General features: G+C 33.5%; 8 protein-coding genes, 1 long non-coding RNA gene and 1 other non-coding gene across 28 annotated transcripts; 7 read left to right on the top strand and 3 right to left on the bottom strand.

The window, feature by feature from the left end:
• The first annotated feature begins 22,799 nt into the window (after nucleotides 1–22,799).
• LOC140179370 (uncharacterized) lies at nucleotides 22,800–23,447 on the top strand. Its single transcript, XM_072218230.1, has one exon. It carries the CDS (start codon nucleotides 22,800–22,802, stop codon nucleotides 23,445–23,447), a length of 648 nt encoding a protein of 215 aa, XP_072074331.1.
• A 6,504-nt stretch (nucleotides 23,448–29,951) lies between these two features.
• Nucleotides 29,952–35,579, bottom strand: LOC112750929 (uncharacterized). Of its 4 annotated transcripts, XR_011872361.1 has the most exons (12): nucleotides 35,199–35,577; nucleotides 34,308–34,370; nucleotides 33,942–34,034; nucleotides 33,674–33,801; nucleotides 33,370–33,565; nucleotides 32,994–33,169; nucleotides 32,441–32,570; nucleotides 32,181–32,341; nucleotides 31,781–31,860; nucleotides 31,553–31,664; nucleotides 30,873–31,303; nucleotides 29,952–30,381 (listed from the first exon to the last, which is right to left on the bottom strand). XR_011872361.1 is itself a non-coding variant. In XM_072216971.1 (11 exons), exons 1-11 carry the CDS (start codon nucleotides 35,514–35,516, stop codon nucleotides 31,096–31,098), a joined length of 1,665 nt encoding a protein of 554 aa, XP_072073072.1. In that variant the 5' UTR covers nucleotides 35,517–35,577; the 3' UTR covers nucleotides 30,468–31,095. The 4 variants fall into 4 exon arrangements, 2 of the variants coding, with proteins under 2 accessions (XP_072073072.1, XP_072073071.1); XR_011872360.1 differs by having other exon boundaries at nucleotides 33,370–33,801; nucleotides 35,199–35,579; XM_072216971.1 differs by lacking the exon at nucleotides 29,952–30,381 and having other exon boundaries at nucleotides 30,468–31,303.
• Nucleotides 35,580–40,462: 4,883 nt separating this feature from the next.
• On the bottom strand, nucleotides 40,463–54,506 carry LOC112750928 (uncharacterized). The gene is made up of 4 exons (XM_072218229.1): nucleotides 54,387–54,506; nucleotides 45,320–45,711; nucleotides 43,078–43,238; nucleotides 40,463–41,117 (listed from the first exon to the last, which is right to left on the bottom strand). Exons 1-4 carry the CDS (start codon nucleotides 54,504–54,506, stop codon nucleotides 41,038–41,040), a joined length of 753 nt encoding a protein of 250 aa, XP_072074330.1. The 3' UTR covers nucleotides 40,463–41,037.
• A 1,974-nt stretch (nucleotides 54,507–56,480) lies between these two features.
• Nucleotides 56,481–57,170, top strand: LOC112749063 (NDR1/HIN1-like protein 10). Its single transcript, XM_072218228.1, has 2 exons — nucleotides 56,481–56,834; nucleotides 56,931–57,170. The coding sequence occupies exons 1-2, from the start codon at nucleotides 56,541–56,543 to the stop codon at nucleotides 57,168–57,170; spliced, it is 534 nt and encodes a 177-aa protein (XP_072074329.1). The 5' UTR covers nucleotides 56,481–56,540.
• A 7,644-nt stretch (nucleotides 57,171–64,814) lies between these two features.
• On the top strand, nucleotides 64,815–68,848 carry LOC112750927 (uncharacterized). Its single transcript, XR_003176089.3, has 5 exons — nucleotides 64,815–65,341; nucleotides 66,373–66,457; nucleotides 67,255–67,415; nucleotides 68,204–68,256; nucleotides 68,356–68,848. It is a non-coding gene; the product is annotated as an uncharacterized lncRNA (long non-coding RNA).
• Nucleotides 68,849–70,230: 1,382 nt separating this feature from the next.
• LOC112750926 (uncharacterized) lies at nucleotides 70,231–77,809 on the top strand. 5 transcript variants are annotated; one of them, XR_011872351.1, is made up of 6 exons: nucleotides 70,232–72,013; nucleotides 74,159–74,216; nucleotides 75,614–75,668; nucleotides 75,987–76,055; nucleotides 77,129–77,178; nucleotides 77,428–77,809. XR_011872351.1 is itself a non-coding variant. In XM_072216962.1 (2 exons), exon 1 carries the CDS (start codon nucleotides 70,341–70,343, stop codon nucleotides 72,000–72,002), a length of 1,662 nt encoding a protein of 553 aa, XP_072073063.1. In that variant the 5' UTR covers nucleotides 70,231–70,340; the 3' UTR covers nucleotides 72,003–72,013; nucleotides 75,987–76,108. The 5 variants fall into 5 exon arrangements, 1 of the variants encoding a protein (XP_072073063.1); XR_011872352.1 differs by having other exon boundaries at nucleotides 74,159–74,347; XR_011872353.1 differs by lacking the exon at nucleotides 74,159–74,216 and having other exon boundaries at nucleotides 70,231–72,013.
• Nucleotides 77,810–83,487: 5,678 nt separating this feature from the next.
• LOC112750925 (uncharacterized) lies at nucleotides 83,488–86,920 on the top strand. The gene is made up of 2 exons (XM_072216969.1): nucleotides 83,488–85,256; nucleotides 85,747–86,920. The coding sequence occupies exon 1, from the start codon at nucleotides 83,579–83,581 to the stop codon at nucleotides 85,091–85,093; it is 1,515 nt and encodes a 504-aa protein (XP_072073070.1). The 5' UTR covers nucleotides 83,488–83,578; the 3' UTR covers nucleotides 85,094–85,256; nucleotides 85,747–86,920.
• A 4,700-nt stretch (nucleotides 86,921–91,620) lies between these two features.
• On the top strand, nucleotides 91,621–93,612 carry LOC112749060 (uncharacterized). Its single transcript, XM_025797330.2, has one exon. The coding sequence runs from the start codon at nucleotides 91,755–91,757 to the stop codon at nucleotides 93,414–93,416; it is 1,662 nt and encodes a 553-aa protein (XP_025653115.1). The 5' UTR covers nucleotides 91,621–91,754; the 3' UTR covers nucleotides 93,417–93,612.
• A 20,221-nt stretch (nucleotides 93,613–113,833) lies between these two features.
• Nucleotides 113,834–113,941, bottom strand: LOC112753110 (small nucleolar RNA R71). Its single transcript, XR_003177509.1, has one exon. It is a non-coding gene; the product is annotated as a small nucleolar RNA R71 (small nucleolar RNA).
• Nucleotides 113,942–121,874: 7,933 nt separating this feature from the next.
• Nucleotides 121,875–125,347, top strand: LOC112750924 (vacuolar-sorting receptor 1). Of its 12 annotated transcripts, none has more exons than XM_072216956.1 (13): nucleotides 121,875–122,323; nucleotides 122,436–122,594; nucleotides 122,730–122,813; nucleotides 122,924–122,998; nucleotides 123,166–123,230; nucleotides 123,449–123,569; nucleotides 123,677–123,765; nucleotides 123,848–123,917; nucleotides 123,997–124,080; nucleotides 124,184–124,260; nucleotides 124,345–124,426; nucleotides 124,510–124,706; nucleotides 125,104–125,347. In XM_072216956.1, the coding sequence occupies exons 2-6, from the start codon at nucleotides 122,484–122,486 to the stop codon at nucleotides 123,459–123,461; spliced, it is 348 nt and encodes a 115-aa protein (XP_072073057.1). In that variant the 5' UTR covers nucleotides 121,875–122,323; nucleotides 122,436–122,483; the 3' UTR covers nucleotides 123,462–123,569; nucleotides 123,677–123,765; nucleotides 123,848–123,917; nucleotides 123,997–124,080; nucleotides 124,184–124,260; nucleotides 124,345–124,426; nucleotides 124,510–124,706; nucleotides 125,104–125,347. The 12 variants fall into 10 exon arrangements, with proteins under 12 accessions (XP_072073057.1, XP_072073053.1, XP_072073059.1 ...); XM_072216952.1 differs by having other exon boundaries at nucleotides 123,446–123,569; XM_072216958.1 differs by having other exon boundaries at nucleotides 124,574–124,706; nucleotides 125,104–125,330.
• The last annotated feature ends 5,285 nt before the right edge of the window (nucleotides 125,348–130,632 follow it).

The following is a 130,632-nucleotide window of genomic DNA, read 5'->3' as shown; positions in this document are numbered from 1 at the left end:
CATTTTAACACTTCTCAATCAAATGGCTAAAGGACAAACACAATATCATGTCATACATCCTTCCTCATCCCAATTTCCAATAATACCATTTCCAATTAACCATCATTATACATAATCAACATCATACTCACCATCAACATGGTACCACCCATCAATTCAACCTCAATCATCCATCAAGCATATATCACAACATGCATTTCTCATATTTCACACAATCAAGGCATCAATATTCATAATCACATATATGAACACATCATATATTTCAACCATTCAACAACACCAACAATTCAATGCCTATCTTAGGGCCTCTAGCCTAAGTATTTCCTACCACATTACATATTAGATACGGGAAACTAAAACCATACCTTAGCCGATTCCCCAAGCTCAACCGGAGCACTTCCAAACCACTTGTCCACAAGCTCTCAAGGTATCAACACCTCCAAGAACAGATTTTATCACACAAAACCCTCTTCCAAGCTTTCCAAAATCACCAATCAAGATCCAATATTCACATATACACAACCTAAGCCACAATCATCATACCCATACACAACATCTCAATACCCAAACATCATAGAACAACAAATTATACTAGGGTTGAGAATCTTACCACACCCAAGGTCCAAGGAGACAAGATTAACCTTCTCCTTCAAGAGAGTTGGGTCCTATAACATCAAAGAACCCAAAATCTCAACATTTTTGCTCATGAAACTCGAAATCAAGGGCTGGAATTTCGAATAGTAAAACGTGGCTTACCTCAAGATTGATTGTATGGGTTTTGTAGAGCTCTCCGCGGTGAACGCGTGGCCGCAAACGGAGCGGCAATCGGAGCTCTAGATCAAAAGTTATGGTGGTTTGAAGATCAAGTGAGAGAAGAAAGTTGAGAGAATGTTCTTCCCCCTTCCATCTCAATTTTCAGCGTGTTTTGGTGTTGTGTGAGGAGAGAGAGTGCTGAAAACTAGGGTTTTGGTTTAGTTATGTTGGGCCAAGGGCCCACTTTGGGTCCGGTTGATCCGGTTTGGCCCGTTCGGTCCAATCTTGGTCTGATTTCTATAAAATTGGTACCGAAATTCTCGTCTCAATTTCCTCTATCACATTTAGCCATAAAAATAACATTTTTGGCTTTCTAGAATAAATTCTCATTTATGGGTTAATTAGCCATTAATTAACCGGGTCTTACACGACAACTCGGCTGCTACTAGGCCAAGCTGCTTTTATACATTTGCCCTCTTTTATACACTGCTTTTTTGCAAGAAGTATTTGGCAATCCCCCCTTCCCTCTAGACAAACCTCATCTTTCTTCAGTATTCACATGGAGGAGTGGTTGATTTACAACTTCTCTATTCCAAGTCATTAGTTGGTGTAACAATTCTAATTTTTGTATTAATGTAAATTTTTTTTTAAAATAATATTTTAAAGTGATTAATTTTATTTTGACGAGTCGACTTCGAATCTCAAAATAAAATAAATGATAATATAATTTTATTATTATGTTATGTTATTTATTTTACTTGCTCTAATTATAATGGAGTCTAGATAATAATATTAATATTACTATCAAGCCCAATTTTTATCGATAAAATAATTAATTATAGTACTTGATGAACTTAGAGTTGCTAAAACTCTATTAAATATCTTTACATCCCTAAGTTACTAATGTTATTTATATTAGTAACTCATATATATTTAATTTTATATATATTATTATTATTATTATTATTATTATTATTATTATGATGCTATATAAAGTTCCTTTGTACTTTAAGTAAAGTTCCTAAGTTATACATTCATATATATATATATATATATATATATATATATATATATATATATATATGAGATTAATTTCATTTGTATGCAAACAGTGACAAGAGAGAAGAGTGACGGAGAGAGAGAGAGCTAGAGAACTGTAACCCTCATTGAACTCTAATAAAAAATTTAATCCGGTAAAAGTATTCGTATCCTCCTCCTCTATGTGTTGGCGTTACTTTTATCCGGTAGAAGTCGACGGTGACATAGCTCCCCTACCCCTTGAGTTTGGCCAACTGGAGTTTTAGGAGGCACGGAGGATTCTGGACGTTTTTTCCTTCAGCAGCTTGGTCAGAAGGCTCCTCCGGAGCTTCGCATATTTTAATTTCATACAAAGGTAGGATTTTGATAAATTTTCACCAGTTAAATTGGTATTTGATAAGTGAATATTGGTTTGATTGATTGTTATTGAGTTTGATTGAATTTTATGTTGAATTTGGTTGAATTATTGTTATTTTTGAGATTATGGTTTGGCCTCGGTGGATTCAGCTTAGAACCGAACTATTTTGAGTGATTTTTGGGGCTGTTTTATGTGAAAATACTGAAAAATATTGGTGAGGTGTGATAGCCGAGAGGTTAAATTAAAAATTACGAAGAAGCGGTAACCGAAAAACTCAAAAAACAGATTAAGTTATAAGTAATATTTTGAAAGGAAAGGGTTAAGAATTTCGGTTTTAGTATAAGAGGAAGACTATTATTTAAACTTTATTTTTGAAGGGTAACATTGTTTTTGTGAATAAAAACCGAGGTACAATTTGTAATTATATAAGTTTTTGGGTATTTTTGGTAATAAGTAAAGTTCAGGGTTATTTTTTTAAATTTGAAAATAGGTGAGGGTTCAAATATAATTTTATAAAATATTAAGGTTAAAAATAGAATATTAAAAAGTTTAAAGATAAGGTTTTATAAACTAAGTCTTAAGAAAAGATATATGTATTATTTATTTACCATTTAAAATATCTTATTTATATTATTATTATTATTATTTTATTATTAAGAATATTATCTAATAAAGGCATTATTAATATTATCATAAGTCAGAGAAAAGCAACAAAGTGATCTTAAAAGCTTTAGAGCTCGCAGACTTAATTAAAGTACTTTATGATTCTTTTTCATAAGACATTAGGGAATGGTGTTGGAAGAGTAGAGAGCAAAGATTAAAAAGAAATTGAGTGCTGTTGGGCCTTAGTGCCAAGTGTCTAGTGAGGACGACGATGCATAATGCTCAATTGACACTATAAGGACGGCTCAGTGAGGACGGCGATGCGTAACGCTCACTGGAGACCGAAAGGAAGGTTTCCCTATGAGGACGGCGATATGTAACCCTCATGGAGGGGACGTTGGCTGAGATAAGGACGGCGGTACTAAACGCTTATCTCAGGACCAGTGTCGGGAATCGGGCAACAAATCGACACATGAGCTCATGGCCTATGTAGGACTAGACATGCATCATGATTGTTTGCACATATTTTCTATGAATTCTATTTTCTGTGATTGTGTATGTGTTGTGTTTGTTTCTCTTTATGTTCTTTAGTTATTATGTTGTTGCCTGTTTTGGTTGTTGCTGCTGACTGGGTATAGTATTAAAAGGAACTTAACTTCTAACCCCGACCCTACTAAGAACTCCCCAGTTCTTACCCCTTCCTTCCTTTCCCATCAGATGTGATCGATATTTCCTCTTCTGACGACAGTTGATGCTGGAGAGTTGAGTATGTGACTTTTTGAGAGTTTTTTTTTTTTGTGATAGCCTAGTTTTTATATTTAATCTCTCACTTTTGGTTAGACTCACTGAGAGAATAGGATGTATATAGATGACTAGGCTAGTTTTCGGGGCGCCAGGTTAGGGGATTCCTATATGGACCAGGTCCGGAGTGTTGATCATGTATATAGTAACAAGATGTGAAGGATTGTATGCTAACTTAAAACTCGTATGACAATATATGTATGATGTATATTATCTCTCTCTCTCTGATGTTTGTGTTATTTTATTGTACTTACTAATTTATTTTAGTTTTTCGAAAATTCGATTCACGTGCTAACACGATTACAGGCTTAATAATAAATATTTAGTTATTTTTTTTAGATGAGCAAGTTGGTGACACTCGATTTTCAGTATGATCATGACGTACTGGGAGTTGGATCGTTACAATTTGGTATCAGAGCAGTTCGTTCCTATTAAAGTATGGGGATATGGATTGAATCATGCTTCATTGCATTCTCTGAGTTGTGTTTCATGCATAAAGGATATCCTTGTGATATGGATTGCATGACTATCGCCGTGTTTCCATTTTAGAGACTATTCACACTTTGCCTGAAATGTTAAGACTGATCACCTTAATATTGCATGTTGGATGTGAACAAGATCTTGATGGCTGTACGGGGACGAAGACGTGGTAGGCATGGTGCGAATCCTGTAGAGGAATCGACGAAGGGTGCGGATGCTTTTATAGCTGCGATGAATACCATGGTTGAGGCTGTGCGTGAAACGGCAATTGCAACTACGCAAGCAATGGTGAGTGTGGTGGAGAGAGGAATGTAGATCGTAACGGGGGATGCAATGGTGAGCGTGGTTGAGACGGTAATAATAAAGAAGGCACTGGAAACTACGATAATCCTATGACACTGGCAACCTTTCTGAAAGTGAATCCGCCCAAGTTTAAGGGGACGCTTGTTGCAACTGAAGCTGACAACTGGTTCCGTGCTATTGAGAAGTCTTTGTGAGCGCAATATGTACCAGAACGACAACACGTGGAGTTTGCGACCTATATGCTGGAGGGAGAAGTTGAACATTGGTGGCATGGAGTGCAACGCTTGTTGAGGCAGGAGGTGGAAGAGATTGACTGGGATACTTTTAAGGAGGAATTTTACAAAAAGTATTTTCCTAGATCTGTTCGTGATGTTAAAGAAATGGAACAGATGCAGTTGACACAGGGAAATATGTCAGTGGCAGAATATACTCGAAAATTTGAGGATTTATGCCGATTCTCTAAGATCTGTCAGGGAAACCCAGATGATTTTGAGGAATGGAAGTGCTTGAAGTACGAAGGAGGGCTTCACGATGAGCTAATGCATTCGTTGGTACCACTGAAAATACGGAATTTTACAGAGCTTGTCAATAAGAGTCAGTTGGTGGAAGATTGTACGAAGAAGGGGGCGTCAACAAGGATGAGTCATCAAGATTTACCTCCAAAAAAATTTAATCAGTATATGGCCCCTCAGGAAAAGAACTTTAAAACGAATGGGACACCTTCATATGGGAATCAGCAAGTTGACAATCTTCTTGCCCGTGGCAATGGAGAAAGGCAAGGATGGAATACTGATAGGCAACCACAACCAGCGCTAGCAAAACTTGTTTGTGATCAGTGTGGACGGCACCATGGCAGAAATCCTTGTCGATTGGGTTCGAACGTTTGTTACTTTTGTGGTAGACCTAGACACATGGCGAAGAACTGTGTGAAGAAGATTGCTGAAGATTTAGCTAAATCCCAGCAGCCAGGAAGAGTATTTGCGATGATGACTGAAGATGCTCCTTTTCAGACTCCCTGACCCAAGGTCAGTATTGTGTTAAGACTCGCTTCTTAACTGCACTTTATGATTCTGGTGCGTCGCATTCTTTTATTTCTTTAACTGCTATACGTAAGTTGAGACGAGATAAAAAAACACAACACACCTGAAGACTAGAAGAAAAGATAAGGACCGTTTACTCGCACTTATTTACGGGTAAAGGAAATTTTGAGGGCAAAATTTTCTTTTAGGACGGTAGGATGTAACAACTCTAATTTTTGCACTGATGCGAGTTTTTCTTAAAATAATATTTTAAAGCGATTAGTTTTATTTTGACGAGTCGACTTCGAACCCCGAAGTAAAATAAATGGTAATATAATTTTATTATTATGTTATTTATTTGTTTTACTTGCTCTAATTATAATGGAGTCTAAATAATAATATTAATATTACTATCAAGTCCAACTTTTATCGATAAAAAAATAATTATTATTATTTCTTGATGAGCTTAGAGTTGCTAAAGCTCTATCAAATATCTTTACATTCCTAAGTTACTAATGTCATTTATATTAGTAACTCATATATATTTAATTTTATATATTATTATTATTATTATTATTATTATTATTATTATTATTATTATTATTATTATTATTATTATTATTATTATTATTATATGAGATTAATCTCATTTGCATGCAAACAGTGAGAAGAGAGAAGAGTGACCGAGAGAGAGAGCTAGAGAACCGTAACCCCCACTGAATTTTTGACTTCGATTTCTTGTGATCTATAACTCCAATAAAAAATCTAATCCAGTATAAGTATTCATATTCTTCTCCTCTACGTGTTGGCGTTACTTTTGTCCGATGGAAGTCGACGGGGACGTAGCTCCCCTACCCTTTGAGTTTGGCCAACTGGATTTCTAGGAGGCACGGAGGATTCTGGACGTTTTTTCCTTCAGCAACTCGGTCAGAAGGCTCCTCTGGAGCTTTGCATATTTTGATTTCGTATGAAGGTAGGATTTTGGTAAATTTTCACCGGTTAAATTGGTATTTGATAAGTGATGTTGGTTTGATTGATTGTTATTGAGTTTGATTGAATTTTATGTTGAATTTGGTTGAATTATTGTTATTTTTGAGATTATGGTTTAGCCTTGGTGGATTCAGCTTAGAACCGAACTGTTTGGAGTGATTTTTGGGGCTGTTTTATGTGAAATACTGAAAAATATTGGTGAGGTGTGATGGCCGAGAGGTTAAATTAAAAGTTATGAAGAAGCAGTAACCGAAAAACTCAAAAAACAGATTAAATTATAAGTAATATTTTGAAAGGAAAGGGCTAAGGTTTTTGGTTTTAGTATAAGAGGAAGACTAGTATTTAAACTTTATTTTTGAAGGGTAACATTATTTTTGTGAATAAAAACCGAGGTACAATTCGTAATTATATAAGTTTTTGGGTATTTTTGGTAATAAGTAAAGTTCAGGGTTATTTTCTTAAGAATATAAGAATCTAACTTAAAACCCTCCCAAGCATTTTATCAAACACTTGGAAGGTACAACATAAAAACATAGAAAACTAACAAGGAATATTAAATTTAAACAACCAATTGCAAACATCAATAATAACAAACGAAGAAAGGAACAATTATTATGAAATACCTCTAATTGCATTAAATAGAAAATTGAATCTAACATGAGAATTCATAAACTAAAATAGTAACAGAAATTAATCAACAAGGGAAATAAATAAACTAGAAAGCTAGAACAATTAAAAGTAGAAGAGAAACTAAATTGAAATAAGATAGAATTCGGAAATTGAAAAGGAATAAAACTAAGAATACTAAAACCTAGAGATAGGCTATCTCCTTTCTAGAAAACTACATCTAAAACCTAAAATTATGTGAATGAATGTTCTATGAATGATTCTCCCCACTCCGCAGCCTCTAATTTGTGTTTTCGAGATTAGAACTGGGCCAAAAATAGCCCAGAAATCGCCCCCAGCATTTTCTGATATGTGCAGTACGTGGCTCTGTCACGCGTACGCGTTGTCCACGCGTACGCGTAGCCTAACTGCCTGGAAACTATGGCAAATTGCATTTCATTTTGAAGCCCCGGATATTAGCTTTTCAACGCATCTAGAACCGTCTCATTTGGACCTCTGTATGTCAAGTTATGATCGATTTAGTACAAAGAGGTGAGGATTGACAGCTTAGCAATTCCTTCAATTTCTTGTATTCCTTCCACTTTTGCATGCTTCCTTTCCATCTTCTAAACCATTCCTGCCCTATAAACCCTGAAAACACTTAACAAATATATCACGGCATCGAATGGTAATAAGAGAGGATTAAACATAGCAAATTTAAGGCCAAAGAAGTATGTTTTCAATCATAGCATAAAATTAGAAAGGAAAATGTAAAACATGTGAATTCTATGAATACGTGTGAGAATAGTGGATACAATCCACTCAATTAAGCACAAGATAAATCCTAAAAATGGGGTTTATCAATCTCCCCACACTTAAACATTAGCATGTCCTCATGCTAAGCTCAAGAGAACCAAAAGAGTGAAGAGGAATGGTGGAATTTATGAAATGCGACCTATCTATATGAATGCAACTACATGCAAAAATACCTCTACCTACTTGGTTAAAAGTAAACAAATTCTCCAAAACAAACATAAATTGGATTCCACTAATTTAAATCACAAAATAAAGTACAAGTAAACTTGCAAGAAGAAAGCTCGTGAAAGCCGGGAACAAAGAATCGAGCATCGAACCCTCACCGAAAGTGTATACACTCTAATCACTCAAGTGTTTAAGGTTCGATTCTCTCAATTCTCTACTAACTTTGCTTTCTAAGGCTTGCTCTTCTTCTACCAATCAACAAATAATCTAATGCACAAATACACATATCAAGAGGTCTTTTAAGGGTTGTAATGGGGTTAGGATCAAGGTAGAAATGTATTTGGCTAAGTGGACTAAAATCTGAATCCTTGATTAACCCAAACTTCCCACCTAACTTAGGACAATCCATGTAATCAAAATACAAAACCTAACTATCCATTAACCATATTTTTCACATATTCATGCATCCTAATTTCGAGTACAATACATATGCATTGCTATCACCATTTACTTTGGGGCATTTTGTCCCCTTTTATTATTCGCTCTTTTTCTTTTCCTTTTTCTCTTTTTTTTCTCTTTTTTTTCTTATTATTTTTTTCTTTTCTTTTGTCTTTTCTCAATGCATATGATTAAAGTATTGAATGCATCAACATGTCCTCAATATTCTTTTCATATTTTAATAAAAATACACAACACCCAATTCCCAAACCAAATGTTTCCAAACCAAATTTCTCCACACTTAAATCATGAGCACTCTCACTAGTCCAAGCTAACCAAAGATTCAAATTAAGGGCAATATTATTTTTCGCTTAGAGTTAATGATGTGCTAAAGTAAAGAACAAATGGGGTAAAAAAGGCTCAACATTGGTTTGCAAAGGATAATGAAAAGAAAAAGGCCATATGGGTATGTGGCCTATAGTGAAACAAGAGCCTCAATCATATAAGTGCATGCATACATCAAACAATGGAAATATAGAATTAAGCAACACAAAGATCACAATTATAGAGAGAACAACACACACCAAAACAAAATATTGGTTGATAAAATGCAACCACTCAAATAGGCTCAAAAATCTCACAAGGTTGTGTGTTCGAGCTCTAAACCATGTTCCAAAATAAAATTCTTCAAACAAGTTTAACAAAAAAAATTTTTTCAAATTAGTGAAATGCTGTAGAAACTTCCTTGAAAAAGAAAATGTTACTTCAACCAAGTAGTGGTAAAATATGTACAAAATCAAACAAATATGCAATCAAACATGTAAATGCAACAATGAACTAACAAAAAAATAAAACATTGGTGTTGAGAAGAAAATAACTAACCCACGGAAGTCGGTATCGACCTCCCCACACTTAAAGATTGCACCGTCCTCGGTGCATGCTGAGATGTGCAAGTGGACGGGTTGCTACAACTGATGCTTTTCTCCAAAGATTATGCAGATGGACTTATCTGTTACCCCATTTAGAAGTCTTCCATTTTCCTTCTCGGTGGCCATCCTGAAAAAAAAGGAAAAAGCAGAAAAATAACCCAGAAATAAAGATAAGAAAACAAATAAAGTATGGGTGGGTTAATGCCAAATAATGAGGGTCTCAATTACATGATAGCTACAACATGCAAGTGAGAAAATAGTAGAAGCAAATGGCATATGAATAGTTCAAAAATTACAACAAAGGGGACGAGAGAGTGGGTCATGAAAGACAATATAAATTCATGTCAATGCAAAAGGAATATAAGTGTCATAAAAGATTAGCATTGACTTAAATAATATTATCCAATCAGAGTAAAACAAGTCATGAAGCACCAGAATAATGCAAGAGATATTCAACAGTTGAGCAAAAAAATTCAACACCGAAGAAAAAGTATCAAATTTAGAAAAGAAAATAAAAATATGGAAAAAATTAAAATGTAATGAGTGAAGGTATACGAATGCAATAAGGAAAATAGAGTGAAAGAGAATAAGGATGATAAGTTAAAGAAATGAAGAAGAAGAAAGTGAGAAAGGAGGAAGAAAGAAGGAGAAAGGATAGAAGAAAGGAGAGGGTAATGAAAATCAGGACGCGACACGCGTGTATCACGCGTATGCGTGAAAACGGAATAAGCCATGCGACGCGTAGGCATCGTCCACGCGTGCGCGTGGATGACGAAAAATGCATTCTGACGCGTGAGCGTCGATCATGCGTACGCGTGACTACTCGTGCGACTCCAGCACCATGACCGCACAACTCTTTGTTCAATTCACTCTTCCATGCCGATTTTCATGCCCACGCGTACGCGTCGCTGACGTTTACGTGTGGATTGAAAAATTTGCAGGGGACGCGTATGCGTGAGGCACGCGTACGCGTGGGGTGGCCTGTGCGCCAGGCACCCCTCCTGCACAGCTCCCGCGTAACTCTCTGTTCATTTTAGATAAGGAGCGAACTTGCATGTGACGCGTGCACGTCATCGACGCTTATGCGTCGATCGAAAAAAAATTTTAACAACTAAACCATGAATTAAATGAAATAAACATATCTAAAAACAAAAAGAAAAATCTAACTTGTTACTAATATAAATAAAAGCGAAATTAGAAAGAATTTACCATGGTGGGATGTCTCCCATCTAGCACTTTTAGTTAAAGTCCTTAAGTTGGACATTTGATGAGCTCCTTGTCATCGTGGCTTGTGCTTGAACTCATCTTGAAACTTCCACCAATGCTTGGACTTCCAATAAGCTTCAACATCTCCAACTAAATTCACCAAGCGTTGATGAAGTTTTCCACAAGCTTTGGCTCCCAAAGTTGATCCTCTTGTATGCTCGGATCCCAAATCTTATTCCTACACCCGTCTGTAAGTTGTTCATCATCGCTCCAACTGGGTGGCAAGCAATCCGAATTCCCAATGCAATACCAAACTCTTCTCTTAGATCTAACCAAATGTTCACTAGTTCCACCCTTGCATCTAGCTCTTGAAATCTCAATCTTGATGAGCTTTGATTTACAACTCCAACCACTAAACATCCTTCTCTTACGCTTAATTCCACAAAGCTTCCTAAGTTGGCCGTCCGTTTCAAGAATACCATACTCAAGTGGGATAGGAAGGCGAATAGAGATAAGTTTTACCCACTCAAATGAAGGACTAGATGACAACCTAGGTAGAGAAGTCTCCAACGATCTTGACAAAGCAGATTCAACTCCCGTCCACCCTTTTCGAAGGACTTCTGCTTCCTCATCATTCTCAAACTCACTCAGAGAAGGCTCTCCATACCCACGGAGTTCATTTGCGGATGTAGCTTCATCACTAGGAAGACTTGATTCATGATCCTCATCACCAAGGGAACTTGCTTCTTGATCTATTCCATCCAATTCTTCATAGGGAATATGCCATGGAGGTTGTGCACTAGCCTCTTTGACATCAATTTCAATTTTCTTGGAGGAACACTCTATAACTCTTGATTGCCATGGAGGTTCGGCATCTCCTAAGTCTTCAACCACTTCTTCCTCTTCAACTATTACGGCTTTCTCCACTTGTTCCAATACAAAGTCATGTTCCTCATTGTCCACCGGAGTTTCTAGTGTCTCCTTTATGCTACGCTCTTCTATTGATTCTCCACATGTAGCTATGAGAGTACTTTGAGTGTCAAAGCGCAGAGAGGCTAAATTACCTACTACCTCAGTCAAGGTAGCTATGAAATCTTGTGTTGTCCTTTGCATCTCTCTTTGCTCTTGAAGAAGAACACTTAGAGTGTCATCTATTGGAGATTAGGGTAGATATGAGGGTTCATTACTTGGGAGGAAAGGTTCATGATATGCGGGTGGTTCATCATAATAAGGGTGTGGTGGTTCAACACTCTCCATCTTTTTCACTTGTTGCACAACACACTTCAATCCCTTGTTCTCAAGTTGAGATTCTTTAGCCATGAGAGCTTCGTGTTCTTTCCGGCTTTCCACTCGCTCCATTTGATGAATGGTTGCTTGAAGTTGATCCAGTGTCTCCTTGAGACGATCCCTTGACTCTTGTTTCGCTTGAATAACATGATTATGATCATATGGCTCTTGAGTTGATGGGTATGGGCAAGATGTATATGGAGGTGGTGGTTCTTGGAAGTAATTGGGTTGGAATTGGGTTGGTTTCATATATGGTTCATATGGCTCATAGGGTGGTTGGTATGGTGGATAAGGATTAGGATCATATGAGGGTGTTTGGTAGTAGGTGGCTTGTGAGTATGGTGGTTCAAAGCTATGTTGAGGAGGGGGTTCATAAGCATATGGTGGGGTTGGGGCTTGTTGGTAACTACAAGAGGGTCCACCATATCCATTGGATTGATATGCACCTTGGAATGATTCTTTCTCATAGTAAGTGGGTGGAAGCTGTTGCCAAGAGGGTTGATCAAATCCTTGTGACTCCTCCCATCTTTGATTGTCCCATCCTTGATGCAAGCTTTCATTGTAATCTCCTCTTCCTACAACATGATTGTAACCAAACTCATAGCCAAATGGGTGAGAATTCATAGTATCAAGAGAAAATAAAAACAAAAACTAATAAGGAATAATGAAACTAAACTCCTAAAACTAGAAACATCTAACAAAGAAACAAAAAAGCAAATTTATTCACAATATTCACAATAACAAATAATAAGGCACACGTTTGCAATTCCCCGATAATGGCGCCAAAAATTGATGGCGGAAAAATCGTCGGTAAAGAATTTTACAAAAGTAGTCGCGTTGCAAGTATAGATCTAAACTGACAATTAAACCTCAATCAGATTTAATTTGTTTGTCACTTAAGCAAACCCAATAAAAATAAACCGAAGTATTAAACCGCGGGTCGTCTCTCAAGGAATTGCAGGGAGGTGTATCTATTATTGGTTATGGAAAAGTATCCTTTTTGGTTTTTAAATGTTAAACAAGGAATTTAAATGACAAGGAAATAAAATAACAATTAAGAAAAGTCCTAGCAAAGATTGATAATTGGAAGTCCTATCCCCATTATCATAGTCACTTGTGATGGTAATTGTAAATTGCTCTCACTTAGTTCACCTCTAACTATTGAAGGTAAGTCAAGCAATAAAATCAACATGAGTTCACAAGTCCTAATCAAAGACTAGAGTTAGTGAAGCTCAAGCCAACTAGTAAGTTTCAATCACCAACCAACAAGAGACTTATGATGATTCAAGAGTCTCCAACCAATCAATTCAAGCTAAGAATATAAGAATCTAACTTAAAACCCTTCCAAGCATTTTATCAAACACTTGGAAGGCACAACATAAAAACATAGAAAACTAACAAGGAATATTAAATTTAAATAACCAATTGCAAACATCAATAATAACAAACGAAGAAAGGAACAATAATTATGAAATACCTCAAATTATATTAAATAGAAAATTGAATCAAACATGAGAATTCATAAACTAAAATAGCAACATAAAGTAATCAACAAGGGAAATAAATAAACTAGAAAGCTAGAACAATTAAAAGTAGAAGAGAAACTAAATTGAAATAAGTTAGAATTCAGAAATTGAAAAGGAATAAAACTAAGAATCCTAAAACCTAGAGAGACTCTCTAGAAAACTACATCTAAAACCCAAATTATGTGAATAAATGTTCTATGAATGATTCCTCCACTCTGCAGCCTCTAATCTGTGTTTTCGGGATTGGAACTGGGCCAAAAACAGCCCAGAAATCGCCCCCAACGTTTTCTGATACGTGCAGCACGTGGCTCTGTCACGCGTACGCGTCGCCCACGTATACGCGTTGTCTAACTGCCTAACAACTATGGCAAATTGCATATCATTTTGAAGCCCTGGATGTTAGCTTTCCAATGCAACTAGAACCGCCTCATTTGGATTTCTGTAGCTCAAGTTATGATCAATTTAGTACGAAGAGGTCAGGATTAACAGCTTAGCAATTCCTTCAATTTCTTGTATTCCTTCCACTTTTGCATGCTTCCTTTCCATCCTCTAAACTATTCCTACCCTATAAACCCTGAAAACACTTAACAAACATATCACGGCATCGAATGGTAATAAGAGAGGATTAAACATAGCAAATTTAAGGCCAAAGAAGCATATTTTCAATCATAGCACAAAATTAGGAAGGAAAATGTAAAACATGTGAATTCTATGAATAAGTGTGAGAATAGTGGATAAAATCCACTTAATTAAGCACAAGATAAACCCTAAAAATGGGGTTTATCACCTATGACACTGGCAACGTTTCTGAAAGTGAATCCACCCAAGTTTAAGGGGACGCTTGTTGCAACTGAAGCTGACAACTAGTTCTGTGTACTGAGAAGTCTTTGCGAGCGCAACATATACCAGAAAGACAACACGTGGAGTTTGTGACCTATATGCTAGAGGGAGAAGCTGAACATTGGTGGCATGGAGTGCAACGCTTGTTGAGGCAGGAGGTGGAAGAGATTGACTGGGATACTTTTAAGGAGGAATTTTACAAAAAGTATTTTCCTAGATCTGTTTGTGATGTTAAAGAAATGGAACAGATGCAGTTGACATAGGGAAATATGTCAGTGGCAGAATATACTCGAAAATTTGAGGATTTGTGCCGATTATCTAAGATCTGTCAGGGAAACCCAGATGATTTTGAGGAATGGAAGTGCTTGAAGTACGAAGGAGGACTTCACGATGAGCTAATGCATTCGTTGGTACCACTGAAAATACGGAATTTTACAGAGCTTGTCAATAAGAGTCAGTTGGTGGAAGATTGTACGAAGAAGGGGGCGTCAACAAGGATGAGTCGTCAAGATTTACCTCCAAAAAAATTTAATCAGTATATGGCCCCTCAGAAAAAGAACTTTAAAACGAATGGGACACCTTCATATGAGAATCAGCAAGTTGGCAATCTTCCTGCCCGTGGCAATGGAGAAAGGCAAGGACGGAATACTGATAGGCAACCACAACCAACGCTAGCAAAACTTGTTTGTGATCAGTGTGGACGGCACCATGGTAGAAATCCTTGTCGATTGGGTTCGAACGTTTGTTACTTTTATGGTAGACCTAGACACATGGCGAAGAACTGTGTGAAGAAGATTGTTGAAGATTTAGTTAAATCCCAGCAGCCAAGAAGAGTATTTGCGATGATGATTGAAGATGCTCCTTTTCAGACTCCCTGACCCAAGATTAGTATTGTGTTAAGATTCGCTTCTTAACTGCACTTTATGATTCTGGTGCGTCGCATTCTTTTATTTCTTTAACTGCTATAAGTAAGTTGAGACGAGATAAAGAAACACAGCGCACCTAAAGACTAGAAGATAAGATAAGGACCGTTTACTCGCACCTATTTATGGTAAAGGAAGTTTTGAGGGCAAAATTTTCTTTAGGAGGGTAGGATGTAACAACTCTAATTTTTGCACTAATGCGGATTTTTCTTAAAATAATATTTTAAAGCGATTAATTTTATTTTGACAAGTCGACTTCGAACCCCGAATAAAATAAATGGTAATATAATTTTATTATTATGTTATTTATTTATTTTATTTGCTCTAATTATAATGGAGTCTAAATAATAATATTAATATTACTATTAAGTCCAATTTTTATCGATAAAAAATTAATTATTGTTATTTCTTGATGAGCTTAGAGTTGCTAAAGCTCCATCAAATATCTTTACATTCCTAAGTTACTAATGTCATTGATATTAGTAATTTATATATATTTATTATTTTTGTTATTATTATTATTGCTATATAAAGTTCCTTAGTACTTATATATATATATATATATAAATAAAAGTACTAAGGAACTTATCATATCGTATCATATGAGATTATTCTCATTTGCATGCAAACAGTGAGAAGAGAGAAGAGTGACCGAGAGAGAGAGCTAGAGAACCGTAACCCCCACTGAATTTTCAACTTCGATTTCTTGCGATCCGTAACTCCAATAAAATATCTAATCCGGTAAAAGTATTCATATCCTCCTCCTCTACGTGTTGGCGTTACTTTTGTCCGATGGAAGTCGACGGTGACGTAGCTCCCTTACCCCTTGAGTTTGGCCAACTGGAGTTCTAGGAGGCACGGAGGATTCCGGACATTTTTTCCTTCAGCAGCTCGGTTAGAAGGCTCTTCCAGAGCTTTACATATTTTGATTTCGTAAGAAGGTAGGGTTTTGGTAAATTTTCACCGGTTAAACTGGTATTTGATAAGTGAATGTTGGTTTGATTGATTGTTATTGAGTTTGATTGAATTTTATGTTGAATTTGGTTGAATTATTCTTATTTTTGAGATTATGGTTTGGCCTCAGTGGATTCAACTTAGAACCGAACTGTTTTGAGTGATTTTTGGGGCTGTTTTATGTGAAAATACAGAAAAATATTAGTGAGGTGTGATGGCCGAGAGGTTAAATTAAAAGTTACGAAGAAGCGGTAACCGAAAAACTCAAAAAACAGATTAAATTATAAGTAATATTTTGAAAGGAAAGGGCTAAAGATTTCGGTTTTAGTATAAGAGGAAGACTAGTATTTAAACTTTATTTTTGAAGGATAACATTGTTTTTTTGAATAAAAACCGAGGTACAATTTGTAATTATATAAGTTTTTGGCTATTTTTGGTAATAAGTAAAGTTCAGGGTTATTTTTTTAAATTTGAAAATAAGTGAGGGTTCAAATATAATTTTATAAATATTAAGTTTAAAAATAGAATATTAAAAAGTTCGTGATTTAGAAAGTAATTAATAAAAGTTTAAAGATAAGGTTTTATAAACTAAGTCTTTAAGAAAAGATATATGTATTATTTATTTACCATTTAAAATATCTTATTTATATTATTGTTATTATTATTTTATTTTTAAGAATATTATCTAGTAAAGACATTATTAATATTATCATAAGTCAGAGAAAAGCAACAGAGTGATCTTAAAAGCTTTAGAGATCGCAGACTTAATTAAAGTACTTTATGATTCTTTTTCATAAGACTTTAAAAGCTTTAGAGATCGCAGACTTAATTAAAGTACTTTATGATTCTTTTTCACAAGACTTTAGGGAATGGCGTTGGAAGAGTGTGAAGTTGAATTAAAATAAAGAATTAAAAGATTGAAGAAAAGAAGAGAGAAAGAACAGAGGTAAGGAAATAAAAGAGAAAGATGAGAAAGAAAAGAAAAAAGAACAACAAGAGAAGAATATATTAAGTAAAAGGATCTCTACCACAGAAGAGCAGAGAGCAGTGATTGAAAGATTTTAATGAATATCTATCACAATAGAGCAGATAGAAAAGAAAATATTAATTAAAGGAATCTCTGCCATAGTAGAGTAGAGAGCAAAGATTAAAAAGAAATTGAGTGCTGTTGGGCCTTAGTGCCAAGTGTCTAATGAGGACGGCGATGCGTAACGCTCACTTGACAATATAAGGACATCTCAGTGAGGACGGCGATGCATAACACTCATTGGAGACTGAAAGGAAGGTTTCCCATGAGGACAGCGATACGTAAAGGAGGGCAGTACAAAGTGCTTATCTCAGGACCAGTGTCGGGAATCGGGCAACAAATTGACACATGAGCTCATGGCGTGTGTAGGACTAGACATGCATCATGATTGTTTGCGCATATTTTCTACGAATTCTATTTTCTGTGATTGTGTATGTGTTATGTTTGTTTCTCTTTATGTTCTTTAGTTATTACGTTGTTGCCTGTTTTGGTTGTTGCTACTGACTGGGTAGGTATTAAAGCGAACTTAACTTATAACCCTGACCCTACTAAGAACTCTCCAGTTCTTATCCCTTCCTTCCTTCCCCATCAGATGTGATCGAGATTTTCTCCTCCGACGACAGTTGATGCTGGAGAGTTGAGTATGTGACTTTTTGGGAGTTTTTTTAGTGATAGCCTAGCTTTTATATTTAATCTCTCACTTTTGGTTAGACTCATTGAGAGAATAAGATGTATATAGTTGACTAGGCTAGTTTTCGGGCGCCAGCTTAGGGGCTTCCTATATGGACCAAGGCCCGGAGTGTTGATCATGTATATAGTAACAAGATGTGAAGGGTTGTATGCTAACTTAAAACCCGTATGACAATATATGTATGATGTATATTATCTCTCTCTCTCTGATGTTTGTGTTATTTTATTGTACTTACTAATTTATTTTAGTTTTTCGAAAATTTGATTCGCGCGCTAACACGATTACAGGCTTAATAATAAATATTTAGTTAATTGTTTTTTATGAGCACGTTGGTGACACTCGGTTTTCAGTATGATCATGACGTACTGGGAATTGGGTCGTTACAATTGGTTGTGTCTCTTGGGTTGTGGTTACTTTCTTATGGTTTTGTCGGAATAAATTTTTTTTGAGAATATTGTTTTCCTTGCTTTAGTGGCCTTAAATCAAATTAAAGCCCGTAGAGATACAATCCTTAGTATTGAAGCTTATCGGTGCTGCCCAAAAACCTTCTCTCCAGCTTCTCAGAGTTGATTTGGTGGAGACTTTCCCAAGAAAGTATGCTTAAGCTTAATGTTGATAGATATTTCTTGGGACATGGCAATAGCACATCTTGTGGGGGCATTTTCAGAGATCATATATTGGAAGGCGCATCTTGTCATTGCCAATAGTTATCAAAGTCTTATTGTGGAATCACTCTCTTGCTGGCCTCCAGTTTGTGAAAGACAAATGTCCTAATAATCATCTTTGTGCCTCTCTTGTTGATGATATTCGAATCCAGTCTGAAAGAATTCCTCACATTAGTTGCTCTTATGTGCTCAAAAAAGTCAATTTGGTTGCTGACATTCTTGTGAAAAAAGGTCAATCACAACCTTTTAGAATACACATTTTTTATGTGGCACCTCCTGACGTTAAGTTTGCTATAGACTTTGATTGTATAGGCACCCTCTGTTCGAGGAATTTTTTATTTGCTCATTTCTTTGAATTTTTTTAAATAACATAAATAAATATTATAATGACTGATATGTGTATTTTGTCGAGTATTTTACGTTTTTTCACATTTAGTCTTATCTCATTTACCGTGTAAACGAGATAAGTACAGTCATATCTCGTTTACACTGTAAACAAGATAAGGCATGCACACCTCTTCAAGTATCACGTTTATAAATGCATTGTGATACATACCTTATCTCGTTTACACTATAAACGAGATATGACCATACTTATCTCGTTTACACAATAAATGAGATATGACCATACTTATCTCGTTTATACTATAAACGAGATAAGAGTAAACCCAGGTCATTGACACAGTAAACGAGATATAATATGACAAACATTAACCATCTATAAAAGAACCAGCAAACCATTGGTATTCTTCACAAAATTATCAATTCTTCCTTCTCTTCCCTTTTTCTTCATAGAGCTTTAGAAAAATGTCTAGTGACAGTATTTTTTTATTGTGATGGTTTATCCCAACTGTTAGATGAGAAACAGTAATAACGGGATGATATTTGAGTGAGAGAGTCCGGCGCTATTCCGAAGTCGAAGAGCAGATTCATTGTCGGAGCTGAAGAGTATGATATAGACGCACGTCGGTGGTGCAGAGACAAAAGAGGTTGGTCGAGTTGGGTATAGGATGCTAGCATCGATGAGGAATAGGGTGTTTTGATTTTGTTTGTTTTGGCTCGATGGTGATGAGCATGTGCGCTATGTTTGATGTGTATGGGAGAATTATGGTTGAACAAGTGATGGAGCTTTTAGTGGAGGTTCGTGACGTTAGTGTATTGTCGGAAGGTGGCTAGATTGCTGGTTGCTGGCATCTGCCAATTCCTGAGCCAGGTCATCTTGATGCTGAATAACTCATTCCTCTACGTACCCTGCTGCACTGGAAGAGGCGGTCTTTCACCTATGAGCTTCTCCATGTACTCCCATGTCGGCCGCTAGTGCCAAGTCTGGAAGTCACGCAGGCACCCACTCACTGGTTTTCCATCTGTACATAACCCAAGGTGGTACACAACATCCTATAGGGTAATGGTGCACTCACCCCATGGCAGGTGAAAAGTGTGGGTCTCCAGATGTCATCGCTCCACAAATGCAGTGATCAGGGAGTTGTCAAAGACAAAGTCCCTGAGCTACACCATGTCGCCAAACCCAACTTCCCTCAGGTAAGGGACGATGGCATCTGGGGGTGCAAGTGTGTGACTAACTCGCCTAGACAATAAAAGGTGAGGCCTTTGTTTTAAGGTAAAAAGTTTATAAATATAAAACTTTAAACTAACTTCTCTACCATGTTCAAAGCTATTCTAAAAAAATATAATATGCAACTCAAATAACCATTAGATAACCAGCAGCAAAAACAGTACTTAAAATTCCTATTTGCCAACTAACATACTTATCAAAAGTTCACTATGAGTAAACTTAACTACTGCAAACAAAGTTGTCAACAAGCATTCCCTATGAATAAAAAGTTCACTATGAATAAACTTAACTACTTATAAACGTTTAAATCCCTATTTGTTAACTAGCAAACTCTGTGTTACCTAAATATCGTTCAGTCTATTCCGTCTATTCACTAGTTAAATCGCAATAAATTATTAATTCGAACGATAAACGATAACACCAACATCAAAGTCAATGACTCCCGCAATGTGCCAGTACGCGTCCAGCCAATTGATGTCAGGATTGCATGCCATAACGTTCCGAAAACTCAAAAAGATCAATAAATTGGCCTAAGGATAGAGAGAAATGTGAGAAATTTGGGTCAATAGTGGGGTCAGGCAGTCTGTCAACGAGTTGTATTTATAGGCCCCAACATTCCTTATTTTGTTTATAGTGTAAACGAGATAAGGCACGTATCACAATGCATTTATAAACGTGATACGTGAAAAGGTGTGCGTGTCTTATCTCGTTACAGTATAAACGAGATATGGCCATACTTATCTCATTTATACGGTAAACGAGATAAGGCTAAATGTGAAAAAACATAAATACTTTACAAAATACACATACCAGTAATTATAATATTTATTTTATTTATTTAAAAAAAATATCTATTTCTTTTGCTCTCTTTAGGGTTTTTTACCCTCTTTGTTCACAAAAATAAAACAAGCTATCTACTGAATCATGCTTCTGAAGCAAATTAATTATTCAAATTCAATTTAAGGTTTAGGATTGTTTAATGCTTTTTCAAATTTAGAAATCAGTCGATTGACTTTTATTACTTAAGAATTTTTTTGTATAATTACATTTTAACAAATGTTAGATAATAATAAAATTATTAAATTATATTTAAATTTATTAATTATCGAAACTCAATTTAAGACACTGTATATATATAATTACATAATATTATATTAATAAAATAACTATTTTTTATATTTATTATACAAATGATTATAAAAAAATTAAATAATTATATAAATATTTTACATTATAAATAATTTAAAATGAAATTCTTATATTATTTACAAATATAATTTCTAAGATGTTATAAAGAAAAACACGGATTAGAAAAACAAGTTAATTAGTCCGTTTTAATGACCTAAGTGTCTCCAACTGCTCTGCTAGGGCAAACTAGTGCTCATTGAGCCGCTAACAAATTGAATCCAAATCCTGATCAAAATTTGTGTGTAACACCCAATATGGATTAAGATAAGAAGCTGCTGGAAGGAGGAAACAACCAAAACAGAATGGATAGTGATGAGGAGGCAGAGGAGGTAGTGGTTTTAGAGGAGGCAGACATTGAAAAAGGTGTAAAGGCATGCTCCAAAAGTTTGATAGGAAGAATTATTGCTGATAAATCCTTCTCTTCAGGAACTTTGACTAATGCTTTGAATGTTATTTAGGGGAGGCCAGAGGGGTTTAGGATTGCTGAAAAAGGAAAGAATCAATTCCAATTTTTCTTCAACAATGAACTGGATATGCTGAGAATAAAAAAGGGATCACCTTGGTTATTCAAGGATTACATCCTTCATGTTAAACACTGGAAGGAGGCTGATCAAACAGAGGAGACTCTGATTTGCAGGTTCCCAGTATGGATGCAATTTTGGGGTTTACCTAAGAGCTTTAAAACTATGGAGGTGGGGAGAAAACTTGGAGAAGTGTTGGAAGGCAAAGAGTCGAGAATATTAAAAGCAAAGATAGAAATAGAGATCACCTCAAAATAATGGGGCCAAATCAGCAGAATGTTGAAGTGTGACTAAGGTATGAACGCTTAGGAACATTTTGAACTTATTATGCAAGGCTGGGGCATGATGCGAAACATTTCCAAGTGCTGATAGGTGATTCTAAAGATGGTAATACAAAATAGGACCGTGTTGGAGAATGGGTGAGGGCAGATCAAGTCGGGAAGAGGGTAGTCAACATAGAGGAAGATCAAAATCACGCAACAGACTCAACCAACAATGCCAAAAATTCGAATAGAAAAAAGCCAGAGCCAGCTTGACTTGTCAATTACTTCTCAAATCTCTCAGTGAGTGAAAATAGAAATAAGGGAGAGCAAGAAAAATATGGAAATAACCAGCCAGAAAAAACAGAGAGCATGAGGATGGAGGATAATGCAGGGGGAGTCGATCCAATAATTGAGGTAGCAGATTCTCAAATGATTTTCACTGATATAATCATGCCAATAAAGATGGAGATAAATAGAAGCAAGGAGGAAGTGCAGCCAGAGTGTCCTAACACTAAGAAAAACTTGAAAAAAATGGCAAGGAGAAAAGTCGATGAATACGCTCAGATCACAAGTGCAAAACGTGCCAATGATAATAAAGAAAATGATGTTGAACTAAAGAGAATCTATGTGGAGATGAATCAACTGAATGTCACTAAGGTGGAGGATGCCAGCCATCAAATGGCATCCAAAGAGCCATAAGACTACTAATATGGAATTGTTAGGGTTTGGGAAGACCCCTGACAATCCATAACCTTAAAGGGATTAATAAATCACACTCCCCCGAGATTATTTTTTTAAGTGAAAGCAAAAAGCAATCTCGACAAGTAGAGTCAAAGATGAGAGACTGTGGTTTGACAATGTGGCATATAGTGGATCCAAATGGAAGGGCTGATGGCTTGATTTTAGCATGGAGGGAAGGAATTGACGTTGATATTGTGGAGGCAGAAGAATTCTATATAGCAGCAAGGGTCAAAGATAATTGCTTGGGAGAGTGCTGGTTATTCATTGGTGTGCATTTGAGCCACAATGATCAACTTAGGAGCGTACAATACAACACTATTTCAACAATGATCCAACAACATTGTGGGAGAGTTGTCGTTGCTGGGGATTTCAATGCAATAGCCAGTCCTAATGAAAAGGAGGGAGGAGGTGAAAAATACCCAACATCTATTGCAAATTTTAATTATTTTATTGGGGAAAATATGCTGGTAGATCTTGAAATGGTTGGTAGAAGGTACACTTGGAGTAATCGGAGGAGTGGGGAGGAGCTAATCCAGGAGAGATTAGATAGATTCCTAGCATCAGAGGAATGGATGCAGCTGTATGCAAATCCAATGGTGCTTCGACTCTCAAAAATGGGCTCAGATCATGCTCCTTTACTACTGGACTCCCATCTTCAGACTGAGAGATCAAAATCCATATTTAAATTTCAAGATCGGTGGTGTGATTTGGAGAAAGTTAGACACTTAATAGCAGATGCTTAGAAGACTTCTTTTGAGGGTTCGGCTATGTATATAGTGGCTGAAAAAATCAAATTATGTCAGCACAAACTTTTTTAATGGCAACAAAGCAGCAACTCCAATTCTAAAAAATCCATTGACCAACTAACTACTGCTTTAGAAGGGCTTCGAGCAATAGGTGTTCAGGGAGGTACTGAGTTGCTTGAGTTAGAACAAAAGTTAGAGGAAGCTGTGCTTAATGAAGAACGTTACTGGAAAGAAAAATCCAGGATTAAATGGCTCAAGGAAGGCGATAGAAATACCACCTTTTTTCACCAAAAATTCAGATGCCGAACCAGAAGAAATAAGATATGGAGATTAATTGGCCCGAATGGAGAGACAACTTCCACCCATCAAGGGATAGCAGCCATAGCAGAAGAATATTTTCGAGGGATTTTCACTTCTTCAGACCAAGCAGACCCATAACCTTATTTTGAGGACTTTGAGCCTAAGGTTACAGCTCTCATGAACCGAAGGCTTCAAAGACTTGTATCTATTGAAGAGGTGAAACGTGCCACCTTTAGTGTTCCCCTTCAGAGTGTTTCGGGAGATGATGGTATGACAGCCAGATTTTTTCAGAGGTATTAGGACATTGTCGAAGCGGATATTTATAGGGTTGTTCGTAGCTTTTTTGGAGGAGAAAGGATTCCAAAGAGGTTTAATCACACTCAAATTTGTCTGATCCCCAAAACCGTTGATGCTAGCTACATGAGTCAGGTAAGGTCGATTAGCCTATCTACAGTTATGTATAGGATTATCTCGAAAGTGTTGGTCCATAGACTACAAGGGTATATGCATTCCTTAGTGAGTCCTAATCAAAGTGCTTTTATTAAAGGACGTTTGATTTCTGACAACATTCTTATAGCACATGAATGTATGCACTATCTAAAAACTAAAAGGACAGGTTTTGAGTCTGAAATGGCTATCAAATTAGACATGAGTAAAGTATATGACAGAGTTGAATGGAGGTTTTTGTGGTTCATTATGGGCAAACTTGGTTTTGGAACAAGGTGGATTGACTGGATTCGTGAACTTGTATCAACTGTTTCTTATTCTGTTATTGTGGAAGGACAACCCTTTGGCTATTTTAAGCCAGAAAGAGGTATCCGACAGTGTGACCCTCTTTTCCCTTATCTTTTCTTATTTTGTACAGAATGACTCTCCTTTTTGCTACACAAAGCAAAGCAAAACAAACAGGTTTCAGGTATTTAGGTTAATCGGCGGTGTCCTACCATAAATAACCTATTATTTGCAGATGATTCTATTCTTTTTTGTAAAATTTCAGAGGATAACTGTGACAACATTCTTAACTTGCTAAACTCATATGAAGGATTTAGTGGTCAACAGATCAATTTGGATAAATCAGCGGTATTTTTTAGTAATAACACTCCTCCCCCCATTCGAGCTCTTGTGGCAGGCAAACTAAATATCCACCATAGTGGAGCTCAGGACAAATATTTAGGGCTTCCTTCTCTTATTCACAAGTCCAAAAGAGAAACCTTTAGTGAAATTGAGGAGAAGGTTAACGGATGGCAGCGAAATTTATTATCATCAGGAGGCAATCAGGTTTTATTAAGAACAGTTGGTAAGACAGTGCTAGTTTATACACTCTATTGCTTTAAATTACTGGACACTTTACTGTCTGAAATCCACAGTATTTTGACAAATTTCTGGTGGGGTCAAAGAGGTAATGAAAGGCGTATGGCCTGGATCAGCTGGAACTAAATGATACGGCCAAAAAAGAAAGTCTTGATTTTAAAGATCTTAGAGCCCAAAACCTAGCTTTACTAGGCAAGTAGTTTTGGCGAATCACAACAAAGCCTCAATCTATTCTAGCTCAGATATACAGGGGGAAGTACTATAGATATGGTAACTCAATGAATGCTGAATCAAGAAACTCACCTTCGTGGGGATGGCGGAGTATGTTGGTGGACAGAAAAGTTGTTGAGAAAGGCTTTAATTAGAAAGTAGGTTCCGGCTCTACAATTCGAAATTGCTGACCCTTGGCTACCTCCTTCATATCCAATAAGCATTGCTCCTGAAATGATCTCACATTCTAATCCTGGTCAGCACATATGGTCAGCACATATGGGTTAGAGACTTATTGACAGAAAACAGAGAATGAAAATAGGACATATTAAATGAAATCTTTTCACCTAAAGTTAGAAGCAGAATCCAATCAATTAAGCTAGTGGAAGGGGAAGATATTCTGCAATGGTCCCTCAACAAATCCAGATTGTATGATGTGGCTTCGAGCTATCAGATAGCATACCAATTTTTTCATGCAGAGCTAGAAATAAAACTTGGAAAGAATCCAATTACCTAAGTTTGGAAAGATCTCTGGAAGAGAAGACTTCCTCACAAAGTCCAAATTTTTATTTGGAAATGTCTTCACGAACGGATACCGGTCTTATCTCTTTTTCACCGGCAATTCCCTTCCACAAGCCTCAACTGCCCGAGATGTCAAATGAAGAAGAAACCATTAATCACCATCTTACACAATGCTCTGGATCGAGGATCTTCTGGGAGCAGAGTCCATTCAACGCAAACATCAACCACAACTTCACAAGCTTCCGTCAATGGTGGGAAGTGTCATTGTCAACATTGCAAGGTAGACATGGAGGTGGGAGACAGGTAGATCTTTTAGCATGTTTTTGTTAGAATATTTGGAAGGCAGGAAATAAACTAATCTTCGAGAATCAGAGCTCAAATCCAATAGAAATTTACACTGCTTCGTTGAGATTAATTGATGAATAACTAAGTCTATCCGTCAATTCTCTTTGACCCACTTTCTACTTTACCTTTCCTATTTTCTCTCTTTTCTTTATTGCTTTTTCCTTTCGATAGTATTGTTAATGTATTGAGGTAATTTAGTGTCTACTCAGAGAATCCCATCTTCTTTTTTTATTGTCCTATAACTTGGACAAATATTTACTTATTTTTTAATGAATAAATTTAGGATTATGCTAGGTAATCAATGACTTTTTTGAACAACATAAACAACCACCAATCAAATAAAACATACTACACTTCCAAATTACCCACCTAAATCTTAATATTAGAATAACCATCCGCACACCTAGTGAAATGAACATCTAATCTATCCATTGTTCACATTGTTTAGTATTTTCATTGTCTTCCTATACTTTTCCATAAATTTAATATCTTTAGAAAAAAATAAAAAATAAAAAACAAAATAACGAACCTTGCGTAAGAGAAAGTACTTTATTTGTTTTAATTTTGATAATTAAAATACAAAACCTAACAAAAAAATAATGTGACAATTTTGTCTTAATACTGAAAATGAAAGTAGAAGCAAAAATACATGTGTAATTAATATTGCAAAGAAGAAACCAACAAAACATAAAACATTTTCTGAAATTATTATAGAACCCTGGTTGCAATCCATAACAAAAGTAGAATAAACTAAAATGAAAAATAAATACTACTAAAAAGTAGAAAGAAACGTGTGGGTGAGATTGTTTTTTAGAGTTTCTTGAGGGCATGATAGTAATCCATGTCATCAATCAACACACACATTATTTGGGTTACCCATGTGATGATGAACAACTTAAATTCACCTACAACTACACCTACTTTTGCAACTTCTTAAACCTTTAGAAGTTTTCAAAGTTCTCAAATAATATTTCTTGTATACCCTTGAATCGGTCAAGTAGGTGTTGGTCCAAACAACATTTCTTATTCCATGCATGTGATGATCCATAAAAATAGAAGTTTCTTTTAATGAGATAATATGTCAAAGTATTACCTTCTTAATCACTTCAAAAGATTTGTGGTTATTTATAGGAGTTTGAATTAACACTTGGTTGGAAATTCAAGATGATCCAAATTTTTATCAAACTTTACACAGGGAAAAGGATGTGATTTACAAGATATTGAAAATGAAATGTTGGCTTATTGAGAAAGTTAACGTGGCCATATTGCAAAAAAGTCTATATTGAAAGGTGAATTTGATGGTAACTATTATGGCAAAAGCACATATATTATTTGAAAGCACAAGTATAATGGTATTCAAAAGTTTATACTAATAGAAAAAATCATTTTTAAAGATACGAATGACAAATAAATTTTAAATGTGATTTAAAAATCTGATAAAATTAATTAAAAAATATTATATTCTTGAAGTATAAAAAAATATATATTTAGCAAATGATTGGTATATTTGATCTGAATTTTTTGTAGCAACATTTGAATAACTATTTAGAAGATGCACAATTAAAACAAACTTTAATTTCTAGATTTTTCACTTTTCAAAAAAATTTGATCATTGACAATAAAAAACATAAAAAAATCCACTTCACATAAAATTAATCAAATTTTAAAGATGAAAAAATATACTAGTAAAAAATCGTATCAAAATCTAATTTAAAATTTTTTTTGAGAATATATATTTAATATATAATTATCTTTGTCATATTTTTAAATCTTTTAATAGTTTATTTATTGTTTATATCTTTAAAAATTATTTTTATTAACGACATACATTTTCAAGTATCATTTTAATGATTTATCCTAACATACATCTCCTTCTCCTCTCCTCTCCTCTCGTAATTTTATGTGGTTCTATCTTATAATGGCTAACAAAAACAATTTGTATTTCATTTGTATAAGTCGTTACAATAATTTGGCTTGACCTGCAATTTCTTCGAATTTTGACTCGTGCATTAGTACGCAAATGTTTCCAATTAAATAAGCTTACAACGGGGGAATATCATTGCCCACCAAATTAGCGGCCAATTAAAGAGAAGATTATTAGATAAATAGTGATCACCGAATCTTTGTCCCACTTTGTAAACTTTGTTACATATTGTTAGGGATGGCAAAACTCCCCGAGATGTGGGGATCCTAGTGGAGACGGTCCCGAATGGAGATCCGACTGTGGAAAATTTTTTTCACGGGAATGAAAATGAGAAACAAAATTCTCCCGAGGCAGACGCAGGGATCCGAACAGGGATCTCCGTCTCATCCCCGCTAATCCTCAAAATTCATAAATTTACTGAATTGTCCTTAATAATTTATTTCTCATATATGTTTTTTAGTCCTTTCACGCATATATATATATATATATATATATATATATATATAAACCTAAAATTCCTAATAGACTTTTTGTATAAAATCTTACTGTTTTTGTATAGGATGGATACTTGCAGTTCTATTCATATGAAAATTAATAATTAGTTAGAACTATCAGATAGATGGAGAATGGAGAGTCCTCGCGAGAAATGGGACCCTGTAGGAAATGAAAATGGGGAGCAATATTCTCCCATGGCGAGAAATGGAGAGGGAAATGAGAAGCAAATCTGGGGGCAAAAATGGAAAACAGGGAGACATCCCCGCCCCGTTGACATCCCTACATATTCTACACCCCCAGTCCACCACATCATGTTCTACGTTTTTTTTTTTTTTTTGTTTCTCTCCTCTTCAACCGTATTAACTTTAAATTATAAATATTAATAAAAAGCATCTTATCTAAATTCAAGTAACATATTAAAAAATTAAAATAATAAAATCAAAAATTTTATGTTTCAGTTCAAATTTTGAAAAAATTTTATTAACAATTAATGATATCTTAAAATTAATTAAAAATTATTGTTTAATTCATTGGTATTAACAACCATTACCAAAACTTTTGATAAAAGATATTATCAATGCTATTTTGATAATATCACTTTTTTTTTTTAACAAATTCTTATAAACATACAATCTCAATTGTTTACAAATTCAGACAAACATATAATAAAAAAAATCATGTGTATAATAATGATATTATAAAAAATAAGTGACAATATGATGTCTCAAACTTCTGACGTTGGAAAAAGTGAATCTAACTTAATCTTCTGAAGTGGCTATTATTTCATAGTTTGAAAATTAAGTTTGAGCTCTTATATGCCACCTTAAAAAATGCTCGGACTTATGAAGTTGACTCGCATCTGTATTATTGAAGGTCCAAAGCGGTTTAAAGTTTTCAATTTCAATAGGTATCACTAATGATAATGAATTCTGAGGGCACTATGTAATGTAACACCGCAAAAATATCTGTCCAGGATGCAAAAGAAACAAATCTTGGTTGATATGATATGCATTTGAATAAAACATCGAATATTTTGATCTTTGAAATCGTAAATGCAGTTCATTCCAGTCAATAGAATTAAGACATTAACAATTCATTCTCTCAAGTTACAGGAAAGTGACCCAGTCAAAGGAGTCATTTTAGTTATTCAAATTGGTTCCTAGTTCTAACAAGTAACAACCTCATCCTGGGGACTACTTTGAGTTACTTTTTAGAACTACAAATGCTAAATTTTGTCTCTTTTTTTAACGAGTCCAAAGTGACACAAGTATAAAATATTGAAGTCTATCTAATATCCTAAATGCCTGTTTGGTCGCTTGTACTCATTCCAAATTCAAAAGATAGCAAATTGCATGAAATTGAAATGGCATAGCTTTTTGAGTCCACAAGTGGGGTTTGAGGCTAAAAGCAATCTTTCTAAGCCTTGATTTCTTTCAAAGAGAAATGTTTGTGTTAATCCTATAATGACAAGTTCCATATTAAAAGTACATTTCAATTGATACTAAATGATCTCATCACTTCTTTCATCTAGCAATGCAACAACTTTTGTGCAGACAAATTCACATGTAAGCTTAGGACATGGCCAAACCAATATTAGATAGTCATGATTTGTGTACCACACCTTGCATACTATAGGCAAATAAATGCATGACACTGGGTGTGCCAGATTGTATACATAATACTTCTAACTTTATTTCAGATTCTCCAACTTCTACACCATAGTCATAATATCTCACTGCCACAATATTTTCGATCAATAAAGTCTCTGCTGAGTCACATGACAAATTTGTAGTCTTGTAGCAAGTTTATGCATGTCATATCACACTGTAAAACAATACTTCAATAAATTATTGGAATTATTGGTCCACACAACTTCAACTACTTGCAGAAAGAAATTATCCAGCTTTTAGTTTTCACATGAAAACAACAGATATGACAGTTTCAACTATATACCTGAAGTGATTTATCCAAATACATTTTTGAAGAATCTCAATCATTTACATGATGTATGAGTATGACACTTTCTATTCTTCACTTTACAAGCTTACAACATGTTTAGGATTTCAACAGTATGCTAACTTCAAAATAAAATTTCAGTATAATCTCATTTCTTAAAAATAGTAGGAAGGAATATGTGTCAACATAAGCTGCTGATGATTGTTAAGACTAAAACTCAATCTTGAGCATGGTTCTGACAAAAGGGAACAAACTACAAAGGAGTAAACAGACAATGTGCCCAATCAAGCTCAAAGGTTTTGGTGTGTACCCGAGCTTAAAAAGAATGCAGGAGAGGATTTGAGAAGAAAATTACTTACAGTTGCTTCGTATACAAAAACTCGGCGTGTTTGAGAGTGTGACTTTCTCTCGCTCTACTCCGACAGTTTTGATCTCCTGTAGCATGACAATAAGCTGAAACTGATTTCTCACCCACTTCCACATTCTCTACAAAGCATCGCGGAAGGAAAATCAAAGTATTTTCATCCCATTCCACACTTTCACTTCCCTTCTTATTTCCTAGTTTTCTTAACAAGCACCTCCTCAATTATTCTCACTCTGCTCTCTTATGAGGGACTGGGTTCTTTTCCTAAATAATGAATACTTAGAGTTTGCAATGGATGCTAAAAGACAAATTATTAAGAAAACAACAAAGGAATCTAGGACTGAATAATTTTGGTGGCTGAATCTACAATATGACATCGATGTATCCAAGCTAATTGATGCAAACTTCTCTTCAGACTGTCCTCTCCTGTCGATTAAAGAATAGATTAAAGTATTTTCTCATGAATAACTTCTGTTAAGAATATTAGTTTGGTCAATAGCTTTGAGTATCTTCAGTTTATCCAAATCAGAATGATGATATTATTTTGTTCAAGAGAAGAAACTGTTGACAAGTCTGAAAAGCTATCTTATGCAGTGCAATTCTGAACGAATTGAGCAATTATTCATGATTGTTTACAACTACAGATAGCACATATAGCACAGTTCAGAGTTATACCTTAAGAAATTCTGAATTGATGTCCACAGAGAACCAACATGTTTAGTTCGCTTGCTTGAATCTTGATATTTTGGATCCATATTGAATTCTTTGAATTTTCCTTGGGATATCCCTAGAAAACATGGATGCAAAAAAATGTCATAATATTCTTCTTGTTTTTACATGTTCGTATATGTATGTTAACGGATAGCTTTAGTCCAAAAGTATCCAAGTAAAACAAACTATTACCAGTGTCCTTAGAAGACAATGAATCATATTTAGATGCTCTTAGTGAGGCTAACTGTTCAACAAGCACGCGTTCGGTAGCACTGAAACAAGCAGGATATAAGGAGAACAAAAAGAAAATTACAAGAAACTTCAAGAAACATAAGTAACGAAGACATCATATTTTGATCTCTTTCTCTTGTGAAGCCAGACGCTCTCATGAAACTACACCGATTTTGCCACTCAAAGAAATTCAAACTCGGCAGTTCTATTTATAGGATTATAGACAGAAAGGGTAAGTGAAATAAAATAATACAGAAATTCACAACCCCAAAATAAAAAAGACAAATTTTCTATCACGAAGCTCCAAAAACTAAGAATTTTCCAGTAGTCTTGTGAAATTACAGATAAAAGAATTCCAAACCTGATATTTTTAGGAATCAGAACATTCACAATGAAGTAATGATCGCCTCGAAAAGATGGTCTATTCATGTCTGGAACTCCCAAACGTGACAACTTTACTGCCTCTCCAGGCTGAACCCCAGATGGAATCTGGAGATCCCTTAAGCCTTCAACAGTTTCTACCTGAAGTCACCTAAGTTTAAGGTCAGAACAAGTTTGAAAGGCATATAGAAGCTGCAGACATTGGTTAATGCCATGAATGATTGGGTTAGCTAAGTTTACCTTTTTAACAGATCCCAGTATTGCATCTGTAAAGTCAATATTAATCTTTGAGTACAAATGAAGACCCTCTCTCCAAATACCCTGCTTTTCATCTACATGGAGAACTACAAACAGATCCCCGCTTATATGCCTGAAAAGATGAAACTGATAGTTAGCACCTATATGAGTTCAATACATGGTGATTCTAACTGTCTTTCTGTTCCTGGTTGCAAGCCAATAATCTGAGAAAAAGTAAGACCCAAGTTTATTTTTAAACAAGTAATCTTGGTTCTCAGATTCCGAGCTGAACTCCTCATAATGCTAGTAAGCCCTCCATGGTAAATTAGTTGGTGCTTTGTTTAAAACCGTGAGTTTGATAAGGTAGCCATCCATATGTGTAATCAATTTCATATTTATTAATTTTGTAAAGAGTAAATCAAGAAAATATTAAGCAAATGTTTTATGCATGCTGCCAATTAATATTTTTAATGCAAAGCTTTACATAATCAGACAAACAATCATCCATTGGGAGTGTATAGTTGAAAGCAAAAATATTCATTGTCATTCTGCTAACCTCCTTGAATCAAAATTCCCTTCCCCTCGAATTTGTGTTGTGTCTCCATCACTGGCACCAGGAGGAATGACCACTTCCATTGTTCGTTTAGATTTCACCTGACCACTACCTTCACACCTTCGACAATGATCAGTGATTATCTTGCCAATACCACCGCACTTAGAGCAGGTAGAAACCTGAATTCCACACAGCAAAATATCTTCCCTTTGGAATAGTCTCAAATAATTTGAATATAATCTAGTATAGTCCCTACCTAATTAATTATTTTTAATTGGAAAATAAATCAAGAGAGTAAAGAATGTACAGAAGAGAAGGAGAGATCCCTGCATAGATATAAAATATACTGATAGCATAAAATATGATTCAATTAAATTACCTGAGACATGATTCCAAAGGGTGTTTTCTGACTTTTCATTTCTCCTCCTCTGCCATCACAATTTGTACATATTTTAATGCAATTCCTTGATTTAGCTCCTGTACCATCACAATCATTACATGGCTCAAAACAAGAAACTTCAATCTCCCTCCGTACTCCAAAAATTGATTCTTCAAAGCTCAAATAAAGATCATGCCTGCATGCCAGAATATATAAAGTTATTTCTATACATTTTGTGTTCTGACAGAAATTGGTCAAGCATACAAGTAAACATAAGACAAAATCAAATTGAGAAGATGGCAACCGAATATCAAGGCCACGGCTTCTATTGCTTCTAAAACTGAAGTTCATGCCCCCTTCATCACTTTCTCCAAACATTCCATTTCCATCAGTGCGGCCAAAGAATGCGTCAAATAAATCAAACGGATCAACCTGGTCAATTCAAAACACATCAGCAGGAACAGATGTTAACTCTAGGACTTTATAACCAATTAACAATTCAACATATCAAAGCATATTAGGTTCATTTCATTCAAACATTGAAGGGAACATAATCTTGAAATTAAACATACCCCAGAAGCACTGGCTGACCCTCCATTTTCTCCTTGTAGACCTGACTCACCAAAGCGGTCATATAAAGATCTTTTCTCATCATCTGATAGGACCTATACACATGCTTTGTTACCATAAGAATAAAAGAGGGAACAATAAAATATAGTAAATATGAAAATTATCATCCATGACACAATATGATTAACTATAAATTAACTAATTCAGATCCAACTGCATATACAAGATAAAGAAAATTTTACACTGCTAATGCTCAAAAAGATAAATCATATATAGGATAGTATAGCAAAAGATAAAAGAATGATGATGTCCTATCAGAGCCACATTTTACTAACATAAACATACTGTTCAAGGGGGAGAAGAATTACCTCATATGCAGCACTTATTTCCTTGAACTTCTCCTCTGCCCCAGGACGTTTGTCTGGATGGTACTAATCTCAAAAAAAAAAAAAAAAAAGAAATGTTACAAGAACTATTAATGCACCAAATGGCTCGACAAACATTTTAATACAACTTTTATACTATATAATTCAGTTAAATTGATAAATCACAACACAAAAAGTTAACAATTTAAAATTACTAATGGCAATGAGTCCAGGTGCATTGAGGCATAAAGAGAATGGAATCATCCAGAAAATGCAAATAGCTTGATGAAATAGAACTATATAAAGAATAGAGTACATTATTTGAACAAAGAAGGCCAAGTGACCAACTAAAACATTTCATCCTCTACTCTTTCTTTCCAATTTAGCTTTTCTTTAGTTCAGATCAGCCAATGGAGTTTCATTGATCCAGTGTGTATATATATATATATAGAGTAAGGAAACATATTTCGGCTTCCAAAATAAAAGGATGCTTCTTCATCTTCATGTCTCCTTGGTTGAGTAGTTTTAACTTTTGAAGTGTAAAATAGAAGATGAGACATAGAATAAGAACACATTTCACCGGTAGATATGCTCCACAATGAAAGTGCGTTTTTTTTTTTAAATTATTATTATACCATCTCATATTTTCCTATACCAAAATAGTGTAGATTGATTTTCATTTCAAGCTTTTCATCTTAGACTTCTACTTACTCAACCACACCAAAGAAAAAAAAAAAAAAAAAACTTTCAGCACCCTAGATTTCATCTTTCTTCCTCTTCAACCATTTCCCAACAACCCATTTGAATTACCAGCTAAACATGCCAAAAACACATTAAAATTCGACACCCCAGAAACCCTAGAAAAATAAATTTCTTGAAAAGGGGGAAGGTTACCTTGCGAGCTAGCTTCCTATAGGAGGCCTTGATTTCTTGAAGAGTAGCATTGCGGCTAACATTCAAGACGGAATAGTAATCGCTGGTTCCAGCTTTGGCTCTGATGGTCGAAGCATAACGGGAAAAAGGGGTGTTCCTGGTTGCGGGAAAACCGAAACTTGGGATGTGACTATGGCTTGTTGTTTTGCGGAGGAACTTAGAAGGTGTGGCGGTGGTGCTGAAGAATCCCAAGGTAGCAACAGCAAGAGTTGAAGGTGATGGTGCATTGGAGGAGAAGGAATATGTGGGTAGTGATGAATATGTGTTTATCAATGGCATCGGTAATGAGAGGGAAACGGAAAGTTTCTTCAGAATAATTGGAGGTTTTAGGAGGGTTTCTAAGGCGAAAGCTAGTGCACTCTAGGTAAAGTAGAGAGTGCAGCACTCTTTAAAAGTTAACCTGCTATCAAAAGTAATTAGGTAAATTAAATTTATTTATTATTGTTATTTTTTTTGTCATGGGCTGAACAAACAAACGGCACTAACAAAAAAAACTAATTCGCTCGTTTAACACAGGACTATCTTTACACCAGAAAAGTACTCAGAAAAATTTGATCGACTTCCTCGTTATTCTATTATTGTTGATGTGATGTCTTCAAGCATTTTCATTGTTTTGTTTGCTAGCAGGTGCTTCCACTATTGTTCTGTCTAGCCACAGATTTTGACGCTCTTGAACCCACCCCATTCCACATCTACCATAAATGGACCTTCAAAGTCCGAAAAATTGCTGCCATAGAAAAGGAAGATGCTGTCTGTTGTCGCTGCTGGTTGGCTAACTCCAAACGTAAAACTAATTCTGTAGAAGAACCCGGTCTCCATGAAGGCGCCATGATTCTCAGATGACAACGCAATCAAAGCACAAAATACATGACAGTTACAACAAGTCCATTATCTTTTATTTCAAATTATTCTCAACGTGTACGTAATAGAATGAAAAATTAAAATACAATTATATTTAAATAATTATTTGTATTATTTTTATTAATTTATTCAAAAAATAATTAAATTTTGAAGCTAATTGGTATAAAATATTACATATATAAAACTAAGAAAAATTTTTATTTGTATAAGAATGAGCCTAATAAATAATTGTTTTATTAATATATAATTAAGAGTATTTCTTTTTTTGCCAACGAGTTATAGTTCAAATGACATAGTCTCTATATTCACCTAAGAGTTGGTAAAAAAAAAGAATACTTTTTTTTATTAACTTTTTTAAACATTAATTATTTATTTTACATACAATATAAAAATAAATGAATATAATATTTATTGAGTAGACGCAGTTACGTAAAAAAAATTTATTGTCATAGTATTTGAACCAAAAAAAAAAGTATTATTTTAAGAAAAACTAATAATATATTTTTAATAATATTCTTAATACAAAATAATAAATTTTAAATATTTTTTTAAATAATATATATTAACTAAAATAATATAATTATCCCAAATAATATATTATAAATATAGTAAAATGACATATTTCAATAAAAAAATTGTTAATAAAAACTTATATGAATTTTTGTTTCGCACAAAATAAAATTATTATATGTTTGTTTACTTTTTACGTTGTATATATGTTTTTTAATTAAATTAGTATAATACAAAATCTTTTATCATTCTGTTCATATTTAATGTTTTAATTTTATTTCTCACAAAATAAAATTATATATATATAACACAAAATTTTTTATCATTGTATTTATATTTAATATTATAATTTTATTTCACATAAAACAAAATTTTTTAGCATTGAGTTTATATTTAATATTATAATTTTATTTCACACAAAACAAAATTTATTTAAATTTTAATATTATATACATAATATATATTTAATATTATTTTTTTAAAATTCTAATATATCTTTTTTTTCTAGATTTAGTACATGAATTTTCAACTTATTTTTTATGTATTATTTATTTTAATTCTAAAGTCTAATAATTTTTTTTACAGACATGTTGTTTTTAATATTTATATACTATTTTTTTTATTTTGAACTTCAGCCCAATACCTGAGACTTACAAAAAAAAAATCTAAAACTTATCAAAAAATGATTAACCTGATTAACAGGTTACCTTTTTAAATCCAGACCATTCAAATAAAATGTAATAAATGAAGAGTTCAGATTTACGAATTCACAAGGTGTGCAGCACTCCATACTTAACAAGGAGCGTTTAAGGATGAGCCGGGTTTCTAATTCTCAATTCTAAATTCTCGTCTCATAGCCGTAGCATAATGTTCTAGTTCTAAACTAAGATTAGAGAAAAGAAATGGGTTAATACTTAATACTCAAATTCGACCCTCAAAAATAACGCGATCTTCATTTTCGTCCTCGAAGAATTTTTTTAATCAAATTAGTTTTCGAAAGATAAAATGTAAGTCAAGTTAATCATTCTGTCAGTTGAATGATGATATGGCACGTTCAGTGCCACGTGGCAGGTCAGTGTCACATGTAAAAAAAATTTTTATAGTCAAAATAATTCTTAAAAGTCTAGACGTAAGTCATTTTCATCCCTCAAATTTTAAAAATTAGTCAAACTAGTCCTTATATAATTTTTTTATTTTTTCTTCATAATATTAAATTTGAAATATTTTTTGATACTACTAATTTTAATAGAAATGTAATTGACAAACAAAACATTAGTAATCGTATATTTTCTTCTTAAAATTTTTTTCAATAAAATTATCTCTCTTCTTTAATTCTTCTCAAAATCTCTCATATTCTTTTCTATTCTAAAACCTTTTTCTTACATTATTACATTTTGCTGGAATATATATATACTCAAAATTGAAATGTATGTATTTATTAACCTAAACAAAGTTATATGCTCAAAATCAAAATTTATATATGTTAAACTAAACAAAGTTATATCACTATTTTTTTTCTACTACATCTTTTTTTTTTCCATTATGGTATATGTAAGTAATACCATTACATCCTATATGTAAGTTATACCATTACATCCTATATGTTTTAAAAAGATGTAGTAGAAAAAAAATAGTGGTATAACTTTGTTTAATTTAACATACATAAATTTTGATTTTGAGCATATAACTTTATTTAGGTTAATAAATACATACATTTTAATTTTGAGTATATATATATATATATATATATATATATATATATATATATATATATATATATATTCTAGCAAAATGTAATAATGTAAGAAAAAAGTTTTAGAATAGAAAAGAATAAGAGAGATTTTGAGAAGAATTAAATGAGAGAGATAATTTTATTGAAAAAAATTTTAAGAAGAAAATATACAATTACTAATGTTTTATTTGTCAATTACATTTCTATTAAAATTAGTAGTATCAAAAGATATTTCAAATTTAATATTATGAAGAAAAATAAAAAAAATATATAAGAATAAGGACTAGTTTGACTAATTTTTAAAATTTGAGAAATGAAAATGACTTACATCTGGACTTTCAAGGACTATTTTGACTATAAAAAACTTTTTTACATGTCAAGTGACACGTGGCACTTAACGTGCCATGTCATCATCCAACGGACAGAAGGACAAATTTGACTTACATTTTATCTTTCAGGGACTAATTTGATTAAAAAAATCATTCGAGGACGAAAATGAAAATCGCGTGATCTTTCAGGGACGAATTTGAGTATTAACCAAAAAAGAAATACTCGTTTTAGCTAGGGAAGTTATACTCGAATCTCAATTTAGATTTTGAAATTTTAATTATCTCAATTTAGTTTTTAAATTTTTTAAATTTTAATCACGTTAGTTCCTGCGATCATTTCCATCACAGAATCAATTGAAAAATTTAAAAATTAAATTGAGATCATTAAAACTTTAAAAATTAAATTGAAAATTTTTGGAATCATACTCCAATGCCCCATTGTCATATTCAAATCGAGTGTAGATAGTTAGGTTAAAGGTTCTCATCCCCTAAAACGAAAACACTAAAAACTATAAATCACACCCTACCAGTTTTTGTAAACCACCAAAACCCATCACACATTATTAAGTACATGCTCCACAAAACCGAAACAAATAGTGAATACATACCTGATTCGAGATAACTACACGAGAATGACCTCTTCTCACACTCTTGCACACGCAATCCAAATGCAGTAGCGCTACTCCTCAGGCGACCACGAACCTCTGTTAGGGCATCATTGAAGGTGAAAGATTAGTTTCAAAGTGTGTAATGTTAATCAAACAATGAAGCCTTTTCCTGGGAATAAAAACGAAGCGTCAAAGGCTTCAGGGCCAAAAGTGTCATTAAATTTTGTTTAATGGAGGGGAGGATGATTTTAAAGCATTTCTGAGCGTTGGGGATGATTTTAATAACAAAAAAAGGTTGAGGATAATTTTGATTTTTCCCCCGGACCTTAGGGACAAAAAAAGTACTTAACCCTTTTAATTAGGTTACGACAGATCCTCTCAGTCCCAACCTTCTCTTTATCTCTCACCGGAGACGACCGTCGCTAGTTACTGACGTGAGAATTATTGCCGGTTTAGCATCAATCAAAATAAGAATCACTTCGTTAATAGCATAGTCCAACCCAACAATGAACTCTCACAATCAAAGTTTAAATCAAAAAATAAATCACAATTCAAATCAAATAACCAAGAGTATTTAAACTTCCGGGTCGTTCTCCCTAAGAATTACAATGAAGTGTCATATTATTGGCTATGAGGAAAAGCATGGGGTTTTGATTGCAAGTGACAAGAAAATCAGAAGGCAAGAAAGTAAAGAAGCATGCAAGGAATTAAAGCTCAAAGCAAGTAAATCAAAAATGTAATTCAAGTGGCAAAAAAGGAGGAACTCTTAGCAATGATTAGAAGTTAAGGATTCCTATCATAATCATAGACTACAAACATGATAATTGCTAAGAATTAATCCCAATTAGTCTATCCTAACATCGAGAATAAGTCAAAAGGGCATAATTGATCTCAATCCACAAGTCCTAATCAACTCACTAATTAACTTAGTGAAAGACTAGCGTTAGTGGAAACCAAACCAACTAACAATTCTAATCACAACATCGAATGGACATCTATGACTCAAAGTCACCTAATTATCCAATTCCAAACCAAAGTGTGAAAAACTAGACAAAAGCTAAAAGAAACATTTTATCAAACACCTAGCATGCATAAAAAGAAAAATATCATAAATTGCAATAAAAATAAATCTAGAACTACCAATTGTAATAAAATGATAATAACAACTCAAACAAGCATTAAAGAGAGACAAAATATCAAAATTGCATTAAATGAAATTAAAAATGACAAGTGTTCACAAACTAAAAGTAGCATGAAAGTAAAATTAACAAAAGAAACTAAGAGATTAAAGGCATAAAACATGAAAATGTAAATGAAACTACAATAAAACAAGAATTGAAGAGAGAAATTAAAGAGAGAATAAAGATAAAAGCCCTAATTCTAGAGAGAAGGGGGAGCTTCTCTCTCTAGAAAAACTAACTAAATCATGTAAAAACCTAAATCTAAGTGCTCCCCCCTTCATCCCTCTTCAATTTGGCTTGAAATAGCTTCAGAAATGAGTTGGATTGAGTTTTGGGGGCACAGAAATCGCCCCAGCGGTTTGCAATTAATGAGCTCACGTGCCAGGACGTGTGCGTACGCACACTTGCTATTTTCTGACTTGTGCGTACGCACACTTCAACTTATGTCCACTATAGCAAATTATATATCGTTTTGAAGCCCCAGACGTTAGCTTTCCAATGCCGCTGAAACCGCCTCATTTGGACCTCTGTAACTCAAGTTATGACCAATTTAGTATTGAGAGGTCAGGATTGACAACTTTACAAATCCTTCATTTCTTGAATTCTTCCACTTTGTATGCTTTCCTTCCACTTTCTCAAGCCATTCTTGCCTTCAAAACCTTAAATCACTCAAATAAACATATCAAGGCATCGAATAGAAGAAAAGTGAATTAAAATTGGCAATTTAAGCATGAAAAGCGTGTTTTTCACAATTAAGCACAATTAGGAAAGAATTCACAAAAGCATGCTATTTCAATGGATAAATGCAAGAAAGGTTGATGAAATACATCCAAATAGAGCAAATAAATATCGTAAAATGTGGATTCATCACATCCCCACACTTAAACAATATCATGTCCTCATGCTATACCAAAGGAAAAGAAGAAGGAGAATCAACAAATATTCAATGTAACTATCTATATGCAATCTATCTATATGTATGTAACTATACTATCTAACTATCTATATGTATTTAATTAGTCCAAATAAATCAATTTTCAAGAAAGCATCTATATACAACCAAGGGCTAAAGTAATCATAACCAAATCACATTCACAATTGAATTGAGTCATATAAAAGAATTTAAGAAAACTTGCAAGATAACAATGATCAAAGGTGAAAATATGGGATTGAGTGATTGAACCCTCACCGGATATGTGTATGCACTCTAATCACTTAAGTGTTTAGGGTCAATCCACTCAATTCTCCTTTAATCATGTTTTCTAAAGTTTGCTCTTCATCTAACTAATCAACAAAAATTTAATGTACATATGCAAAAATCATGAGATCTTTTCAAGGTTGTAATGAGGCTAAGGTTAAAGATAAGGATGTATATATGGCTAGGTGAGCTTGCATTTGAATCTTTGATTAGCCTAAATTATCACCTAATACACACACAACCTATAAACTTCTAATATCAAACTTAACTACCCACAATCTCACTTTTACCTATACACACACTCATGCATCAAATTCAATTCCATCACATATACATTGATTATTATTGAATTTCATATTGGGGTAATTTTGACCCCTTTTCATTATTTCTCTTTTTTTTTTCTTTTTTTTTCTTTTTTTTCTTTTTTTTTTTGAACATAATATATATATACCAACATATCAATGCATATGGTTTCTATAATATTACATGAGTATGCACCCCAAATTTTCAATATTTTTCAACAACAATTAAAACACCTATTCATCAATCAAAGTTCCCACATTTTTCTCACACTTAAACATCACACACTCTCACTAACTTAAGCTACTCAAAGATTCAAATAGGACAATTAATTATTTTTCGCTTAAGGTTAATGATGTGGCAAAATAAAGAACAAAAAGGGGGCATTCATAGGCTCAAAGTGGTAAATAAAGGTGAATGAAATGGTAGGCTATTTAGGTTAAGTGAGCTATAAAGAAATAATGGCATCAATCACATAAATGCATAAATATACATTAAACAATGGATATATAGAATTAAACAAACCCAAGATTGCAATCATAGAGAAGAGCAACACACAAGAATGAAATAAATGGTCAAATGGTATAACCACACAATAAGGCTCAAAAACTCACATGTTGTATGTTCTTCAACTCAAAAACCATATTCCACAATGTATAAATCATGCAAGTTTCAAAAGATTTCAGCTCATTTCAATTTGAATTTCAATGCCCTATATAAAAAGTAAGCTTTTTGGAAACTTCATTAATTTGACTAACATTTATTCTATATATGTATATAGTGTGATTGGATGGAAAAAGTCAAAAATCCTAAGTTTAATTTCTAATTTCAATCAAACCAAAATAGCAAGTATATAGGAAACCAAACTTAGGTGCAATCATCACATCATCCCAAATCACAATCAAGACTAAAAACCAAAAAGCATATGTACAAGCCAAAATTAAGAGCAAAATGTCAAAATATGCATAACTACTATATAATACTAAGTTATGTACAAGCAAAATTGAAAAGTGCAATAAACTAAGTAAAAAATTTCTCAAAAGGATAAAATATATACAAAGTACCAAAAAAACATAAAAAGAAACTATATTAATAAAGTGTTCAGAAATGAAAATTGTCACCCAAAATGCACTTGCTGAAGATGTACAACCTCTCCACACTTAAGATGTAGCACCGTCCTCGGTGCTCACGATCATGCGGAGTGGAAGGAGTCGTCATTGTGTCACCTCCACCTTCAGCTGGTGGGTTAGGCGATAGAGTGGCTGCAAGAATGATGGTGATGCTAAAAAGAAAAGAGCTAAGTCACAAAACAACATATGAAGTGAACAGATAATAAAAATTTGAATGGAAGCATACATGAGAATCAAATTAAATCAAACATAAACAACTTCCAATCAAATTCAGAACGTGAGGGAAGCTAACTTGCTTGTTCTCAAAGAATAAAAGAAGGAAGGAGCATTGTTACTATGCACAAAGAGAAAGAAAACGGTTAAAAGTTAATGTTAGTTGAAAAGTAAAAAGAAAGTTAAGTAAAAAGGAAAAATGGTTGATTGAAAGAGAAAAGAAAATTTAAAGTTAGGTGAAGGAAAAGAAAAAGTTAGTTGAAAAAGAAAACAAAAGTTAAATGTTATGTAAAAAGAAGGGAAAAGTTAGTAAAAGAAATGGAAGAAAAAATCAAAAGTTAGGTGCATAGTCACAAGTTCCTTGATTCCAAAAAGTTTCAAAAATTTCAAAACAAGCAAGTTTGTATTCACTTCTAAACAATTCAAAATGCCAAAATAAGTGATGCACATGTATGTGTAGAGCACATAATCAAGTAAATATCAATCACAAGTAGTTGGCATGAATTAAAACAATTTGGTGTTGGCAAGTTAAAACTATTGAGAATAAGTTACTCAAGGAATATTCAAACACCAAATTCCAAGGAAGCATAAAAGTCACAAGTTGAAACAAGAATTGAAAACCTCATGATCTAAGTGACTTAATGAAAGTTAGGCAAAAATAAAATGAATCAATTCAGCCACTTAGATGTAAAACCTTCAATCTTGTGAGTTTATGCAAAAGAGGCTCAAATTTTCCAAAGAATTTCAAGTTTATGGTCAATTTAAAAATTCACTTGAACTATTCAATGCATAGAAGTAAATTAGCATTACAAACAAGCAAAGAATGTTAGAAGCATGACTAAAACTTGCAAAGAAGTTCTTGAGGCAATCAGAGATCATGTAGCAAACAAGGGTCTATTTTAACACAGAAATTCGTCAAATAGAACTTGTTTGCTCAAGCAACACAATGCAGCTTAATTGGGCAATCAAATAGAATAGCAGCGGAGTAGTGAATGCAAAAACCTCAACATTCAACAACCAAAACAAAGAAGCAATCAGCCGGATAGTCACTCAATTGAGTTAACAACAGTTGAAAACCAAAAGCAATGAAATACCAACTCAATCAATTAATTGAATCAAAGATGAATATTGAAAACAGATTAAGATAAATTTCGGCAGCATTTCAGTAGTAAATTGGCCTATTTCCCCAAACTCAAACAATCAATTCAGATTCCATATGAATTCTTTGACAGTTAAAAGCACAAAAAATCATAATGAATTCATAGGAAGTAAGTAAATAAGCCAATTCCAGCAAGAAAACATGAGCAAACAATTAAAATCAATCCAACCAGCAACAATGAGCAAATAATGGCTCAAGATACAGCAGCAAAACAGTAACAATGCAGAAAAATAATGGACTCAATCAGCATTTCTTTCTTTGAAGTCCATACCCAATCACAAGTATTCAACATGAACTTAAACAAATAAGCATCCTGAGTCAAGTGATTAGGTTCAAATTGGCACAAAATAGCAGCAATACAACTTCAATTCATGCATTAAGTAAAATTGTCATCACTGCAAACAAAATCCAGAAATTGTGCATTCCAAACAACAGCCATCAGCAAGAGTATAGCATCAATCACAATTGAAATTCATAGCAGCCCTCAGCAAGAATAAAGCAACAAAAATACTATGCAGCTTCAAGAAACCAATTTCAAACAAAGAAAGTTTTCCATTCCAGCAGCAATATCTCAGAAGTTCAACAGAAAATCGGTCAAACAACTAACCAAATGAACTCAACAGCAATTTAACCATCAATTCAATCAGAAAAATCAAATCAGAATCAGTGATTCCACATCATAAACAGCAACCCGAACAGCAATATTCATCAGCAAACAGAATTTTTTTCCAACACTTGAAGCTAAAATCAAAATCCAATAAACTAAACTAACCTATCCTAACAACCTAGAATCCACTAAACAGAAATCCGAATCTAACTAAGTAAATCAGATAAGAAAACAAAGAGAAGTTAAACTAAAACCTGTTTGAAGAATAGAAAAGAAAAACGCCAAAATAGGGGAAGCGGGGGTTGTGCAGCAGCAGAGGTGGAGGGATGGAGCAACAGGGGGGTTCGGAAGCAGATGGATGCCGGCCCAGAGGTGGCGGCTTCAACAGGGGTGCAGGCAGAAGCGGCAGTGGCGGAACAGAGGCTGAGATGCAGGGGTAAGCTCCTGGGGTGCGGTGGTGCTCAGCATGTGGTTCGGCGAGGAGGGTGCGGCGATGGTGGAATCGCAGAGGTGAGGCGTCGAAACAGTGAAGGTGTTGAGGCGTGCTGGGTGGTGTCGCCGAAGGTTCAATCGCCCTAGGCGGCTCCAGGGTTCGGACAGGGGTGTGGATCAGGGTTCGTGGAGAGATGAGAAGAGGTTGGTGTGGCTAGAGACTGGTTCGGCGCTGAGCCAAGGAGGTTGCAATGGCGGCGCTGCGAAGGGAAGAAGAAGGAAGAGGGTCGTGGTCGACGGTGATGGTTGGAGGTCAGGGAAGGCTGAAGAGGGTGATGAAGAAGGAGTGATGGTCTGGTTGTTGTGGTGACCCCGCGGCGAAGGTGAGAAGAGAGGAAGAAGAAAAGAAAGGGGCGCGGCGGTGTTGTGGACTTGCGGAGGGAAGGCGAGGGGAAGAAGAAGAAAGAGAGGAGGAGAAAGCCGCGGTTGCAGAGCGGATGGACAATGATGGAGATTTGAAACAGAAGTAGAGAACTTCGCGGTGGTGATAAGGAAGATGGTGGGTGTTGGATGGCTCAGAGAAGACGAAAGGAGAAGAGAAAGGGTTGTGGCTGGATGGTCGCCGGTGGTAGTGAGCGGCGGCGGTTGGTTCGTTGGTGGGTGGTGGGCGTTGAAACGGAGAAGGAGAGGATAGGGATGAACGTTGGGGAAGGAGGAAAGGGGTACTGAGGAGTCACACGGTTCTCATCTAAGGGGGAAATGCGGACGCACCAACTGTGCCGGTGCTCCCAACAGAGGATGGTGAATTGAGAGTGCGTCGTGCGTACAGAAAGGAAAATGGACAATAGTGCGTATGCATATGCTTTGCAAACGCCAACACGGGAAGAAGGGTGGTATGAAAGTGTGCGTACTCACAGAGCTGTGCGCACGCACAGAGGACGATTTTTTTTTAACATGGAATCATGTGTGCATGCGCACACAAGTCTGTGCACGCGCACAGAAACGAAAAGAGAAGGAGAACGCGCACAGGCTATGCCAATGCTCCCAACAAAGAGTTCAAGTTAGTGTGCGGACGCATACTGCTGTGCGGCCGCACAAAAAGCGCGAGAAAATGGGTGGGTGCGTACGCATAAGCGGGTGCGTACGCACAAGCGGGTGCGCACGCACATGTCAAGGGAAACAGGGGAGCCCCACGCACAAGCTGTGCTGGCGCTGCGAGCAGAAGGCATAAGCCTTAGTGTGCGCGCGCACAGGTTAGTGCGCACGCACAGGACACAGAAAATGCAAGCTTGTGCACACGCACAAGTGGGTGCGTACGCACAGGTGCCTGTTTTCCAAAAAAAAAATTTTAAAATTCTAAGGTACCAAGCCTTAGTTCAATCAAAATCTCAACCCCAAAACCTTCAAACATTCAAAATTTCATGACCCACATGCAAATTAACCTACTAAACTCAAAAATTAAACTAATCCTAAGCAAATCAAAATAAGAAAAATACAATAAACCAAAATTATATACAAGAAAAAGGGTAAGAACAATGTTACCATGGTGGGGTGTCCCCCACCTAACACTTTGGTTTATTGTCCTTAAGTTAGATTTATCGAGAGCTCTCATCAAACCTCCTTGAAATCTCACCCAAGCTTGTATTCTCCAAGGCTTTTGAGACTCCAAAGCTTGTGCACCCACATCTTGTTGTCAATTCCTTTCATTCCATGTAGGTAACAAGCAATTGAAATTCCCAATTCCTATAGCACAATAGCACAAAACTCACAATGTAATGAGTGAGAATTCATAGGACAAAAAGGAAATAAAACCAAAGGTAATAAGAACAAATAAAATGAACTTCTAAAACTAGCAAAAACAAGCAATCAATCAAAAATAACTATTCACATATTCACATATAAACATATTTACAATCAATCAAAATTAAGCTATTAACACTATTTACATATGCACAATAGCCAATAACAAGCACCATTACAACTTCTCGGCAACGGCGCCAAAAACTTGATGTGAGAATTATTGCCGGTTTAGAATCAATCAAAATAAGAACCACTTCGTTAATAGCATAGTCCAATCCAATAATGAACTCTCACAATCAAAGTTTAAATCAAAGAATAAATCACAATTCAAATCAAATAACCAATAGTATTTAAACTCCCGGGTCGTTCTCCCTAGGAATTGCAATGAAGTGTTCTATGAGGAAAAGCATGGGGTTTTGATTGCAAGTGACAAGAAAATTAGAAGGCACGAAAGTAAAGAAGCATGCAAGGAATTAAAGCTCAAAGCAAGTAAATCAAAAGTGTAATTCAAGTGGCAAAAAGGAGGAACTCTTAGTAAGGATTGGGAGTTAAGGATTCCTATCATAATTATAGACCACAAACATGATAATTGCTAAGAATTAATCCCAATTAGTCTATCCTAACATCGAGAATAATTCAAAAGGGCATAATTGATCTCAATCCACAAGTCTTAATCAACTCACTAATTAACTTAGTGAAAGACTAGCGTTAGTGGAAACCAAACCAACTAACTATTCTAAGCACAACATCGAATGAACATCTATGACTCAAGGTCACCTAATTATCCAATTCCAAGCCAAGAGTGTGAAAAACTAGGCAAAAGCTAAAAGAGACATTTTATCAAACATCTAGCATGCATAAAAGGAAAAATATCATAAATTGTAATAAAATAAATCTAGAGCTACCAATTGTAATAAAATGATAATAACAACTCAAACAAGCATTAAAGAAAGACAAAATATCAAAATTGCATTAAATGAAATTAAAAGTGACAAGTGTTCACAAACTAAAAGTAGCATGAAAATAAAATTAACAAAGGAAACTAAGAGATTAAAGGCAATAAAACATGAAAATGTAAATGAAACTATAATAAAACAAGAATTGAAGAGAGAAATTAAAGAGAGAATAAAGATAAAAACCCTAATTCTAGAGAGAAGGGGGAGCTTCTCTCTCTAGAAAAACTAACTAAAACATGTAAAAACCTAAATCTAAGTGCTCCCCCCTTCATCCCTCTTCAATTTGGCTTGAAATAGCTTCAGAAATGAGTTGGATTGGATTTTGGAGGTCCAGAAATCGCCCCTAGCGGTTTGCAATTAATGAGCTCACGTGCCAGAACGTGTGCGTACACACAGGTGTGTGCGTACGCACACTTGCTATTTTCTGACTTATGCGTACGCACACTTTAACTTATGTCCACTATAGCAAATTATATATCATTTTGAAATCCCAGACGTTAGCTTTCCAATACCACTGAAACTGCCTCATTTGGACCTCTGTAACTCAAGTTATGACCAATTTAGTACCGAGTAGTCAGGATTGACAGCTTTACAAATCCTTCATTTCTTGAATTCTTCCACTTTGTATGCTTTCCTTCCACTTTCTCAAGTCATTCTTGCCTTCAAAACCTTAAATCACTCAAATAAACATATCAAGGCATCGAATGGGAGAAAAGTGAATTAAAATTGCCAATTTAAGCATGAAAAGCATGTTTTTCACAATTAAGCACAATTAGGAAAGAATTCACAAAAGCATGCTATTTCAATGGATAAATGCAAGAAAGGTTGATGAAATCCATCCAAATAGAGCAAATAAATATCGTAAAATGTGAATTCATTACCAGCCTCAAAGTCACGTTGATCCGCTTCGCAATGTTGTGTTCGACTGCTTCTCGACGCTCGTCTATTGGAATTGAACTGTTGAAGATGCTTCACGCAACGATGCTGCACGCACTACTTCTCAGTGACGACGACCCTAAACCAACGATTGAAAATGAGTTTTCGCTTCTTTTCTTTTTTTTTTTTAAATGGTCATTTCTTTTTTTTATTTTTTGTTTAAAATGACCATTTCTTTTTTTGGCACAATATACTTTAATATTACTCTATCTTTCAACGAGACCCAATTACCATTATCTTAACACAATTCCGTCCATCTCTATCCGACAAAAAAAAAGGCCCAACAACCACACTTTTTCTGGAGTCCAATTCTTTTTCATCACACAATTCCTTAAACAAATATGGACACCAAGTGGCAATTATATTGCCCCTTAATCAAACTGCACCAAATTCAAACCCTGCTGATACTGATACTGATACTGGGATGAGGTTTAAGAAAATCTCAAAGTGTGGATGTGTGAGTAGTGTAATGACCCAAAAAAAAAAAAACAAATATGGACATTAAGCTCACGCGGGAATCATGATACTCAATTACAACAGATGAATAAATGACTCTCAATCCAAGAATCTTATAGACACGTATTATTCTCATTGTGTGACAGCTACCTTCAGCATCACAACCCAACCATCTTATAGACACGAATTATTCTCATTGTGTGGTACCTACTGTCAGCATCACATGACGATTTACACTGTTAGCATCATACCATTTTTCTATCTATTTATACAAATTTTATATAAATATTTAACTATGACTAAGTCTAACTATTCATGCTCTTGTTCCACTTTGAGCAGAGCTTTCTTGATGGGCAAACCCATTGAAAATAAGAGTTCCTTACTCGGTTATTTGTTCAACGAGTTAGAGTACTTTATTTTTATTTATTTAATTGTTTATCAATTGATATTTTATTGTAGTTCTTAAAATGTGATTTGTTCATGCATTTAATTAAATGCACTATTAATAATTTGATTTAACTCACTTTTTAATTTTTGTTGCTGCTTTTTAATTAAGATGCACTATTAAGATACACAAGGTTTGATCTCAGATTCTTTTCATTCAATTTGTTCCATACATCAAAGCTTTGCAGATTCTCCGTTTTGTTTTGTTTTGTTTTAAGCTTTTAGAAACTTCAGATCGTTGGAATGGCCTCTGACCACTTGTCTTTAGTGATTTCAGTAGCTTAGATATGAGCATTTTGTGATTTGTAACGTGCACTGTGCTTGAATGTGATGTTGATTTTGTTACATTCATTTATTTTTTTGTTCTTTTTGATAAATCTCAGGCATTTATTATTCCTTTGTCAAAATCGCTTGGATTTCTTGTTTTTTGTGGGGGCAATCTTGTCACTTCTCAGTAGACTTAGATGTTTGTACTTTGAATTATGGACTATTCATGTTATAGAATGATTCAAATCTTAAAAGAAATAAACATACTGCAACTCATTTGAGAAGTTATCAAGCTGAATAAGAAAAGAACTATAACAGAAACATGGAAAAAGTTGATATGGGCTATGATAACAGCTTTCATTCATCGCCGTAATCGCTTGGCAGTTGAGTAATCTACACTAGTTCAATTATTATTCTTCTTTGAATGCCAAGTTTTCTGTTTGATGTTAGTTATTGCACAATGGTAGCTTTTCTTTGCTTAGCTTATTTACTATATATAATACCTAGTTCTCAGTATAAACTCCCCAAGTTTCATTCTTTCTCATTGCTTTGTCCCTAAATCTTACAAACCAGCTTTGACAATGTGGTCTGAAAAGTGAAATCATATCATTTACATTTGTCTCAGGTTCTGAGGACTAACATAAATCCTGGATTGAAGATTGATCTCATTATCAACTATTTTGGTGGAATATTAGAGCATACAGATAATGCTGGTTGCCAATAAAAACTTGGATTCTGCATTCCTAAATGCAGGAGTGAACCCGTATCCTTACAATCCATTTATGTTAAATTTCCTTATATTATGTGTTAAATCTACTGAGTATTGACTATATATGCTCTAATTATCTTCAGGTTCAGTTTTTTATTTTTTATTTTTTTGATGTGCTAAAGAAAATTACAAATAAACTTGTATTGCTATCATTAGATGAATTTCTTCTTTGTTATTGAGGTGATGCTAAGAAAGGAAGTTGAAAATTGGTTTTTGCATTTTAATAGTGGCCTGTTTTAAAAAGTAGTTGGTGGGCACATTGAAGTGGTAACCGGGAGACTTAACTTTTTAGTTTAATCTTTGTCTCCTAATTCTTCCAAATTTGTGTTTCACATAAAAGAAGAAATTTTGTTATAAAATGGACTTCTTCTTTTTTTTACCGACTTTTCTGTTTTTCACTTAATTTTTAATTTTAGAGGCTTAGAAATTTGGTATATTGAGAACCAGCAGTTGGTTCCAGTGTCAAAATCAAGCCATGGAAGATTCTATACTGAAAGTACATACATAGTTCTGAATGTAAGATCTTTTCACTGTTTCACTATATTTTTTACTTTACCCTGCTGCTTTTGGATTTCAACTTCACCATAATGTTATTTTTAGTAGTTTTCTCTTTTTTGTATGTGAAATTAATACCTTTTTTTTTGTGTTTATGGAAAACAGGCAGTTTTTCCGAAATTTGGCTCTCCTCAGTACGACATACATTATTGGCTGGGAAATGAAACAAAGAAGATTGTTTATCCACTCTTGTTTCTTTCAGGAACATTTGTTTTAAGCTTTATTACACTTGGTCTTCAGCCCTTAGCCTTAATGCAGTTCAACATTTTCCCATAGACGTATAATTTGGCGGAAAAACAAATACAGGAGAGGATGAAAATGGTGAACGAACGTGTGAAGAGTGATTATTTTATTGTAGTTGTGATGCTGCTTAGTTAATAAACTTTAAATGATGTAATTAGTAATTTGAGAGTGTTGTTTACTTATTATTGTTGTTGTCTATGATATTGAATTGATGAGTATTTTGGTTATTGTTTAAGTGTTGTTTACTTTTATGCGTTAAGGGCTAAGTTTTATGTTGATGGTTTTTTAATATTTGATGGCTTAGATGTAAAAATTTAGTAAAAAATTGATAATTAAAAAATTAGGATCAGCCATGGAAATTTGATCACTAAAATGCTTGGTTGTTAATTAGCGACTGAAATGTTGGTTGCTAAAATACTGGTCCATACTTAGCGACTGAATTAGAGACTGAAAAACTAGTCGTAAATTAGCGACCGAAAAGTTGGTCACCATTTAGCGGCCGATTTACTCAGAGACCGATTTAGCGACGGAAAATTTGGTTACAATTTAGCGACCGATTTTGTTAGCAACCGATTTAGCGACTGATACTCTTTGGTGAGGATTTGATAGCCTTGTTAAAAATCTGATTGCTAAAATCAGTCGTTAAAGTTTAGCGACCGAAGTTGGTCGCTATTTTCTGATTAGCGACTATGGTTTTAGCGACCACCCAAATCGGTCGCTAAATCTTTAGCGACCAATTTTAAAAAAAAATCGATCGCTATTTCAGTAATTTTTTGTAGTGTATATTTAGTTGATTTCAGAAACTGTTGAAGCGAGAGGAAGGAACAAAGTAACTCGACCGTAAGGGAGAGGAGAGGGAGAAGAAATCCAATACCAAGAGTGCTGTGTATCATACACATATCCAATAGCAAGAGTGCTATAGCAAGCTATCAGGTGTCGCAACCCGGACTCCCAACAATTGAAGTCATCATTACGTGCCCAACATGAGGAACAATGCAATGGCTTACTCTTTGGTTAGAAGAAGACGGATTATGGATATACTTCTTAGACAGAAATTCCGTATTAAAGGAACCTGCCCGGAGCGAGTCTCCCATAGAGGCAAGTGAAGTTGGTGAGCCGTATGATGGGCAACTATCTCCTGTGGTTCGGAGAGGACTCAGCTGTTAGTGGTAGAGCCAAGTCCCTATGGAGACTACCGGTCCTGTTCGGTGGGGGTTTTTTCACAGGCCCTTTCCAATTTCGAATTACTAAAAAGTACGTCTGCCCAATCACATAAATCATCTGCCCGCCTCCTGAGCGGATTAGCGGATGGAGCATACCGGTTCATGCCATCAATCAAACTCAGAATTCAAACTTAGAAAGATAATTAAGATAGTATAAAATCTCAATGTCCTTATGGTGGTAAAGAATGAATTCATTGAGTACTATCAAATAATACAAAATACCAAAATATTAACTACAACCAACTCCCATATATATATATAGTACATTCCCTCACAAATTCAATGTTATGTTTCTGAATTTGTTCATCAGATTCATGGGATGATAGTGGCATAGGCTAGGGAATACTGTTTTATTCCAAATCTGAATTGGGGGAGGATATAATAAAGGACTTTTACCCATGGTTGTTCCATCAAGCCAACATTGCAGCTGTTATTTTGATTGTTAATTATTATATATTTTGTCTAGAAACTTTAGATAAATTATATTTATATATTTATTTAGAATCTATTATATATAATAGAGATATGAAACTGATTTAGTTATTTTTTAAAATATCTTTTATTGTATATAATTTATAAAAAAATATTATTTGATATTTAAATCCAATACTCTTTTAAATAAAATACTTATCATATTAATTAATAATAATTATACATATTTAATTCATTAAAAATAAATTAATAGACATATTGCTATATCAATATCTATTTGGGACATTCTAAAGTGTTGAGGGTGGTGATCATCATGTGATGCGGATCATAGGTGTCGCAAGTGGAGTCTGACGCGTGGTAGTGTATAATGCGGAACGGAGCTCCGTGAATATAGCCAGTGTGATAGAGTGTTGGGTTTATTTCATTTTTCCGTTTATTGTTTCATATATTTTATTACTAATTAGTGATAATGAAGTATTTAGATTAAGACATAGGATGAACCAAGGATTTTGGGTCAGAATACTTTTGTTTTTTGGTATAGTATTAATTAATATAGACAACTCTGCACTGCCAAAAAATAGAGATAGGTTCCTGGCTTTAAGGTGGAATATTGGGCGTTTTGTTCTTGGAGGGAGGCGGAACAGCAGGAAGGTGGAACCCTAAGTCTTTGTGAGATACAAGTGGAGAAAAACATAGTGTTGTTAGCACGTACAAAATAAAAACTACACCATCTTCCCTTTTAATTAGGTTATGGCGGATCCTCTCAGTCCCAACCCTCTCTCTATCTCTCACTGGAGACGACCGTCACCAGCCTCAAAGTCACGTTGGCCTGCTTCCCGATGTTGTGTTCGACTGCTTCTCGACGCTCATCTGTTGGAATCGAACTGTTGAAGATGCTTCCACTACAAGAAAATAAGCTTTCTGCCATGCTTTTAAAGCATGCTGAAAAGTGCTAAAAAGGGTGCCGACAGTTTTTTGCCACGCTTTTTGAGCTACCGACACGCTTTTGAAAGGGTCACATCCACAAGCGTGCCGGTTGCTCTATCGCCACACTTTTGTGGATCTATCGGCACGCTTTCTTTTTTGCCACGCTTTTGAAGCGTGCCCAGAATATTTGTTTTGGCTATGCTTTTAAAGCGTGCCGATAGATAAAGATATGGCCACACTTTCTAAGCGTGGCTCGAGGCGATGAAATGAAGACGGCAGAGCTCCAGACGCAGTCAATCGCGGACGGCAGAAGGAGAATACAAAAGTGAAAAGTGATGAGAGTGGTGAATGAGAAAGTGATTTAGGGTTTGGGTGCGACAGAGAGAAGGTTGGGTGTGAGGGTTAGATGAAGGGCTGGGTGTGAGGGTTAGATGAACATGAAGGCGAGCTTGCTGGGTGTGAGGGTTAGATGAAGGGTGGTGCGACGGCAGCTTGCTTCTAGGTTAAAAGTGAATTTGGGAATAACAGTGAAGTGTATGAGCTGTTATCACTTTCAGCTAGGTTAAAAGTTAACTTAAAAAAAAGTTTGAAAAAAGTTGAAGTGTGGAAAAAAAAAGTGGAAAATCAAATTTCGAGGTGAATTCTATCGATATGCTTTTTTGCAGGGTGCCTAATTAAACACAGCATATTGGCACGCTTTAAAAATGTCACCGTTAGAAGACAAATTAGTCACGCCTTTAAAGCGTGCCAGTTTCTCTCTATGACTACGCTTTTAAAGCGTGGCAAAAAAAGCGTGGCCAAAGCACAAATTAGTCGCCACCCTCATAAAAGCGTGCCGGTTTCTCTCTATGGCCAAGCGTGGCAAAAAAACATGGTCAAATCACAAATTAGCTGGCACCCTCATAAAAGTGTGGCAATTGACCATTTTAAAGCGTGGCAAGAAAAAAGTGTGCCGATAGGCCTTTTTTCTTGTAGTGTTCACGTCGACGATGCTGCACGCACTACTTCTCAGTGACGACGACCTTAAACCAACGATTGAAAATGAGTTTCCTCTTCTTTTCTTTTTTTTAAATGGTCATTTCTTTTTTTTTTTTGTTTAAAATTATCATTCTTTTTTCTTGGCATACTTTTGGCACAATGTACTTTGATATTACTCTAGCTTTCAACGAGACCCCATTATCATTATCTTAACACAATTTGGTCCATCTCTACCAGAAAAAAAGACCCAACAACCACACTTTTTCTGGAGCCCAATTCTTTTTCATTACACAATTCCTTAAACAAATATGGACACCAAATGGCAATCATATTACCTCTTAATCAAGTTACACCAAATTCAAACCCCAGCTGATACTGATAGCTGATACTGATACTGGGATGAGGTTTAAGAAAATCTCAAAATATGGGTGTGTGAGTAGTGTAATGACCCAAAAAAAAAAAACAAATATACATGGACACTAAGCTCAAACGAGAATCATGATCCTCCATCACAACAAATGAATAAACGATACTCAACCCAACCATTGTACATATACATGTTATTCTTATTGTGTGACACCTACCTTCAGCATCACAATCTAACATCTTACAGATACGTATTATTCTTATTATATGACACCTACAGTTTTATTATGTAACACCTACAGTCAGCATCACATGACGATTTACACTATCAGTATCATATAATTTTTTCTCTCTATTTATACTAATTTTATATAAATATTTAACTATGACTAAGTCTAACTATTCATACTCTTATTCCACTTTGAGCAGAGCTTTCTTGATGGGCAAACCCATTGAAAATAAGAGTTCCTTACTCGGTTATCAAAAGTCAATGCTTCTTCTATATGCTTTGTAACATTATTACAAGGAAATCCCCTAGAAAAATCTCAAGAAATTACACACCATATTAAACACATATAATCATAAGCTAAGGAGGTACCCTCTACAAATATATATCCACTAAAATGTTACACCACATTCATCATTAATTATCAATCATTGTTATTAGCTATCACAAATCACCATCATCAACATGTGTTTGAGATCATTCAGGTGCAGTTTTTGCTGCATCTTCGTCACACTCTACACCTTATTCCTGTGCTTCATTCTATCTATATTCCTATTTTGGATAATCATATCTCCATCAAGTGTCAAATTCCAAGTAACCAATGCTTCCCTCACTCAATTCAATCTCACCAACAACAACACCACATTGAACTACAAATTCAAAGTCAACATCATAGCAAGAAACCCTAACAACAACGTGGTGGTGTACTATAGGAGGATCACCGCATATGCCTGGTACAAAGACAGGTATTTTGCTACCGTAAACTTGGCGCCATTTGATCAAGGCCACAAGAACACGACCCTCCTTCAAGAAGCCGTGTTTGAAGGACAAAGCCCGATTTGACTCGGGCCAAAGCAAATTGCTGAGTACAACATGGAGAGGAGTGTGGGCATTTTCAATGACTTGGCCGTCGATTTGGATGTTACGATAAGGGCTAAGTTTGGGAGGATCAAGAGCAGCCGGTTCGATCCGCAGTTTGTTAAGTGTCGCCGGCTCAGGGTTCCTTTGATTTTGAATGCTAAACCGGCGGCAACATTTAATGTTAGAAGGTGCAGTAGTCCTTATTTCTTTCAGGATCGGGATGATGAGGGATAGCCCCGTATTAAATATAAATTTTGAGTATTTGAATGTGAATTTGCAATTATATATGACATAAATAAATATAAGTATATATCACTTCGTACTTTCTACTAGCGCCTGCTAAGGCTTCTCTAGTGCTCTGCTAGGGTTTATTCTAGCGCCTGCTAAGGCTCTTCAAGCTAATAAATTCAAATTGGGATTTGATCCAATTCTGAGCACCTGATCACTGCATTAAGACACTGCAGTATGGGCGATAGGAGAGAAGAGACTGACTGGAGGAACCAGAATGCAAAAAATCGCCGTGGAGGGATGGTATTTCTTGGAGAAGAAGATATCATAGAAGGGGTTCAAGCCTGTGCCAATAGCCTCATAGGTAGAATCTTCGCTAATAGACAATTCACAACGGGCACCATGGAGAATGCGTTAACAGTGATCTGGGGTAAGCCAAAAGGATTCAGAGTTACTGAAATAAAACCTAATGTCTTTCAATTTTTCTTTGATATGGAAGAAGAACTACTGAGAATTGAACAAGGCTCTCCTTGGCTATTTAAAAATTTTGTTTTGCATGTTAGACGATGGAATGTCCAGGAGGAGGCTGATGCCAATGTAATATATGAATTCCCAGTTTGGGTACAATTGTGGGGGATCCCGGAAAAGTTCAAAACACTGGAAGCTGGGAGGAAAATAGGAGAAAGCTTGGGAAAGGTGTCTGATTTGGGTTTTTTTGAAGTTAAAGGAAAGGAAAACAGAATCCTCAAGGCTCGGGTTGATATTTGTGGTGAGAAGGAAGTAAAAGACAGCCTGCTAATTGCTGGTCCAGATAGGAAGACCATCGAAATTGGACTCAGGTATGAAAGGCTAGGCACAGTGTGCACTTATTGTGCAAATTTAGGCCACGAGATCAAAAATTGTTCACAATGGTTAGAAGATTCTGCTGTCGGTCATATTCAGGAAAACAAAATTGGAGACTGGGTGAAGTCTGATCAAGTGGGGAGAAGAATTGCAGATAATGAAAGGGGATCCCATAATAAACCAAGCTCAGCAAGCTCAATGCCGCCTCACCCAAAGAAGAAACCTCCCCCAACATGGCTGATGGAAGGCTTCTCAAAGCTTAGCATGTCAGAGCCGAGGACACAAACTAAGAACCCAATAAGAAGTAACACAGAGGCCAGTGCAGAGGATTCAACTGAAGATACTGATTCTTGGATCCCCACAACTGAATCTACATCCCCGATGATTTTGGGAGAAATTCCGATAGCTCAGGTTGATGCTAATGGTAATACCAATATTGCTACTATGACGGCTAAAAAAGGGAAGACCCCGAAGCTGAAGCAAATGGCAAGGGGAGGAGGTCACTACATCAAACAAGCTAGAGAGAAAAAAAGGAGTGTGGGTAAAGAAAATAATGAGCAGCAGAAAAGGGTTTGCCTTGGTCTTAATCGGAGTTTGGATGATCAGGTGGAGGGTGCCAGCCTTCAATTGGCACCCAAGGAGATATGAAGCTACTCTGCTGGAACTGTCAGGGTTTGGGAAGACCCCTGACAGTCCATCATTTGAAAGGGATGTCAAGGTCCCACTTCCCCGAGCTTGGTCTCTTATGTGAAACTAAGAACCAGGCTTGTAATGTGGAGCAAAAATTAAGCGCAGCTGGTTTTAGTAATTGGTTTATCGTTGACCCTGATGGTGTGGCGGGAGGAATGGCGTTGGCTTGGAGGGAAGGGGTGACAGTGCAGGTCGTGCAATCAGACCACTTCTTTATCGCGGCAAGAATTACTGATCAAGGTCTTAACGAGAGCTGGGGATTGATAGGGGTGCACTTAAACGCCAATGAGCAAGTGCGTTCATTGCAATTCTCTCAATTACAACTGGTTATCCAACAATTTGGAGGAAAGGTTGTAGTTACTGGAGACTTTAATGCCATCACTTCGCAAACTGAGAAATTGGGAGGTATTGCTAAATCGGCATCTTCCATTGCTGTATTTTGCAACTTTATTGATGATGGAACTCTGGTAGACATAGGAATGGTAGGGAGACCCTTCACTTGGACAAATAGGCGCCGCGGAAATGACTTGGTACAGGAAAGATTGGATAGGGTCCTGGTCGGAACTGATTGGCTGTTGTTGTACGCTAATTCGGTGGTCCTTAGGCTCTCGGAGTTGGGCTCAGACCATGCCCCTCTTTTGATAGACTCCAACCCAAGACCAGGGAACACTAAGCGACGATTCACGTTCCAAGAGCGATGGTGCTCAAAACCGGAGGTGCGACAGATTATTTGTGATGTTTGGAAAGAAGAAATCTCTGGTTCCCCAATGTTCATTCTGGCCCAGAAGTTAAAACGATGTAGACACCGCATCGTTCAATGGCAACGAGAGGGAGAGCATAACTCTAAAAAACAGATTGAGCATCTAAGCCGTCAGATTGAAGAGCTAAGGTCAGCGGGCGTGCATGGTGGGGAGGAACTGCTGGAACTAGAGCGAAAATTGGAAATAGCCTACCATGATGAAGAGATGTATTGGAAGGCGAAATCCAGGGTTAAATGGCTTAAAGAGGGGGACCGCAACACTCAATTCTTCCATCAAAAATTCAGAAACAGGATGAGAAGGAACAGGATTTGGAAATTAGAGAATGTAAATGGTGAAATAGCAACTACAAATGCAGACATTGCAGGAGTAGCTGAGGAATATTTTAAGGAGATCTTCTCTTCCACATGCCAAACTGAACCGGATCCTTATTTCACCGACTTTGAGCCTAAGGTTTCCCCTTCCATGAACCATAGGTTGCGAAGGCCAATTACTATAGAAGAAGTTAAGAGAGCCACTTTCAGTGTGCATCCCCAGAGTGCCCCGGGAGAAGATGGCATGACAGCCAAGTTTTTCCAGTGTTACTGGGATATCATTAGCAGTGACTTATTTCGTGCAGCTCGAAGTTTCTATGCAGGTGGAAGACTTCTTAAGAGCTTAAACCACACCCATATTTGTCTCATTCCTAAAGTTCCAGATGCTAACAACATGACTCAGGTGAGACCTATTAGCCTCTCTACGGTGGTCTATAAAATTATCTCTAAGATTCTGGTTTTTAGACTTCAAGGCTTGATGAAAAATTTAGTAAGCCTTAATCAGAGTGCTTTTATTAAAGGCCGCTTGATCTCAGACAATATTTTAATTGCACATGAATATATGCATTATCTTAAAAATAAGAGGCAAGGGCTGGAGACTGAAATGGCATTGAAATTAGATATGAGCAAGGCTTATGATAGGATGGAATGGCACTTTCTCTGGTTCATGTTAACTAAACTAGGCTTTGATGGTACACTGATTGCTTGGATTCAGGAGTTAGTCACAACTGTTTCTTATTCTGTCGTTGTGGAAGGTCAACCCTATGGTTTCTTTAAACCAAATAGAGGTCTCCGTCAAGGAGACCCCCTATCCCCATATCTTTATTCTGTGCAGAAGGTCTCTCCTTCTTGCTACACAAGGCAGAACAAAACAATCTAATTCAAGGTATTCAAGTGTCAAGGAGGTGCCCCAGAGTCAATCACCTACTGTTTGCGGATGATTCGATCCTATTTTGCAAGGCTTCTACGATCTCGTGTGCGAATATTTTGGAACTCTTACATACCTATGAGGGTTTTAGTGGACAAAAAGTGAATCTCAACAAATCGTCAGTCTTCTTCAGTCATAATACTCCGGATTTACTTAGAAATCAATGGGCAGCGGCTCTAAATATTAACCACATTGGGGCTACAGACAAATATTTGGGCCTTCCTTCTATAGTTAATAAATCGAAGAAAGCTACTTTCAGCCTCATTAAGGATAAGATCAGGAAGCATATTCTAGGCTGGAAAAGAAAGTTACTGTCGGCAGGAGGTAGACACACATTACTCAAGGCAGTAGGAGAAGCAGTCCCTATATATACACTGTCCTGTTTTAAGCTCCCAGACACACTCATCTCAGAAATTCATAGTATGCTCTCTCAATACTGGTGGGGACAACGTGGTACAGAGAGGAAAATGGTGTGGATCAGCTGGAATACTATGACAAGACCTAAGAAGGAAGGAGGACTAGGGATCAAGGACCTCAGGGCGCAGAATCTAGCCTTACTGGGGAAGCAGTTTTGGCGAATAACAACACAACCAAGTTCACTCCTATCTAGAATATTAAAAGAAAAGTATTATCGATATTGCAATGTATTAAAAGCCGAGACTGGAAACACACCTTCATGGGGGTGGCACAGCTTGCTAGAGGGGCGCAAAGTGGTTGAGAAGGGGCTCTCTTGGAGTGTTGGCACAGGCTCAGAAATCAGAATCTTCGAAGACCCGTGGCTTCCACCTCCATATCCTTTCACTGTCCCTCCACAATCAGCTCATCAAGCTACAGATCCAACAATTTTCTGGGTTAAAGACCTAATTAATTCAAACGGCCAGTGGAACACAAATATGATTCAGCAAGTTTTTATCGAAGACATTCATAGCAGAATTTTATCAGTTCCGATTGAAGGTGATAGTGATAAAATTAAATAGGCTTTGCACAGATCAAACACTTACAGTGTCGCTGCAGGATACCAGATTGCCTACAACTTTTTCCACGAGCCCTTGGAGCTTGGCCCTCCAAATCTGCGTCTGAAGGACCTTTGGACATCCCTATGAAAGCTCTCAGTCCCCCACAAAATCCAAATCTTCCTCTGGAAAGCATGCCATGAACGACTACCAGTCTCCTCTCTTCTCCATCACCGATTCCCGTCCACTAGTGGAATCTGCCCTTGCTGCCAGGAAACAGAGGAAACCCAGCTTCATTGCTTGGTCAAATGCAGAGAAACACAAGAAATCTGGGGGCAATCTCAACTCAACTGGTGCTTACCTAGCTCGGAGGTCATTGAATTCAGCTCATGGTGGTTGGCGTTAGTTCGAGGACATGGAAGAACAAGAGGGAAACTTGCTGCTGCAACAGATCGCTGTAACCCTTTGGTTGATTTGGAAGGAACGAAATAGCTGGATCTATGAGGGCACACGCCGCAACCCAGTGGAAGTAATCGCCTCGCCGACGAAGCTAGTCAGAGAAATGAGTGACTTTCCTCATCACCTTCCCCTTTAGTTGCTCTTACAAATGTTTCACTGTTCTCATTTGATGTTAAGTTTGGTCTCTTCAAATGGCCTTTTGGGAGATTCCCTTTTGCTTATTTCAGTTCTTGTAATGTGGACATCTCATTTTATTTCTATTAATGAAATTTCATTATCTTTGGAAAAAAAAAATAAATATAAATATATACTAATAATGCCATATGTAGGATAAGCAGAAAAGTAAAAATGAAAATAGAAACCCTCGTGTCATATATATGTATCACTTTGATTTTCTCATCGAGTTGTATTATTCTATTTCATTTAACTAAATGAAATTTGTTGTTGAGTTCTAATTTGTATGCATTATTTTTTTTATTATTTCTTTCGTATATATATATTGTTTTATGATATAAATTTTTTTTCCCACTTCTTATTAATTATTTTTAATATCAACAATAAAAATTTGTATAAAAGAGACATGCATAAAAATAATTTATATAATATTCTTCTTTGAATTTTGGCGACAAATTAAATTAATAATTCATCCATAAATATATTATACATATCTAAGATTAAAATACTTAGAATGTAAATATGTTCATTGTAATTCTCTTGCGATGGTACTATATAATGTATATATATAACAAAAATGTTATTCGCACGTTAAAAATTAGTTACTAATATATTTATATATAAATATATATAGTTTAATTTATTTTTAATATATATTTATATTTTATATTGTGAGTGATTTTGATAATTAATTCTAGTGTATACATAATATAATTATATATAATTATAATTTCATTAATAAAAATGAATCTTTTAATTTTTTCTTTTATATAATATTATAAAATGTAGTTTCTATTATACATATTTTAAATAAGAAAATATACATAATATATAATAAAAAGAGTTTAAATAATCTAATAAAATTTATGTATTTAGATCATTTTAAAATAATAAATATAACAATTTTAACAAAAAAAAAATTCACACTTAATACTATCACTTAAAAAATGAGGAGATTTTTTTTTTTTTTGGTGACTAAAAAATGAGGAGATTTAATTCTTAGATAACGAGAACCTAACACCAAAAGTATAGACTTAGCTATTCAAATATTTTCCTCTCAATCATGGTTTCTTGTATGGTCCCAATGAATCATTTTCAAAGCTACATAAAAGTTTGACGTTGACACAACTGATGCTATGGAATGTCAAATATAATATAATATAAAAAAATCAGATATTTTAAAAATATTAATATTAATATTTTTAGTATATTTAACATTTACTTATTTATTTATTTATTTATTTATTTATTATTATTTATAATATTTGTCATGATGAGACTCGTAATATTTATCATCTTTTTACACATTTTTTTAAAATTTTAATAAAGTTAATACAAAATTTAATTTATTATATTTTGATATTTGGAATACATTTCAATAAAATTTTATTCATAATTCTATTAAGAAGGAATTACTTGTTAATTAAGCTTCCCTACACTCTTGTCATCATCTTTAAATCTTTTCATTTTTACCGTGCAGCAACTACGGACTGATGTAGCCATCTAATGTATTTTGTATCAAATCTACACAGTTATTTTGCAAATATCTTCATATTTTTTGTGTTCATACAATTGCCTACAAGGCTCTAAGTGAGACACATTTCACAAATGCAATAGACTTTGACAAAACAAAGTCATTGATTTTCTTCGTCATATAGAGCAAGTGAATGTTTCTTTAATCCAAGGTCCAAATATCCATGGGTAACAAAAAATCAAGCGTTGATTGAACTAGTATTGATTCGCATGTATGAAACAGTTTGCTTTTCTGTATTTAAAGTATGTGTTAACTTCATATGAAGCTTCATCTAACTTGTTCACATTTTCTGTTATTCTATATTCATTTGGATTTGATAAGTGTGCATTTCATTATTTATAAATAGAAAACATGGAATTTGAGACAAGAACCTGATATGCATGTTTATCTTTGAATTCTAGCTTTTTAATCTTGTAATTTCACTTGGGGTATCTTTTTTATTCCGTTTTGCTTCCATCTTAATGCTGCTAGTGCTAAACCAATTTTTATTGTGCTTCTGATAATATGGCTGCAATTGCAGTTGCAAACCACAGTTTAAAATTAAATTCAAACCAATTAAAACAACATAAATTAACTTGATAATGTATTCAATGTTAAAACGTCTTTCATTTAGGATTGGGACCTTCAGTGTAATAAAATGACAGAGATATGAAAATACAGTTTAGATGCTAATCAAGTTAAAAACACCTAAATAAAAAATAAAATCAACATTGAAAAAATAATTCGATTGGTCCTGATAGCTAATTAGATACTATTAAAGTTGCAGGAAGATTTGGTGAACAAAATTTTATAGCTTAGTTTGTGTGTATGCTTTAAATTTTTTTCGATGTGTATTTGTTTTATAATTTGGATTTTGAGGTTTAAGATTAATGTAATAGTATACAGCAAAGACGGAAAATAATGATGATTAATTGGCGGCTGTTAATCAAACCGTTGCAATTTGACAAGATAGCGGCCATTATAATAGCAGTTTGGACTTCTGCTACAAAAAAAAACTAAGATAGCGGCGCTTAGTTTCCCTCCTGCTGCAAATCAAATCAAGAAGAGAGCCAACGGCCCTAAGTGCCCCGTCACTCACTCGACTAGATGTCCGGAGCTCTAAGTCTGAATCACACTCCCCCTTCTCCAGCCCTAACTTCTCTTCGACCGGATAGCGCCACCATCGATCATCAGCCCCCAGTGTCTCCGTCAGAACCACAGAACCACCACCGTCATCATCTTCTCCTTCATCTTCTTCTTCTTCTTTCACCGAACAACCACCGCGAAAACCTTTTCTCTCTTTCTTTTCCCCTATCTTCTGCCTTCTCTGTCTCACCACCGGCTACCATCCAGTGCCGCCGCGACCATCTTCTTCCCCTCCTCACAACCTCGCACTGTGGCTCTCTAGCTCGCCCCTGCCTACCTCATTCCCAGTCGCAGAATCAGAATAGAGCCACTCTAGTTCCAGCGAGTTCATACGCAGTAGCGGCTGGTCACTGCCACTGCATCCATTTCTCCTGAGTTCTTGCTCTGTCTTCGACTCAGGTTCTCATCACCTTTTCTTCTTTGTTTTAGTTAATTTAGGATTAGTTATATGTTGATTCTAGTGTTAATTTGATTTGGTTAGCATTATTTGCTGCTGTTACTCGAGTTTAGGTTAGAATTAGGATTTTCTTATTAGAATTAGTGTTGGTTTATACATAGTTAAACATGCTGTTAAGAGCTTCTTGAGTTTGTATTTCAATTTGTTTGGACTGATTGACTGATACTTTGCTGAGTCATTGCGAATGCTGCTGATTTTTCATGTCATGGTGCTAAATTTTGAATTGGTGTTGCAAAGAATGCTTGTTAGTGCTATTTTGTAGTGTTTATGCTTTTGCACGCCAAGTGTTCGACAATATGCCAAGTGTTTTGAATATAGTTCACAATATTGATCTGAACAATATTCAAAACACTTGGAAGTCTGTAGCAATGTAGGCAAGTGTATCGGGGAAGAATTTTGTTTTTCCTCCATAGAACCAACATGTTATTAGAAAAAATGTGTCTGCATTTGGAAAATCTGCTAGGAGTTCTTTGAGCAAAATATTGTTTTTAAGACTAAGCCATTTAAATGCATGCGGCATGCCTGTATATATTGAATAGAAGTTGAATTTAGTCAAAGATGTGAAGAAAAAGATTTAATTTCTGTTTCCAAGATTTAGTCGTATTTAGGCTTGGGGATATGGCAGTGGGTAATTAAGTTCTTATGACTACAATCTTTATAATTGCTTGGTAGTTCACTCTTTTGAGTTAATTTTTAAACTCAGTAATTTTTCACTTAAATCTCTAGTTTATATATGGTTTTTCTTTTGGCCCACCATGGACACGAAAGGTTTGTATTAATATTTCTCCTAAATTGTATAGGGATTTCATCCTCAGTGTCTACTAAAATTGTAAGAGATTGTTATTTTTTAGTGAAATAAAATCTTACTCCCAAATTAAACTAAATTCTTTTGACATAAAAATGCAGTTTTTCTGGATATCCATGTTTTATTTAAACTGTTGAAAGTTATATAACTTTAATTTGAATGATGCAGACAATGCTTTCAAAGGCTGTTGCAACAGAGTGCCAGACTACATTTTTTAATATTTCAGCATCATCTGTTGTGTGCAAATGGCGAGGCATGTTACTCATAACTCTTTCCCCCTTTTTTCCAAAGTACTTATTTTTCTTTTGTATTGTAGTTTATGTATAATACTTATAAGTCTGCAGTGTTCATTTTCTGAAGAAAGTGATTTAAATATCTTGGTTGCAAAGAATAACACTGCAATTCTGTTTCCCCGAACAAGAAGATAGACTAATCTTTTCTACAAGGTGATACAACTAACTATTGTTGATGAAATAGTATAATGCAACAAGTGGCCTGGATCTTGTTAATTAATCTCATATCCTATTTGGTTCAGAAAAGACATGATACTGTTGTCATCCTCTATTACTTAGCCAAATATGTACACACAGGCACTCACATCATATATTATATTCAGAGTGCCAGGAGCTCAAAATGGCCACTTGGTATATTAGGGATGATTTGGATTGAAAGAAAGAGTGTGGATATATTTGTTATGAGCTTTGCAATGTCCTCCAAATAATCCTTCTAAAACAAGCAAAGTGTTTTTTTTTAACCATACTTTTTTTTTAAGTTACTAAATACATTTTCAGAGCATTCAAATATTTTTCCTTGTTTGACAATTATGAAGACTGTTAGGAGAATTCCTTAGGAGGATATAGAATTATTCTTGTATTTTAGATGACATTGCTTCATTTGAATGCCTAGATTCCTCCTTCGTTTGGATTAAATTGCCTCTATCTTGTAAGGAAGAGAAAGACCTTTCAAATTGCTCCTTGTTCTTCTCTGTTTAGTTTATAATATAGTGGGCAACTGGGCATGCACATTTACAAAATTTATTTTAGATTGCAGGTGATTCCGAGAAGTTGATAAATGTGTTATTTGAGCTTGCAAGACGCCATGCCCCCTCAACCATATTTCTTGATAAAATTGATGAAATCATTAGTCAACGCGGTGAAGCACGCAGTGAACATGAAGCAAGTAGATGACTAAGAACTGAACTACTCATACAGGTGATGCTTTATTCTTAAACTAAATATAATTTCATAATCACTAGCTTAATGATAATAACATAAGTAGTATTGAAAACACTTTATATGTTAGCTGTCCTTGGATAAAATCAACTATGATAGAATTAATGGCTACAAGCTTGAGGATGTACACAGCTTGTCAGCATCTTCAATCTCAGAGAATATATATATATATAGTATAAAATAAGATAAGAAGCTAAGCTATAGCTAGTATTAGTTTAGATTTTTACAATCTTCCAAACATTTTTTTATGACAAGCTAAGTGATGAGGATTGTGGTTAATGCCCCACTTTCTCATGTAGTTTTGAAGTTTTATATCAAATCTATCTAATTGAACTACCAACTTTGTAAGTGGAAGAAAAAAAATAAAAAGAAAATGGCTTGGTTTGTGGCTGAGAGCACATAATAAAAAAAATTCAATATTGTCAGCTTTCAATTTAGAATCATTTCCTTGTCTGCCGCAGGGATTTTCTTCAAGAAGAAGCATTAATTCATTCATTCGCAGCTATTGGTCGTTATATATAACTTATAACTTATAAGCATATTAAATTGAATAAGAATGCATGCATAGTTAGGAGAAAAGCTTAGTTGGCACGTCTGACATACATGATACATACATGTTATTATATATATGATTTAATCTAAATAAAGTGCCAATTAATATCAATTCTCTGGCTTTTCTTACCATAGGTAATCTAATTACTGTTGTAGCTAATGCTTTGCTGCTTAGTCATTGTAGTTTTTAAACCTGTATTTGATTTGTCATTCAGTTATTATGCTATTCATGCTGCTGAACTCTCCTCAGATGACACATTATTTTATTGTAAGTAAGAATTTAGCTATTGTGGGTAATCAAAAGGTTTCTGTAGCATTTTGATTTGGTATCGATTAGTATGATAACCATATGTAAGTATGCTTGTAGTTACGGCTTGCACTGTGCTTGCTGTTTTTGCAATGGCTACAAGCCTGAGGATGTACACAGCTTGCCAGCATCTTCAAGCTCAGGCCAGGGCTCATGCAGCAGCAACAACTGGATGGCTTAACCATACCGAATTATGGCTTCATGTGCCACCATCCATAGAGTTTGTTCTATATGAATTTCCAAATATATGAAGAGATTACAAGCACAAAGGATTTTTCTATACACACTAAGTTTAATGGTAATAATTATACTTGATTCTTAAAGTTGAACTATACGCTATGAGTTCTTATTTTTTTATGTAGATTTCTTATGAGGAGAGAAGAATAGTAGTTGATTTTGATTTTATTTTTTTCTTTTTGTTTTACCATTTTATTTTTTCCCCTTTGTTTTACCATTTTTGTATTGCAAGAGCGTTCAGTGGATATTGCACACTCCTTTGTATTGTTCAATATTTTTTGAGTAAATAATTTATAAATAAGTATTTTTTAGTTAATATTTTGGAATTATCTACGAGTTTAATATTGTTTATTTAGTATTTTTATGTTAATATCTCAAGTTTAATAAATATAAGGTAAGAAAATAGATTATAGTAAAGAAAAATGATATAAACTATTGTAGTTGGTTAGTTTTTTATTAAGCTTGTGTATAAAATTGTGACAGTTCAAAAGCATCGCAATTTTTTTTTTTAAAAATGCACATAAATTTGCAATGGTTATGTGACCGTCGCAAATTATTATTTAAAATCCGCTTACTAAAATAGCGGTGGTTATAGACCGCCACAAAATTATCAATCTGATTAGCAACGATTGTGCTAGCAGTTCTTTAGAACTGCCACAAAATTAAATTTCCCTATACCGCAACATTTGTGGAACCGTTGATATACCGTTTTGTAACGTTTTTTTGAAAAAACCGTTGCAATTTTCCAATTCCCTTGTAGAGTAGTTGGTTTGCTTGGACTATTGAATTTTTATTAATATTGTTATTTATAGCTTCTGTAGTTGTTATGCCTTAACATGTGTTCTAGGGCACATGATAAATTTATTATTAGTAAAAAATTTTAAATATTTTTATTTGATAAAGACAAAACAAATACATTGGAAACTTGAATATTTATATTTTCAATAAAACTTTTTATGAATAACAAGCTTATTATGTACCCTTAAAAATTAAGACACATGTTAGCTAATCCATAATTTATTTTAGATAAAGAGACTAAATATATAATAACCTAAGTTCATTATGTTAATAAAGTCATATATTATTAAATTTGAAAATTTATGTTTGAAAAATATTAAAATAATTTTGGTGGTTATCTTTATTATTTTCAAATAATATTTATATTTATTAAGTTTTAGGGTATTTCTATTTGTATCGTAAAAATTGTTGTCTTTTAAAATTTGTATTATTAATTAAGATTCTGATTATTATCTGAGTTGATAAGCTAAATTAGTTAAACATTTTGTACAAGAATATTCTATTTTCACAAGGGTAATAAAAATAAAATTTTTAAAATCTCTATATATTCATATATTATAATAATAATTATACAGTGAATATAAAAAATAAAATTGCCTTTAACAACAGAATCTATGTTTGTAATTGTTTTATTTTTTTCTAAATTATTATTAGTGTTAGTGGACTAGTGGTATTGTTCATATTGTTATCGATTAATATTGTGCAAGAAAAAAAAATGACATCAAAATTATACATATAATTTTATACACAAATGGGCATTTCAATTTTTTTTTTTGGTGACTAATGGGCATTTCAATTTGATATTATGAAATGTAAATATTAAAAAAAATGAACTTATTTATGGAAATAGAGTATGTGATCCAATGCATCAGCGCTTGGATTAGTAAGATAATAAAAGTGGAAACAAATCAAACAATTAAACAAATAACCTCGAACAAGCTTGATACTACCCTCACTCTCTCAGGTGGAAAGCACTCTTCCTTTTTACCCTACTCTCCTTCATTGCAAGAATGTTATCATTGTTCTCATTCTCACCAATAATGTTAAGGTGTGCTCTTCAAATCCCAAATTCTGTTTCCCACTCTGCTCTCCGTCTTTGCTTCCCTTCAACTTCATCCCTACACTCTCACTCTCAGCCCCAATCGCTTGATGAAGCTGTTGATTCCTTCACTCGCATGCTCTCTATGCGTCGTACTCCTCCCATCATCCAATTTAACAAGATTTTGGGATCCCTTTCCAAGACGAACCATTTCCACGCCGCCGTTTCCCTTTTTCAGCAATTGCAAATCAGGGGAATCGCGCCCAGCGTAGTTACTTTGAGCATCGTAATTAATTGTTGTTGCGGCATGGGTCGTATGACGCTTGCTTTCTCTGTAATGGCCAAGATTTTCAGGATGGGTTTTCAGCCTGATACCATAACATTGACAACAATCCTGAAAGGTCTCTGTCTCTCTGGTAGTGTTGAAAAAGCAGTGAGCTTTCATGACAGAGTGCTGGCTCATGGATTTCACTTTAATCAAGTCACTTATGGGACCTTGATCAATGGCCTCTGTAAGACCGGACACACATCAGCTGCTATTCAAGTGTTGAGAAACATCCCACGGTATGGCATTGCTCCTGATGTCTTCATGTACAGCGCAATTATTGATAGCCTCTGCAAGGATACACTTGTAAGTCAGGCTTTTCATTTATTCTCTGAAATGCTTGCTAAGGGAATTTCTCCCGATGTTATCACATACAGTTCTCTCATTTTCGGATTGTGTCTTGAAGGTCAATATAAGGAAGCCATTGATTTGTTAAGTGATATGGTGCTTAGAAACATTACTCCAGATGTTCGTACCTATAGTATTTTGATCGATGGGCTATGCAAGGAAGGAAAGATCAAAGATGCTAAGAGTGTATTGGCTGTAATGGCAAAACATGGTGTGAAACCAGATGTGGTTACTTATACCAGCTTAATGGATGGATATTGTTTGGTGAATCAGGTAAATAAGGCAAAATATATATTCAACACAATGGCCCAAAGTAGAGTGTCACTCAATGTTCAAAGTTACAATACCATGATTAATGGCTTGTGCAAAAGTAAAATGGTCGATGAAGCCTTGAATCTCTTTGAAGAAATGCGTCGTAAGTACTTGGTTCCAAACACAGTAACTTACAACACTCTTATTGATGGCTTGAGCAAATCGAAGAGAATCTCTTGTGCTTTAGAGCTTCTTGTCGAGATGCATGAAAGAGGTCAACCCACTGATGTAGTCACTTACAATTCCTTGTTGGATGGGATGTTCAATATCAAACAAGTTGACAAGGCACTTATGTTATTCAAGCAAATGAAAGAGAGTGGCATTGATCCAGATATATGCACGTTCAATATACTTATTGATGGCCTATGCAAAGGTGGAAGACTTACAGATGCAACAGTGATTTTTCAAGATCTTTCCGTTAAAGACTATCCTCCAAATGTGAGGACATACAATATTATGATCAATGGGCTCTGCAAAGAGGGCTTGTTTGAAGAAGCATTGGCACTCTTGTCAAAAATGGAAGGCAATGGTTGCTTACCAGATGCTGTGACTTTTGAAACTATTATTGGTGCTTTGTTTGAAAAAGATGAGAATGACATGGCAGAGAAACTTCTTCGGGAAATGGTTGCTAGAGGCTTATTGAATTGATAAAAAAAAAGGTAATATACATGAATTCAAATTGAAATTACATCTCATTGTTGCTGAATATGTATCATAGTTAGGGCTGGAAGTGAGTCAAGCCAGCTCATGAGCCAGCTCGAGCTCGACTCGTTAACAGCTCGATAAGCTAAGCTCGTGAGCTGGTGAGCCAAGCTTGAGCTTGAAATTGAGCTCATAAATTAAATGAGCCGAGCTTGAGCTTGGATAAGCTCAGCTCATTAGCTCGTGAGCTGGCTCGATTATATATATATAACAATCTTAATTATTTAATATTTATATTTATTTTTTACATATAATTTTAATATAGGACATAAATAAAAAATTTATAATTTATTGATAGATAAAAAATATATAAAATTGATATTTTCAAATATTTTTAAAAATATATAAGTTATAATTTATTGATATAAAATTATAGATTATGTATCTATGTTTCTCTTATTTGAGCCAGCTCGTGAGCTCGAGCCAGCTCGTGAGCTTTTGGTGAGCCGAGCTTGAGCTTAAGAAATAAGCTCGATTGTTAATGAGCCGAGCCGTGAGCCAAGCTCAATTTTCGTGAGCCGAGCTTGAGCTTGGTCTAGCTCGGCTCAGCTCGGCTCACTTCCAGCCCTAATCATAGTTCTGTGAATTCTGTGTCTGTTGGGTCAGAGGACTTTGGCAATGCCATAACATCAATTAATTTTGCACTTTCGATTTTTGCAATTGCTATTATCCTTTTTAATTCCATTATTTTATTGATTCTTTAGATGATATTCCTAGATATAGCTTATAGATTTAGTGTTTAAGATCTCTTTATAGCAATGGAGTGTTCTTTACTGTTATTCTATGAGATCATATATTTATCACGCTACAAACTAAGCAAAACTAAAAAGATTGAATATTTTGTTTTGTTGTTTGTTCTCTGCTATTCTGTTGTGCAAGTTATTTTTCCGTATCTTTGTAGGTACTGTATATATATATGTATATATATCAAAATAATTCCTATCACTGTTTTTATCATAAGCAACCATGAGCTATTGTTTATTTGATTAAATCCTCCGGGAATTGTTGTAAAAGGAAATTTAAGTAGGTATTAAGTATTTATTCTTAGGCTATATAGTTTTCACTTCCATCTTAAAAAGAAACCCACCTTCTCGAATGCATGTCCCCTCTTTTCATCAACCTAAGCAACATTGAGTCAAGGTTAATATGGTTCAGTTATCTCAAAATTTGTGGCCATTTTCTTAATTAATACTACTCAATTGTATTGCTTGGAAATTGCTTCTGCTGAAAATATGTACATTATGAAATACTTTTTCGGAGAATGTTTTTCTGTTAATTCTTAGATAAATTACCTCATTATTTCTTGTTTAGACAATACTCCAGTGTCTCTTAAGTCTCTGTTTATTAGCATTTTAAACGAAGTTACTGGCTTGGAGTTTTGTTATGTGGTGTTGTGATGGGGGTGTTAAAAGTGAAACAATATAGAATTCTTTGGAATTGCAGTTGATTTTATTTAGTGAATTTCTTTGCATAATTGTTGTATTTATTTACTTTCAATCAGATGGGTAAATACCAATCCACCGTGTTATATGTATAAATTTAATTGGCTTTATATTAATCCAAACTATGTTGAAGCTCTCTAGTGTGAATTTTCCTTTATACTTTGATTTCGGAATCAATTGCGAGACACTAGAATTCTTCAGAATCATACTCACTGGATTTTAAACTTCAAAAATCACTTTTTTCATGAAACCCAAACAAAAATCACTTCATCTCAAACGGATAAAATATTGATGTTGCTATAAACTTTGCAAAGTCAATCTTTGCATTATAATTAGGTTCTTCATTTATATACTTCCATGCTAACTTGTGTGGTTCGTGCTGCATAAAACAGTTTTAGACTTAAGCAAACAGTACTCCAAATAAACATTTATTACTGCAAAGGGCATAATTTTGCTGTATGGTAAGAGTATATGAATATACAATGTGTTTCGGATATTGCATGTTCATCAACAAGAAGATGGCTCTGTCATCAAGAGTTGTTTCAGACTCTACAGAAAGGGAAAATTTTAATATAGTTAACCAATTCTTTGTTCATTTTCACTGATATACAAAATGGGAGCATAAGTTGAATAGTATTATTTATTTATTTATTTTTTCAGTTTTCGTTATGCAATCTGCAATGGAGTTCTTTTCAGGTTCTACCATTTGTAGGCACAGGTAATTTAACTTTTATGTCATTGAGAAGTTGTGGTTCTACCTTGGAGCAGAAGAAAAAATTGAAATGGAAGACAATGGTTGCTCTCCGGATACTGTAATTTAAACAAATATTCGTGCTCTGTTGAAAAAAGGTTGAAAATGATCAAGCGCTGAAATATCTTCATGAAATGATTATTAGAGGCTTATTGAAAAGACAATAGGAGAAATAAATCAATTAAAATTAATAAACTTTTCGTTGTCAAAATTTGTACAGTACTTGGTAAATTTTATATCTATTGTGTTGGAGGATTTGGGAAATGCCATGAACTCACTATCACCTTGATTTTGGTTATTTCTATGTTTTTGAATTAATTTTGAACTTGTGTTATTGGCTCATTTTTGAGTCTGTTACCATGGCTATCATGCATTCTGTTTCGGCGGATATTCATAGTTGTAACTGTGCTTAAGATTTCTTGATAGTAATTAAGAGCTCATGATTGGTCTGATGAGCAACTATGCTTTATTTGACTAAATCTTCCTAGAATTCTTCTAAAAGATATGCTGTGGCAATATTAATGACAGATATATGATTTTCACTGCCGTCTTTAAAACAAATACATCTACTAAATGCATGACCCCACTTTTTTTGGTTGACAATTTCAACATTTTGTTATTTTTCAAAATCTGATCACAGCTGAAGAAACCTGTATACAAAGTATGTGATTACACTTGATTTTTCAAGAAAAAAAAAGGGGCTGTGCAAGAAGGAATTTCTAGGAATTTGTCTACTATGGTTCAAATATGAATTATCTTAAAACCTTTGTTCATTTTCATAATTAATATTACTCAGCTGTAATTCTTAGAAATCAATTGAAAATATGTTCATTATGTTGATTTTCATAATTAATCTTACTTGTAATTAATGTTTTCTTAAAACCTTTGTTCATTTTCATAATTAATGTTACTCAGCAGTTAATGCTTGGTTGAATTATTTCATTATTTCTCATTGAAAAATCCTATATAGGGATTATTATATTGTTCTTGTTTAAAATCATGTTGAAAATCTTTTATTATTAAAACATGGTTCGGAGTTTTGTTGTCTGTTATTAGCTACACCTGTCACAAAAGATTTGGGGATTCTAAGTCCAAGTACAATTGTTTCTACACCTGTTTCTTTGGGTTTTCTAAATCTTCTTTGCAGTGATGATTGGGGTTAGAATAAAGAATTAAAAGTGAAACAATGTTGTACAGTTTGAAATTGCATTTCTTATTGAAGAGTATCTTTGAATATCAAAAGTTGAACTCTGCTTAAGTGCTGATTAACTTATTTCATGAAACTGATATTGACCTTGCATTGGTGGTTGAATATTTTGGATTCTTGACATTTTCATCTTTGTTCCATGGTTACTGATTGCTAGGTGCATGCAAGCATGTTAAGTTGCAGCATGGCAAAGACAACATTGAAGTTCTCTAGTATGAATTTTCCTTTATACTTGGATTTCAGCTTGTCCATTTGAAATAATTGCGAGACAGTTGATTTAATATTTTCTCAGCATATTTGATTTCTAGTTGAACCCACCATTGGATGATTGGATGTTAAGCTTCAAAATCAGTTTTGGATGGAAGTGAATAATAGCTACTTTCACAAAAATCACTCTTCAGACTGCACTAATAAACATAAAATGAATTGATCTCAAACAAGAGAGAATATGGTTGATAGCATGCTGAATGCTACCTGCAGATATGGTTTAATTTTTTTTTTTTCACCCTTTCTTTTTTTCTTTTGAATAGGTATGTGATTTTGGCTTATCAAGAATGAAGCACAGTACATTCCTTTCTTCCAGAGCAACTGCAGGAACAGTAAGCTGTCATAATCCTCATTTCTAAGCTCAAATACTGTGTCATACCCTCTGCCTTCCGAATTATTCGTTCTTTCATGTTCTTGCTCTACATTTTGCTGCATATTTTTTTCCATTGTGCTTTATATTCTTTTGAAGATATATAAACATACACAAATGGAGGCATTTGCTATTATCTTTTAACAAAAAATTTGGAAAACCAGGAGCTTCTTGCCGTTTAAAATTCATTATGTTTGGGATGTTATATTAATTCTTTTGTGATGATGAATACCTATCTTTAGCCTCGGCTTTTGTTATGTTCAATTTATAATACAATTACTAGTTCTATAGGCCAAGAAAATGTCGATTAAATAAGTTTGGGAGAATGAGAGAAGGAGGAAAACACAGAGTGAGAAAGAAAAGAAAATTCAGACAGAAAGATAAGACATTTATGATCTGCATTACGAGTGAGCTTATCACTAATCTGTGCTTATGTATAGAGAAGAGTAGCTTGCTGTGCAAGATAGTACAAAAGGTACAACAGTCCATTCATTCTTAAGTTAGTTATGATAGCTGTAACTAACAGCTGTCCTATTGTAGCTGGCACTGTTCTCACAGCCAACAGTTCTTTCATAACTAACTTGTAACTCTTCTCTAGGCTTTACCAATTCACTCTACTACGATGAATGGTTTTTGGTAACAAATGAGGAAATCTTTCTTAATAATTTTGAGGCCTAAACATGAAACTGTTGAATTTTGCTTGTTATAATTAAATTTACTAAAGTTGTTGTTTGGTACGAGTTTCTGCCTTTCTGAAAAAATAAATATAAAGACAGGGGAGATAGAGATAATTGCACAAATTTTGTCTTAGAGAAGAGAAACTTTGTGCATTTCTCTCTGTCTCCTTTTCAAATAGGTCTGTGTCCTCTGACAATTGCCAAATGGGGCCTTAGTTAACTACATGCTTTTCATCTCTACCTCAAAACTCCTGTCTTTCATATGTATGATCAGCTCCGGTATTCTGCACGTATTTAGTTTTGCTGCTAAGCCTTTGTTTGGCATTGCAATACATTCATTGTTTATAACATGTTGCAGGCCGAGTGGATGGTGCCTGAAGTGTTAAGAAATGAACCTTCAAATGAAAAGTAAGCTCAGTTATCATTGGTTTTCATCATTAATTTTTTTTCTTTATTTTGCTTGTGAAGGAGAATTTCATAGTCTGTGTTCCTCTCTAACCTGAATCATCTAGCATAGAGAAAAATAAATTGGAATTTTTATTACATATAACTATTGTTCTTTGGCTTTGTTGTCTCGTGGTTCTTCTCATTGATGTTGCCACCCTTTTAAGCTGTTCATAATTTTATGATTATAACAAGTGGTGATTGGATATCCAGGTGCGATGTTTATAGCTTTGGAGTCATATTATGGGAGCTCTCTACTTTGCAACAGCCCTGGGGTGGAATGAATCCGATGCAAGTTGTGGGTGCTGTCGGTTTCCAGCATTGTCGCCTTGTCATTCCAGATGATATGGAGCCTGCTATCATGGATATTATCAAGCAATGCTGGAAGACGTGAGTGTACTCTTCAATCATTTTATCCTTGTTCTAAGATATCAGAACTCTTGCTTATAGCATTCTGAAAACCACTTGTTCTATCGAATATGAATAATCACATGAAAGGAAATACACATTTGATCTTGCCAAGGTACAATTTTGTTTCAATATAACCATTCTTGTAATAAAAAATCCTTACAATGTGCAAGCCAGTTTCAACAAATCCCTGTAATGACGACTCGTTGTTTCCTCTAAAGATTTTTATGCATAATAGGGGTTTGATTACACAATTTTTAAACTAGAAGACTTGGTTGAAAAATATTTGTACAGTATATGGACTTAATTAAAAACTTCTAGACTATAGGGATTTGTTGAAAATATTTCGGCATATATAGGGATGCCCTTGCAAATGTTTAAGCTTTAGGAACCTTTCGAATAGTCTAAGTGTCTAACTTCTTCACCCTTCACCCTTCTTGCTGTAAAAAATAATATTGTTTATATTTTTATCAAATTCGTAAAATTATTATCTTTTGGTTTTAAATTTGATGAAAAAAGAAAGTATAAAAGTGCTTTAGTATTTAATTATATACAAATATTTAATTACGTGTTGTTATATCTATAAAAATAATGATTTTGTATAATTATTATATGAATAGTTATTTAAGAGAATTATATAATTAAACAAAAATACATAATTTATATTTTTTGTATATTAAAGTTAAATTCTTTTTCTTTTAAAATTACTTTTTTGGTGGATTAATTATGAATTTTTCGATAGTTTAGTCAACCTTTCTTTTTTTAAGAAAAGTGATTAAGAAACCAATTCCAACACATTAATTGTAGTAACAGAGAAAAATATATCTTTTTAATAGTGAATTATATGATAAAAATGTAAGTTTATAAAATTTTTTTTATGGGATGAAAGAGAGATTGAGAAAGTTAGGACTCATATTTTGAACAATAATAAAATAATAAAAAATAACTATAAAAAGAATTTATACTTTCTCTATATAATTTTAATCTGTATAGTAGAGTGTCTCTTTTTAATTTGTTTTTCTTAATTCATGTTATAAAATAGATTTACATGGAGTTGGTTTTATATGAAATTAATAAATAAAAATATTAGATGATGATTTAATTAAATTTGTTAACTTATCTAATAATTTTTAAATATCTATTTCATATAAAAATAACTACATATAATTATTTACATACAGTTATTTTCATACAAAATTAATAATTAAAAATTATAAAATAATAATTTAATCAAATGTATTAAATTATCTAAAAAATTTTTACTAACAAATTTACATCAATTTTATCAGTGAGTTTTAAGTGAAAAAAAAAGAAGTAAAGAAATGTGATATAATAAAAAGTCATATATATTTAAAATGAGTACAACAACTTTGTACATATTAGATATGCCATATTTATATAAACTATCAAATTTCATTAAAAAAAAATCAAAGACTAATATAAAAAAAGAACATTTATAGATTCTAATAAATACACAATATCATAGTACATAAATAAATATCTTTAAATATACAATACTTTAAATAATAATATAATATTTTATTTTTAAATAAATAAAAATATAAGTATTTTTTATTCAATAATATTAAAAAATTATATTAAAATGATATTTTAAATTCTAATATAAAAATATAAAATAATTAAATTTTATTTTATATTACTTGACAAATAATTAGATTATTATATTTAAACTTATTTAATATTTACTAACTACTTTTGTTAAAAATATTATTATATAATATAATTTTTTTTAAATATTTGTAAAATTTAATTTTTTGATTTATTTAATATGTATAACGTAGGTTACACATAGCAAGTTCATTTTTATAAATTTGTTTTATTAGTTGACTTTTCCTATATATTAGTTTATTGTAAGAAAAAAAAAACTTTATGCATGAATAATATTATAATGTGGCGGCTAATGCAATTATAGAAACTGATATTTGTATTGAAAAAAGTTTTGGGATCTAACCCTGTTTTCGTCGATAAATTAACTAACAATAATTAAATAAAAAGTTAGATTATATAAAATTGAGAAATTAAATTTCACGAATATTTTGATAAAAATTTAGATTATATAATAATATTTTTAACAAAAATACTTAATTAATAAATTTTGAATATAATAATTTAATTATTTATCGAGTAATATAAAATAAAAAAGGTTAAATTACACAGTTAGTCCCTACAGTTTAAAAGTTTGTAATTGGGTCCCCACTAACGTTTAGCGTGAATGAAAACGTTAAATATTGTTATTTTACCAGAATGTCCTTATGAATCAATGTTCTAAAGAGTCAATTTGAAAGAGAAGATAACGATTTCTCATAACGTATTTTCAGTATCTGTGTCCAGTATCCTTGTTAGGGTTGAAGGAGTTTTTCGAGTTGTAATGGACCCAAACCAGTTGTCCGAAGGAAGCTCAACATCCAGGAGTATGAACAAGAGAAGACATCAATGCTTCTGTGGGGGAAGAGGTGGTGGTGCTCTCGTCGTCATCGTGTATGAATAGCCCAAGTAGGAGATTTGTTGCTTGTTGTAAATTACCAAAGTGTAATTTTTTTGAGTGGATTGATGGAGAGTAAGAGGTGATGGGAAAGGGGAGAAGGACTCATTGCTTTTGTAGAGATCTGCTGACACTTCGAACTTCCAGTACTGTGATGAATCCTAATAGAAGATTTATATCCTATCCCAGTAGAGGATGCAAGTTTTTTGAATGGATTGATGAAGAAGACAAGGCTGGGACTCAATCTGAATGCACCCAACAAAGAAATAAAACGCAGGGGAGCTCAAAACATGCTAGAGATTTTGTAAGGTTGGATGAATCTATGAATGCTGCACTAATAAAGGCACAAGAAAGAAAGATAGATAGATTAAATATAGAGATAGGACGCATGGAAGCAAGTGTAGGAAGATTATATTCTTATTTTACATTGCTCCAACAACAAATTGGAAGAATGGAGAGTGACATGAAGAAGCAAAAATAATTGCAGAAAATGATATTGACTTGTGTGTTGGTGGTAATATTTGCAGTGTATTGGTTTAACTGAGTTTGATGAGTTAGGAAAAAAAGTGTATCTGCAGTGTATTTGTGTAATGTTTAATGCTGAATGTAATCATCTTTTTTTATCAATTACAAGTGATTATGAAAAATTGTTTGCATTCATATCATCCCTTTGCAAAAAGTTCTAGTAAACAAAATACAGAGTAAAGTAGTTAACATTCATATTAAATAATAGTCAAAGTGGCCTCTCCAAGATAGCAAGCCACACGCTAAACATAACAAAAGCAGTAAAACAAAACAAGCATCCTAAATAGTGTTCGACAAAAGTGGTTCATAAGCCACTGAACCTGCATGGACATAGGGTATAATAAAGTTCATAGCCACAGCCAAAAAACTAATACAACTTAGTCCTAAACCTTAAAAAAAACTAATCTTCTGTGAGGTCTATGGTTTCATTTGATCCAGCTTTTGGCTTCCTCACACCTATCTTAAGTCTTCCACTGCGCCTTACACCAAAATTTTTTGTCTTAGGCAGTGGTGGAGCTGTGGACCTTGTTGGAGCATTTCATGAAATACTTGAAGCAGCCCCTGCCAAGAGATCAATGGTCACCTGAAGTAAGAATGAAATTCATAGAAAATTAAAAAAATAAATTCATAGAAAACTAAACTTAGCTATCTTGCCTTTTGCTGGTCTGACATAAAGACTCATTTCTTATTTGTAAAGTCTCCAATGTCCTGAAGTAGCAACTCTAAGAACCAGGCCCATGAATCTTTAGTCTTTGTCTCTATTGCTGCAACTGCCAGGGAAAAGTAGTTATCATTAGGGTCTCTGCCTACAGCAACCAATAATTGTTGTCCATGATCATCCTTCAGATGGCAACCATCCAGTCCTATAATAGGCCTACAAGCAGCCAGGAACCCTTTCTTCACAGCATCGAGACACATGTACATTCGCACAAACCTTGGTTGGATTATTGGACAGGGTCTATCCAACTTCAGCTTCAATGTCGATCTAGGGTTTGCTCTCAGTACCTTTACACTGTAATCTCTGATCCTACCATATTGCTACACTACCTTCCCTTGCACAACTTCCCTTCCCTTTCTTCTTGCCCAACAAGCCTTCCACACAGATATATTTGTCATGTATTTATCTTGAATTATTTGAATTACAGTACCCAACTTCATATCTTCTCCTCTACTTAAGTTATTGGTGATTTTCTTTGCAATCCAATTGCTGGACGCAAGACGGCCACTGTAATTCCTCCCACAAGTGTGCTTGCTCTTCAATGTCTTCATCTAACACAACCAGATTTTTCTACTTTACTTGCAAATACATCCATGGATACTCTCCTCTTAAATCTTTGCATTTGACTCTACATCTAACCTGATCGTTCTTGACATATCTAATGTCCCTCCCATTCAACAATGTATGTTCCTTAATAGCCTCCTTAAACTCAGCAATAGACTTAAACTCAGTCCCCAACCAAAATTCATAATCAACACTCATGTCAGCTTCTCTAGGATACCTCTTTCTTCTTACAGGCTCATCAGAATTTTCATCATAGTTGTCCAATGACTTTGTATCATAACCCAAAGAAATATCTCCAACATCAATTTCTGCTCCATCTTCATCCACCCCTTCTGTGTTATTTTTCACACCAACTCTCACACCAATATTATTATCATCTGTTCCTAATGAGCCACTGTTACCTCCAAAGGCATTTGGATGCTGATCTTGTTGGTTTTCTTCTTCAACATCAAAGTCAAAATGATCCTCATGATCACCATCATCAGCACTGTCATCAAACCTGTTATCTTCACTTGAAGACTCTGATTGACTTACCACTTCTATTTCAACTAAATTATTACCACTGTACTCACCATCAGAAGATATATAGTCCTCATCATTTGAGGTTATCTCAACCCCATTTTCTTGTCTACATCCATTAACCGTATACACATGGCAGTAGTTAGTCTCTTATTCCACTATAAACTTACTCATTCTCATTGCATCTCCATCAGGCTTTAACTCCCTAAAACTATCCTTCAATGCAACTCCAGGTTCATTCCACCAAATTTTAGCATTGTCTGTGTATCCAATTTCTTTCGGCGCTGCAACAATTTCTTGTAATAACCACTCATCTAACTCAAACTGCAACCCTTCCACTACCATTCCACCAAGGTATTCTTTCCCTCCTTTCCTACTAACCATCTGACCACCATGGTGGAGATCATTAGTAAACACAGAATCTCCCATCACTACAAAAAAAAAAAAGATTTATCAGAAAAATTCTAAATACAGTAAATACTCTAACCTCTACTGGAAAAATAAAAATAAAAAAAGGAGTCAAATCATAACATTCAATTCACAGCCTTAGGGATTAGGAACTCTTACCTGTTTTAATGTTGCTCTCTTGCAAATGTCACTCTTCAACTGTCAACAATGTCAATCAGTCAGCAACTCCACATAGTCCGAACCACACTCGACGATTAATTCCAACGATGGAAGGGAAGCATGAGCAGAGACATATTCTATTGGAGATGAAGTGCGAAGATAACGAAGGGTCTCAATCGGATTTTTTGTCATTACAAAATTTGGAAGAAAGAAATAACGAGTCATTTGTAATTTTAGCTATTGCACGTGCAACTCACATGTTCAAGGGGTGAATATGCTGTCGAATATTCCGTTAAATCAAATGGTGTTTGAATGGTAGGAACTCAATTATAAATTTTAATTTTTTTTCAGGCACTCAATTACAAACTTTTAGACCATAGAAATCAATTTAAAATTGTAGGGAGTAACTGTAATTTAACCAAAAAATTTAATTATTTATATTTTGATGTTATAATTTAAAATTGAGAGAAGTATTTCCGCAGAGACAGCAAGTTGTCTACGTCTTGGAGCAGAGAGCAGAGAGCACAACCTCAAACTTAACGAATGTGCGAATCACTCAAATGTTGTCATCCTCAACCTCAAAGATCACTTTGATTTTTAGGTATTCTCTTCTCAAAATCCCTAATCTTGTTTCCTTCGCTTCCTCTTCATCTTCAATCTCATCCCTTCACTCTCATTCTGTGCCCGCATCCACTCGCCAAGTTGATGAAGCTGTTGATTCCTTCACTCGCATGCTCTCTATGCGTCGTACTCCTCCCATCATCCAATTTAACAAGATTTTGGGATCCCTTTCCAAGACGAAGCATTTCCACGCCGCTGTTTCCCTTTTTCAGCAATTGCAAATCAGGGGAATCGCGCCCAGCGTAGTTACTTTGAGCATCGTAATTAATTGTTGTTGCGGCATGGGTCGTATGACGCTTGCTTTCTCTGTATTGGCCAAGATTTTCAGGATGGGTTTTCAGCCTGATACCATAACATTGACAACAATCCTGAAAGGTCTCTGTCTCTGTGGTAGTGTTGAAAAAGCAGTGCGCTTTCATGACAGAGTGCTGGCTCATGGATTTCACTTTAATCAAGTCACTTATGGGACCTTGATCAATGGGCTCTGTAAGACCGGACACACATCAGCTGCTATTCAAGTGTTGAGAAAGATCCTACGGCATGGCATTGCTCCTGATGTCTTCATGTACAGCGCAATTATTGATAGCCTCTGCAAGGATACACTTGTAAGTCATGCGTTTCATTTATTCTCTGAAATGCTTGCTAAGCGAATTTCTCCCGATGTTATCACCTACAACGCTCTAATTTATGGATTGTGTCTTGTGGGTCAATATAAGGAAGTCATTGATTTGTTAAGTGATATGGTGCTTAGAAACATTACTCCAGATGTTCATACCTATAGTATTTTGATCGATGGGCTATGCAAGGAAGGAAAGATCAAAGATGCTAAGAATGTGTTGGCTGTGATGACAAAACATGGTGTGAAACCAGATGTCGTTACTTATAACTGCTTAATGGACGGATATTGTTTGGTTAATCAGGTAAATAAGGCAAAATATGTATTCAACACAATGGCCGAGAGTAGAGCGTTTCCTAATGTTCGGAGTTACAGTATCATGATTAATGGCTTGTGCAAAAGTAAAAGGGTCGATGAAGCCTTGAATCTCTTTGAAGAGATGTGTCGCAAGAACTTGGTTCCTGACACGGTAACTTACAGTACTCTAATTGATGGCTTGGGAAAATCAAGGAGAATCCTTTGTGCCTTGGAGCTTCTTGGAAAGATGCATGATCGAGGTCTACCCGCTGATATAGTCACTTACAGTTCTTTGATGGATGCTTTGTTCAATATCAAACAACATGACAAGGCACTTATGTTATTCAATCAAATGAAAGAGAGTGGCACTGATCTAGATATATATACATACAACATACTTATAGATGGCCTGTGCAAAAGTGGAAGACTTAAAAATGGCAAGAGACATTTTTCAAGATCTTTCCGTGAAAGGCTATCCTCCAAATGTGACGACATACACCATTATGATCAATGGGCTTTGCAAAGAGGGTCTGCTTCATGAAGCATTGGCACTCATGGCAAAAATGGAAGACGATGGTTGCTTACCAAATGCTGTGACTTATGAAACAATCATTGGTGCTCTGTTTGAAAAAGGTGAAAATGATAAAGCGGAGAAACTTCTTCGTGAAATGATATCTAGAGGCCTATTGCAAGGATAAAAGTTGGTGAGATTCTTCTTGTCAGACATCACAAAATGTTGTTTGTATCTCTTTCTTTTTAACTTGTGTTTTGTTCTCGATCATCTTTCGATTCCATATTAATGCTTGTAGATCTTCACATGATTGTGATTCTTTATTCTGCTTTACCCACACCTAAGTGTTTTCTTTGTAGTTGCTTATTTTATGGCATTTTCGGTGACTAGATGGCTGTTATATGTGGCTTGTCGGATCTATCATTATTTCCCTTTTTGTTTTCGTAATTATATATGTGCATTGATGTTAATTTATTCCTAAGCTGAAATGGTTGTGATTTTCATCATTCAAAGGGAATCCTTGTTAGTTGTGAAGCTTCCCTGCACTCTTATTGTCTTTCGATCTTTTCATTTCCCCCATATTTAAAGTAAACTCCCATGCAGCAGCATACTGTCTGATGTAGCCTTAGATGAAATCTAATGTTATTTTGTAAACATCTTCTCATTTTTCTGTGTTCATGCAGTTATACCCGAAGCATGTTGTACCAAAGCAATCAACTTGATAAAAAAAGTTACTGATTCAAACTTCAAAGCCAAATGATTTTGATCAAACACTAGCCTCTTGCGCAATCTACAAGCACCCCAAAGAGTAGCAAGAAACATTTGCACAGGTTAATGCTCAAAAAAGTTGGAATACTCTATCATGAATTGTATGTTCCCATATAATCATGTTAAGAAAAATAATAAACCTATAAACTTTACAATTAAAATGAGAAACTTTGGTGGTATATTCGGGCTTTTAAGTTGGAATCTCATGAAAGCTAAAATATTGTGTTAAGAAACAATTATGTGATCAAATCTGGTTTTAATGAAACAATTATGGTAATTTTATATGATAGGAATTGTTCAGTAGAGAGTATTTTCATTTGTTAGCTGAGCTAAACTTGTAGGTTGATGGCTTGATAACTTTCATCTTTATGCTGGCTCCACCATAGATCAATTGATTCATTTGAAACGTTCTTGGAGTTATCATGAAAAGCATTGGTCCATTTGTTTGTTTTTTTTTTTTTTTTCAGAAAAAAAAATTGACATTAAAAATTTTGAAAAAATGGCATTTATCATTGTCTTTTTGAGTTTTTTTTTTTTTGAAGGTGGAAATATAAAATAACTAGTTTACAAGGGCAAGCAGTAGCAGAAAGCCATTGGATTTTATTCAGATGCCATTAAACTAAGCAGCAAGAATGCAACATACTACAGTAATAGGGCCCAAGCATCTAAGTCTTTATGTACTGGAAAGCATCTAAGTCTAGTAGGTAGACACTGAATATTACTGGCTTAGACTATACGAGATATAGATATTACATTGATCATATTGGATTGAAAATTTGAAATGGCTTGACATTCACAAGTTCATTTCCCTGACATGCACATATGCAGTTGGGCGGTGTTAAGGTAGTTCGAGGCAGGTGTTGTGCAGCTGTTTGTGTAAGATCAAGCTTTGCACTTTTAGTTTTGTTCCATTTATATCTTTGTACCCTTTATTGCTGAGATTGTTAATTTGTTGTTGTTAGGTCTATTGTGTTTCTGCAACGGCTTTGATTGGTTCTTGTAATGCTTTTTCACTTATCTCGATGGCTTATTAGGCGAAATGCTCTCTCTTTTTTTTGGGGAGGTATAAAAGAATTATGCTGGAATCAAGTATGATTTGGTACTGTTTGATTTTTTATTTTTATATATATTTTGTTATCTTAGTTACATTTAAAAATTATATATTTGAAAAAAAATACATTTGATATTTTCAATTAGAAAATGAATGAAGTTAAAAATATTGTTCGAAATAATCTTCATTTCACATAATAGGGGAAAAAGAAATAAAAATGAATTGATTTTAAGAAAAATAAATTATTGAATAAATTGATGAGAAATAATTCAGTAATTTGACTGTAACAGAAAAATAGTAAGGATACCAAAGAGTTTTTTCACTAGCCTACTAATTTGTATGTTATGCTTTTATCTTGTTCTTACCTTTAAAAAAAGGTATGTAGCAAGTTACGATTGAGCCATTAACCTAATAGAATCATAAATACTATTCTTTTTTATTTTTTGAAAGTGACACAATTACTAATACTATTTTTCTGAATTTTTTAAGGTGAAACATAGTTATTAATGTTTTCGCTACTGTCATCAGCATAAAGATAAATAATTTGGTCACAAAATATTTTTCATGTCTAAGGTAGAATTTAAAGTTAAACTACTTATAGTCAAGCAATCAAATGATGAAATATTGACTTTATAGTCAAGGAATCAAATGATAAAATACGAAATGGTACCAACGTAATAGATCTAATTAAATCACAAATAGTATAATTACGCCTAAGACGCTTAACAATGTGATGCACAAACGCTATTTTTGTATCGCTTATAATAAGTGAAGTAGTTGTCCATATAATTGTCTTGTGAATTGCGACTTGTAATAATGTTTGGGTTAAAATCTAAATTTCAACACCCACTTAGTTGAAACATTCTTTTTTAACTCAGTGTTTGTTACCTCCACGTATTTTTTGCTTCATAAATATGTAACACAAAATTATATTAATAAATTTTTGTGCTGAATTTCAATATCACATATAGGCCTTGGATTATGAATTATTTGAGAGTACTTGCAAGGATCAATTTCACTTCAACCTAATTTTTTTTTATTTAATTAATAAATCATAAGTCATGGTCAAAAGTCAAAACAGAATAAACCGTTCTTTATTTGTATTGCTAAAAATATTTTTCCTTTCATGGATGTTGGCCCTCAAACACAAATTGTTAAAATACATTAAGCATTCGGTACTAACATCTTCATGAACCACATAGCGTCATTTTTCTTAATGATTTTGATAAATTTTCAAACACTTTCCTCTTCTTCAGCTGTTATACAATGCTCTCTGGAAGAAACTGCACCCCCTGCAATTTTAAAGAACTCAAACTTTGGCATAGAATCACCATTTAATAAAGGTACCTACTCCAATAAAAATGTCAAAAACATCTCATAAAGATATTTGACTAACTTTTAATTTATTTCTTTAGTCATATTTTAAATAAAGATAACTCTTTCATAACATGTTAAAATCAAACCTTACAATCCACTATCCAATAGCTAAACAAAAGCATTCTCACATGAAGATAATTTAAATTTTTCGTTAGAGTATCCACCTTTAATAAATAATCCCTTCAACACCATAGTAAAAATTCTTTATTTGTATATTCACCCTTTCAAACATCATGTTCTTAATTCTGAGTTATTTTAATATGTGCACTCTTGAATGTTTCTTGAATTTAAGCAAAAGAATGATGAATTTTTTTCTGATTTGATCAAAATAAATTCCCACAAAAGGAATAAGAATGTTACCTGCATTTATTTTTAATGAATTTCTATTACGTGTTATACGTTGTTATGGATTATTGGGACTTGGAATGTATTGTATTGATATGAAGTTAATTTTTTTTAAACAATAATACACAAATTGGAGGATTGGTATTGCGAGGGAGAGAAAACCTAACCTCTCATTTGTACTCAAACTTGATTGATGAACAAATCGGACCTTAGGTATTCTGTGTGCGAAATTTTTTGCACATAAACCAAAAAATCATGTAAGATTTTTAAATAGTACAATTCAAAGAAAGGAGTGTATTTTTAACCTTTTGTTTCAACTTTCAATACATCTATCACTCAAAATTTAAATTATAAAAGTAAAAAAAAATGTGGGAAATGAACTTTATAGAATAGAATTTATGATTATTTGCAAAAGAACAGAAAATTCCTCATCTAAGCAAACATATAGACTCGTTAGTGCTAAGATAGCAAATGCTACTAACACATTGTTTGGTTTAAAGGAATATGAGGGAAAAGAAAAGGGTTAAGTAAGATTTTGGTCCCTAACGTAGAGGTTGAAAATTTATTTCGTCATCGACCTTTTTTTCGCTACAAAATGGTCCTAAAAGTTTCAGTTTGTTTTAAAATCGTCATTTTTATCAAATTTTTTATTTTTATTCCAAAGATACCCCTAACTATAAAAGAAACAAAAACGTTGAATAAGGGAGAACGGAGAAGGCGGGAAAGGGGGAAGCGATTCGCGAGGGGAAAGGGGAAGGATCTCGCCGCTCCAATCCGCCGTCGCTGTTCCTCTGGGCTCGGCGGAGGTGCTCGATGGCAGATTGTTCTAGTTCGAGGCAAGAATAGGGGAAGGCTTCGGTGGTGAGCTAAGGTAGCGCGAAGAGAGAAGAAGAAAAGGGTTGGAGAGCTATGATGGCGGATCGGCGCTGTGATGCCGGTTTTGGGTGGCTCACTGGCAGGGACGAACCTAGAGGAGGACGAATAGTGGTCTCGGCCCCCAAAATTTTAAGAAACTATACTTATACATGAGACATGTGTTTAAAAAATAAAAAATATTATGTAATTTAATAATTTTATATATATTATTTTTTATTATGTGATAGATTTATGTTTTAATTGTTTAATTCACTAATATTTTTTACTTAACTAATTTAATATCATACCCTCAAGTGTCTTTGTACCTTTCAAATTAGTTTTTATATAATAATCTCTATATTTATTTTTAAAAAATCATTTATTTTTTTATATTAATATATTTAATATTTATATTATTATATTAATAATGACTTACGTAATTATATTTTGGTAATTATATTATGTACTTTAAATATTATTTTCTTGTAAAAAATACTCATTTTTTTTTCTAAATTTACGTTGTTAAAAGAAAAAATTTTATAAAGATATCTTATATATTGTATTCTATAAGGGTACTATGTCTTTCAAATAATTAATAATTTATAATTTATTTTCAAATTTTTTAAAATTTTTGAAAGAATTAATTTTAATTAATAAGATATGTGATAATTTTTAACTAAACATACTATAAATTATTGGTATTTTATAATTTTATAATGTACTATTGATATTATTATATTTCTTTTATATAATTATCATATTAAAAATAAAATTGTGAAAAAAATTATAATTATATATATATATATATATTTTGATAAATCTTTTAAAAAACTAACTCTAATAACTATATATTAATTATTTTTATGAAATAAAAAAAATTATCCAAAATTCAGCCAAATTATCTAAAATTTGGCCCCTCCTTATTAAAATTTCTGGATCCGTCCCTGCTCGCTGGCTTCTGCTTCTGCTTCCATTCTTCTTCTACTTCTGCTTCTATTCTGTTTTTGCTTCTATTATGTTGTTGATTTTTTTATTATTGTTGCTTCTGGTTGCTTCTGCTTCTGATTGATTATATTATTTTATTGTTGTTGTTGTTGTTCTACTCCTGCTTCTGTTTCTGCTTCTGCTCCTGCTTCTGCTTGATTCCATTGTTGATTCATTGTTGTTGTTGTCCTGCTCCTGCTTCTACTTGATTACATTGTTGATTCATTTTTGATTCATTGTTGTTGTTGCTTCTAATTCTGTTTCTGCTTGTGTTTGTGCTTGATTTTAGGGAAGGGGAAGGAGATTTTAGTTCGAAGGATAGTTTTAAACTAAGTTAAACCTTTGGGACTATTTTGTAATGAACAAAAGGCCGGGACGAAATAAATTTTACGCTTTTACGTTAGGACCAAAATTATATTTAACCCAAAAGAAACTGTAGGGAAAGAAAATTGATGAAAAATTAAATTTTTTATTATTTGGTTTAGAAAATGTAGGAAAAGAAAATTTTATTAAAAAATATTTAAAATTAAAAATAATAAAAATATTCAAAAATCAAGTAAAAAAATTTGAAAATAAAATAAAATAAAATCAATTTAAGATATAGAATTTAAAATTTAAAATTTAAAACTTAAGATTGTCGAAAACAATGAATAATCAGTGTAAACAGCTAATATTAGTTGGTGATTGATTGAAATTGTAATGTTAAAAAATAATGCAAAAAAATAAAAAATAAATTTAAAAAAAATGTGAATATTTTAAATTTCACAAATATTTCGATAAAAAATTAGATTATATAATAATATTTGTAACAAAAGTAATTAGCTAATAAATTTTAAATATAATAATTTAATTATTTATCGAATAATATAAAATTTAATTATTTTATATTTTTATGTTACAATTTAAAATATTATAAAAATTTTATTGCATAATAATTAATTTTAATAAAAAATTACTCATATTTTTTATATTTCTGTATTTTATATTTATTTATTTAAAAAATAAAAATTATATTATTATTTAAAATATTATATATAAAAAAATAATTTTTTATATATTAAAATATTTCATATTTATCAAAATTCATCGATACTTTATTTTTATATTAATTTTTTATTTTTTAATAAAATCTAATAATTTATATAAAGGTGCGCTGCATAAAGTTGTTGTCGTTGTCTTAGACATACCCCTACCCAGAAACAATTGAGAAAACTATTTCCGCAGAGATAGCAACGTCTAGTCGTCTATGTCTTCGACCAGAGAGCAGAGAGCTCTCCCCCAAACTTAACAGCGAAAGTGCGAATCACTAAAATGTTGTCATCCTCAACCTCAACGATCACTTTCATTTTTAGGTATTCTCTTCTCCAAATCCCTAATTTTGTTTCCTTCCCTTCCTCTTCATCCCTTCACTCTCATTCTGAGCCCCCATCCACTCGCCAAGTTGATGAAGCTGTTGATTCTTTCACTCGCATGCTCTCTATGCGTCGCCCTCCATCCATCATCCAATTCACCAAGATTTTGGGATCTCTTGCCAAGACCAACCATTTCCCCACCGCCATTTCCCTTTTTCAGCAATTGCAAGCCAGAGGAATCGCTCCCAACTTATTTACTTTGAGCATCGTAATTAATTGTTGTTGCAGCATGGGTCGTATGACGCTTGCTTTCTCTGTATTGGCCAAGATTTTTAGAATGGATTATCAACCTGATACGGTAACATTGACAACAATCCTGAAAGGTCTCTATCTCTGTGGTAGTATTGAAAAAGCAGTGCGCTTTCATGACAGAGTGCTGGCTCATGGATTTCACTTCGACCAAGTCACTTATGGGACGTTGATCAATGGGCTCTGTAAGACCGGACAGACATCAGCTGTTATTCAAGTGTTGAGAAAGATCCCACGGTATGGCATTGCTCCTAATGTCTTCATGTACAGCGCAATTATTGATAGCCTCTGCAAGGATACACTTGTAAGTCAGGCTTTTCATTTATTCTCTGAAATGCTTGCTAAGGGAATTTCTCCTAATGTTATCACATACAGTTCTCTCATTTTTGGATTGTGTCTTGAGGGTCAATATAAGGAAGCCATTGATTTGTTAAGTGATATGGTGCTTAGAAACATTACTCCAAATGTTCGTACCTATAGTATTTTGATCGATGGGCTATGCAAGGAAGGAAAGATCAAAGATGCTAAGAATGTGTTGGCTGTGATGACAAAACATGGTGTGAAACCAGATGTGGTTACTTATAGCAGCATAATGGATGGATATTGTTTGGTTAATCAGGTAAATAAGGCAAAATATATATTCAACACAATGGCCGAGAATAGAGTGTTTCCTAATGTTCGGAGTTACAATATCATGATTAATGGCTTTTGCAAAAGTAAAATGATCGATGATGCCTTGAATCTCTTCGAAGAGATGCGTCACAAGAACTTGGTTCCTGACACGGTAACTTACAGTACTCTAATTGATGGCTTGGGAAAATCAAAGAGAATCCTTTGCGCCTTGGAACTTCTTGAAAAGATGCATGATCGAGGTCAACCTGCCGATATAATCACTTACAATTCTTTGATGGATGCTTTGTTCAATATCAAACAACATGACAAGGCACTTATGTTATTCAATCAAATGAAAGAGAGTGGCATTGATCCAGATATAGTTACATACACCATACTTATAGATGGCCTCTGCAAAAGTGGAAGACTTGAAAATGCAAAAGAGATTTTTCAAGATCTTTCCATTAAAGGCTATCACATAAACACAAGGATATACAATGTTATGATCAATGGGCTCTGCAAAGAGGGCCTACTTCATGAAGCATTGGCCTTAAAGTTGGAAATGGAAGACAATGGTTGCTCTCTGGATGCTGTAACTTACGAAACAACTATTCGTGCTCTGTTGGAAAAAGGTGAAAATGATCAAGCGCTGAAACATCTTCATGAAATGATTGCTAGAGGCTTATTGAAAAGATACTAAGGAGAAATAAATCAACTCAAATTAATAAATTTTCTGTTGTCAAAATTTGTACAGAACTTGGTAAATTTTATATCTATTGGGGTGGAGAGTTTGGGAAATGCCATGAACTCACTATCACCTTGATTTTGGTTATCTCACTGTTATTGAATTAATTTTGAACTTGTGTTATTGGCTGATTTTTGAGTCTTTGTTACCATGGCTATCATGCATCCTGTTTCGGCGGATTTTCCTAGTTGTAACTGGTGGCTTAGTGCTTAAGATTTCTTGATAGTAATTAAGAGCTCATGATTGGTCTGCTGAGCAACTGTGCTTTATTTGACTGAATCTTCTTAGAATTCTTCTAAAAGACATGCGGTGGCAAGATTAATGACATAGATTTATGATTTTCACTGCCATCTTTGAAACAAATACATATACTAAATGCATGACCCCACTTTTTTTGTTGACAATTTCAACATTTTTGTTATTTTTCAAAATCTGATCATAGGTGAAGAAACCTGTATACTAAGTCTGTGATTACACTTGATGTTTCAAATAAAAAAGGCCGTGCAAGAAGGAATTTCTAGGAATTTGGCTAATTTGGTTCAAATATGAATTATCTTAAAAGCTTTGTTCATTTTCATAATTAATGTTACAGGGCTTTAATTCTTAGAAATCAATTGAAAATATGTACATTATGTTCATTTCCATAATTAATGTACAGTTGTAATTAATGTTATCTTAAAACCCTTGTTCATTTTCATAACTAATGTTACTCAGCAGTTAATGCTTAATTGAGTTATTTCATTATTTCTTGTTGAAAAATCCTATATAGGAATTATTACATTGTTCTTGTTTAAAATCATGTTGAAAAGCTTTTATTATTAAAACATGGTTTGGAGTTTTGTTGTCTGTTATCAGCTACACTTGTCATGAAAGATTTGGGGATTCTAATGTCAAGCACAACTATTTCTACACCTATTTCTTTGGTATTTTCTAAATCTTCTCTGCATTGTGATGAGTGGGGTTAGAATAAAGAATTACAAGTGAAACAATGTTGTACAGATTGAAATTGCATTTGTTCTTGTAGAATATTTTTGAATGCTAATACAATTTCTTTTGGCACAGACAATATTGGAGATCTCTAGTATGAATTTTCCTTTATACTTGGATTTCAGTTTGTCCCTTTGAAATAATTGCGAGACACTTGATTTAATATTTTGTCAGCTTATTTGGTTTCTAGTTGAACCCACCATTCGATTATAAGCTTCAGATTCAGTTTTAGATGGAAGTGAATAATAGCTACTTTCACAAAAATCACTCTTCAGATTAGACCAATAAACATAAAATGAATTGATCTCAAACAAGATAGAATATGGTTGATGCTGCTATAAACTTTGAGGAATCAATCTTAGCATCATAATGAAATTAGGTTGTTCATGTACTATTTATTAGGAGGGGTTGTGACTGGATGATAGTGTTAAGTACTGCAGAGATCCAAATTTGCTGAAATAATGGCGGTGTTGAAGGCATTGAGAAGCAGATCGGTGGTTCTCAAGTGTCGAGAACCAGAGACCTGGTAGGAGATTTGGTTGTGCATTGTGATTATGAATAGAATATCTATCAATAACCAAGGCAAAAGACCATTGGAGTTACCTAAGAACTATGAACGCATTATTGATGTTAAAAAGATATGAATTTCAAAATTAATCATTAACTAGTATTTTTGCTCGTAATGTTATTACGGGAATCTAAATCTTAAACATTACGGGAATCTAAATCTTTTAAAACTACGTCGACTTTATCTTAATTTAGAGATTATGACAAAAAAAATTAATATTTATTGAATTAAATTATTTTTACAAAAAGATCATATGAGAAAAAGTCTCTAGCAGCTAAATTATATGTAATAAATATTTAAAGAAATAAAAGTGAAAATATAAATTAAAAAGATAAACGGTACAAATTTAAAATTAAATAAAAAAATATGCATACAATAATAAAATATTTATGTAAATAATATTACGGAATTATTTTTAATTATATTTAATTATAAATTTAATATATATTTTATAATTTTGTGAATCTATTTGAATTATGTTATTTTATTAATTTTATTTCTTGTAGAATAGAAATATAAAAAGAGATAGAGAATAAGAGAAAAAGAGAAAAAGATAAAGAAAAAGGAGTGAGTTTGTTAATTTTGGAGGGAAAGATTTTATTATAATTGTAATGAAAGAATACCGTGTGATACATTTTAGTTTATCAAATTAGTAATATCAAATATAAATTATAAATTATATATAGAATGGGAAGGGTAGAGAGAAATAGAGGAGAGAGAGGTAGATAAGACTATAGAGAAAGGAAATTTATTAATTTTGGAGGAAATATTTCATCTTAATTTTAATGAGAGAGTATCATGTGACATTTTGGTTGTTAAATTAGTAATATAATATAGTTATATTTCAATTTTAATATTTCAATTTTAATTTCAGTTTTAATTTTAATTTAATTTTAATTGTAATTAGAGAATATAATATATATTTTTGTTGTTAAATTTATAATTAGTTATTTATAATTGATATATAAAAGAGATAGAGCAGGTATAGGAAGAGAAATAGAGTGGGTGAAGGAATGAGAGAGATAGAGAAAGAGAGAGGGGAAGGAGGAGAAAACTCTTTAATTTTGGAAAAAAAATTTTGATTCCAATTATAATAAGAGAGTGACATGTGGTACATTTTGGTTGTAAAATTAGTAATACTAGGGTATGTTCCCGTGTCTTGCACGGGGTAATACATAAAATTATATAAATTTTTTTATTAAAATTTAAATAAAAAATATATATAGTAATTATTATTATAAATATTGTATAATTTAAAAATATTAAAAATAATTAATATTTATTTTAATCAATTTGGATTGGTTGAATGATTATTTCATTTGTCTGCTTAAATAAGTATTTGGAGTTCGAATCTCACCCTTAATAAATAGAGCATCAATATGTGGTGGATTAATCCTAGACTTGTCGAGTTAGAAAATCCATAGAGAAAAATTGTATTTGTCTTTAAAATAGATTAATTTTTCATTAATAAAAGTACTTATGGACTTTTGTCTTTGTTGAAATTTACTTAGGGCAATTTTATTTGTTGGTATCGTATCCATTCTTAAAGTCAAAACAATATGATCAACATTGTTACTTGTTAAAATTTCACATTTTATAAAATAATTTTTAAATTTTCAAATTCATAAATTTATGTCATTACAAAAGTTATTAGATCGATTAATATTTCTTGATAACATAGTGTACCGAAACACCATTGTTGAGTATTAGTTAGTGTGAAGAGAAACCAATAATAACTTTTGTTATTCAATATATAATTTATTCTATTAAAAAATAAATTAATATTTCCTAAATTTATAAATACATTTTTTTCTAATTTCTTACACCATTTTATTTGACAATATTTATCATTAAAAAATAGCAAATGACCATACTATCCTACAATATATATATGATGTGCAAAATAATTTCTTGTCTTGAAATTAATTCTGGTTAATGAGATAAAATTTAAAATATTTTTTATTTTCTTACTCAAATTTAAATTTAAATTTAGAATTGATTAATGACTCATTTTTTTAATTTTAATAAAAAAATAAATTGGTTAGATGTAAAATATTTAGCATTTAAAAATTTCAATCATTTAAATTTTAATTACCAAGAATTGGATTAAAAATTAATTATAAACTTAATAATCGATATAAAAATATATATTATATTAGTACGTAAATAATAATATCCAATGTAAATTATTTATTTTTTTGACAGAACTAATGTATAATCTATTGAGAATTGATTCATTATCCAAAATTTTTTCATAAACTTTGTAATATATAAAAATAGTGATCTTATTTGTTATTATTATTTAAATAATTTTTTATAATTTTTTAATTAGGTAATTAACTTAATTAATAACCTTTATTATTGCTTTTATACTAAAAAAGTATCAGTTTATACTATTTACATATTTTTCACTACTAATAAATAAATAAATATTTGCACTATTATATTTATGGTCCTAAATGATGACTTAAGTTACTTATTTTGTATGTTAATTTATTAAATATTAAGATAAAAAAATTCTTCAATAAATTATATAAATAGTCATTACAGAAAAAAAATTATATATCATATATAATAATCCTTGATATATATAGTGTCATGTATATATTAAAATTATCTATTTTAATTACGTGAGTTATTATTGTTATTTTTACTTTTTTGTTACATTAAAAAATAATATGTAAAACTAAAAAAGAGATAATTAATTTTTTTAGTTTGAATTAAAAAAATGTCTTGTAAATATATTTAACTTTTACATATACTAAGTGTTATAATATTAAATAGTATAATATTTGCTATAACAATGACTCAAAATATTGCCAATGAGTTATAGCTCAAATGCCATAGTCTCCCCATACTTAATTAAGAGGTTGCGAATTCGAGTCTCCTATCTTTGGTAAAAAAAAAAAAAAGACTCAAAATATTAATCCAAGATATATTTGGACCTAGTAAGACCTCAATACAAGCAAGATCAACTAAAATCCATTGTTAGGGTCCCAAATCCGACTTAAGTTCATTACCTTAAAGGCCCAGTGCAGATGAAGTCCACGCGTCCCCTCTTAAATTGACTCAGATTGGATCTCCGTTGCTAGTTAGATATGGTAATGAGTACTCAGAATAGCATGAGAATCCCCCTTCCCATCCCTCACTCCTATTTTAAAAAAATGCCCACGTTCCTTCTCCGTCATTGTAAGTTCTTGTTTAATTATCCCTTAGAGAATGCAGATCTCTTCGGAAAACTTTTGAAAAAAAATTAACACAAAAAGACATAATATAATAATCATAAAATAATCAGTTCAATATAATTCAACACAATTTATAATATATTCGTTATAAAAAATAACATTTCAAAAGGAGAAAACATAAAAACATATTCCAACATAATAACATAACATAATTTTTTGGAACGATACTGAGCGACATAGTGACGGACTTGAGAGGTAGAGAAAGTGGGTTAGAGAGAGAGAGGATTGAGGCTGAGAATGAGTCTGAAAGAAAAAGGAAGAATTCGAATTGGAGGCAGAATTAGGGTTACTAAATTCAACAAATGAATTTATGTATATATAAATTAGGATAAATTAATAATTTTATTCCATGGCGCGGGTACTTATGTCTGTGTCCCCATTAGGGGTGGCAAACAGGAAAGCCCGCCCTGTCTCGCCAAAAGCCCGCGATCTAGTGGACTAGCCTTCTCCGCCCCACCTAGTAAGGCGGTTTTAAATTTCTCCCCGCCCCACCTAATGGTAGGCTGGCGAATTGGCGGGTTCTCTTTTTTTTTAATAAATCATTAAATATTAAACAATATATATAATTTCACAATAATTTCAATAAACTTATAATTTCTAAAAATATAAAAAAATTATAATTATAAATACGTAATAAACATAATTATAAACCAAACTTTTTGAAACAAAATAATAAAATCAATATTGTCCAAAGCAAAACAAATATTATCCAAAATATATAATTAATCATCTTCAAGTTTATAATCAATCAAACATTAAAGCATAATCCAAAATATAACTTAGAACATCTTCAATTATCATCTTCATCCTCTTGTAGATTAATAACATCATAGAAATTTGTAAAAAATATGGTCTTGACAAAATAAAAGCTTGGCCTAGCGGAAAAACCTGCACCGTCCCACCGAAGCCCGCCAAAGCTCATGGATTAGGCGGTGCGGGGTAGACGAGCTTTTTAAGTTTGGCAGACCAACCCTCCTTTTTTGTCGGGTTATGCGGGCCAGCCCGACGGATTTTGGCCTGTTTGCCACCCCAAGTCCCCATCCATTTTCGGATGGCAGGTCATGAGGATTTCACGAGTCCCCATCTAACCCCAAAATACGAGTAATTCCTGCAAATACTTTTTTTGGCTGTTTTTGTGATCATCCATATTGCTAGCATTCATTGGTTTGTGATGTGGAGCTATTCTAGCCACTCAATAAATTCTCAGATAATCAAAGTTTAGGTTATATCATTTGTAACAGCCCAGACCACCCGCTAGCACGATATTGTCCGCTTTGGCACACAATGCCTCACGGTTTTGCCTTTGACGATAGGGATGCTAGCCGAAGCCCCCCACACTCACTCGTCAAAACGTGTCATGCTAGGGAGAGGTATCCACACCCTTATAAGGCATGCTTCGTTCCCCTCCCCAACCGATGTGGGCCTTACAATCCACCCCCCTAAGGGAGTCCAGCGCCCTCGCTAGCACATCGATCCGGGTTCTGGCTCTGATACCATAATGTAACACCCTACCATACAGAGTCTTATGCTTAAGTCATAATTCAGAGATGGCAAGGTATTACGACCTCTAAAATAAAAATTTAGTACATATAGTAATGTGAATAATAATTATAACTAGGAGCCTTTGAAGAAAAGGGGGTACAACAAAAATCGTAACTCAAAAAACGCAACACTCCGATCGATAATGTAACAAACAAGGATAAATTAACGCGAGATTATATATATACAAAAGAGTGCCAAAAACGGGAATATCAAAACTCAAATCCGGATGCGAAGATAACCGGTCCGAGCATAGCAATATATACATATAATAAAATAAGGAAACCCCAAGGAAACCTAAAAGGACACAAATACAGAAAACCTATTCTCCAAAAATCCCTTCTAAGAGGAGTCATCACAGTTTGTATTATTCAATCGAGATAAAAGTATTTAAGAGAAATCATAAAATCAAAACAGAGTCTCGAGAACAAAGGATCTTCGCTAATCCAGAAGTCTCCAGCATGCTTCAGCGAGAAACCTCACGTCCTGCATCTGAAAACCACAAAATCCGCATGGGTGAGAACCAGAGGTTCCCAGCATGGTAACAGCTTCCACATATATAATATATAATAAAAGAGGAAAGTCGAAGGCAATCCTAGAACTTCCTCCAGATAAAATCAAAGCTTATAAACAAGCTAAAGCATAAAGGGCATCTGACTAAAGATCCTTCAATCTAACTAATACTTCCCTTTCCAATTCTTTCAGACCTCCCAACCACCAGCAGGAGTATAATGTAGCAAACACAGCTAAATCAAACAAGAGATATACAAATAGGAAAAGATAAGGCATTTAGACAAATAGCAAGTAATATGCAGTCAAAAAGGCAATCTCAATCAATTCACATAGTATGCATATGATGAATGCCTGTTCCTAATGGCTGATGATATCATCTGTCGGTTATAGAGCCAACCCGACAAGTCCTGGTAGCTAACCATTGGACTGTCCCTCTGTCGTGTCTCCCCAACTCGAGTTATACTCAATATAAACTTGATCATAATCATGATCCATATCCATCACCCTCACTGGTGAATATTTATGGGGGTGAGCTCATCTAGGGCTTTCACAGTGCCCGGCCACCCTGACAACATAGGGTCAAAAGAGTTTCGAGTCTCAACCTGGAGCACGTGGTGGCTAGCCACTGCTTTCTCCCAGGAAAACTCTCATCTCCGATAGTGGAAGTGCAACATTCACAATTCATTCGACAGCATATATGCATTTATTCTTAGCCATAATCATGGCTCCGCCGTAACACGGCAATAATCTAGCCATCCAGCTCACGGTTAAATCCATAACCAGCCAATTCATTAACAATCACGACCTTTCGGCCCATGGCATAACAAGCACTTCCACTGCCATCCTCCGCATCTCACATAATCATCTTTGATCCTCATTGATCATTTATTTTTCCCTTGCTTCACTCGCAAGTTACCACATCCCCTAGCTCCTTTTCTCATTTCTAGGCATATCATAATGATTTAAGACATAAGTGGTGAGATCGGAGGCTTAGAAGTATGAAATTTGGCTTTTAAAACTCAAAAATCAACCTTGGGATGAAAACAGGGCCACGCGTACGTGCACTCAACGCGCACGCGTGGATGGCCACAAAACTCATCGACGAGCAAGCGTCATACACGCGGACGTGCGGGTACATTTGTGCCCCAGGCACAAAACTGGCACAACTCTGGCACAACTCTCTGGAAAAAGGCTGGGCATTTGGTGCAGCGCATCGACGCGCCCGCGCACACCACGCGCACGCTTGGATGGTACCTTCTTGAAGAACGACGCGCACGCGCCAAGTGCGCCTACGCGTGGGGAGTTACTCTGCTAAAAATTTTCTAAGTTAAAAGCTGCAGAATTCACAGATTCAACCCCCAATCTTCCGATGGACATAACTTTTTCATTTTTAATCATTTTTCGCCCGTTCTTCGAACGACATGGACATCCCGGATCCAATTTCATTTCTAAACAAGTTTGGTATAAAATGGGGATCCGTAGTCCAAGTTATGTCCCGTCAAAGTATGCCCAAAAATCATATTTTCATACAAAACCACAAGGTGCCATTTTCAAAACAAGCCATTTCCAACTCTTTTCAAAATCAACCAAAATATGCCAATTTCAACCCTTTTTGAAATCAATCAAAATGTACCAAAATCAACATCAAGTCATCCTCAACTCACACATTGACACTTTACCAAAATTTCCAAAACCACCATCCAACCATTTTATCACTTCTCAATCAAATGGCTAAAGGACAAACACAATATCATGTCATACATCCTTCTTCATCTTAATTTCCAATAATACCATTTCCAATCAACCATCATTATACATAATCATCATCATACTCACCATCAACATGGTACCACCCACCAAGTCAACCTCAATCATTCATCAAGCATATATCACAACATGCATTTTCTCATATATCACACAATCAAGGCATCAATATTCATAATCACATATATGATCACATCATATATCTCAACCATTCAACAACATCATCAATTCAATGCCTATCTTAGGGCCTCTAGCCTAAGTATTTCCTACCACATTACATATTAGATACGAGAAACCGAGACCATACCTTAGCCGATTTCCCAAGCTCAACCGGAGCACTTCCAAATCACTTGTCCACAAGTTTTCTAGGTCTCAACACCTTTAAGAACAGATTTTTACCACCAAAAATCCCTTTTTAAGCTTTCCAAGGTCTCAATCAAGCCCCAATATTCACATATACACAACCTAAGCCACAATCATCATACCCATACACAACATCTCAATACCCAAACATCATAGAACAACAAAATTATACTAGGGTTGAGAATCTTACCATACCTAAGGTCCAAGGAGACAAGATTAACCTTCTCCTTCAAGAGAGTTGGGTCCTATAACATCAAAGAGCCCAAAATCTCAATATTTTTGCTCATGAAACTCGAAAACAAGGCTGGAAATTCGAAGAGCAAAACGTGACTTACCTCAAGATTAGTTGTATGGATTTTGTAGAGCTCTCCGCGATGAACACGTGGCCATAAACGGTGCAACGATCGGAGCTCTAGATCAAAAGTTATGGTGGTTTGAAGATCAAATGAGAGTAAGAACTTGAGAGAGTGTTCTTCCCTCCATGGCCTCCATTTTCAGCGTGTGAGTGTCTCAAATGAGGAGAGAGAGTGCTAAAAACTAGGGTTTTGGTTTAGTTTAGTTGGGCCAAGGGCCCATTTTGGGTCCGGTTGGCCCGGTTTGGTCCGTTCGGTCCAATCTTGGTCCGATTTCTATAAAATTGGTATCGAAATTCTCGTCTCAATCTCCTCTATCATATTAAGCCATAAAAATAACATTTTTGGCTTTCTAGAATAAATTCTCATTTATGGGTTAATTAACCATTAATTAACCGGGTCTTACATCATTTTTATGCAGTCACATGTATCCTTGTTATAACAATATTAATAGAAGATAAATAGATAAACACTAAACTATTGTTTAAATATAAGATAAAAAATAAGAGAATAGAAAATAGAAAGAAAGAAAATGAGAGGAAACAAAATGAAAAGAAAAGTATATTTTTGTGTGTGTGTTTAGATAAAGAAAAAATGAATGAAAAGAAAATAGAGGAAAAATTTCTTTTGTTTGGATGGAAGAAAAAGTAAGAGAAAAAATTATAATAGAGTAAAATTATATTAATATTTTTATATATTATATATAAATTATAATTCAAATAGTAACTCTGTATTTTAACCCATGTTTGCACTTCTGCATAAGTTTTCTTTGCAACTTTGAAGAGAAAAAATTTACATGAGCTCCACATACATTTTTATCTTTTTCATTCAATTTTTTTGTTGATCCAAACAATAAAAAATTAATTTTTCATCTATTTTTTTCTCCAACATTTTATTTTCCTACAAATTTTTTTAATCCAAACAATATATAAATAAGTCACATTTTTTCATATATATATATATATATATATATATATATATATATATATATATATATATAACAATAACTAATATCACATGTTAGGTTAATTTATGTTGATAAACCAAAGCCACCTCAAAATTATCTAAATCCCCCAAACCTAAAAACGTTACCTAGTTATCTCCATTTACATTTCTATATAAATCGAATTTAATAAATTCGAATTAGGGTAATAAGTATAGGATTCGAATTACTTGACGTTGTGATTCGAAAGTAAATTGAATTCAATGAATTCGAATTATGTCATCCCCTACTAAATTGAATCTATAAATTTCGATTTATATGGTCCATGCTAAATCGAAGCAATAAGGTTCGATTTATACTCACTTAATAGCAATCCAGCTCATTGTAAATCGAATCTCCTTCGTTTGATTTAGTAGCATAGATAGCATCCAAGTAATTCAAATCTTATAGATTCGATTTACTACGAAAACACATAATTCGAACTCCATAAATTTGATTTATATAGATATGTAAATTGAGACATGCGCGCAATTTTTTTTGCTTTGGCAGATATACGTAAAATTGGTTTGCAGATGGTTTATAAAGGTGATTTACTCTACATATTATAATTTGTGAAATCATAATATTTTGAGAAGTGATGTATAGACAACTTAAATGTTGATAAGTCTGAAAAATTTTAGAAAAAAATAAAAATATAAAAAAATTACATGTTGATCCATAAATTTTTTTTTTTTTAAAATTTGTTCATAGTCTATGATTAATAACTTTAAAATTATATATATATTTTTTATTTTTATTTTATAGAGACTTATAATTTTGTTATCGGCGATGTTAGTGGTTATAGAGAGATTTTTACCTTTAAATAAATTATAGAAAAATTAAAAACAAAACTGGTTGCTATTTTTCTGACAATTCATTTAGTTTTTAGTTTAAATTAAAATTAAATTATATATTCAATTTATATTTATTTGTTTATCCTAATGATTGTATATAATAGATAATATATTTAAGCATGTTTTAAAAGAAAATTAAATTTTATATAATTGAAAGTTAACTATGAAATTGAAGCTAAGATGAAGTGAAATACAATAAACATATGAGGAGTGGAATTAAAATAAATAATAAAAAATAAGGTAATAAAATAATTAAAAAAGTAAACAAAAAAAAAGTAGAAAAATAATGCATGTAGTTGATAAAAATACACTGTAAAAAAATTAGTATAATCAATGAATATAAAAGATGAAAGACAAAAATTAAGATATATTTTTGTTAAAAAATTCAAGAAAAACATTGTGAAGAAGAACCTATTAATCAAGTTTTATGAAAATATTATAAAAAATTTAAAATGTTAGTAAATAAAATAGTAACTCCTTTAAGAATTATTAATCAAAATACATAAAAATACATTCTAATTTCTAGATATAAAAAATAATAAGAAAATAATTCAAATTAAATTTATTTATTTTATTTATTTGTTTATTATTTATTAAATAATTTAATATTTATTTAATTTTGATCAAATCAAATAATATAATTAATTGGTTATAATTAATGTTATTCACCCTAATGGTTTAATTGAAACATATTGAAACTCTAAAGGTAAAATTAAAACTAAATGTTAAGGATAAAACAAAAATAAAATTTTATTTGCTATCTTGAAATTTTTTTTAATAAAAATTTTATTTATACATCTTTAAAATGCATCATTTTAATACAATGATATTTTTATTAAAAATAAAAATTATGATAAATATCTTATATATTTGTTAATAAATTATATACAAATATTTTTTGAAGTATATCATTTTTATTATAAAAAATAACTTAAATACTTTTAAATGTGATTATGATAATTCATTAAGTATTATATTTTTTTTACTAATTTATATTTAATAATTTATCGCTAACTTTTAATTATAGTAAAAATGTAAGATATGATGCCAAAAAAAAGAAGCTAAAGTGACATATTACTAACAAAAAGATATATATTTTTTTATTTTTTAGATACATTTCTATTTTTTTAGATATATACATTTTAATTTATATAAATCAATGACAATTAAATGTATAAAAAAATTATAATTAATAAAAAAAATAAAATTTAAGATAAACATGTCCTGAATAAATTGAAATAAAATAAAGACTTTTAATTATGATCATTAATTATAACTACATATATTTTCTTCAAGATTTATACTTCAAAAATTCAGTATATTAATATTTTGTATTTTTATTTTTTAATTTTAGACTATCACAAACATTAGTTACTTTCCAATAATAACAATGCTTTTAAAAAAATAAACATAATTAAATGATCTTAAAATTATATAATAATTTTTAAAATAATAATAAAATATACATTTACTTAAAATATAATATTTGTATAGTAATTAAAATTTAATTGCCAATATAAAAGTAACATGTAATATCATTTCGTAATCAAATAAGTATTTAATTAAAGAATTTAATATATATATATATATATATATATATATATGACAAAATAAATAAAAATTTGAGTTTAACCATAATTATATAAATTGTAACTGATTTGATTTAATAATTTAAAAAAAATTGAATAACCCTTTTTAGAAATATGGCAAATAATATAGATTGAAGATGAAAAAAATATAATTAAATTATATAATATAATATAATATTCCTAAAAATTTATTTTATAGCAGATCTAATATCAAGATATTTATCATTACATGTGGTATAATCTAATTTTACAATTATTTAAACGTTGTTTTTATAAAAAATCGCGTTATTTATTTTGAAAAAAATATTTACTCATTATTATAATTTAAATAGAATATAAAATAGATATTAAACCAATTATTTCTTTTAATAATTATCCAGTTACAAATATCCATCAAGGGCATGAGATTTAAGAGTATATAAAGTAAATATAATACTTACAACTTTTACACTACTACGATAAGGTGATTATCACAAGTCTTTTTAGCATAAATTAAATAGAACAACATATAATAATAAAGAAACAATCAAATCCAAAAAAATTATAGAACACCTGTCATACACTACGACGGTTAGTATTGAGAAATCTTTAACCATTTATTTTTTTATTGAATAAATTACCATTTGTACGCATAAAAGATACAGATGCTGACAAATATACCCATATAAGAATAAAACGACAATTATACCTACGGAAGATTGCTTCCGTGTGCCAAGAGTACCCAGACATTAATTACACAATTGGTCCGTTAGGGTATTCTTGGCACACGGAAGCTATCTTCTGTGGGTACAATTGTCGTTTTATTCTTATATAGGTATATTTGTCAACGTTTGTATCTTTCATGGATACAAAGGATAATTTATTCTTTTTTTTATTAGCTATCTTTTTATTTACTCTTCACTTCATCTACGAATATGTTATGGACTAAACCTATGTTTCAACCTTTCAAAATCTCATATATTCTTGCCAAATACAATATTATTATGCCTTTTTTTTATAGAAACCATTGAATGGAAGAACCGTTAGTAAAAAGATGAAGTTCTCTTATAATATGTATGATTTTTTATGATAATAAAATAAAAATAAAAAGCATAAAATAATATTGTGTATATTTACGTTAATTTTAATCTTTTTTAATAACCAGATTTGTCATAATGTAACTGATGAACAATGACAGTTAATACGGATTGAATATGTTTTGAGTATGCTATACATTTTATGATTTTGTAAGGAATAATATTAATTTTAATTGATATATTTATTATTGGGTATTAAAAATAAAAAAGTATTTGTATTGTTAGCATTTTTCAAACCTTCCTCAACTCTGATCGTGATTAGGCCTAAAAGATCACCTACCTCATTGGACATAAATGTAATCCAATCAATTTTCATCTAATAGTACTATACATTCGCGTAATCATAGGAGAATCACATTCGCATAATTATAGGAGAATCAACTTTAGCGAGATAACAATATGGTATTTAGTTACCACATGAGTATTTTTATATATAGAATTATCAATCAATTATATATGGCTTCTGATGAAAATAATATATTCAACATGGATATTGTTTGTTAGGTAAAAGATAACAGATTGATAAAGAAAATTAATTACAATAATGGGTATATTCATTTTAAAAAATATTTTTTATATAATACTATAAAAAATATTATGGTCACCCTGAATTACTATAGGTTTAACTTCCATCGACAGCGGTAGAATACCTAAATTGAGACATTTTTAGACTATAATATTTGTTAAACAAACAATTAATGAAACACTTATTGTGACGAAGATGGATAAGGATGATGGATGCCCATTTATGAGGGCACATTTTCCCTATGTTGAAAGAAATAAATGAAGTTTGAAATGTAAACTTTGTGTGCCTATAAATACATGTACGAGGCAAAGAAGGGATACACACAAGCAATAAACAATTCCTTCTCTCTTTTATGTTGCAATACTTCTCTCTCTTTATATTTGTTACCTCTTCTTTATTTATTTATTTAGTTATATATATACTACAGCATATAATCTAGTAATATATTAATCATTCTTATTATATTGAAATCGTGGTGAATATTATTACTAGATTTATCTAACTATATTTCTTATTTTATATTACCTCTTTCTTATTTATTTTATATTTATTTTATAACACGTTATCAGCACGAAGCTCTAACGAAATTTTAGGAAGACTTCAGGTAACAAATTTTTATTATGTCGAAACTCTTTCATCTTGAATTTAATTCTTTTGATATATCTGAAAATAATTATTTATCATGGATACTAGATGCTAAAATCCATCTTGATTTAATGGATCTTGAAGATACCATTAAAACTGAAAATAATACATCCCAGAAGGATAAAGCCAAAGCCATATTTTTCCTTCGTCGTCATCTTGAAGAATGATTGAAAAATGAATATCCCACATTAAAAGATCCTGCAGATCTGTAGAAAGACCTTGAAGAAAGGTACAATCATGTGATACTTCCTCAAGCCCGATATGTTAGAAAAAATTTTCTCGACATTCCATGCTTCGAAAGTGCTCCTGCAGCAGCAGTATCGAGAAAACTGATTTAAAAATATTTTGAGCTAATTTCTTGCTTTCTTGTTGTTGAACGCAACAATGAGTTGCTCTTAAGAAATTATGAAATGCGCCCAGATGGCGCCGCCCCATTTCCTAAAGCAAATGCGGCAAATTATAACCCCAGAAGAGGTAAATGGCAAGATTTTGATAACAAGAAAAATTATGGAAGGAAAAGAAATTATGTTCACAAGAAAAGATCTCACCAGAAGTGGGATAAAGAAAGAAACACTGGGCAAAGTATATCAATTGAGGATAAATGCTTCCGTTGTGTGGAAAGGGCCATTGGTCACGTACCTGTCGTACCCCAAGGCACCTAGTTGATCTTTATCAAGCATCCTTGAAAAAGGATGACAAAGAAAAGGAAACAAATTTTGTTTCAAATGATGAAAATTTCACCACTCATTATGATGTATCTAATTTCTTTAAGAATTCTGAAGGAAATATTGGCTATTTGATCAATGATGAAATAGTTTAATATGTGTGTTTATTAAGTATTCATGTGAATAATTTTTACTGTGCATGTACTTTTGCTCATTTTATTATTATTATTTGTTTTTGAAGAAAAATGGCAAGGACATATTCTGAAGATATTTGCCTTGCGGATAGTGCAAGTTCACACACTATTCTTAAAAGTAATATATATTTTACCTATCTTGTGCCAAAAGATGAAATGTTAATACTATTATTGGCTCGGGCAATGTGATAGAAGGCTTTGAAAGAGCTATAATTTTGTTTCCTGAAAGAACAAAATTCATAATAAATAATGCACTATTGTCTACCAAGTCTCGAAGAAACTTGTTGAATTTTAAAGATATTCGTCGAAATAGATATCATATTGAGACTATGAATGAGGGAAATCATGAGTATTATGTATCACAACTCATGATTTACATAAAAAGGTAATATTAGAAAAGTTACTGATGAGCGGATAATTTATACGCTTTTTGGCATTGTTTTTAGTAAATTTTTAGTAGAATCTAGTTACTTTTAGGGATGTTTTCATTAGTTTTTATGTTAAATTCACATTTCTGGACTTTACTATGAGTTTGTGTATTTTTCTGTGATTTCAAGTATTTTCTGGCTGAAATTGAGGGACTTGAGCAAAAATCAGATTCAGAGGTTGAAGAAGGACTGCTGATGCTGTTGGATTCTGACCTCCCTGCACTCAAAGTGGATTTTCTGGAGCTACAGAATTCGAAATGGCGCGTTTCCAATTGCGTTGGAAAGTAGACATTCAGGGCTTTCCATCAATATATAATAGTCCATACTTTGTTTGAGATTAGATGACGCAAAAGGGCGTTGAACGCCAGTTCTACGCTGCTGTCTGGAGTTAAACGCCAGAAACACGTCACAAACCAGAGTTGAACGCCAGAAACACGTTACAACCTGGCGTTCAACTCCAGAAAGAGCCTCTGCACGTGTAACATTCAAGCTCAGCCCAAGCACACACCAAGTGGGCCCCGGAAGTGGATTTATGCATCAATTACTTACTTCTGTAAATTCTAGTAACTAATTTAGTATAAATAGGACTTTTTACTATTGTATTTACATCTTCGGATCATCTTGGGATGCCTAGTTCTTAGATCATGGGGGCTGGCCTCTCGGCCATGCCTGAACCTTTCACTTATGTATTTTTAACGGTAGAGTTTCTACACTCCATAGATTAAGGTGTGGAGCTCTGCTGTTCCTCATAAATTAATGCAAAGTACTACTGTTTTTCTATTCAATTTAACTTATTCCGCTTCTAAGATATTCATTCGCACTTCAACATAAATGTGATGAACATGACAATCATCATTATTCCCTATGAATGCGTGCCTAACAACCACTTCCGTTCTACCTTAGATGGAATGAGTATCTCTTGGATCTCTTAATCAGAATCTTCGTGGTATAAGCTAGATTGATGGCGGCATTCATGAGAATCCGAAAAGTCTAAACCTTGTCTGTGGTATTCCGAGTAGGATTCTGGGATTGAATGACTGTGACGAACTTCAAACTCGCGAGTGCTGGGCGTAGTGACAGACGCAAAAGGAGGGTGAATCCTATTCCAGTATGATCGAGAACCTCAGATGATTAGTCGTGCCGTGACAGAGCATTTGGACCATTTTCACAAGAGGTAGGGATGCAGCCATTGACAAGGGTGATGCCTCCAGACAATTAGCCATGCAGTGACAGCGCATCGGACCATTTTCCAGAGAGGATAAAAAGTAGCCATTGATAACGGTGATGTCCTTACAAAAAGCCAGCCATAGAAAGGAGTAGGATTGATTGGATGAAGACAGCAGGAAAGCAGAAGTTCAGAGGGACGAATGCATCTCTATACGCTTATCTGAAATTCTCACCAATGAATTACATAAGTGTTTCTATCTTTATTTTCTGTTTATTTATTATTAATTTCGAAAACTCCATAACTATTTGATATCCGCCTGACTGAGATTTACAAGGTGACCATAGCTTGCTTCATACCAACAATCTCCGTGGGATCGACCCTTACTCACGTAAGGTTTATTACTTGGACGACCCAGTGCACTTGCTGGTTAGTTGTATCGAAGTTGTGAATGAAAAACGATTTATTAAGACGTGCGTACAGAGTTTTTGGCGCCGTTGCCTGAGATTACAATTTCGTAAACCAAGTTTTTGGCGCCGTTGCCGGGGATTGTTCGAGTTTGGACAACTGACGGTTCATCATGTTGCTCAGATTAGGTAATTTTCTTCTTTTTTTGTTTTCAAAAAAATTTTCAAAAATTTTTCAAAAATCTTTCAAAAATTTCTCATCTGTTTTCGAAAATTATTTCAGAATTTTTAAGAATGAATTCTAGAGTTTCATGAAAAATGTTGAAGCCTGGCTGGCTGTAAAGTCATGCCTAATTCTTTTAGGATAGGGGCTTCCAACCATCAGCATAGAGGCAAGTTAATTGGAATATCAGCTGTTGCATGCCTGATGTATATCCTAAAGCTGACTGGCTATTAAGCCATGTCCTACCCTCAGATTGGAGCTTTAGACTAAGAGTACAAGATTCTTGGAATTCATGTTAAAAATTTTGGAATCCTTATTTTTCTTTTTCACATTAATTTTCGAAAAATCCAAAAAAAAAAATTTAGAAAATCATAAAAATCAAAAAAATATTTCATGTTTCTTGTTTGAGACTTGAGTCAATTTTAAGTTGGGTGTCAATTGCATGTTTTAAAGTTTGCATAAAATTTTCGAAAAATTCATGCATTCATAGTGTTCTTCATGATCTTCAAGTTGTTTTTGGTAAGTCTTCTTGTTTGATCTTGATGTTTTCTTGTTTTGTGTCTTTTCTTGTTTTTCATGTGCATTTTCGCATTCATAGTGTCTGAACATGAAAGATTTCTAAGTTTGGTGTCTTGCATGTTTTCTTTGCATAAAAAATTTTTCAAAAATAAGTTCTTGACATTCAAAGTGTTCTTGGTGTTCATCTTGACATTCATAGCATTCTTGCATGCATTCATTGTTTTGATCCAAAATTTTCATGCATTGCATCTTTTTCATGTTTTTCTCTCTCATCATAAAAATTCAAAAAAAATCAAAAAAATATCTTTCCTTTTTTCTCTCATAAAATTCGAAAATTTGGATTGACTTTTTCAAAAAATTTTAAAATTTAATTGTTTCTTATGAGTCAAATCAAATTTTCAATTTAAAAATCTTATCTTTTTCAAAATCTTTTTCAAAAATCAAATCTTTTTCATTTTTCTTAGTTATTTTCGAAAATTTTAAAAATATTTTTCAAAAATCTTTTTCTTATCTTTATCTCCTAATTTTCGAAAATAACATCATCAATTAATGTTTTGATTCAAAAATTTCAAGTTTGTTACTTACTTGTTAAGAAAGATTCAAACTTTAAGTTCTAGAATCATATCTTGTGATTTTTTGTGAATCAAGTCATTAATTGTGATTTTAAAAATCAAATCTTTTTCAAAACTAATTTCAATCATATCTTTTCAAAAATATCTTTTTTTATCTTATCTTTTTTCAAAATCATATCTTTTTCAAAAATTTGATTTTAAAATATCTTTTCTAACTTCCTATCTTCTTATCTTTTCAAAAATTGATTTTCAAATTTGTTTCAACTAACTAACTAACTTTTTGTTTGTTTCTCATCTTTTTCAAAACTACCTAACTAACTCTCTCTCTCTCTAATTTTCGAAAATATCTCCCTCTTTTTCAAAAATTCTTTTTAATTAACTAATTGTTTCAAAATTTAATTTTAATTTATTTCTTCTTTTAATTTTCGAAAATCACTAACTCTTTTTCAAAAATTATTTTCGAAAACTTCCCCCTCTCATCCTCTTCTAATTATTTATTCATCTACTAACATCTCTCCCTCACTCACCAAAAATCCGAACCCTCTCTCTCTCTGAGTTCAGATTTTCTCTTCTTCTTTTCTTCTACTCACATAAGGGAACCTCTATACTTGGGCAAAAAGGATCCCTATTATTATTTTTCTGTTCCCTCCTTTTTCATATGAGCAGGAGCAAGGACAAGAACATTCTTGTTGAAGCAGATCCAGAACCTGAAAGGACTCTAAAGAGGAAACTAAGAGAAGCTAAATTACAACAATCCAGCAAGCACCTTTCAGAAATTTTCGAACAGGAAGAGGAGATGGCAGCCGAAAATAATAATAATAATGCAAGGAGAATGCTTGGTGACTTCACTGCACCTAATTCCAATTTACATGGAAGAAGCATCTCCATCCCTACCATTGGAGCAAACAATTTTGAGCTGAAACCTCAATTAGTTTCTCTAATGCAGCAGAACTGCAAGTTTCACGGACTTCCATCTGAAGATCCTTTTCAGTTCTTAACTGAATTCTTGCAGATCTGTAATACTGTTAAGACTAATGGAGTAGATCCTGAAGTCTACAGGCTCATGCTTTTCCCTTTTGCTGCGAGAGACAGAGCTAGAATATGGTTGGACTCTCAACCTAAGGATAGCCTGAACTCTTGGGATAAGCTGGTCAAGGCTTTCTTAGCCAAGTTCTTTCCTCCTCAAAAGATGAGTAAGCTTAGAGTGGATGTTCAAACCTTCATACAGAAAGAAGGTGAATCCCTCTATGAAGCTTGGGAGAGATACAAAGGACTAACCAAAAAGTGTCCTTCTGACATGCTTTCAGAATGGACCATCCTGGATATATTTTATGATGGTCTGTCTGAATTAGCTAAGATGTCATTGGATACTTCTGCAGGTAGATCCATTCACCTAAAAAAAAATTCCTGCAGAAGCTCAAGAACTCATTGACATGGTTGCTAATAACCAGTTCATGTACACTTCTGAGAGGAATCCTGTGAGTAATGGGACGCCTATGCAGAAGGGAGTTCTTGAAATTGATACTCTGAATGCCATATTGGCTCAGAATAAAATATTGACTCAGCAAGTCAATATGATTTCTCAGAGTCTGAATGGAATGCAAGCTGCATCCAACAGTACTCAAGAGGCATCTTCTGAAGAAGAAGCTTATGATCCTGAGAACCCTGCAATAGCAGAGGTGAATTATATGGGTGAACCATATGGTAACACCTATAATCCCTCATGGAGAAATCACCCAAATCTCTCATGGAAGGATCAACAAAAGCCTCAACAAGGCTTTAATAATGGTGGAAGAAACAGGTTTAACAATAATAAACCTTTTCCATCATCCACTCAACAACAGACAGAGAACTCTAAACAAAATACCTCTAATTTAGCAAACTTAGTCTTTGATCTATCTAAGGCCACTGTAAGTTTCATGAATGAAACAAGGTCTTCCATTAGAAATTTGGAAGCACAAGTGGGCCAGTTGAGTAAGATGATCACTGAAACTCCTCCTAGTACTCTCCCAAGCAATACAGAAGAAAATCCAAAAGCAGAGTGCAAGGCCATTGAATTAATTACCATGGCCGAACCCATAAGGGAGGTTGAGGACGTGAATCCCAGTGAGGAAGACCTCCTGGGACGTCCAGTGATCAATGAGGAGCTTCCCTCTGAGGAACCAAAGGAATCTGAGACTCATCTAGAGACCATAGAGATTCCATTGAACCTCCTTATGCCATTCATGAGCTCTGATGAGTATTCTTCTTCTGAAGAGAATGAGGATGTTACTGAAGAGCAAGTAGCCAAGTTCCTTGGTGCAATCATGAAGCTGAATGCTAGTTTATTTGGTAATGAGACTTGGGGAGATGAACCTCCCCTGTTCACCAATGAACTAAATGCATTGGATCAACTGAGATTGCCTCAGAAGAAACAGGATCCTGGAAAGTTCTTAATACCTTGTACCATAGGCACCATGATCTTTGAAAAGGCTCTGTGTGATCTTGGTTCAGGGATAAACCTCATGCCCCTCTCTGTAATAGAGAAACTGGGAATCTTTGGGGTGCAAGCTGCTAAAATCTCATTAGAAATGGCAGACAATTCAAGAAAACAGGCTTATGGACAAGTAGAGGACATGTTAGTAAAGGTTGAAGGCCTTTACATCCCTGCTAATTTCATAATCCTAGATACTGGGAAGGATGAGGATGAATTCATCATCCTTGGAAGACCCTTCCTAGCCACAGCAAGAGCTGTGATTGATGTTAACAGAGGTGAACTAGTCCTTCAATTGAATGAGGACTCCCTTGTGTTTACAACTCAAGGTTATCCTTCTGTAAACATGGAAAAGAGGCACAATAAGCTTCTCTCAAAATAGAGTCAACCAGAGCCCCCACAGTCAAACTCTAAGTTTGGTGTTGGGAGGCCACAACCAAACTCTAAGTTTGGTGTTGAAAGTTTGGTATTGGGGAGTCTCAACAATACTCTGAACATCTGTGAGGCTCCATGAGAGCCTACTGTCAAGCTATTGACATTAAAGAAGCGCTTGTTGGGAGGCAAACCAATTTTTATTTATCTAATTTTAATTTATTTTCATTGTTTTTCATGTTTTATTAGGTTCATGATCATGTGGAGTCACAAAATAAATATAAAAATTGAAAACGGAATCAAAAACAACAGAAGAAAAATCACACCCTGGAGGAGGATCTCACTGGCGTTCAACGCCAGAACAGAGCATGTTTCTGGCGTTGAACGCCAGAAACAAGCAGCATCCTGGCGTTCAGACGCCAGAAATGCACAGTGAAGAAGAGCTGGCACTGAACGCCAGAAACAAGCATCTGGCTGGCGTTCAACGCCAGAATTGCATGCAAAGGCATTTTACATGCCTAATTGGTGCAGGGATGCAATTCCTTGACACCTCAGGATCTGTGGACCCCACAGGATCATCTCAACATCTGTGGACCCCACAGGATCCCCACCTACCACCACTCACTCTCTCTCCATTCATGGTCATCCCTTCTGTTTTCCATTTACCACTCACATCCATACACCCCACCTACCTTCAAAATTCAAAATCTCTTTCCCACCCAATCCCACCCATATGGCCGAATACACACATCCCTCCATCTCCTCCATATCTTCTTCTTCTTCATCTATTCTTTCTTCTCTTGCTCGAGGGCGAGCAATATTCTAAGTTTGGTGTGGTAAAAGCATAAGCTTTTTGTTTTTCCATTACCATTAATGGCACCTAAGGCCAGAGAAACCTCAAGAAAGAGAAAAGGGAAGGCAATTGCTTCCACCTCTGAGCCATGGGAGATGGAAAGATTCATCTCACAAGCCCATCACTAAGAAAATGATGGAGCAAACAAGAGAGCCTACTCATGGAGCTCAAGAAACGCATGAGGAAGCTCACCATCAAGAAATCCCTGAGATACCTCAAGGGATGCACTTTCCTCCACAAAATTTTTTGGAGCAAATCAACACCTCCCTAGGAGAATTAAGTTCCAACATGGAAAAATTAAGGGTGGAACATCAAGAGCACTCCATCATCCTTCATGAAATTAGAGAAGATCAAAGAGCAATGAGGGAGGAGCAACAAAGACAAGGAAGAGACATAGAAGAGCTCAAGGACATCATTGGTTCCTCAAGAAGGAAACGTCACCATCACTAAGGTGGACTCATTCCTTGTTCTTAAATTCTCTGTTTTTTGTTTTCTTCATATTAAGTGCTTATCTATGTTAGTGTCTTATTACATGATCATTAGTAGTTAGTAACTTTGTCTTAAAGTTATGAATGTCCTATGAATCCATCACCTCTCTTAAATGAAAAATGTTTTAATTCAAAAGAACAAGAAGTACATGAATTTCAAATTTATTCTTGAACTTAGTTTAATTATATTGATGTGGTGACAATGCTTCTTGTTTTCTGAATGAATGCTTGAACAGTGCATATGTCTTTTGAAGTTGTTGTTTTAGAATGTTAAATATGTTGGCTCTTGAAAGAATGATGACAAGGAGACATGTTATTTGATAATCTGAAAAATCATAAAAATGATTCTTGAAGCAAGAAAAAGCAGCAAAGAACAAAGCTTGCAGAAAAAAATAAAATAAAATAGCAAAAAAAAAAGAGAGCAAAAGCAAGCAGAAAAAGACAAAAGCTCTTAAAACCAAAAGGCAAGAGCAAAAAGCCAATAGCCCTTAAAACCAAAAGGCAAGGGTAATAAAAAGGATCCCAAGGCTTTGAGCATCAGTGGATAGGAGGGCCTAAAGGAATAAAATCCTGGCCTAAGCGGCTAAACCAAGCTGTCCCTAACCATGTGCTTGTGGCGTGAAGGTGTCAAGTGAAAACTTGAGACTGAGCGGTTAAAGTCAAGGTCCAAAGCAAAAAAACAGAGTGTGCTTAAAAACCCTGGACACCTCTAATTGGGGACTTTAGCAAAGCTGAGTCACAATCTGAAAAGGTTCACCCAATTATGTGTCTGTGGCATTTATGTATCCGGTGGTAATACTGGAAAACAAAGTGCTTAGGGCCACGGCCAAGACTCATAAAGTAGCTGTGTTCAAGAATCATCATACTGAACTAGGAGAATCAATAACACTATCTGAACTCTGAGTTCCTATAGATGCCAATCATTCTGAACCTCAATGGATAAAGTGAGATGCCAAAACTATTCAAGAGGCAAAAAGCTACAAGTCCCGCTCATCTGATTGGAGCTATGTTTCATTGATAGTTTGGAATTTATAGTATATTCTCTTATTTTTATCCTATTTGATTTTCAGTTGCTTGGGGACAAGCAATAATTTAAGTTTGGTGTTGTGATGAGCGGATAATTTATACGCTTTTTGGCATTGTTTTTAGTATGTTTTTAGTAGGATCTAGTTACTTTTAGGGATGTTTTCATTAGTTTTTATGTTAAATTCACATTTCTGGACTTTACTATGAGTTTGTGTGTTTTTCTGTGATTTCAGGTATTTTCTAGCTGAAATTGAGGGACTTGAGCAAAAATCAGATTCAGAGGTTGAACAAGGACTGCTGATGCTGTTGGATTCTGACCTCCCTACACTCAAAGTGGATTTTCTGGAGCTATAGAACTTGAAATGGCGCGCTTCTAATTGCGTTGGAAAGTAGACATTCAGGGCTTTCCAGCAATATATAATAGTCCATACTTTGTTCGAGATTAGACGATGCAAAAGGGCGTTGAACACCAGTTCTACGCTGCTGTCTGGAGTTAAACGCCAGAAACACGTTACAAACCAGAGTTGAACGCCAGAAACACGTTACAACCTGGCGTTCAACTCCAGAAAGAGCCTCTGCACGTGTAACATTCAAGCTCAGCCCAAGTACACACCAAGTGGGCTCCGAAAGTGGATTTATGCATCAATTACTTACTTCTGTAAACCCTAGTAACTAATTTAGTATAAATAGGACTTTTTACTATTGTATTTACATCTTCGGATCATCTTGGGACGCCTAGTTCTTAGATCATGGGGGCTGGCCTCTCGGCCATGCCTGAACCTTTCACTTATGTATTTTTAACGGTAGAGTTTCTACACTCCATAGATTAAGGTGTGGAGCTCTGCTGTTCCTCATAAATTAATGCAAAGTACTACTGTTTTTCTATTCAATTCAACTTATTCCGCTTCTAAGATATTCATTCGCACTTCAACATGAATGTGATGAACGTGACAATTATCATCATTCCCTATGAACGCGTGCCTGACAACCACTTCCGTTCTACCTTAGATTGAATGAGTATCTCTTGGATCTCTTAATTAGAATCTTCGTGGTATAAGCTAGATTGATGGCGGCATTCATGAGAATCCGGAAAGTCTAAACCTTGTCTGTGGTATTCCGAGTAGGATTCTGGGATTGAATGACTGTGACGAACTTCAAACTCGTGAGTGCTGGGCGTAGTGACAGATGCAAAAGGAGGGTGAATCCTATTCCAGTATGATCGAGAACCTCAGATGATTAGCCATGCCGTGACAGAGCATTTGGACCATTTTCACAAGAGGATGGGATGCAGCCATTGACAAGGGTGATGCCTCTAGACGATTAGCCATGCAGTGACAGCGCATCGGACCATTTTCCAGAGAGGATAAAAAGTAGCCATTGACAACGGTGATGTCCTTACAAAAAGCCAGCCATAGAAAGGAGTAGGATTGATTGGATGAAGACAGCAGGAAAGCAGAAGTTCAGAGGGACGAATGCATCTCTATACGCTTATCTGAAATTCTCACCAATGAATTACATAAGTGTTTCTATCTTTATTTTCTGTTTATTTATTATTAATTTCGAAAACTCCATAACTATTTGATATCCGCCTGACTGAGATTTACAAGGTGACCATAGCTTGCTTCATACCAACAATTTCCGTGGGATCGACCCTTACTCACGTAAGGTTTATTACTTGGACGACCCAGTGCACTTACTGGTTAGTTGTATCAAAGTTGTTAATGGAAAACGATTTATTAAGACGTGCGTACAGAGTTTTTGGCGCCGTTGCCTGAGATCACAATTTCGTGCACCAGTTACCCTTACTTTCATTTGGATTGTATTATACCAAGATTAGTGCAATTGAATCACATGCCATTGTAAACCAGAAGTTTACTTGCCCAAATGAATTCATAACTTGGCATGATAGATTGGGTCATCCGGGAACAACCATGATGAGGAGAATTATTGAAAACTCTCATGGACATTCACTAAAGAACCAGAAGATTCTTAAATCTAGTGAATTTTGTTGTGCTGCATGTTCTCAAGGGAAGTTAATTTTAAGGCCATCACCAGTAAAAATTGGATTTGGGTCCCCTGAATTTCTAGAAAGGATTCAAGGTGATATATGTGGACCTATTAATCCACCATGTGGATCTTTTAAATATTTTATGGTCCTGATAAACGCATCTTCGAGATGGTCACATGTGTGCTTATTGTCTTCTCGCAACCTGGCGTTTGCGAGATTACTGGCTCAAATTATTCGATTAAAAGCACAATTTTCAAAAAATCCAATCAAAGCAATTTGCCTTGACAATGTTGGTGAATTTACTTCACAAGCTTTTGATGCTTATTATATGGCTAATGGAATAAGTGTTGAACATCCAGTAGCTTATGTTCACACACAAAATGGGTTAGCAGAATCACTTATTAAGCGCCTCCAATTAATCGCTAGACCCTTGCTTATAAGAACAAATCTCCCAACCTCGGTTTGGGGGCATGCTATTTTACATGCCGCATCACTTATTCGTTTGAGGCCAACGAGTTACCATCAGTTATCTCCTATGCAATTAGCTTTTGGCTAGCAGTCAAATATTTCCCATTTAAGAATATTTGGGTGTGCGATATATGTTCTCATTGCACCACCTAATCGCACCAAAATGGGACCCCAAAGAAAATTGGGGATATATGTTGGATATGATTCTCCCTCTATAGTGAGGTATCTTGAGATACAAACTGGAGATGTATTTAAAGCCCGGTTTACGGATTGTCATTTTGATGAATCAAAATTTTCAACATTAGGGGGAGAGAATAAGCTTCCCGAAAAGGAACTTAATTGGAATGCATTATCGTTGATGCATTTAGATCCTCGATCAGGGCAATGTGAACTAGAAGTTCAAAAGATTATACATTTGCAAAGAATAGCAAATGAATTACCTGATGCATTTTCCAATACAAAGAGGATAACAAAATCTTATATACCAGCGAAAAATGCCCCAATTCGAATTGATGTCCCAGTAGGACAAGTAGCCACTGAAGCAAATTCACGCCAGAAGCGTGGCAGGGCAGAAAATGCCCCACTTTGAATTGATGTCCCAGTAGGACAAATAGCCACTGAAGCAAATATACGCCAGAAGCATGGCAGGCCTGTCGGTTCCAAAGATAAAAATCCTCGAAAGAGAAAAGAGGTAAATACTATTCCTGTTGAAAAAGACATAGTAAAGACACCTGCAGCTGTCCAAAATTCTAATATAACGCCAGAAGACGTTCAGGTACCTGAAAATTATGAGAATGACGAGATCTCAATAAATTATGTCTTTACAGGAGAGAAATGGGATCGAAATAAGACAATTGTCAATGAAATGTTTGCATATAATGTGGCATTAAATATCATGCATGAAAGTAAGGATCTTGAGCCAAGATTAGTCGAAGAATGTCGACAAATGAATGATTAGCCAAAATGGAAAGAAGCCATGAAGGCTGAATTAGACTCACTTGCAAAACGTGAAGTCTTTGAACCTGTAGTCCGTACACCTGAAGATGTAAAACCTGTTGGATACCGATGGGTATTTGTGAGAAAACGAAATGAGAAAAATGAAGTTGTGCGCTACAAAGCCCGACTTGTGGCACAAGGTTTTTCACAAAGGCTCGGTATAGATTATGAAGAAACGTATTCCCCTGTAGTGGATGCGATAACATTGCGTTATTTGGTCAGTTTATCTGCATATCATAAACTGCATATGCATTTAATGGATGTGGTAACAGCCTATTTGTACGGCTCATTAGATCGAGATATCTATATGAAAGTCCCTAAAAGACTTAAGATATCTAAACCATCCAGTGAATATTCGCAAGGGTTATACTTAGTTAAATTGCAAAGATCTTTATATGCACTAAAAAATTCTTATTTGTTTGTGAAAGTTTTTTAGTGAGAGTTATTAAAACCTCCACAATATATTTTATTTTTAACAATTTTAAATAACTAACAAAAACTCCCACTGTTATAATAATCTCAACCAAATTAATTACAATAAAAACCCAACCCAAATAAACACTCACTAAGCCCATAGCCCCATATCAAAAAAAAAAAAAAATCAAGAGTTCAGAGAGAGAGAGAGAGAACGAGGTAGGGTCTGAAACCCTAAAATCTCAATTCTCTCGCCATCGCTATTCATCTCCTTGCCGCCATTGCTGACAAGCCTCCTCCGTCAACGCGACGCCGGTGGAGTTATGAATGGAGGACGAGGTGATCGTGGAGCCTCTCAATTCGTGGAGCTCTTGTTGCCTCTCGTGTATTTTAGTGACGATTCCATTCAGATCGTTGAGCTAATGCTTTAGATTTTCACTTTTGCATCGTCTTCCATGGCGGGTTTTGCCGTTGGTTCTGCTTTTGCTCCGGCAGCTTGAAACACTCAAAGCGTGGTCTCGGTGGCGCTGGCTGAGGAGATCAGGAACGCAAGCGAGCGGGAGTCTCTGGAACCTTCGATTGAAGCTGTATTTGTTCCTAATTTTTTCTGTTAAATTATTAGAAATATACGAAATTTAACTGTGTGTGGTAGTGAAGGAGAAGATAATATTGACTGTTTGCATTTTTATTGAGAATTAGGTTGAAGCCGGGAATTCGTATCAGAGTTGTTGTGTTGTTGTGAAGAACATGCAAAGATGTGTCTACGCCACTCCAAGTCACCCTATACATCTTACTGATGAAATGGTGAAACTTGAGAAAGATGCTAAAAAATCTGTAGATTTCCATAAAAAGCTGCAAGTAAGTTTATCTTTTATCGGTGTTTGGCATAAATTTGTATTTTTATTTATATTGACTTTTATCCTTGTTTATTCTTTCAACAGAGAGCTAATGCATTCTATCTTGTCATTTTTTTTATTGTTTTTTAAAATTTAGGATGCAGTATCTAGTTTAAAGAACGAGTTAGCAAAACATCTTCTGAACCTGAATGTTTCATGCTTTAGTATGGCTCCTGTTAAGGTTTGCTGATTAACAAATTCTTATGTAAACAAATTTTTGGTCAATGTGATCATTTTGTTGTAAATGATTATTTTGTTGGGTTTATTCTGATTTCCTGCTCCTATTTGCAGAGGAAGTATGCATTTGAAAGGTTCGAAATTCCTTCTGGTGAAAGTTATGTGCTTAAAATATGTTATCCATTGAAGGTACATATTAGACCCTAAGGATTCAAACTAGTGTATTGGTCTTAGAGATGTGAAGATTATTAGGCGTTCAATGCACTGGTTTGCAAAAAGCCTTGTTATTTATGTGTGAGTTAAGCTAAATACTATTTTAAGCCTTGTTATTATTTCTTTTTGTAAAATTGGTCTAGGATCAAGTATTTCCTGCAGACCTGAAAGGAGAAAGTTTTTCTGCTCTTTTAGGAACTCATTACAGGTATTTCTTCCCCCTTCTCTCTCTCTCTCTCACACACACAACAAACACACACACACACACAACACACTCACTCTCTATTCACTGACTACATGTATTTTGTTTTCAATATAGTGAGAAAATGAGTCTCTTTCTGAAAAGCAAAAGCCCAAACCAATTTCTAGAGTAACTATTTTAATATAGCATTATGTTTACTTAAAAGCTTCTTAACATTGCAGCAGTGTGGTTAAGTAGAAGCATTTTTGTTCAATATACTTTAGCAAATCAATTTCATTTGGTGGCTCATTGATGATGATGATTCCAAGATATCTAATATTGCCTAATGCCCTCTGTTTTGTTAAGGTATACATGATTGGAGTGTGTTCTGATTGTGAATTATAAATATGTTAACTGTCAAGTTCTTGTTTTTTCCATTGCCTTTCATCCTGCCTCATTCCATAACTAAATAGGTGTTGATGTGAAGAAGATAAGAGATTGTGTTGGAGATCCTAATGTGGATGTTGAGAATCCAGTTCTTAAGAAGGAACAGGATGCACAGGTTGGTGCCTCAAATACTATGTAGACATGTATATATACCATAGCTTTGTTAATTTGATTTGGTGATGCAAATTTCACATCAGATTGGGAAAGGCACTCGCGGTGATGTTACTATTCTGCCTACTCTCATCATAAACAACAGACAGTATAGAGGTATATATGATAGAAATTGTTAATGCATATTCAAATTTTTCTCTATGAGTATCATCTTTGGTTCTTAACTTTGTTTTAGGCAAGTTGTCAAGAGAAGCAGTACTCAAGGCCATCTATTTTGCTTTCAAAGAAACCACTGAGCCATCAATTTGCTTAACTCCAGGTCCTTTTTCCTTTACTATCTTCTTTTATTTATCAGCCTGCTTATCATATCAAACCTCCTTCTCTTGGACAATAAGCACCTTTGGTTTAATCTTTGTTTGCAGACATGGAAACAAATGATTGCCTCGTAAACAATGGCGGTTGTTGGCAGGACAAATCTGCTAACATTACTGCATGCAGGGTAATCACTATAGCTTTAAATACATATATAGGGGATTTTTTCTTCTTGTTTTAATCAGCATCTTTTTTTCTCCACTAAGTATAGGACACTTTTAGAGGAAGAGTTTGTGAATGCCCTGTTGTGCAAAATGTGAAATTTGTTGGTGACGGATATACTCATTGTGAAGGTAATTTTTATTAGTCCTTAGAGTTACTTTCGTCCCATATTTAGGTACAATTGGTAATTAACTATTTGGTTGGGTTGATGAAGAAGGATTGCTGTTGAATCTTAACTCCTGTGGCTCTATCAGTAGTTTCTATGTCTATGCTGTTAGGCAAATTGGTAGCTTTGGATTCTCTTGTTTTGAGGATCTTAGAATTGTTCTTCAATCTGTTGTGGAGCTTAAAGATTTCTTGGATCACACTGCCATGCTTTCTATGCCAAATCAAAGAAGCATTACTCATCAGGTACCAGCAGCCATGGCTCACTAATATAATCTTAATTAGGATCTTCATTATTGGAAATATTATTTTTGTTTAATTTGTTACTGTTAATTAGTACTCTTTCTTTGGAATTTTGGGGAGGCTTATTATTATTATTAATATTGATTTATTTGTTCATCATCTATATATCTCTTGTTTGATCTGTATTTGTTTTCTTTTTCTTTTTTCTTTGATCTTTGTTGAATTTGAAGAGAAAATGAACTGTAATTTTAGCATGATGAATAATTGGGAATGTGAAATCTGAAAATTTATAGAGTCCAGATTTGCATTTATTGTCTTTTTGGCTGGCACATATGTCAAAACAAATTTGTCGAGGTACAAGCTAAGAGTTTTCATAACTTTCTTGTTCTTGCTACTACAGATACATATAACTTAGTGGTTCAGAACTTCTGTATATATTTTGGTAAGATTTACTAAAATATCTTGTTTCCTTAAATATAGACTATGATATAATGTAATAAAAATGAGGTTAAATTATCCTTTTCTTCTTATAATTTTATTAAATTTTTAACTAAAATTTTGTATTTTTTAATTGAATTTTTATTCTGTTTTTAATTTTGTTATTATATGGCTGAAGTGATCATTGGACACTGCATGATTTGATACATTGACAAGTTTTTTTTATATATAGAGTTATGCCTTATATTGAGAAATTGTGTTATTATAAAAGATTTAGTTTTTAAATTTTGATATTAAAAAATAAATGTTTAATTTGAGAGTATGTAAATGAGATGAGATTAATGAATGATTTAAAATTAAAAATAAATAAATAATTATAGAGTTTGTGGAGGGTTGAAAATCTCACAAAATAATTAATTTTTTTTAATTAAAAAATCAATTTGTGGGGGTTTTAAATTGCCACAAAAGTGATTTAAAATTGTCACAAAAGTCCAATATAAAACCCCCACTAAACACACACAAAACCCCCACTGAATAGATTGTGGAGGTTTTTAAAAACCTCCACAAAAGACCTCGTGGCACCTCAAATTTTGGGGGTTTTAGAAACCCCCACGAACCATTTGGTGGGGGTTATAAACCTCCACAAATAAGAGAAAAAACTGCCACAAATAAACAAAATCCTTGTAGTGATGGTCTAAAGCAATCTGGATGAATGTGGTATAATCGTCTTACTGAGTATTTGGCCAAAAATGAATTCAAGAATGATGATATCTGTCCATGTGTTTTCATAAAGAAAACCGCATCTGGATTCGTTATAATTGCTGTGTATGTTGATGATTTAAATATCATTAGAACTCCTGAAGAGATTCCAACAATTATAAAAATTCTGAAAGAATAGTTTGAGATGAAAGATCTTGGAAGGACTAAATTTTGTCTCAGCCTGCAGATCGAGCATACAAAAAAATGGGATCTTTATTCATCAAGCGACATACACAGAGAAAATCTTGAAAAGATTTTATATGGATAAGTCACATCCTTTGAGTACCCCAATGATCGTAAGATATTTGGATATGGAAAAGGATCAATTTCGTCCTAAAGAAGAGAATGAAGATATCCTTGGTCCTGAAGTACCATATCTTAGTGCCATTGGAGCACTAATGTATCTTGCCAATAATATGCGACCGACATATCATTCGCGGTGAATTTACTAGCAAGATATAGTTCCTCTCCAACTAGAAGACATTGGAGTAGAATCAAACAGATCTTTCGATATCTTCATGGAACGGTTGATATGGGATTGATTTATCCCTATGGATCCAAGTCACAATTAGTTGGCTATGCAGATGCTGGATATTTATCTGATCCACATAAAGGAAGATCTCAAATAAGATACATATTCACATATGGTGGTACAGCTATATCATGGAGGTCCACGAAACAGACGATAGCAGCAACCTCCTCTAATCATGCTGAAATACTAGCGATACATAAAGCAAGTCGCGAGTGTTTTTGGCTCAGGAGTGTGATCCAATATATTCTGTCATCATGTGGACTGATTAATCAGAAGATAGCTCCAACTGTCCTGTTTGAAGATAATACAGCATGTATTGCTCAACTTAAAAGCGGATATATCAAAGGTGATAAAACAAAGCATATTTCTCCCAAATTATTCTTCACTCATGATCTTCAAAATTAAGGGACAATTGATGTCCAACAGATCCGCTCAAGTGACAATCTGGCAGATTTATTTACAAAGTCACTCAAAATCCTCCTTTGAAAGATTGGTACATGAGATTGAGATGCGCCGATTTCGAGACATCAACTGATGTCGACAAGAGGGGGAGACTGTACTCTTTTTTCCTTGGTCAGGTTTTTTCCCATTGAATTTTTCTTAACAAGGTTTTTAATGAGGCAGTCCCCATCACTAAAGGATATTGTACTCTTTTTCCTTCACAAAAATTTTTTTCCACTGGGTTTTTCTTTGATAAGGTTTTAACGAGGCAATAATCCTAAATGGTCATCCAAGAGGGAGTGTTGTAATGAGGATGGATAAGAATGATGGATGCCCATTTATGAGGGCACATTTTTCCTATGTTGAAAGAAATAAATGAAGTTTGAAATGTAAACTTTGTGTGCATATAAATACATGTACGAGGCAAAGAAGGGATACACACACAAGCAATAAACAATTCTCTCTCTTTTTTATGTTACAATACTTCTCTCTCTTTATATTTCTTTATATTTGTTACCTCCTCTTTATTTATTTATTTAGTTATATATATATACTGCATCATATAATCTAGTAATATATTAATCATTCTTATTATATTGAAATCGTGGTGAATATTATTACTAGATTTATCTAATTATATTTCTTATTTTATATTACTTCTTTCTTATTTATTTTATATTTATTTTACAACAATACTATCTATACCTTTTCATTTTGAGTATATTTATACATAAAAAGAAAAGAGTTGAAATAGCAAGAGTGATAACTTATGATTTTTATAACTTTGTGTGGCTACCTATATATAGAAGACTAGAAGACTATGATTATCTAACAAAATTAATTTTATTTATTGCATTCAATTTGAATAAGTAAAAAATCATCTTATTTTATTTTAGTCCTTAATTCACATGATTTAAATTTAGCTCAATATATATAATTTGATTTGATTTAATTATTAGTGAAAAATATATTGAGAACCTATTTTATGCATAAATTTGTTATTTTAATAATTAATTAATTAATCTAATTAATTAATTAATACAGATAATTAGTATAATTAATTTGATTTAATAAATTAAAAAAATTAATTAAAAAATAATAACAAAATATTAAAAAAATAAATTAAAAAATACTACCAAATCAATTTGATATAAATTATAATAAATTATGTGATATTTAAATATCTAATCAAATCAATTAGTTGATATAGTTGATTTATCATAATAAATTGTATTTAATGAGTTAAAAGAAACAAATCGCTAAACACTCTCATAAGCATGCATGTCACGTCAACTCCATCATTAAGTGCAGAAACTTGATTTTTATATAATAGAATAGATAATAAATAGAATATATGAGAATATGATATGAGACATATTTTAATTATGAAATTGGTATTATATAATAGATTTTTTCTAAATTCTTATTGCTTGTTCATTGCTAATTTTTACATAATTATTTAATAATTTTTGCCTATGAAACTATCAATTATCTAATATTATGATTTAATTAATAAGAATGATGACATTAATATTTTTTCATAAGTCTTGTTATTATTTATAATTAGAAAATAGCCATAAATAAATTTATTTCCTTAATGAGTGTTAAATTTGTTGTAAAATTCTATATTACCTTTAAAATTTTAGCGTAATTAAGTCTAATTTCTACATTTTAAAATAAATTTACTCAAAAAAATTAATATGTAAATCACATTATTATTACAAAATACTTTTTTAACATAATTAGTGGTGCTTGTTTGAACCATTAAATTTAGCTTCTAATGATATTAAAGTTAACCTATTTTATTATCTTGTGCCTTCAAAGAATTTACACGACTAACATAAAAATATAACAATTGAAAAAAAATTCATTACAATGGGTATATTTATTTTAACAAATATTCTTCTATCTAATACTATAAAAAAATTAATTGGCCACTTTGAATTGCTACAGATCAACTTCCATCCACATTAGTAGAATGCCTAAATTGAGATATATTCATCAAACAAACAATCAATAAAACATTCATCCGTACTTTCTTATTTTGGGTACATTTATACATAAAAAAAATTATACATAAAGAAAAAAAAGAAGAAGAAAAGAAGAGTTGAAATAGCAAGAGTAATAAAAATTATGATTCTTATAATTTTATGTGGCCATCTATATATCGTACACCAGACAACTATGACTATCTAATAAAATTCATTTTTATTTATTGCACTCAACTTGAATAAGTAAGAAATTATCTTATTTTAATTTAGTCTTTAATTCACATTATTTGAATTTAGCTTAATATATATTATTTGATTTGATTTGATTTAATTATTAGTTAAAAATATCCCAGTTGTCTATTTTATTCATAAATTTATTATTTAATGACTAATAAATTAATCAAATTAATTAATTAGTACACATAATAAATTTGGTTTAATAAATTTAAAAATACTAACAGAGTATTAAAATAAATGAATTAGGAAATGTTACCAAATCAAATTGATATAAATTATAATAAATTATATGATATTTAAATATCTAATCAAATCAATTAGTTGATATAGTTAGTTTATCGTAATAACTTGTATTTAATGAATTAAAAGAAATAAACCGAAAAACACTCTCAGAAGTATGCCACGTCAGCTCCATCATTAAGTGCAAAAATTCGATTTTTATATAATAGAATAGAATAGATAGATATAATGGCTAATAGATATAATAGATACTTTTAAATATTATTAATGATTTTAGTCGCTTTACATGGGTTATTTTATTAAAATAAAAAAGAGAAGTGCAAAATTATGTAAATCATTTTATTAATTTAGTTGAAACACAATTCAACTTTAAAGTAAAAAATATCCATTCCGATAATAGACCAGAATTCATTTTACATTATTTTTATGCTTTAAAGGGCATTATTTCATCAACGAAGTTGTGTTGAAATCCTTCAACAAAATGAAAGATAAAACACAAGCATCAATAACATATTTTAAATATAGCTCATGCTCGTATGTTTCAATCTAATTTACCATCATATTTTTTATCTTGTGTCACTAATTATGTTGTTTATTTACTTAATAGATTTTATCATCTGCAATTAATTCTAAAATGCCATTTGATATTTTTTTAATCATCTACCAAATTATCGTGACCTTAAAATTTTTGAATGCTTATGTTTTATTTCTACTTTAATGGTAAATAGATCAAAATTTGATCTAAGAGTCAACAAAACTGTGTTTATTAGTTTTTAACATGGTTTTAAACGATATATTATTTATATTTTAGAAGCTAAAAGAATTGAGATTTTTAAAAATGTAATTTTTTATGAAATGATCTTGTCCTTAGTCACAAAAAATGTCCAATTTTATATGCCCACCCCAACATCATCAAACATACCTCAAAAACAAAATTTAATTAGTTTTTCTTTTGGGTCAGAACCTATTCTTATTGACCCACACCTCATTTCCACTAATCTATCCATTCTCATATTTCATCTTCACCTACACCACCAACATCTCCCATTCTTCCTTTAGTCTCCGAAGTCTCACCAAACTAAGACACATCTCAATTCTCTATATCCAACACAACACCATCATATCCTTCCAGATCCTTTTCTCTATCAGGCCCATCATCACTGTCTCCTTCATTAGAGAAGCCTCTTCTTTTCTATAACAGCCATCGAGCTCGCTGATGACCACCAACTTAACTTTAAGATTATGTTTGTAATTTTTCTCTCACGTGCACAAATTTCTCTTCCTCAATGTG

The sequence above is a fragment of the Arachis hypogaea genome, chromosome 15, assembly GCF_003086295.3.
Source record: "Arachis hypogaea cultivar Tifrunner chromosome 15, arahy.Tifrunner.gnm2.J5K5, whole genome shotgun sequence".
NCBI lineage: Eukaryota > Viridiplantae > Streptophyta > Magnoliopsida > Fabales > Fabaceae > Arachis > Arachis hypogaea.
This window is presented reverse-complemented; position numbering and strand designations above follow the sequence as displayed.

What these genes read in the sequence shown, in the direction of transcription:
- LOC112750928 (XM_072218229.1), bottom strand. Translation starts at nt 54,506, where the DNA reads ATGGCAGAAAGCTTATTTTCTTGTAGTGGAAGCATCTTCAACAGTTCG. An exon ending in CCAACGTGACTTTGAGGCTG is followed by an intron (nt 45,712 to 54,386) that starts GTGACGGTCGTC and finishes ACCAGTCTCTAG; the next exon opens with CCACACCAACCTCTTCTCAT. An exon ending in CTTCAGCAAGTGCATTTTGG is followed by an intron (nt 41,118 to 43,077) that starts GTGACAATTTTC and finishes GAGTGATTTAAG; the next exon opens with GTTTTGAAGGCAAGAATGGC.
- LOC112749063 (XM_072218228.1), top strand. Translation starts at nt 56,541, where the DNA reads ATGTGTTTGAGATCATTCAGGTGCAGTTTTTGCTGCATCTTCGTCACA. An exon ending in AAGACAGGTATTTTGCTACC is followed by an intron (nt 56,835 to 56,930) that starts GTAAACTTGGCG and finishes CTCGGGCCAAAG; the next exon opens with CAAATTGCTGAGTACAACAT.
- LOC112749060 (XM_025797330.2), top strand. Translation starts at nt 91,755, where the DNA reads ATGTTGTCATCCTCAACCTCAACGATCACTTTCATTTTTAGGTATTCT.
- LOC112750926 (XM_072216962.1), top strand. Translation starts at nt 70,341, where the DNA reads ATGTTATCATTGTTCTCATTCTCACCAATAATGTTAAGGTGTGCTCTT.
- LOC140179370 (XM_072218230.1), top strand. Translation starts at nt 22,800, where the DNA reads ATGAGAGACTGTGGTTTGACAATGTGGCATATAGTGGATCCAAATGGA.
- LOC112750924 (XM_072216951.1), top strand. Translation starts at nt 124,186, where the DNA reads ATGGAAACAAATGATTGCCTCGTAAACAATGGCGGTTGTTGGCAGGAC. An exon ending in CTAACATTACTGCATGCAGG is followed by an intron (nt 124,261 to 124,344) that starts GTAATCACTATA and finishes CACTAAGTATAG; the next exon opens with GACACTTTTAGAGGAAGAGT. An exon ending in CGGATATACTCATTGTGAAG is followed by an intron (nt 124,427 to 124,509) that starts GTAATTTTTATT and finishes GGGTTGATGAAG; the next exon opens with AAGGATTGCTGTTGAATCTT.
- LOC112750925 (XM_072216969.1), top strand. Translation starts at nt 83,579, where the DNA reads ATGTTGTCATCCTCAACCTCAAAGATCACTTTGATTTTTAGGTATTCT.
- LOC112750929 (XM_072216970.1), bottom strand. Translation starts at nt 35,516, where the DNA reads ATGCCATTGATAAACACATATTCATCACTACCCACATATTCCTTCTCC. An exon ending in ATAGGAAGCTAGCTCGCAAG is followed by an intron (nt 34,371 to 35,198) that starts GTAACCTTCCCC and finishes TTTTGAGATTAG; the next exon opens with TACCATCCAGACAAACGTCC. An exon ending in ATTGTCTTCTAAGGACACTG is followed by an intron (nt 31,665 to 31,780) that starts GTAATAGTTTGT and finishes CATGTTTTCTAG; the next exon opens with GGATATCCCAAGGAAAATTC.